General features: G+C 44.9%; 1 protein-coding gene across 1 annotated transcript; it reads left to right on the top strand.

Annotated features, from left to right (window-relative positions):
* Positions 1-79,299: 79,299 nt before the first annotated feature.
* LOC147736671 (olfactory receptor 5V1-like) lies at positions 79,300-80,268 on the top strand. The gene has a single exon (XM_086952652.1). It carries the CDS (start codon positions 79,300-79,302, stop codon positions 80,266-80,268), a length of 969 nt encoding a protein of 322 aa, XP_086808778.1.
* Positions 80,269-144,179: the final 63,911 nt, after the last annotated feature.

The following is a 144,179-nucleotide window of genomic DNA, read 5'->3' as shown; positions in this document are numbered from 1 at the left end:
CTATGAAGATTCTAAGTTTCTCACCACTTTTATAACGCCATAGGGTATGTTCCAATTCCGTCGCATGCCATTTGGTTTGGCTAGTGCGGCGTCAGTATTTCAAAGACTTATGAAAGATGTCTTGGAGGGTTGTGATAATGCCATAACGTTCCAAGATGATATTTTAATATATGGAAAAGACTTTGAAGATCATGACAAGAACCTGGATAAAGTGCTAAGGTCCGTTCAGGGAAAAGGTTTGACTTTGAAATTTTCAAAGTGTAAATTTAGACAAAGCACTGTAGAATATTTGGGACATGAAATTTCTGCTCAAGGCATCAAACCCAAACATAATCACATTCAAAGCATAACTAAGGCTCCAGCCCCTAGTAATAAGGAACAATTGGTGTCATTTTTGGGTCTTACGGAGCTTTATAGTAAATTTGTACCAGATTACTCTTCTAAGGTTCATCCTTTAAGGTTGTTGTTAAAAAAAGATGCAAAATTTGCTTGGAACAATGAACAACAGATTGCTTTTGAATTACTCAAAAAAGAGATTGTCAATGCCCCTTTTTTGAGACCTTTTGATTTGGGTAGAGAATGCATTGTGTGCGTTGATGCAAGTAATGTTGGCCTTGACTCTGTGCTGATGCAAATCAATATGGGTGAGGAATATGTAGTTTCCTATGCATCTCTGACTCTTCGTGGTGCAGAGTTTAATTACTCCACCATAGAGAAGGAACTTTTAGCTTGTACTTGGGCAGTCGAACATTTTAGGCAGTTTCTTTGGGGAACAAGATTCCGTTTGCGAACTGACCATAAACCTTTGATAAACATGTTAGCTGCTGGAGGTGGTCGTACTTTGACAGCACGTTTGGCACGTTTAGCGGCCAAACTACAAGAATTTCAATGCATAGTGGAATATGTGCCTGGTCGTTTAAATGTTCATGCAGATTGCATGTCTAGATTGCCTTGTGTCTCTTCAGAAGTAATTGACAATATTTCTTGGGATGTTGATGTAGTTTTAACCATTGATGATATCAATGATGTAAAGTGTAATGCCACATCCAGTGTTATCTCTGAAACTGTTTGGACAGATGCCATGTGTAAGGATGTTTCCTTATCCAATGTGGTGGATTTTTTGATGCATGGGTGGCTTGAAGAAAGGAAACTTTCTGGTGATGTTTTGTCTTTTAGTAAAATAAAAGATGAACTCATGTTTGATCAGGGTTTTGTAACTAGAGGCGATAAGATAGTTCCTCGTGATTTGCGAGAAAAAATAATTTTTATGGCACATGAGGGCCACATGGGTATGTCCAACACTAAAAGAAGAATCCGTGAATTTTACTGGTGGCCCGGTATTGATAGAATGGCAGACAAATGGGTTAGTTCATGTTCTCCTTGTGCCAATAGTGATAAGTCAGTTAAACCTTTAGCTGCCAAAACGGATGTTTCTCCTATTGAGTATACTATGTGTCCTTGGAAGAAACTTGGGATTGATATTATTGGTCCTCTTGATTTATCAGATAACAAATCTGTTTTCATTCTGGATTGATTGATTACTTCTCTAAATGGCCAGAAGTAAAGGTTGTGGACAGGGGTGGTTCTTCCCTGGTTGTTGAATTTCTTGATGAAATATTTTGTAGGGAAGGGATCCCAGCTGAGCTGGTATCGGATAATGGTCCACAATTCATCAGTAGTGAGTTCTTTGCTTTTCTTGATAGGTGTGGTGTTGTACACAAAAGGGTGTCTAATTACAATCCTCAGGCCAATGGTCAAACGGAGCGCTTCATTAGAGTCATCAAGGAATCCATTCAACTAGCTCTTAAAAGCAAATTAGATTGGAAGAAAATGCTTAGTGCGTCTCTTTTATCGTACCGTACTTCACCTAACTCTGTTACGGGCTTTTCCCCATTTGAACTGTTAAAAGGTAGAAAACCTGGTTCGAAATTGTTACCTTGGTGGATGAAGTTGAAGATTCCTTGTGAGCCTGGTGTTGATCCATCCAAGGTTAGACTTAAGGTTTTGAAATATCAAGAAAAGATGAGGTGTTCTTCTAGTTGTTCAACTGGTTTTAGATCAGGGATTAAAGTTGGTGATCTGGTGCGTGTCAAATTTGGTAGGTCTTCTGGTTCTAGGTGGAACAAATGGTCTGATCCTTGTAAGGTTACAGAAGTTTTCAGCAAAGCTGTTAGAGTAGAAGGTGGTAAAGTGTGGAACTTCCGTAGGGTTTCTTTGTGTAGAGCTTCTAATTTGAAAATGAGTTCTCTACCCCCTTCATCTGAGTCTGATGCTAATTCTTATTCTGCCCTGTTGGACACGTTTGGGGGTGATTTGCAAAGTTCAACCAGTAATAATGATGATTTCCTTTCAAATGTATTGGTTTCCCCAGAACAAGAGGCTTTTGGATCTAATGTTTTATGTGATAATTCAAGCCAACAATGTATTGCTGATACTCACGTTCCCAACCATAATGTGGATAAGTTGAATGTACAATTTACTGATGTTCCCTTATGGAAAAGTTCTCATGTCAAATTTACTCCTGTTAAGTTACGTGATTTTATTAATTAGTTTTTTTGTTGTTGTTTTTTTTTAAAGGGGGAAGGTGTGTAGTATCCCTTTTAGATGACATCATATTGCATCATTGGAATTGTTATGTTTCCTATGTATGTTCTATATTCTTTATGTGGGAGTTGCTCAGATCTCCTGACATTCCTATTTTGGTGGTTGTATAAGCTGTTTACTCTAGAGAATAAACTTCTGCTACTTCAAGAGAGTTTCCCATTTACTTCACAATCTCACACACAGCATGAGAAATAAATATGCCTGGCTTCACCTTCTATTTATTTCTTCAGAGAGAGAGAACAAGGTTCAGTGAAGAAGACGCGGCATGTTGAAAGGTCACGCCCGCGTCTGGCAGATTCAGGAACAGCTACTAAAGATAGCTGAATTTGAAAGCTTTTAGTTTTGTCTTGTCGGTTAGGGAAAGCAATTACTTAAAGGCATTTCTAGACTTCAGTTCAAAGGCAAATAAATTCTGACTTTGTTTCCTTTTTAATTAGAAAATTGCCTCTGACAGGAAAATATTTTCTCACAGAATATTTATTATTAGCTACGTAGTTAAACACTAACCTTATTAGTGAGAGCATAGTATTCCAATGAAGCTAACCCTGATTTAATCGCAACTACCCTAACTCACTTCCACGACCCAGGGGAAAACAGGTGCTCTTCTAATTATTTCTTCAGTGAAGTGCACAGAGGAATGTTGAAGTGCACTTCACCAACTGTCGTCAGATCTAAAAGACTAGACTGCTAACAGCGGTGTGCTGTCGCAGTATGTGCATGTTGGCAGCCATCTTGGCATTCCATTGGTGCCAGCTAGCACTCCATCTTGAGGGATTTATTGACTTTTGATAAGTTTGAAGGGGAAAAATGGTAGCCAGCATAGAGTTGGAAGGAAGAAACCTCCCATGAGTCTTGGCAGTACCCCCTCCCAGCAGAGTTTCCTCCGGTCATGGTTTTGCAGGGAGTTTGGCATGAAAGGCTCTAATTATTCGGGGGGCATGGACAGTAGTACTCTTTTCCTAGGAACGTTCATCAGGTCCATAACCCTGCCAACCAATGAGATAGAAAAGTTCATTGCGGATGAGTTTTGAGTGCAAGATTCATTTAATGTCATACTCCGCCTCACCATTAACCGTCAGAGGATCAGGAGGGGAAGCCCTACTCAACCCCGGTTGAATTGGTTTAAGGAGAGAAACATGACAGACTGGAGGAATTTTGGTAGTACCAGGAAGAGATAGTTGTTAAGTGACTGGATTTATGACCTTCTCAATTGGATAAGGACCCATAAAACAAGGCTGAAATTTACGGGAACCTTTGAGTTTGAGATTTTTTGTACTCAACCAGACTAAGTCTCCTACAAGAAGCTCAGGTTCTTTTTTACGTTTTCGGTCAGCGAAGTGTTTGTAATGGTCCTTCACGATCGACATATTTTGAGTTACAGGGTGATACATTTTAGTTAACTGAAGTGTGATATCTTGAAAGGCAGGAACATTAACATAATCAAAATTAGCATGAGAATTGGGATGTCTGCCTGAGTTTATAAAGAAAGGGGTGTGGCCATTAGAACTATTTAGAGCATTATTGTGAGCACACTCCGCAGTTCTGTGCATTTCAGGTGCACTGCTCTCCTTCTCAGTAGCGTTGCTACAATGCTTATTTGTTTTCAATTTTGTGTTCATTTCATTGGCCTGAGAAATTATGTATGAGTGTAGTTTACAGAACTACGTAATGCTAGACACTAAGGGGCAGATTTGCAATTACTGGTGCATCCATGCAAAGTAGCAGGGATGCGCCAGTAATTGTGCGCCACACCACCACCACCCATGGTGCGCCGTATTTACAATGCGGCGCACCATGGGCCCAAAAAGTCACTGAAGCATTACGCATCTGTACCGTAAAGGCGGCGCATTGCTGAAGTTGCATCGCAACGATGGTGCAGCACCAGCAATGCTCTGGGGTGCCCTATCTCCCCAATGCTGCGTCAGGCCGTACGTCTGTTTCAAGCAGGCGCATGGTTTGAGTGACGCATCATTGTCCTAAAAGTCACTGATTGAAATCTTGCAGATTCCCCTCAGCCACTTTTAGGATGCGTTCCTGCGCAGGAACGCCCTCCCTTGCGCCGGAACGCCCCCTGATGGCGCAGGGCTTTACAAAGTGATGCATCTCCCATATGCGTCACGTTGTTAATATACTCCGCACCATGGTGCCTCTTTTGTTCTGCCGCTGCGTCACAAAAGTCACGCAACAACGGAGCAAAAGAGCTGCAAGGGGCTTGTAAATCTGCCCCTACAGACTCAAGTCCAGTCCTTCCTTTGTACACCTGGCAGTAAGAAGAAATAGTGGTGGTGGATTGATAGTTTGAGTATTTTATTGACAGGTTAATGTAGTATGAAACTTTTCAGTGTTGTCACTGATGTGCAATCCCGATGGAGTTTGTCTGTCACTTCGCGTGCTGCGGACTGCTGCCTGCCAGTCCTAGGCGAACCTTTTTAGTAGCTTGTTTAGTGAGTTACGTAACTTCCCAAGTTGACGGTCCGCTAATCAAGCAATACTAATATCGTAGTAGACCACATGAGATAGGTCAATAATATATCCAGTGGAATACTTGTTTATTTGCTATTTTGCCAAAATATTTTGTTATTGTTCTTTTGAGATGTTTCATTTGGTTGACAACAATCATCCATCTTTTCAGGTCTTTCTTTCTTTCATGTTGTACATCAGATTCCCCCAAGGGCAAGAGGACAGAGGAGAAGGCTGCTGCTGCTGTACAAGGCCAGGATCGGGCAGGCGAGGGCTCCTTTGCTGGCCCCGGTAAGTTTTAATTTTAATATAGAGTACTTATTTTTTCCTAGCGTTCCTCATTCAATTTTTTCTAAATCGTCTTTGATCTTCTTGTAGACTGTATCTATAACTGTTATCCTGCCTCTACTATGACTCCCTGTGATATTACTAGATTATTCTTATTAGTCTGTCTCTGTAGCTAACTAATATTGCACATTTGGCAAAAGGTGTTAAACGAAACTCCCATTCTAGTCAGCAATAGCTCTATGCACTGAGTGCAGTCCTCTGGGATTGTCCATAATGTCTTTCAAGTCTTCTAAATGTTTATGCTTTGACAATTTCTAACAATAAAATCTGAATGACCACCAAGAAAGAATAAGATACTACTTTACTTTTGGTTTGGATAGGAGGAAAATCCATACTACTACTAATGCAGGGACAAATCTTCACAAACAGAACTATGGACACTAAATAGTGCATTGTTTATCAATTATAATAGGGGCTGGTAGACTTTCCACATACCTCAGTGATATCAGACTTTGAAGAACCCCCAATCTCCTTACTGACTAGACAGTGTGGCAGAGTCATTTAGCTCCTGAAATCATCGATGATTGGTCCCCACTGATGATTATCCAACGCAGGACAAGAGTACGGAGTCAGAGTCCAGAAGTGTCAGAGGCATAGACTAATGCTTGCAAATTGGAAAACCTTTTGCTCATTCACTCTTGACCAAAAACCACAGAGTCTATTTAAGTTTTAAAGCTTTATTAAAAGTAAAAACATTTATTATAATCAAGCTTCTCATAAAACATAAACGGTTGATTAAAAATGGAAAAGTGCTTAGTGATTTATTATTTCACACATTTATTGTGGGTGAGCCGAGCCCTCACCTGGTTTGACCTTTAATTTTTCTTTTTGATGCTGAATCGTTGGTCAAGCCATCCTAGTGATGAGCTTCTGTCTGTTATGAGAAAAATGGTGTGTGTTAAAAAGCAAGCATTCATCAGTTGTGCCAAAAAGTGCAGCAAGACAACACCCTTCCCTGGAAAATGGGACATTTTTACTTTAGAGTAGACAGTCACAAATTATTAGATTTGTTTCTGTATTCACATTTCTTCATTCCTAGACAAAATACCAGTGAGTGGTGTATGTCTATGACATCTAACATTCTTAAATGTACTTTTTAGGTGGAACATCTGGTGCCGGGCCCAGTGCGGAGGTGGAGGAGGGCAGTTCTGAGGAGGAGGCGGTGCAAGTGCCAGATGTAACTGCTTTGCGGGTTGCCACGGTAGTGGCGGGCAGTGGTAAGCTCTTAAATTCCTTACTTATTGAGATTGCAGACTACAGAGTATGCTCTCTGCACGGGTGTAGTATATATGTTCTACAGGTAAGTTACTATACTGTTAACCAGACTTTCAAATTTAGAACAAAGTCTTTATCAACCAGGTAGTAGCCTCCTCTAAATTTATTTCGACTCAGTGGTGAATTTTTTTTTGAGAATCCAAATCAGATCAGAGATGAACTTGATGGATGGGATGAGCGAAAAGCAAAAGAAGGGTGTAAGTAAGTGTGGAAGGACGAGCAAGTTAAAAGTAATGATGACTGACAAAGAAGAATGATACGTGTTTGATTGGTGCCCGAGGTGGTTGGGAAGGAATATGATGCATGGCTGGGTGAAGGATGAAGCAAGGATGGGTGGAAGGAGAACAGCCTGGGTGGGTGAAACAGAAACTGTATGTGTGCGCAATATATGCTTTGGTTGAAATTCAAATGCAAGTCAAGCATGGATGTATGGCTTGCGGTTTCCCAAATAAAATGAAAAGGTTCCAATTGATCCTCCAAGCACTCAAATCATCAAATGAAAGTCCAATATCAATAAAGTATTTTTCTTCAAAGTTCTTCTCTTTATTCCATCTTCTTTCAACATCAGCCAACACGGTAGAACATGGCGGCAGCTAGTTAGCTTGCTGCAGTGCTCCGGCACGACCTCCCCGTATAAATCCGTACAAACCAGCCCATTACCGATGGAAATATAGAAAGAAGATAGAGAAGATAGAGGAATAAGGACCGCGGATAAAACTTCGGGGAAACGGTATATCTTACCGTTATTTTGCCTTCCGTGAGTATTACTCTCCTTGCACCAGACGCGGGATGTGATACTCCTCTCCACTGCGAGCTGGATGCGGAGTCCTCTCTCTACTCCCATGGTTCCTGGGTCCGAGTGTGAGCGCTGCCGAGGACGCCAACGGAGGACGCCGACCAGAGGCTGTACCGGTGGTTTTCGAGTCATCTGTACAGAAGCTGGCAAGTGGGTCTTGGGGGATAGTGTGGCTCAGGCAGCCTGCGGGGTAGGGGTAACGATTTTTCTCTGCTCGAAGCCAACAAGCAGGAACAACTAGAGTTTGGCTCTTGGGGTCCCTCCCCACATTTTTTTAAACACTCTCCGGTATCTCCTAGATCTAGCCCGAGGAGTTAAGGAGAGGGAAAAAGTTAAGGAATTGAATTTCTCTACCGGGGTTAGTGAATGCAGGGAATGCCACATATTTAACTGTATCCTCCAGCTCCATAGAAGGTCCTAAAGATCAGTGGTGTCAACTACAACACCCCGTCCCTCGTGCTACGGTGGAGGGGTCCTTGCTACAGGAACTTGGGGATGAGACTTTCACAGAGTTGTCTCAAGTAGTGGATAAACCTGCCTCCTTACCTTGCACTGCCTGTGTTGAGGACGGTCTGCAGGTTTCCCCTACGATAAATACTCCAGATATTTCCAAGTTTAATAACACCTCACCTATTACCCCCCGGAGGGGGGTCCAAAAAAGGTCGGGGGCGCGGGTGAAAAACGGAGTTCCAGAAGTAGTCACAGACGTTGGAAAAGGGAAAGGGGTCAACACACCTCATAAGAAAAAATCCTCTTTTTTAAACACAGAACTTAAGTCAAAAAACACTCTTGTAAAAAGTAAAGTTAAGGCGAAGGTTACAGTCTCCAAAGCAGTGATTCCTACAAGCTCAAGAATTACTCCTTCACTTCGCTCCTACTTCAAAGTTGTTCCTCAGATCTTACATCTCTCTGAAGAGATTGAAAATACAGGTATGGCATCAATCCCTGAAGCCAGCTCCGCCTCTTACTGCCCACCTTCAGTACTAGCAGAAACTTCACCGTTAGACGTAGATGATGAGGCTGATAAGAACGGTAGTCAAACTGTTGGAAATGTACCAGTCATGGCTTTAGGAGAAAACTTGCAAGGACGGTATGATCAACAAATAGGACAACAGCCTGTACTACCCATCTTGTCTGCGCACTCCGAGCAATCTCTGCCACAATCTCCATCAGTGACAGAGCAGAACTCACTCTCAATTTTGACTACAGGGTCCACCACGGAGACTGGCGAGACAGATTTTTTTGGGCTAGGAGATTCATCTGGGGGTGTAGATATGGAAACCTCTTCAGTTCCTGCTCCACCTAATCCCAACTCATTATTGGCGCCCTCCTCTCCTTCTCCGTTGACGGCAGCCTCTGTTTTAGAGATGTTCTCAGCTCTTACCCTGGAGATAAGAAAGGGATTTGAGGAATCATCCGCTAATCAATCAGAGTTCAGAAACTACTGTGAAACATTAGATAACAAAATTGATGGACTAACAATAAGGACTGGAGTTTTAGAGGAAACGGTTGGTGTCCACTCAATCTATTTGGACCAAGCTAAAGTGGATATTCAAAAACTTACAAAAAAAGATCTGGCTCTCAGCGAGAGGATGGAGACTCTTGAAAATAATACGAGGCAGGGGAACATTTGTATTTTGAATGTTCCTGAAAGATCTGAAGGGTCAGACATTAAACAATATATCGTGTCCTTACTGAAGGAATCACTGAACTTAGATCATACCCTAGCAGAATTGTCGGCTGACATTCAGAGGCTTCACAGGGATCCCTTTAAATTGAACCCTCAGAGGCCTAAGCCTCGTAAAATTCTGGTAAATTTTCACACCTATACCTTAAAAGACGCGTATCCTAAATTTGGCCTTGAAACAAAAATCCTTGGCTGGGAAGGGGTTCACCTTTCTGATTAGATCGGATCTTTCTAGGGTAACTCTTGAAAAGCAATTGGAATTTGGGAGGCGCTTAGATGCATTTAGAAAACTAGGTGCAACTGCTCAGCTCATGTTTCCCGCAGCTCCTAGGGTAATGCATAATAACAAGATGTTTAACATCCGGTCTGTACAAGCAGCTGATGAGCTATTAATGGATCTGGGTAAGGGGGCTTGTAAGGTATAATAGATCCCTTTTACATATCAGAAGAGACCACCCATTTAACTCCATACTTTTTTGATCTGGTAAAATTAGATGTCGATACTTGAGTTTCCCCTCCCATTTAAATGCACTAGATAATATGATCATAGTCTTAGCTATTCTCTTTTTCTTATTTGTAATATTCTTCACTTTTTTCTAACTCACTTCAAAGTAGGTGGCTGATCTTTCCTGCTGAAGGTCAACCGGTGGGGCACTATCTACTGGACACTGTTCCGGTTAGATAATGCAAGGGTTCTTCACGGGGGGAGGGGCACTCACCATGGGTGGATCAGTGCAGAGGGGTGGCAAAAATATAAAAAAGTCCTCAATAACCTAATCAGCATTTTTGGGAATGGTAATCCGCATAATATTTACAACTGTTGTAAGGAAGATATGATGGTGAACACTAATATTCTTGTATGGTATAGTATTTTTACTCACTTTGGATTATTGGAAGTGAGATGAGTAGTATTGGTCTTTTTTCCTGGAACGTCAATGGCCTGTGCTCCAACCTTCGAGCCAATAGAATCTTACAATATTTGAAAGATTTGGATGTGCAGGTCATTGTGTTGCAGGAAACCCACATAATACATAGCGAATTGATCACATTGACTGAAAAGAACAGAGGGATTGACTTTGTCATTTCCACCACTCAGACATCTCACACTAGAGGGGTTGCGATTATTTAAAAAAAAAAGCTAAAGCCAAGCTGACCTGGCAGGCTGTAGATTCTGCTGGTAGATGGGCCATGGCCTCAATTCTCATGGCTGGGTTCTCAGCCACTATCGTCGGTTATTATGGTCCGAACCAAGACGATCCATCTAGTCTGGAAACTGTTTTCTCGCAGTTACTAAATGTCTCAGGACCTATAATATTGGCCGGCGATTTTAATATCGTGTTGGACCCTGTTCGGGACAAGTCTCCCAATAATAGATCTTTGGTCTTGTCTAAGACTAGATCCTTTTTACTGGATGCTATGAGGCAATATGGGTTTGTTGACATCTGGCGACAAAGGTCGGGCCAACAACAAGGGGTTTCTTTTCGGAATCTCAAATATCATCATAAGTCAAGGATAGACTTTATTTTAATAACTCAAAGACTGGCTGATTCTGTTAATACAATAGACTACCTTCCATCTCATCTTTCCGACCATTCGGGGATTAAATTGGAATTAGGTCTCCGTACTAAAAAACCTTTGAATACATGGTCTTTTGATCGTTCACTCCTCACCAATGATGAAGATATCTCATATCTTAAGTTGGAGACAAAGAACTTTTTTCTATCAAATAATGGTTCAGCTTCACATAGAATTATCTGGGACTCTTTTAAGGCTACCTTAAGAGGGCATATAACTGCTAAAGTTGCCTATCGTAGGAAGAGTTACAATGATAAAATGTCCTTTATTGAAGCAGAAATGGCTCGTGTTCAACAGGATATTGATATTGACAGCGCAGCCTCTGGGTCTATGTTAGACCCTCTTTATAATCAATTGCTGATGTTAAGAGGAAACCTTGCATCAACGTTAAATCTGAGAGTTCAACAAAGATGGGAAGCCAGTAAGCTGGCCCATTTTGAATATAGTGAAGGTGCTGGTAAACTACTGGCTTGGAAGACCAAAGTAGACCAGGTACGGACAACATAGCATCCATAAAAGTAGGAGATAACAACTTCACCTCAGATGATGAAATTAGGAGAGTTTTTAGGGAATTCTTCCAAGAGATATATCAGGAAGATAAGGTTATCACAGCTGAGGCCATTAAGAGCTGGTTGAGTAACATCACTTTACCCTCTTTTTCTCTGGAGCAATCACAACATTTGGACAATCCCATCACAGAAGAAGAGGTGAGATCAGCAATTAGGAAGGGTAAGAAAGGAAAGGCATCCGGGCCGGACGGGCTGCCATCCAAATTATATAAAATCCTGGAATCAGAAATTGTTCCCTTCCTCACGATTTTGTTTAATCAAATCTTTGTAGAAGGAGTGTCCCCACCGACATCATGGGATAATGCCTCCATTACCCTTATTTTAAGACCTGGTAAACCTAAGGAGGCCTGTGGCTCTTATAGGCCAATTTCCATTTTGAATGTGGATTATAAAATGTTTACTACAGTTTTATCCACCAGACTGGCCTCTATTGCCCCTTCGGTCCTTCACTCGGATCAAAAGGGGTTTCTGAAAGGGAGACAACTTTACGAACTAACTTATGATTTGATTGGAGCCATAGATATGGCAACAACAAATAACCTACCATTGGCCGCCCTTACGCTAGACGCAACCAAGGCTTTCGACAGGGTTAATTGGGGATACCTGTCGGAGGCCTTGACTAAGTTTGGTGTTGGGGAAAGGTTCTGCAAGGTGATAGGCCTCTTGTATAGTAATCCATCTGCCTGCCTCCTGGTTAATGGTGACCTGTCGAGCCCCTTTTCCATATCTAGGGGCACCCGACAGGGGTGCCCGCTCTCTCCCTTGCTTTTAGATTTCTACATTGAGCCTTTTGCGCAACATCTAAGGGAGGAGGTCGCCATTAAACCTTTTTACTATCAAGGTTGGATGAGAAAGGAGTATTATACGCCGATGACGTGCTTATATTAACATCAGAGGTCACCACTGCTCTTCCGGCAATCTTGAAACTGGCTAAAGCATTTGGACAAATTTTGGGCTATGAGATTAACGCCGCGAAGACGGAAAGGCTTATATGGAACGATGAGAATGCTGTAACCGAGTTGCAAGCAGGCAATTCACTGCGATATCTAGGCTTGACGATAGTTAAGGACAATAATAAACTTGTCCAAGTAAATCTATCTTCAGTTCCTAAAGATTGTCGCAAGCTTCTCCAATCATGGTCATATTTGCCCCTCTCATTACTTGGTAGAGTTAGTCTTATAAAAATGTCTATTCTTCCTAAAATTTCTTTTTTATTTAATACCATTCCTTTATATTTTGATCAAGCTATCTTAACTAAATTCCAATCCAATATCTCATCCTTTATCTGGAATAACCATCTTCCACGTATTGCTTGGAAAAAACTAAGACGGCGATGTGACAAGGGTGGTTTAGCGGCACCAGATCTAAAAATTTATGCATGGGCCTTTCAATTATCCCATTCTCGAATGTTGCTGAAGGTTCCTTTAGGTTCTGGGGTAGGCCTTATGTACGCAGCTATGCTGGATGGGGAAAAAATTAATCGTTCTGGTTTTCTTTTTAAGTTTGGTAATTCTTTAAAAAAATTAAACTGAAGATTTTACAAGGTCTGGCTAAAACTTGGGCTGAAGTCATAAAATCCATAAAACTAAATTACTTTTGTGAAAAAACTCCGTTGTGGGGGCTGCCTGAAAATCCTGCCTGGCTTGAGGATACTCTAGCTATCCCTCTGAGAGAGGCAGGCCTTGAAGTCTGGGGAGACCTCTTCTTCGAGGGGGATTTACTTTCATGGGAACACCTGCAAGCTAAGGTTGGCCCCAACCTTTCACGATTTAAATACCTACAGGTTCATAGTTGGACTGTGGCCTATAAAACATCTACCGCTAATATGAATAAACTTATACTTGGAGGGCACAGCCAATTTGTTTCTGATTTAGTAGTCTGTGGGCCAGTAAAAAAAGAAATATCTAAATGGTATAACTTTATTCTGGAAGAGTCAGATGAAGACTTTATTCTACCGGAGTCAAAATGGGGCTCAGTTTTGATGGATCAAAACTTACAAAATCTTTCGATAACTTCTTTTGAACTTTTGTGGAAGATTGTTAAACCATCCTGGCTTTGTAGAAACCATATCTTTACCCTCCATAGGGCATATTATTCCCCTCTTAGGTTATCTAAATTCGTAGGAGGAGAGTTAGTGTCTTGTCCTAGATGTGGGTTGACTGCTGCATCAGACACACATATGTTTTTTGAATGCCCACTATTAACCACATATTGGGAGAACATCAGTAATTACCTCACAGAATCATTGGGTAGCCCTGTTATCATAGATCTGCCTTTAGTGATATTCGGGGTATCAGAAGGTCTACAAAATCCAGCTAAGTTTCTAGTATTCTATGCTATTCTGCTTGCAAGAAGGGAGATATGCAGAAAATGGAAAGACTCTTCACCCCCTACATTTAGGGATTGGTAATCTTCAGTCTTGCAGACCTCCCGAATGGATTTGGCTAGATCTGGCAATCACAGTAAAAGGGCGTTTTGGTATCAACTTTCTTGGCTTCATTGGTTCATCTGGGTTTTTTGTTTTTTTCCCCGGGTCCTATGATTGCTCTCCAACGGTACTTAAATATTTTGTACCTATGGAACAGCCATTAACCGGTTCATGCCCGGCCCCATTTGGCTGCTAAATCACCCCCTGGGTTGCCGCATATAGGTAAATCACTGACTTTGTACCTACTTGGAATGTAGTTGACAGCTGAGGGATAAATGGCCCCTACAAGACTTGTGTCCCTTCCAGTTTACGAAATAAATTGAGACAGCTGTCTTTGTAAATTCCTTTTGGTGCCTTGTGTAGATGGTGGTTATGAGGACGAAAAAAAAAAAAAAACATCAGCCAACAAGTGTTTCATCCTGTCAGTCTTTGACAATAGACTTCTTCAGGGCTGTAATTAATTACAACATCACTTGTTTAAACTAGATCTAACACCTAGAACAAGATCACACATATAGCGTGATCAAAAAGTCACAGAGACTTACAGTGATAAAGCATACTGTAGAAAAAGAAGTGAGTGCCAGTCACCAAGAACAAACCAGAATCACCCAAGCGTGATCGTATATGTTTGTGCAATTCAGCAGAACCAAAGGGTTTAGTTTAGACAAGTTGTAACCGCAGAGACTTTGCTGATCCACTTCGAGTTTTCCGACGGACCGCTGATTGTGAGACGACGAGCGTGGTGAGTGCAGAGAGCAGAGCCGCCGGGGGAGAGCTGCTGCTGTAACCGGGACGCTGCATTCTCCTGCGGCCTGTACAAGCCCTTGGTGACGCTCTCTGCCCCCATTTGAGTGTGGAAGTACGGGACCGACCGGCGGACTTGCTGACTCCCGCTGGGCACTCGATACGTTGAGCCTGCTGATGCTCTGTCCCCCGCAGTTCCTTCATCCAACGACCGCACGGCTGGTTGGGCGTGGGCGTTCAGAGTGTGAGCCCCGCAGCTGGGAAGACTGATTGCGTTGGCAGCAGCAGCACCGTCATACCGAGTGGAGCTCTACGGGAGAAGGAGTGTGAACGGTGTGAGAAAGGAGGTGCAACGCCTGCAGAGCTCCCGATGTTTCAGCGGATTTAGGTGAAGGTGAGAAGCGTCCCTTTCTGTCCTTCCGCCTTTTGGGGAGAAGTCTGAAATCAGAGATCACAATGGATTAACAAAAGGCAGTATAAGCGGGGGAGCCCATCAACAGGGTCCAGGCCAAGGGGGCTGGGGAGCGCAGCCCCCCTCATATCTATCCGCCAACCCCGTCCTGCCCCAGCTTCTACCTTGCAGGAGGGGGAAAATCTTCAGTCTGGGACATAACAAAATATAATCAAAGTATTCCAGTGAAAACTGAACAATTCCAACACCCGAACAGCAGCTAACTGAATAATACAGTTCAAAATCCACAATCATACAGGAATAAAAGTAACAATCAGTCGCCATTACCCACAACATCAGAATTAATTATCATCATCAAATTAGGAAAAAAAGGAGAACTAATAATTCAGACAAATTAAATAACTAAATTACTAAGATACAATCAAGGAATACCCAAGGAATAACCAAGGAAAACCTGTGCTAAAACACAACAGACTAAAAGGATACAAAAGGATAAAAACAAGGTAATAAACCAGGAAATATAATTCATAACGTCTGTTTGGGCTTCTAGAAAACCGGATACCCAAGAATCTCTCCGGCATTGGTAAATCTTTTCAAATATTTAATACATTTCAACATAAAAAATACAAAGGCTCACATCAATTTAATTTGTTCCCCCAAATCATTAACTCGGACCACTTTTCAAAATACCCAACAGGAATTTTTAGGATCAATCGGAAAACCTTGGGGCACCCGGGATGAGGTCAGGACGAACAAGGACAGCCCCACCAAATCCACCCAAAAAAGGTGTAAAGAAGATGGACCTCTGTGATCCTCTGGCTGAACCCTTGGTGGTACCCCTGCCTCTCCAAACATCAGTAAACCAAAGGACAGTGTCCGATCCAGGGTTAGAATACCCCTATTCAACTGTCGAGGAACAACTGTCCGGCCCTAAAGAACAATTCAAACCAACAAACATCAAACCCACTCTAAGGGATTACTTTAGGACCACAGTCCCAGCCACAGCAAGGAAGAACCATACCAACACTCAGGATAAACAACAGGCAGTTGCCCCTCGGCAGGTACTCGCCGCGGCAGCTCCTGAGCTAAGGCCACACCAAACTACGGTTCTGCCAATGATCCACAGTGTTGATGGAGGGCACTTCGACCTTGGGCAATCTAACACTATATCTTCAGCAACAGAATCCCCCTGCAAAAGCGGCCTAGAAGTCCTTGATCTCAGTCCACCTCAACAGCCCCTCTTCCAAACATCAGCCCACGATTTAATTCCGTTAGAACGAGCTTCATCCAATGTAACATTGCACAGCAATATCGATCCGCCAACTTTCCAACCATTACCAAATTTAAGCCTGTTTTCTCCGCCCGTATTTTACCCCTCAACCGATCCTAAATTGTACAAGCCTCAAAAGAGCCCTAAAGCCTCATTTGCACAGGCTGGGGCCCAACCACAACGAGAACCAGATTACTCTCTGGATAAGGAAAATCAAGTAGAAGAAACGGATCAAACGGTCACGCGAGAGGGGTCAAACATTAATATAATCAATACCTCTCTGGACTTATCGTTTTTTAATACTGAATCAAAAGAGCCCGAAAGGCAGGACATTTACCCTTCGGCTAACCTCAACAATCTATGGTCCCAATTATTGCAAACCTTCCAAACAACATCAGCAGCACTATCATATCACTCTGATAAGATGGACATGCAGGTGCACCTACTAAACACACTTGCGGTGTACACTGCCGGGATAGATCAAAAATTGGAGGCGCTTAACGATCTTATCAAAAAAGCTCAAGCCCAAACCCAACTGGTGCAATCAGTGTGCTGTTGTTCCCCTATAATTGACTCCCTTTCATCCTTGCCCCAATTCCTTTCAGCCGTCCTAAAGGAAATAAAGAAACCCTTGGAGTCCAAGTCATTAGCCTCTTCAACTGAGGCTCCAAGCCAGGCACATGAGTCATCCTACCTGAAAGTCCATCCCAGTCCATCCTTATCAAACAACGTAGAATCAGTTGTAGCTAAACTACCCACCATCGAACCATCTAGAAATCATAATTTACATCGGTTGTCGAAAAGGGAAAAGAAAAGACAACGAAAAAGCCGGAACAAATTAAAAATTGGCATAACAAACTTAAACATAAGCAACTCTCCCAGAAGCGACGCAGTACGTCCAGCAAACGTTCCACCGGCTGTATCACCATTATTTTTGAAAGGAGATCTGACAAGTCCACAACAATCACTGAACCAGCTGCCCACTCAGACAGATCCCTCAAATGGGGCCACCCAGCTGTCAGTGCCACCTCGAGTTCCCGAAAACCCTCTCTTGCTGCCCATACAAGTAAATTCTAGCTCTATACAACCATTTTTAGAGCACCCAGTATCGGAAGCAGAGCAACATAGACTCGCAACTATTCACATGACATCTCAGGAAACCAGCTTCCCTCATCTTTCTATTGTCAAGGAGAACAACTTATGCACGCAGAGCACAGCCACAGAATCAGGTCGCAAGCACGTCAGCAACCCAGCAAGCAGTCGCAAGTTGGCGCCCACAAACAAAAGTCAACCCCCACATTCCTCAAGCACCAACTATAAGGAATTTCCCCTTTTATCATTCACCATACCCAGAGATTCAAGAAAGCACTCTGAAGAAAAACTAAAACAAAAACAGTCAGTAACGGTCAATGAATCCAGCAAGGCCCACAGCAGGAATGAGAACACCGAATTGTTGCTTATCCCGGAATTTATCTCAAGGGGCCCCCATGACCACCTGAACCGAGGGAATATATTAAAACTTTTCAAAACCCTACCAGATTTGAATCATCTGCAATCGAGAGATATAATTGCTATCAAATTTGTTCCATTCTTAGGTTCTAACACGGGCGAAGCTACACAAGTAACACTGGCATCACCGGCAACCCGGGATTTGGTTCTGACGAAAACCGACCAATTTAAAACATGGGGAATAATAATAACAATACCAAGTGCCCCTTGTTACCCCTCAATACTGGAAAATAACCAGGCAGATACTCCTAGTTCCTCCTCAATTCCCTATTCAGTATTGAGGTCTGCAAGAGGCATCTCTCAAACGGGAACCACTGACCGAGCAATTGACCATCGAAATCTTGGTGAAGCAGACTGGTTATGGCTGCCGGGGATTCTATCTAGAAACCAGTCCGATTGAACCACCACTAACCATAGTCTGACGATATGCTCCTGGAACATTAACGGATTTGGTCGGGAAAAACAATCTCCCGCCATCTTAGATTTTATAAAAGAATACGACATCCTGCTTTTGCAGGAGACATGGGCAGGAGAAAGTATCCCAATAGTGGGCTACCTGGAGTTTATGACCCCTGCCACCAGGCAGTCCAAGTTCGGTAGACTAAGTGGCGGTCTCTCGATCTATGTATCGATAAAAGTAGCCCAATGTATCGAACAGATTAAATTTGAAGAGGATTGGCTTACTGGAATAACCCTAGGAAGTTCACTCACGGACCCCAAGCTGCTCATTCTTAATGCTTATATATCCCCTTGCACCAATAAGAAAAAATTCAAAATGGACACCCTGATCAACTCCATCTGTGATCTAATTGGCAAGTATGGCAGTATACCAGTCATAATATCAGGTGATTTCAACACTAATCTTTATTGCAACCTTGCCGATGACCCAGGATCAGCCTTTCCCAGTACTCCCCCACATTTTGCACCGCCGACAATTCCTGTTGGAAACAAATCATCAAAATTAGGTGAATACGTGGTAATGCAGTTTAACAGCCTAGCATTTACCATACTGAATGGGCGCTTCTCATCTGACATCCCTCCCGCATGGACCCGGTCAGACGGCAGATCCCTTTCTTTTTTGGATTTTACCCTAGGGAGCGGAGAAATACTGCCCAGGATCAAGAACTACCAAATTGCTCCGCAAGGAGAGAGCGACCACCGGGCACAAATAATAACACTCTCTATCAGTAACCCATATCATCAAGAACTGCCCCACCCCCATTCAGGGAGTCATACAGAGGATTTAAAGCGGATAAAGTGGTCACAATCCTCGGCTCTATCCCTGACGGAAAAAAGTAGAGCCCTACTACAAAATTCTGCAGCTCTAAATACCCATGTGGTCAGTGGCTGGACCTCTCTTACAAATCTCCTTCTCCAGGAACTCCCAATAAAGAGGGGCCAAAGAAACCAAATTTCACAATTCTACATCTCAAAAGCCACAAGGAAATTAAGAACTGAGAGGAATCGAGCACTCCGTCAATCAAGAAAGTTCCCCAGCAACAAAACCTATTTCAATAACTATAAGCAAGCTCAAGCCATCTTCAGAATCGCCACACAAAAGGAAAAACGAGTGGCATCGGATCAATTCTGGATGAAGCTTATCCATGAAAGTAAAAATCCTAACCCAAAGCAATTCTGGTCTCTCGTAAATAGGAGTAAAGAAAGTGCAAGTGGATATGGTAGCGCAAACATCAGCGAAGCAGTTTGGTGCAAGTTTTTATCTCTGCACTTTAGAGTCACTAACATAAACAAAGCTTGCACCGACTCTGCCGGCCCGGCCAACTCCACGAGATCTCTCCCGGGACTGGAGAATTTGAGGAGGGCTTGCCCTGCAGCTATTTCATCTGAAGATCTGACACACAAGGAACTAGCGAAACAGTGTGATACTTCACTGGAGCCCACGGTGTCGCTGGTTCCCTTAAAAAATAAGATCTCAAGCTGCATAAGGAAAGCCAGAGCCGATGGAGCCCCAGGACCAAACGGCCTCCCTCAAGCTATGTTTAAATCCGACATCAGCCTATGGTCAGAATACTTGACCCCTTTATTTCTCTACTGCAGTTTAAACAACACGGTCCCAGAATCTTGGCGAGGCGCAGTTATCCATCCAATCTACAAAGGCGGGAAGAGAAATGAGCCAAAAAATTACCGAATGGTAGCGCTTCTTGATGTGGAGTCTAAGTACTACGCAAATATTCTACTGGAGGAGCTACAGGCTTGGACCAAATCAACTGCACTGCTTCCTTTCAACCAGACGGGCTTTGTGGCTAAAACCGGTACCACAACCAATCTGCTAACGCTAACCGTCTTGTTGGATAAAGCGACCTGCCAACATATCCCGCTGCACTGCTGCTTTGTAGACTTCAAAGCAGCCTTTGATCGTGTGCCTAGGGGCCTGTTATGGCAGAAACTAAAATCGTGGGGCATTCCGCAGCCCCTCCTTCAGGCAATAATTCAACTCCACACGGAAACGTGGATAAGAATTAAGCTAGGCGAAGGCTGCCATGTCTCCAGGAAGATCCAAACTGAAACCGGCGTCAAACAAGGGTGCGTATTGGCCCCACTTCTCTTCAACTTGTTTATATCTGATCTCTCTCCAGTTCTCGACAGTGTAAACTGCCACCCTCCTCAACTTGACGGGACTCGCATCACTAACTTGCTTTATGCCGACGATCTGGTGCTCCTAAGCCACACAAAAGTGGGTCTCCAGAGATTGCTGGATGAACTGCTACCCTATACGACAAGAAACCATCTAGAGCTCAACTTATTAAAAACCAAAACCATCTCTTTTGGGAAGCAAAAAAGGTCAACAGAAAGGTGGTACTTCAGCAAAACAAAGTTAGATTCAACCCACAGCTACAAATACCTGGGCATCTATCTTGATAGAAGAGGCTCCTTTATCAAGCACAAAGAAGCATTAAAAATCAAAGCTCTGTCGTTAGAGGTGGTTGCTGCAAAGCTGGCAAAACAGCTACTAGGTCCCAGCTTAATACCCATGCTGAAAGTAATGAAAACCAAAGTAATCAACTCCCTAACGTATGGCCACGAAATCACCAAAGGCGCAACCAGTACACTAATAAACAAGTTAATAACAAAAATCTTCAAAAGAGCCTTTGGGTTGCCAAAATCGGCCTCGCCAGCCCAAGTGAGACTAGAATTGGGTCTCCAAGATCAGCATGGAGTGGAGGCAGGTGCATTCATCAAACTGTGCCATAGACTGCGCCGTGCCGAGGAGGGTTCCTTGGAGGCCCGACTCTGGCAGGAAATACAGCATAAACAGACCAGCCATAAGCATCGGCAACTCCTGGACTACAGCCTACAGTTATTAGGCGCAAAAGATCTCTGGGCCATAAATCCATCTGTTCCTGTGCTAAAGTCTGCCATCAAAAAATCCGTTAGATCGTGGTCCTTCCACTCTGACAGAGCGATCCTTTCAAAGAGGAGACATGCCTGGGCTGTAATTGCCAATCTTAAAGTGGGTGTTCTGCCGCTCTACTTGTCGAGCACATATGCACTTTATTGGAAACGCAAGTTTTTAGCCCTGAGGATGGGAGAATGGCCCTTTCTGAAGAACCTCCCGGAATGGCGGCGGCCGAGTAGTTGCACGAAATGCAGATTGTGCGGCTACCATTCAGAATCAATTGAACATATCGTCTGTGCATGCCCTGCATTGCTTACAGCCAGACGGTTACTGTTGCGTGGCCAATGTATCCAGTTGGAAGTTCGATCTTGTCGCCAGGCAATAATGGCCGCTCTTGACCCTGACAACGTCAAGCTAAACATTGGGCTTTCAAAATTTGTCCATAAAGCGATAAAATCTCTTGAAGCCACTCTCCAACCCAAAGTCTCCCCATTACAGCAGACGGTGGTGTTAACACACACAATATCCGAATCAGTCTACAAGTAATCCAGATTTAAGTACTGTACCAGAACATTATTAGATCTTAATGGCCCCCTGAATCCCAAGTTATTTTAAATTAACTGTTTTAAATTATTTTTATTACATTCATTTTTATTAATTTTTTCTTGTCATGTCGCAAATTGTAAATGGTTTTTTTTTAACCAATCAATAAAGATTACTGCAGAACCAAAGTTTTAAATCCCAAAGTAAAGTAACAAAAGTCAATCTAAGGAGGCAAATTAAATTAAATTAAATACCCCTTGAAAATCCCTGCTCCTCCTTAGTTCCGAAGTCAGTCCAAAATAAGTTTTATCTCCACTGAGTTACTAAAATATAAAAAGAGACCCTAATATAGAACCACTCCTTCCAATTCTAGGTATATTTACAGAGAATGCACCACACTCTCACACTTAATATTTGGCTCACCTCAATTCAAACTCCATGCGTCCCATAGCACGGGTCTAAGGTTTCTTCCATCTGTAAACTCCTGTATCGCTTCAACTCAAGCAATTATTTTATAATTATAAAATAAAAATTTTGTACGTTTAAGCCTCTTGCTGCAATCAAAATAGTCTTCATTTCAACAATTCATTAGGTTACGACCATTATCTTACCTGTCAAAGTAAAAACGTATATCTATCTCTCTACAGAGTGTCGTAAATCTGTATCCAGGTTCAAATGCTGCAAAAATTATATAAGATTGCACTAAGTCACAGTGTTTCCGCAACTCATCATATCACAAATCCGCTTCTATCACTGCATCGCTTACCGCGTATCTGTCATGAACCTCTCCAAATTCATTCCTAGTGCCACACAAGCGCCATCTTGTAATGGCAATATATAGCCGTAATTTGTAGGCGCCATCTTGAAATGGCCAAAGACTACGTATTCTCAATACCTTCCAGTTGCGCCATCTTAGTTCGGGATATCGTAATGTACTCTAAGTCAAGCTACGCAAACTATATCTTATCACTACTATTAAACATTATCACGTTAGTATCCACAATTGACACCAAACTTGTACTTCTAATTAATGGTACGCTAAAAAATATCAAAATTTTCATTAACAGAACTCATTATTAACAATCATTATCAGTCCAGCGACCAATTTACCGATCAGCTCCTGGAAGCATGGTCCATGGTAGGAGTGATCTATAATAGATTACATATATTAATGTACTGTTTACAAGCCAGATTAGAGAAAAGAGAAAGAGAAATGAGGACAGATTGGACTGTACAGGATAGTAAGTAGAAGTTACGTGGCTCTACTTTGGAGTCGTGGTAACCGGCTCCTGTCCCCCTTGAGCACCATTGTGACTGTTCTTAGCCACATACCTATACCCGCAGTGCGCTCCTATATAACTGTTACCGTTTCTATTGCAAAATGAAAAGGTTGTTTTCCCGTGAGAAAACGCAAGGCTTGTCCAGATGAGAGACATGAAGAAGAATTATTGACATGTAGTTTGAATGGATGGATGCCTGGATCATGGTACTTTCTGACTCTTAGATAGCATATGTGTATGGTCGGGCACTGGATGAACTAAGTGTTACTTTGAAGAGCAGTTAACACCGCACCCGCACGTCCGTTCCAGTGTAGGAAAGGCAAGGAAAAGAAGTTTTAATTTTGTCCGAATACTACCATGAATAGTAGCAGTAGTTTGTATGGCAAGCACAGCATATATCCGCTATTACGATGGCCACTCACTACCTCTGTTAATAAGTTTAGTAGAACTCGTTCATTCATGTTTGGAAGTATCACTTTTCACTCAATAAAAAGCAAAGCACCTAAAGTCATCCCATATGTAAGCAAATACATACCATGTGCAGTGATAGATAATCAGATTATTTATCTTCTTCATTTTACTTTTCTCGTATTCATTGGCACTTTAGGGTGAAGGTTAAATTAATTAAGCAGTAGCACTTGTAACAGAGTATTCTTAGTGCCACCGTAATAGACAAGTAAGAGCATCACCACCTGCATGTACTGGACTGGTACAGTAACGCAAGTCTGTCTCACTCATCATGGCTGGCGTCTGTTTTTCTCGGGTGCCAAGTTGACTGCGCTGGCATTATGCCGGCTTGCAGAAGTTAACGTACCAATTTTGGTAAACAAGAGATTAGAAGAAGAATAAGACTGGTGTACTGTCATAGTCGACGATAATGGAGTGAGTCCATAGTGCTCGTAGAATTGATTCCTTAAACTCCCACTAATGTTAGAGCAAGGATGAAGAAGTGGGAGGTTAGATAGATACTGGCCACAATAGTTATGTACTGTGCTTGCAAGTTGCTAGTACTACTGTGACACAACTTTCTGCTGAATCATTTTTTGCTAATCTTAAAGAGCATTGGTTACAGACTATGTCTTTGTTTCTTCATATAGATGCTCCTTCCAAACCAACATGGAAGGAGCTGGCTAAAAGGGCCCGGCAATGGAGGCTGGAGGCCACTGTCGCCGAATATTGGCGGCTGGTGGCCCGGGAGAGGACACGCAGAGTATGTCAACAACATACACGGCGACACCTGCATCCTCTTCCGCGCTCCCTGGGTCATTCAGTCAGTGCAGCAGGTCTCCAGCGGTACGGAGCCGGGGTACCGCAGCCACCTGCCACCGCCGAGCAGCAAAGAAATCAGCTGCCCCCCACAGCAGTTGCAAAAAAAGGGTGCACCGCCTTTCCCTCAGGGTGTCCTACCTCGAGCAGGAGCTCCTTAACACCAAAACCCTGCTTGAGACCCTCCGCAAGGAGCATGCCGACCTGGCCCGAAAAGTCAAAAGCAGCCAGCAGTAGGAGGACACTGTCACTTGCCCCTTTTTTAAAGACTTCTTGGGGGTGGGAATTGGGAGTTGGGTTTTCTACTTTTTTGGACTTCGTTTTCACTGACATTCATTGGGGTTCGGGTGGGGGGCGGTTTTGGGTCTTGCGGGAGATTATTTATGTTAGGGATATATAAATATACTTTAAACTTTATCTTAGCATACGTGTTTTTTACTGTTTTTGAGGCTGGTGGGTGGGGGTTTAACAGTAAGTTTGTTTTCCTGAAACTTAAGTGGCATCTTGATTCAAGTTGTGTATGTACTAGTAATTGCTCAAATATTTTCTAAACTAAATGCCTGTCACAGAGTCAGTGAATTCAATAGTCCTAGGACCGTCAGTCTCTCTCGTCTCTCCTAATACTCCATTATACTACCTCCCCCCAAACTCTTATCTTACCTGTAATTTGTGTTTGGAAATAGGGCTAGGCACAGGGCGGGCTGCACGGGAAATGGCGATTAAGGTTGGCAATCCTGGGCGGACGAAATGTCATCATTGCGGTGGTACTTGTGGTGTTACACAGTGGCAGTTGCAGCATCTGAATAAAAAGAAAATGAAACCTTGTTCGTCCGTACCGTAGCATTAGAACGGTACGATAGAGAATATAGCAGGTGACAGTACACTAGAACAGTGCCACAATGTAGCCTAACAAATGGTAAAGTATTGAAAGTATAACTAGTACTTGCGTTGAATTTCTTTGACATTGGCTACTACTACAAGAAATAGTACTGAAGGTGAAGGACACAGCAGCGTAATCATTTGCCACGTCTAAGAGGAGGATGTTCTTGATGATCAATCAAGTTGATGGCGCACATGAAAATCTGCTTTCATTTGCCAATAGTGACTCAGTATCAAGTTGAGTAAGAATATATCCTTGGATTCCTTCACCAGCCTGTTGCTTTGACCTTATCCTCCCCAGTAAGTGTGTGGAGTTATTGCTGTCATTTAGTCACACATCAATCAAAACCACACAGCCCGGGGGAAGAGGGTTAGGGTTTGGAAAATAGATGGGAATTGGGGTTTTTGGGAAAGTTTTGTTGAGAGAAGAAAAAAAAGCACAGCATGGACAAACAATAATTGAAGATAAATAAATCTTTGGGTACAAAGCTAACCATAAATCTTTTAAGTGACATAAAGGAAGTGCATACACTACTGCATGGATGGTTACTGAAAAGTAAGTAGTACTTTCGACAACCGTGAATGAAAGAATGCGACAGTACAGGGCTGCAGTAATAATTATGCGTTTTCACTTGCCTATGTAAATTGTAAACTGATACTTGTGATACCTATCTCCGCACTCAGAGAAACACTTTGTACATTAAATTAGGTTTGAAAAATAGCAGAAGTAAAACCTATACAATGGCTGTAGGGATGAATTTAGAAGCAGAGATCAAAGAAATGCAGAGTCACACTCATAGAAGTTCACAGCAATAACATTACTTAAAAGATAATTAGAAAAGAACGGATACTGTATCTGTATGTTGTTGTAGTTGTCCTGTTGAATTTGGGAAGTTGTAAGATGCATCCAACCATTCCTCTTATTAGCGGGACTCCTCCATTCCATCTGACGCTCCGTCCATTAATGTTGGTGACCAGAAGACACCCTGTCCACTGCCTGCCTGGCGGATGCTTAATTGCGGCTCGCTAATGTGAAGCCTGACTTCATCCTTTTCCCATTGCACAGGCTGAAACCCGGCCTGTAATTATTGATGGAAAAACAGGAAGTGATATTAGAACACCACTGACAAATAAATATAAGGTATGTACGCTGTGTAGTGTAAAAAGTCACACTTTGAGTTTCCTAATAGACAGTACAATATTTTTGAAAGTGCATACTCTGTCTGAGTCTCCTTTTGAAGGATAAATAAGTATGGGCGAATTAATTTAGCGGATCTTTCCCCTCAAGCTAGGTGTACTGTAAACTGTGTTTTAGAACAAAATTAGACCTTCCCAGCAGTGCTCCCAGACCCTTACTAAACCCAGTCGCAAAAATGTAGAAGACCCCCAATCAGATCTCAAAAAACGAGGCCTAGTAGAAAATGGTGAAAAAACGTACTTTGAAAGTAAAGTAGGCCCAAATCCCCCCTTACCCACCGTGGATTGTATTCAAACCACTTGCAAGCAAGCAAATGTATCCATAGCCTGCATCGCTCCAAGACTCGCAAATCCCCGCACAAACAGCCCCCCGCCCAAACACATGCAATACAATACTGCTAACCCTAACGAGCCCTTTTAGGAATAGTGGCAAATGCTTTCTTTAACTAGGCCAAATCCCCCCTTTCCCACCATGGATTTTCTTCAAACCACTTTCAACCAAAATTACTCATTCCCACGAGTGCTCTAAGACCCCAGAACTCAGTTGCAAAAATCTAGTAACACCCCGAAACACATGCAATCCTGCTGCTAGTGCTAAACCTAAAGAGTCCTAAGTTAATGTGCCAATACGCTTTTCGGCATGGATTTTCTCCAAACCACTTTTATCTGGTATTAGACCTTCCCAGCAATGCCCCAAGACCTGCCAAACCACCCACAAAAAAGCAGAACACCCCCATGCAGGCAAAAAGCAAAAATGGAAAATCTCATACTTAGAATATTTTCGGCCCTCTTTCAATTCTGTCCAAATGCGCTGTGCAGCTAGGCCCTAACTTCCCTTTTCCACCATGGATTTCCTGAAAAACAACTGCAATCCACATTAGACTATGCCAGCAGTGCTCCCAGACCCCAAAACCCACCCACAACAACCATAAAGCCCACCAAACAGCACCCCAAAGACAGGCAAGTGATCAAAAGCGCAAAATCTTTTTCTGCTCCGATTTTCTCCAAACAACTTTTCTCCAGTATTAGACCTTCCCAGCAATGACCCCAGACCCGTCAACCAAGGCGGAAAGAAGTAGAAGACCCCCAAACAGCCGAAAAGCAAAAGTACAAAAATGGGGAATTTGAAATTTTCAGGCAAATTTCCAACATCACTCCGCGCGCACTCTGCAGCTAGGCCCTAACTCCCCTTTGCCACCATGGATTTGCTTCAAACCTCTTGCAATCAAAAGTATCCATACCCAGCAGTGCTCGCGGACCCCAAAACCCACCCACAAACACCCGGAACCCCCCAAACAGCACCTCAAAGACAAGCAAGCCAGCAAAAACGCAAAAAAATGTTTACCTCTGATTTGGTCCAAACCACTTGATCCGGTATTAGACATTCCCAGCAATGGCCCCAGACCCCTGCAGCCAAACGCAAAAAAGCAGAACACCCCCAAACTGGAAAAAAGCAAAAATGGGCCTACTACCTGGAATTTTGTTCAAATGCGCTGTGCAGCTAGGCCCTAACTCCCCTTTTCCACCATGGATTTCCTGAAAAACAAATGCAATCCACATTAGACTGTGCCAGCAGTGCTCCCAGACCCCAAAACCCACCCACAACAACCATAAAGCCCGCCAAACAGCACCCCAAAGACAGGCAAGTGATCAAAAGCGCAAAAAATCTTTTTCTGCTCCGATTTTCTCCAAACCACTTTTATCCGGTATTAGGCCTTCCCAGCAAAGGCCTCAGACCCATCAACCCAGGCGGAAACAATTAGAAGATCCCCAAACAGCCAAAAAGCAAAACTACAAAAATGGGGACATTGACATTTTCAGGCAAATTTCCAAAATCACTCCGCGCGCGCTCTGCAGCTAGGCCCTAACTCCCCTTTGCCACCATGGATTTGCTTCAAACTTCTTTCAATCAAAAGTATTCATACCCAGTAGTGCTCCCAGACCCCAAAACCCACCCACAAACACCCGGAACCCCCCCAAACAGCACCTCAAAGACAAGCAAGTCAGCAAAAATGCAAAAAAAAATGTCACCTCCGATTTGGTCCAAACCACTTTGATCCAGTATTAGACATTCCCAGAAATGGCCCCAGACCCCTGCAGCCACCCCCAAAAAAGTAGAACTCCCCCAAACTGGCAAAAAGCAAAAATGGGCCTACTACCTGGAATTCTGTCCAAACGTGCTGTGCAGCTAGGCCCTAACTCCCCTTTTCCACCATGGATTTCCTGAAAAACAAATGCAATCTACATTAGACTGTGCCAGCAGTGCTCCCAGACCCCAAATTCCACCCAAAACAACTTAAAAGCCCCCCAAACAGCACCCCAAAGAGGCAAAAGATCAAAAGCACAAAATCTTTTTCTGCTCCGATTTTCTCAAAACCACTTTTATCCGGTATTAGACCTTCCCAGTAATGGCCCCAGACCCGTCAATTCACCCGCAAAGAAGTAGAACACCCCCACAAATGCAGAGGCTTTCTTCATTGGGAGTAATCCAGCCATCTACTTTGAGGTAAATAGGAGTCTGGAGGAGGAGGATAGAGGAGCATGTTCTTGTGAACTTGTGAACCTGAGGAATGCAGACTGGGGCACCTTCAAATCAATAAGCATATAAGTGAAGATAGTTCTGCTGATGGGCTTGTTTTTGTGATTATGTGATTCAAGTTTTTTTATATAGAGTTTGCAAAACAAAGAAAGACAGACACAAAGGAATACAAGTGAATAAGGACGAAAAAAAAAGTTATTGATTCATTGCCTCAATTTCAGGGCTCGGTGTCAGGGAAGAAGAGCTCGTCCTCATACTCTGCGAATTCAGGCGGGAGTAGGTCACCTAACAGAGAAGAACTTCCCTCATCTAAGTTGGTGTCCTCCTCGTCCTCGTCTTCTTCCTGCGTGTATTCTCGTATTTTGTAATCTGGTGGTATGAGGTGCTGATTCATCTTGATCATTGTTAACCTCTCCACATTTTTGGGCGAGAGGCGGGTCCTTTTGCAAGTTACAATGCCACCAGCAGCACTGAAAACACGTTCAGAAGACATGCTTGCGAGTGGGCAAGACAAGTAATTTATAGCCAGGTTGGCGATCTCTGGCCACAATTCTCTTTTCCCCTGCCAATACGCCAATGGGTCATCATGAACATAGACCTCTGTTGAGTCTTTCAGATAGTCCTGCACCATCGACGCAAGGTTCTCCATGGTTCCTCCATTTTTCTTACTTTTCGCTGGGACCTTTTGAGAAGCAAACCCAAGCCGATCATCTTTTTCACACAATGTTACTGTTGAGTCTGGTGCAGATGATCCGGTTGCCGGTGTCTTTAACGGCTGAGAGGGAAAATCACTCACTTCTGCCACAGCCACAGATGCAGAAGTTGATTCTTTTGACTCGGGATGGCCTGATGATGCTGATGTACTGCCTTTTCCTTCCATTTCCTGGCGTTCTCTTTCAAACCGAGGGGCTGACACAGCTAGCCAATGTTTGTACTTTGTAACTTCTGCGTCATCAAAAGGAAAGAATACTCTGCCTGCCAGTGCCTTTTTGTACCATGGATCCAGAATAGTAGCACAAATGTAATGCTGTTCTCTGTGGATCTTTTGAAGACGTTCATCGCAAAGTAGGCACTCTAATAATTTCTCCGCAAAATCAAAAGCTTCTTGCTTGTTTTCATCTTTTTGAAACATAGAACACACCGCCTTCAGTTGGTGCTCTAGCATGCGCAACAATGGGATAGCTTTTCCCAAATTACAGTCCTCCCTGCTGACTGCACGCGTGAAAACCTCAAAAGGACGAAGCATGTCTGTCAGGCTTTAAACTAGCTTCCATTTCTCCACATGTATCATTAGGTCCTTCATAGCTGCACCTTTTGTAAAGAAATACTGATCGACTACCACACACTGCTCAAACAGACGCTCAAGCATGTAGAAGGTTGAGTTCCAGCGTGTTGCCACCTCCTGGATGAGTGCTTTCACTGGCAGTTTATGTTCATGTTGCAGGCCCCTCAGATGCTTCCGGGCCTTAAAAGAATGGTTGAAATGTGTGCACATTCTTCGGCAGGTGGTCAGTAACTCGCACACTGGACTTTCTTCACTCAAGAATTTTTTAACAACCAGGTTAATAAAGTGCGCCAAACACGGCAATCTGAAATAGTTACCCATATCCATGGCCTTAACTACATTGGCGCCATTATCTGTGGAAAACATAACCAATCTTGCGTTTTTTTGGGGACAGCCATTGAAAGACCTTTGTGTTAAACTCCTGCAAAATGTTTTCTCCTGTATGACTTTTCTCCATGCCAAACATGGCTAGTGTTGCATGTTTCCGAGCAGCTTTAAAAACGTTGTTCGGGTCAACAACTGAGTTTAGCTTTGCTTTAACCCCTGAAAAAGAGACCCAGTGTGCAGTGATGCACATGTAATCAACGGCTTGGCAACTGGTCCACATGTCTGTTGTCAGATGTATAGTGTGAACCGCACTCTTCTGCAAAGCTGCCCCAATCACCTCCAGCATATCTTCATGTAGTGCTGGGACCGCAACTCTGGCAAAATAGAACCGGCTAGGAACCTTCCATTTAGGGCAGAGCGTTGCCACTAATTGAAGAAAACCAACCCCTTCCACAAAAGAAAAAGGGAGAAGGTCCAGAGCTAGCATTTTAGCCAGCTTAGTGTTATACAGACACGTCATTGGGTGGTTGCGTTCAATTGGCGCATCTGAAAACAACATGCTTCTAATGGTGGGCTGGACCATAATTTTACGGGATGATGATGACTTCTTCGACCCAGTTACGCTCGGTGATGTTGATGAACTTTTTCGCATTGGTGTCTCACTCTCTCCCACACTCTTAGTGTGGCTCATATATCTTGCAGGGTGTGTGCTGCTGACTGGGGTACTGGGTGTAACTCAAGGAATGTTTGACGCTTCTTCTTCCTCGTCATCATCAGATGAAACATCAACGGATACAGTTTGTTTACTTGCAATTCGGGCTTCCTTGATCTCCTTTAGGTGCGCATGCCATTTGACAGTGTGCTGTCTCTCAAGATGACCTCTCTGGTCTCCGGTACAATAGTTGGTACCAAGCCTAACTCCAAGCTTACAAATGGTACAAATGGCTATGTTTTCCCTTGTTGGGCAAACACTAAAGAAGTCCCAAACTGCGGACTTCAAATGTCTGTGTGGGGCAGAGGAGGCGATACTGGTAATGCTAATGCCAGATGAAGTGGAGGATGTGTGTTGCCGAACTTTACTGCATTGTGCACTTGCAGCACCACTAATTGAGGAAATGGAGGTGGAGGTGAAGGTGGATGGAGGTCCCTTCTGGCAAGAAAATATGGAAGCGGTAGGTGGTGGTGTACTAGTTAACTGCATTGGTGGTGGTCCCATTCCCACGTCGCCAACATCACGCTCCTCAGCATTTCGGGCTAGGGTAAAAATGTCTGTTTGCTGCATGCCCGCTGAGCCTGGAGTGACGTTTATGATGACTGCGTCGTCGTCGTGAGAGTCTACATCAGCAGGAGTATACGCCACTTCTTCTTCAGCGTCATCATCACACTCCATAAGTACGAGACTTTCGGGGACCTTCCTTTTACGCTTAGCTACCTTTGTCAGATCATGGTGTGCACCATCCTTGATCTTTTACTTGCTAGGGATCTGGAAGACAATGAATGATCAGGAGGAGTGGCTTCCTCAAATGATACCTCAACATGAATGTCGATTTCCTGATGTGTCCCTACTTCGGGTGGAACAACTATTGTGGGCACTTGTGCCGCTCCATGCACCTCTGCTTGCACATCTCCTTGTGCTGCCTCTCCTTCCACATGTACTTGGGCTTGTACTTGCACATGTGGTTGTTGTTATGGCTGTGGTGGTTGAACACTCGTCAGATGATTTACAAAAACCTGTGTTGATTGAGGGATGCTGCTACTTTCTTGCGATGAGCCAACATCACTGGTCGATGGTGATTGAACAACTAGACTGGCTGCTTCTGCAGCATTCAAGGGCTTGGACTTAAGTTGGCGTGGTGGTGGTGGCACTGAGCCCAATGGAGCGGGGGTGCTGCTCCCAGCTTGGTCCCCAGCAGACCCCGCTGCTGCTGAAGGCATACTTTTTTTTTTTATTCCCAGAAAATGCGGCGGTCGGCACACCAGTCTCCTTGGTAAGTGGCGCCACTTGCTTCTTCTGCTCCTTACTGCCAACTTTCTTGCTAGAGGAGCTACGGGCAACTTTTTTTGGGGCCATCTTCTTCAGATGTCAGAACAGCAGGCCACAGTTGCACAAGTTGCAGAGTTGTCTGTAGCCACACGTGAGGTTGTGCTACACACACCGCAGCAGGACTTGTTCCTGGCACTGATGAGGAACGATGAGGCTGATGATTCGTCTGTCTGCACCTAAAAGCAAACAAAGCCAGAGGAACATCAGTTAAATAAATGTTGCATATGTAGCGGTTCAATTAATAGTTTGCAAGTAAGCATTTTTATTATACCCACCCCCCAAAATGGAAAGACCAATAAAATGCACCACTGACAGAGTACCCCTGGGCATAATGGATGAAAGCATGGCAGACTGGGTGCAGGCCTATGGCACAACAAAGCACACTGCCTGGCTTCAAGATGGCCCCTAGACCTTCACCACATGGCCAGGCCCTGCCCTGCCTGTACCAGTCCTCAAAATGGCCCCCACCCACATGGACAGGCTCCATCAACAGCCCAAAAATCGAAAAACACACAAAAATCACCACAATCCAATGCCATCCATGCCCTCAATCAGGTTCAAATTCAAGACACCCCACAGAAAGACTAGGCCCATGCACCACTGAGTACCCCTGGGCATAATGGATGAAAGCAAGGCACATTGGATGCAGGCCTATGGCAAAAAGCACACTGCCTGGCTTCAAAATGGCCCCTAGACCCCCACCACATGGCCAAGCCCTGCCTGTACCAGTCCTCAAAATGGCCCCCACCCCAAAAAATCAAAAAACACACAAAAATCACCACAATCCAATGCCATCCATGCCCTCCATGATGTTTACATTAAAGAGACCCCACAGAAAAACTCAGTCCATGCACCACTGAGTACCCCTGGGCAAAAGGCCCCAACAACAGCCCAAAAATTAAAAAACACACACAATTCACCACAACTAAATGCGATCCATGCCCTCAATCATGTTCAAATTCAAGACACCCGACAGTAAGACTAGGCCCATGCACCACTGAGTACCCCTGGGCATAATGGATGAAAGCATGGCAGACGGGATGCAGGCCTATGGCACAACAAAGCACACTGTCTGGCTTCAAAATGGCCCCTCGACCCCCACCACATGGCCAGGCCCTGCCTGTACCAGTCCTCGAAATGGCCCCCACCCACATGGACAGGCCCCATCACCACCCCAAAAAGTAAATAAACACTAAGCATGGGCGGAAAATCCATTTCGCTCGCGGATTTTGCGGATTTTCGGTAAATTCGCAATCCGCGAGATTCGCGAATCTCCCGCAAAATCCGCAAATCCACGAGCAGCGGATTTTATGGCTTGCTCGCACTGTTCGCGTGAGTTCGCGGCTTCCCAGTACAACTTAGCGCCCCGCGAATAAGCGCAAAATTGCAGAAATACGATCTTAGCAAAACTGAAACTACTTACGAGGTTCAAAAGTTCAGGCTCATCATTAGTAGCCATTTCCTGTAGTGCTTCCTAAGGGGCCCCTCCAGAGTTCAGTTGCCAGTTGCAACTATTATGTGACCCTGCTCTGAACCTCAGATTAGTTACACATATGCCACAAAGGTCCTGAATTACAGCTAAGGGAGACAAGCAGGAGCCAGGCTGGAAGTTCAAATCCATTAATCAGCCCCTAATTCATTATTGTCAGTTGGGGCAGGGCAGGTGTTGTAACTAATTTTGCAACAATGAAAGCACTTAGCAAGTGCAAAAGATCACTAATCAGGAAGCACTAAGGAAGCAGGTGCCAGCTAAAAAAATATTCTGTGACACATTAATCAGCCCCAAATTAATTCAGGTCACTTGAGGCAGGGAAGGTGTGCTTGCTTTGCCACAATAATGTACACTGACTGGACAACCAGAGGGTGCTGTGATGAAACAGAGGGTGGCATGGGTGGGCCAGAGGGTGGCATGAGTAGTCAGAGAGTGGCAGTGGTGACAGAGAGTGGCAGTGATGAAGAAGAGTGTCCCAAACAGGCTGGACACGTAGAAACAACAAGTTCGCGAAACTTGCGACCCGACAGGTAAGTTCGCGTTTTGCGAAATTATACAAAACCCTCGCGAACTGGCAGAAACCCGCGCGAACACAAAAAAAAAAATCTGCAAATTCGCGAGAATTCGCGGATTTTGCGGATTGCGAGTTCGCAAATCCGCAAAATTCGCGAACGCGAGATTCGCAAAATTCGCCCATGCTTAATAAACACACAAAAATCACCACAATCCAATGCTACCCATGCACTCCATGATGTTTACATTAAAGAGACCCCACAGAAAGACTCAGTCCATGCACCACTGAGTACCCCTGGGCAAAAGGCCCCAACAACAGCCCAAAAAGTCGAAAAACACACAAAAATTACCACAATCCAATGCCATCCATGCCCTCCATGATGTTTACATTAAAGAGACCCCACAGAAAGACTCAGTCCATGCACCACTGAGTGCCCCTGGGCAAAAGACCCCAACAACAGCCCAAAAATCGAAAATTCCAAAATTGTAGTTGCAGCAACTGTAATGCCCCAAACAAACTTACTTGTGAAATTTCTAATCCAAAAGTGATCCAAAGAAAATCAAAAAGACCTCAAATCCAAATATCCAGCAGCATCCACAAAAAGTTATCCTTCCAGGTCAAGATCCAAATAAAAGTGACCAGCACATGAAGAAAGCACTGGGAGGAGCCTGCTGGACAGGAACAGGAAGTTGGAGACTGCGGGGCACTTCCTTCCTCCCCCCTAACCCCCCCAAAATGGACTCCTTGCAAAAAAAAGTGCAGGTAAATGTCAACCTGAGGAGTTATTCTGATAAAAATGATCATTTTCAGAAGGTTATGCTGCTTGCTGATGGATTTCTTGTGCAGAATTGCATATTTTGCAATTTTGCGAGTGCGAGATTGTTGCTGCTCGCCGCATCTACGTGTTCGCAATGCGAACTCCCGCGATGCGTGATCACGGCGTACTCGCGTTGACAAACTCTCGCTGTGCAAGGTGGCAAGCCGCGATGACATAATCGCGGTCGCCAAACTCCTGCAGGATCACGCAGCAAGATCCAAAATGGCGCAGCACACGCAAAACATGGAGAAAAACAACTCTGCAAACGCTGAATGACGGTAAGTGAATGCAGCAAAAAAATCCGCTGCGTGCGAATTTGCCAACTTTCGGCAAATTCGCGAGACTTTGCAGATTGCGAATTTGCCAAAATTCTGCAAATTCCGCGAGCGGAACGGATTTTACGCCCATTCTTAGAAATTATCCCTCTGATGACTAGGTCCGATGCATCTGTCCAAATAAAAAGGTTCAGAGGGATCTGCATGAAGCAATACAGGTACTGTGGTGAAACTGTTCTTCATCAACTGACAAGCCTCTTCTGCATCTTCTGACCATTGGAATTGAACTCCCTGCTTCAGAAGATGAGTCAGTGGAAGTATCTTATGGGAGAATCCATTAATGAATCGTCTGTGAAAATTAGAGAATCCGATAAAGATTTGAACTTCCTTGAGACTGGTAGGAGATTTCCAGTCCATTATAGGCTTCACTTTTTGCTCACTCCATAAAACTCCTGCAGGTGATAACACAAAACCTAGGAATTCTACTGTATCTGTGTTGAAGAGAGTTCTCTTGTAGACATTGTAATACGCCTCTGACCTGGTTGTGGTGTTTTTCAACCGTGTTGGAATAAATCAGGATGTCGTCTATGTAGACTATAGCGCATTGGTCAAGGAATTCACTTAAAATTCATTGATAAAGTACTGGAAGGCCGTTGGTGCGTTACAGAGACCGTATGGCATCACAAGATATTCATAAAGGCCAAATTTGGTTCTGAACGCACGCTTTCACTTGTCGCCTTACTGGAGTCTAATCAAGTGGTACGTTCCTCGTAGGTCTAGGTGAGTGTATATCTTGACTTCCTTCACTTGATCAATTAGTACTGAAATGAGGGGCAACGGATAACGATTCTTAACAGTTATCCTGTTAATTGCTCTAAAGTCAATACAAGTCCTGAGATCTCCCCCTTTTTTCGGCACAAAGAAATGTGGGGAAGAGACAGGGGACTGAGACAGTCGGATACATCTGTTCTCCAGATTCTTAGCTAGGTATTCCTTCAAATTGATGTTTTCCTTCTACGTTAAGGCGTAAACTCTGCTGCATGGTAGATTAGCCCCTGGTTCTAGATTGATTTTTTAGTCATAGGGCCTGTGGGGGGAGGGGGTAAAGTCTCTGGCTTAATCTCATCGAAGACGTCTGCAAAGTCTTGGTATTCATCTGGTGTCATGGTAGTTTGGATTACACCTATCGAACCTCCACACTCACGCAGCTGGGTGGCTGCACAGGTTACAGAAGAATCTGTCTGATCATCTAAACAATTTTTGGTGCAGTAGTCTAAATTTAATTGAATAGTTCAGGCTCCCCAATCAATCAACAGGTTGTGTTCCGTTAGCCATGGTAGACCTAAAATCATTTGAAATTGGGGGGTCTATTAAATTAAATTGCAAAGTCTCTTGGTGTCCTTCGACAGTAGTCATGTGTACCAATTCTGTATAGCTGGTAATGGACACTGAAGTTAAGTCCGTCCCATCCACCGCTCTAACCTTTTCACTTTTCTCCTTCTTGATAGCTTTTAAACTGATCAGGCTAGCAAATTTGTGTTCACAGAAATTACCTGTTGCCCATGAATCTACCATTATGATGATTCCTGTTGAAACCACATTTCCAAACCTTAAGATCACAGTCATAACTAAATAGGAAGAGGAGACTTGTAGTGTGTTTGCCAATTGGTGATTTGTTAGAGTCGTTTTTCCATTCGCATCCACAGGTCCAACTCGGCTTACCTGTGATGCCTCTAGTTTTCCTTCTCCTTAGCAGGCAAATGTTGCCTTTTTAAGCAATTCTTGACAAAATGTCCACTTCCTCCACAATATAGGTACAGCTTGTTCAGTCTTCTCTTTTCTTTTTCTTCTTTAGAAAGTGGACCTCTGACTACACCGATTTGCATGAGTTCAATTCCGGAAGAACTCTCTACGGTCAACATGGATTCTGTTTTGATATGGTCAAAACGAGGAAACTCCCTCCGCCTTCCCCCTTCCCGCTCACTTTGTCAATAAGCAATCTCTCTCTAAGGTTAAATCCACTAAAGCAGAGATATCGGTGGGGCGATTAGGGATTTGAGATAGAGCGTCCTTCAGTTCCTGTCGCAGTCTCATATAGAATACAGCTGCTCTTTTATTCTCGGGCGAGTTGGTCTCAACCACTAGTCCACGAGTTCTCGGTTTACTTGCTTTAACTCCAATAGTTCTTTGTCTGAAGATTGGGATGCTGTTCTCCTATCATAAATTCAGAGAAGTGAGCACCGGGGAAGATTGTTGGCCGGCACATAAAATGCAGAGAGCATTGGGTCTATAAAAGTGCGCTTTCTGCGGGTCTCCATCAAATTGCTCTGGAGGGGCAAGAGGAATTACTGGGGATAATGAGTAGATCACTTGTACGGGAGCAAAGGACGAAGTACTAGTGTTAGGACTCTGGGTTTCAAAGAATGTGGTGCTTGGCTTAGATCCCAAAACTGGTGTTCCTGTTTTAAAGGTTATTATCTCCTGTCTTATTATTTTATTTTCCTCTCTGACTGCCTCCAAGTCCCTTTGTATATTATTCAAAATCTCACCCAAATTTTTTTAGTCAAGTCCTTCTGCCATTTTGCTCAGGTGCTTCTACCAATGTTGGCGGAAAGGGGTTTGGGGACAGAGAAGAGACTGCTCCAATATTCTGCCTGTCCAGCTATGTCTTCTTTTTCTTCTTACAGGACTGCAACATTAACATGTAAAAACCTTTATTTACTGTACCTTTTAACTTACTGTCTTTTCTATGATGTATAAATAACTTATCTTACCTGAGTGTTTACTGAAGCTTACTTCTCTTCTACTTCTCAAGTACAGTTTGCTAGGTTGTATGAGAAGTCTTCACTCAGATCTCTTTTCCTTTGTTCTCAGGTACCGTCTGCACTTGATCCTGCTATTCCTTAATGCAAGAAGATAAGGTAAGTATTTATTTATGTATTCCTAATTTACGTATTATTTGGATTTCTCTTTCTCTCTACCAACTCACTGTTAAGAGACTGGAGTCGGCCTTGAACTGGGTTTTCTGGTGTAGGATGACTGGTTCTCCGTCTTTAATTAGTTTTTAAACAATGCTTCTGAACCTGGGTTAAATGTTAAATGAAAGCATTCATTTATTTCTGCCTTCTGTTTTAATGTTAGCTGAAAGCATTAATTTATTCTGCCTTGAGGTTTAATGTTAGCTGAAAGCTTTAATTTATTCTGCCTTCAGTTTTAATGTTTGCTGAAAGCATTAATTTATTATGCCTTTTGATTTTGATGTTTGTTGGAAGAGTTATTTTATTTGGGCCAAAGGTGAAGAGAAATTACACGAGTTGTTCAACATGGTGTTCAAAAGGTTTTGTCATCCGATCTCACACACAGCATGAGAAATAAATATGCCTGGCTTCGCCTTCTATTTATTTCTTATGAGAGAGTGAACAAGGTTCCGACCCCATGCTCTCTCTGTCCGGTCTTCCTTCTGTAACCCTCGCTGCCCCCGTGTCTCTGCCTGTTTTTCCCTTCTGTTCCACTAGCTGCCCCCGTACCTCTCTGCCTGTTTGGCCTTCTGTTCTTAGCTGGCCCTGTATTTCTGTATTTTGCCTCTGTGCCACTTGTTTTTCCGGTATTTCTGTGCCCCTTTTGCCTTCCGTGCCACTCGTTTTTCACTTGCTTTTCTGCCTCTTTTGCTTTCTGTTCCACTCGTTTTTTTTGCCTGTCTGCCCTCTGTTCCACTTGTTTTTGTGCCTTTCTGCCCTCTCTGCCTCTCGTTTTCCCCTTGTTTTTGTGCCCTTCTGCCTTCTGTTCCACTCGTTTTTTTGTGTCCTTCTTCCCTCTGTTTCACTAATTGTTTTGTGCCCTTCAGCCCTCTGTGCCACTCGTTTTTCCCTCGTTTTTGTGCCCCTTTTGCCTTCTGTTCCACTTGTTTTTTTGTGCCCTTCTGCCCTTTGTTCCACTCTTTTTTTTGTGCCCCTCTGCCCTCTGTGCCACAAATGTTTTCCCTCATTTCTGTGCCCCTTTTTCCTTCTGTTAACTTTGTTGTCCCTCACCGCCCTCGCCACTGCGTCCCCTGTGGCCCAGCCCCCTGACTGCGCACTACCCATTCGCTGCCCCCGCCTCCCACCTCCCAGCTGCTCCTACCTCCCTCCCCATATATGCTGGCCGCTGGTGCCCCGAAGGCGCGCCTAAGGCAAGCCCGTCTGCACCCATCTGTGCCTGGACCGCACCCAGTGCCAGAACCCCTGGCCCCTGCACCCGCCACAAAGACTGCCACCACTATGATGCCAGCACTCTGCATGCTCTCAACTCTGGACGGAGCCACACCTGCTTCAAGGCCACCCCAAAACGCACACACGCCCCCTTCACCTGCCGGAACTGCAGTTAAACCAGCCTCAGAGCCGATGAACCACCCACCAAGAAAGACCCCAACCACCTCCGATGCATACTACTGAACACCCGCACCGCATGCAAGCATGCCGTTGAGCTCTGGGACCTGCTCGACACAAAATCCACGGACGTCGTCTTCCTGACAGAGACCTGGTTTAATGACTCCTCCGCACCTGACAACGCCTTAGCCATCCCAGACGGCTACAAGATAACCTGCAGAGACCGCACCAACGGAGTCGGAGGAGGAATCGCCATTGTCCACAACAACAGTATCAGGGTCTCGACTAGCACCGACGAAGCGCTCAGCATTGCCAAACACATGCGTTTCCAGATCCACACAGACCCTAACTCCACCCTCATAGGCACCCTCATCTATCGACCCCCTGGATCCCGCCCCCAGTACAGCAACTCCATCGCCGACTTGATCAGCACGCACGCCCTGACCTCCACCGACTACTTCCTCCTCAGAGACCTGAACTTTCACCCTGAAAAAACCAACAACAATAACTCCACAACCCTGATCGACAACCTCGCCAACCTCTGAATGAAGCAACTCGTCACAACGCCCACTTACTCCGCCGGCCACAAGCTCGATCCCATCTTCTCCTCAAGCCTGCACGTCTCCGTCAGCCACACCACCGAACTCCACTGGACCGACCACCGCTGCATCCACCTCTCCTTCCAGAAACCCACCACACATCAACGCACCCAGCAGATCCCAGGCCACAGGTTTAGGGGGAAAGAGCCGGTCAGTGTAAAGATTCTGTTGCGTATCCTCGTTAGGAAAACGAAACAGGGGTAAAAGTTTGTATCAATGAAAAGCCCAGTCCGGGCGTTGTATGGAATCCTCAGTTCGGATTACCAAGATTCTAAACTTGGGCAGTGCCGGATCTCAATTAGTCACGAGTAGTGTGACAACCAGGAGGGGATAAACAGTTCGCCGTTAGCTTGTACGCCGTTTGGGAGCGAAAAGGAAGTTCACCTAGTATGTAGAGTTCCCCCTCTTTTGGTTTCCCGGCGCCGCGTATCTGTGACGGACTGATGGAATGTCTTTAATCCTAGAAATGTTTTAAGCAAGCCCTGAAGATTCGCAGTATGTTCCCTGCGATGAAACACGTGTTGGCTGTTGATTTGGAACAATAAACAGAAGTGACCACACCAAGAACAGACAGTTTATCCATCCTTGTGTTTTCACTTCTCAATACCCATTCTCGGAGAACCACGAATTGTTTAGATTTGTCCTCATTACTTCTAATTGTTGTCCTACGAATACTTACTTCAATACTAGTCTATTCCTGTATGTGTATAGCGCAGGGGCATTGTTGATTTTCTAATTGTGTAGATCAGCTTGCTGGTCCATCTTGGAGCGGTTGTGAGGTATTACCGCTCGCCTCATTGCCTACACTGACTACCTTTCTAACTATACCACTTTACGGCCACCCAGGTAGTGCGCCTAGCAATTCTGGAACACTAAAAGACCTCCAAGCTGTTTTCTAGATCCCCCGCCACAGCTGGAGCAAAATCATCAAAGACCAACTACACACAAACCTCGCTATCTACCCACCCACCGAACCCTTCAACACCGACGACGCTGCCCACAGCCTCAGTCTCTGGATCGAGGACTGCCCCAACACCCTCACCACACTGAAGAAACCCCCCCACAGAGACACCAGCAAGAGGGCCAGCTGGTTCACCCCAGAACTCCTAGCCTCCAAGCAAGCCTGCCGGAAACTAGAGAAGAAATGGCACAGTGAACAAAATCCGGAAAGCCACGCAGGACACAAGGACACCATCCGCTACCACTACCACCTCATCAGCGCGGCCAAGAGGACCACCTTCAGAGACCGCCTCGATAACAACGCACACAATAGCAAGGAGCATTTCAACATCGAGAAGAAACTCTCCAACCCCAGCTCCAACACCAACGACAACCCGCCGTTGCAAACCCTGTGCGACTCCCTCGCCACCTTCTTCCACTGCAAGATAGCAGACATCCACTACAGCTTCAACACCCAGACAGCTCCAACAGACAGCAACACAACAGACCCTCCACACCATCGACCATGACCCCCTGCTAGCCTGGGCCAGTGTGAGCATCGATGACATCATCAAGACCAAGCGCACAATCCACTCCGGCTCTCCGTCGGACCCATTCCCGCACCACGTCTTCAACAGAGCAAGCAGCTCCATTGCACCCCACCTGCACAAAGTCATCAATGAATCCCATGAGACCGCAACCTTCCCAGAGATCTGGAAACCCGCTGAGAACGCCCTACTCAAAAAACCTAAGGCAGACCCTAGAGACCTCAAGAACTCTCATCTCTCTGCTCCCCTTCCCGGCTAAGGTCATCGAGAAAACCGTCAACAGACAGCTAACCCGATACCTCGAAGAAAACAGAAACCTGGATCCTTCCGAAAACTTGTGGGAACAGAGAATTGTAAAACAAGTGTTATTACCAATTTTCTTTCTCTGCATTTGTGCCTTACAAATGAAAGACAGTGTGTAAAAAAGAAATCAATTTAAAAAATGCTCCCTAACTCACATCCCTGTATACGTATCCACAAGTTCAGAGATCTAAATATAACCACTGCTTCTAAACTCCATATCTTGTTCCCATACGTGAAATACATAGGTTTTCCCATACCAATTTGAAATTCTTTATATTTTGCCAAATGAATTGCTGTGTACCCGTTACACAATGAAGAACCATTGAAGGGTGCAGCTTAGTTATTGGCTCTGGCTACCCTGGGTTGTGGGTAAACCTAGAAGCCCTATATATCCCAGCAACCGGAAGGATCCAGCGGACATAACAGTATATTGCGTTTAAAAATATCTCATTATTAGATGTAACAGGTGAAAATGTAGGCACTATTGGCTGTTTTTCTCAACACAATTTAATAATTTTTTTGTTTCACAAATGACCCTTTGCTGAATTTAGATTTTTGTCTACTATTCAGAAATGTATAACTTTACGGGATTCATTATTGGTTTAACACATATTTCTAGCACCACTTTCTTGAAGGAGGTTAAAAGCACAAAAAAAAAGAAAAATAGGTAATGTCCAGTAAAATGCTTAAAATGTGTAGAAAAATGTGGTTTTCTGTCAGGACTCACGGGAGGTTTCCTCCTTCCAACTCTATGCTGGCTACCATTTTCCCCCTTCAAACTTATCAAAAGTCAATTGATCCCTCAAGCTGGAGTGCTAGCTGACACGGTTGAAACACCAAGATGGCTGCCAACATGCACATACTGCGACAGCATACCGCTGTTAGCAGTCTAGTCTTTTAGATTTGATGACAATTGGTGAAGTGCACTTCAACATTCCTCTGTGCACTTCACTGAAGAAATAATTAGAAGAGCACCTGTTTTCCCCTGCGTCCTGGAAGTCAGTTAGGACTGTTGCATTTAAATCGGGGTTAGCTTCGTCGGAATACTATCCTCTCACTAATAAGGTTAGTGTATAGCTTAGTAGTTAGTAATAAATATTCTGTGAGAAAAGATTATCTTGTCAGAGGTAATTTTCTAATTAAAAAAGGAAATGAAGCCAGAATGTATTTTCCTTTGAACTGTCTAGAAATGTCTTTAACCCCTTCGCTGCGGCGGCAATTCCGCCGCGGCTCTGGGGGGGGGCCGAGCGGCGCTCGCATGCTCGTGACGGAGCCGCTCCGTCACGAGCCGCGGTTGCGCTGTGCTCATGATGGAGCGGTTCCGTCATGGCCCCGCCCGCTCAATAGAAATCGCCGCGCAGGCGCGAAATCAGGTGGTCCAATATAGAGCCTGGTCTCGGATCCCTGTGGTGTGGAGGCGTGCGTGTAATGCAATACCTTGCATTACTCTGAAGAACGGTGTGCATTCCCCCTCTTTCCTGAAACAAACCTTAGATGTTAGGAGGCTATATGTTTGGGAGAGGTATGCTATTATATCAATTGGCCCCCCCAAGTCCTTCAGTATTTGCCATAATTTGTGGTGATTGACTAAATCAAATGTGCTTGTAAGATCAACAAAGCATAAATGAAGCGCCCCTTCCTTTGCTAGTGTATACTTCCCTGTTATTAAATCTAAGTTCAAACATTGCTCTACGGTCCCGATACCCCTTCTGAACTCAAACAGAGCCTCTGTTAAGATGCTTTGTTCACTAGCCCAGTTTTCAAGTCTCTCTAAAATCATGAGGCCCATCACTTTTGAGGAGAAATCCAGAAGAGTTATCAGGCAGTAGCAACTTGCTTTCCCTCTGTCCCCTTTCTTAAAAATAGGGACAATAATACTTTCAGTCCAAGTTACAGATATTATTCCCCCACAAATAGCATTGAAAACGTTCATTAATATAGGTATCCAGAAAACCATGCTATTTTTAAAAACATCAATTGGAACTCCATCTGCACCCGCTGCTTTCCCATTAGCGTTTTTACATAGTGCCAATTCCATTTCTTCTGGAGTTATAGGTACTAAGCCAGTTGGCACCACTTGTATAGAATCACCAGTTCTCACATCAACTATACTGATAGATTCGGGATTAAAAATACCTTCAAAATGGGATACCCACTCTTCGGGGGTTACTACAATATCGATTTGGACAGCATTATTCTCTTGCTTGACTAAACCTAGCACTATTCCTAGGTATTTGTTTTAATGCCATCTTTAGTTCTCCATTCAGTCTGGAACATTCATGGTTAAACCATCTTGGGCTAGTATCACTTGTTTTCTTCCTCCTCTTAACAGTTAGATCAGCTGCAATTGTAGAAATGATATTACAAAAGGCGGTTATTATTGTCGAATCAGGGGAGGAACCGTCTAGACAAATGTTAAAATCCTATTGGGTTATCTCTCAACCACTTTATTGACATACCATTATTCCCTTGGGTACTAATATTCATATCAATCATTTTTCCCTGTACTTTTGGTGTTATGTTTAATCTTAGTGACACGGTGAGGGGATGATGGTCACTATAAAGACTCATATAAATTTGCATATTTACCACCAGATTGTAGCAATTTGTTGAAACAATAATGTGATCTATATCTGAGGAAGAACAATTCCCCACGAAGGTTGGTAATTTAGTTTTTCCATCTTCACTTGAAGGTTCTAGTAGTGCTAGATTGTGTTTATGTATAGCGTTATTTAGTACTTTCCCATACACATTATGGATAAAGTGCGGAATTCTATCTCTACCCTCGTCACAAAACCCACAGGGTTCCCCCACTTCGTATTCACACTTTGCACAATTAAAATCTCCTGCCCAAACTAGGATATAATCCCCTTCGATACACTTTAGAAAATGATCCAATTCTGTTTCTAATGTTTCAATTACCTTACTTTTGGTTCTATCAAAGATGTTATAATTGAAATTAAATACGACAATGGCCTCTTTTCCTTCCAAGACAATATCCAGAGGGGCTGGCGTTGGTACAGATGAATTGATAGCCATGAATGGAAAAGGGTGTAGTACGCCAAGTTTCTTGAATTAAAACAACCGCACACCCTAACATCCCAAAATTAGCAGAAAATCAAAGGGAGGCGTATGATATGTTGAAGAACAAAGTTGTTGGCTGGATCTCTGGGAAAACGAATGTTGGGGTGCCGATTTTATTACGGGACATCATAATGTTGAGGAGGTTAAACTGGGTGGGTCTATCTAGAAAAGCATATAATGGAGACTGTGTGGTGGTACATTTTTGCAATAGTACATTGGTGGGTGATCTGCTTAAATTACTCTCGATTGATGATAAAGGGCATCTTGCAAATAGCCTTGACCATATTTCAGCCGTCCCTTTGGGTTTCTATTACAGGCCGGAAAACGGATTGAGAATGACAAACATAAGAAATAACCATTTGCTAAATATACCCTTGACCAATAGGTAGTTGCCGTTGAGACAATGTAGCAAATTAGATTGACTTGGAACTGTAAGGGCAAATCATGGTGCTAAGAACGATCACAATATGCTTCATATCACACCGAAAGTTGTCTTAAAGACACAAAAACAACTAGTGGCAAAACAGATAGAAGAGCCGTTTATAACTAGGGACAATGAGTATTTTAATAACCAAATTACAGATCAGGAAAATACTGCCAGACCTATATTAATAAGTAATGATGTACCATATGAGTCTAGTCTGGGTAAAAACAAGTCCTGACTAGTAGGTGACTTAACTATAGATGGATTATCTGCAACTTATGGTGATTTCTTAAATATAATGACATGGAATGCTGCTGGAATTAAAAATAAGATTAGGGATGACGAATGGCTGAGAACCTTAGATTCAGAAGTCTTGCTCTTAATCTATCCTTAACTTTGGGCTACTTTACACAACTAGACCTTTTAATTTTGCCAAGGCTTTCTTATTTAAACGCAAATTGATAGGTTGTCCTTGAAGAAAAGCGGGATACCAAAGTGGGACGGCTGAATTAACAGGTTCAATCATTCAAGATTGTTGAAAGCTATTACCAAGAAGGGTTGCTGGCCTCCAGCTTCAAAGCCAAGTGTCTGAGTGACTGTTGCTGCAGGCTGCTGGGTTTGGAACCCAACGATGGCGCTGGCTAGAGATACAGCTCTCTCTGATCGACAAAGCCAAGCAGGGGACTGTGCTTGAAAACATTATTTGTAGCCTGTCATGCAAGTGTTATTCTCAAGCCTTATAAAAGTTTTACTGACCGTATATGTCAATTAGAAATCTGTGTCCAGCAGGAAGCTAGGGCAGGAAATAGACCAGAGTATGATAGAGGCGGAAGACTGGGAAACGGGACAAGCCAATGAGAAGCTAACATCAAGTGATCTAAATAAAAAAAGGAGGGTCAAGAGAAGAAGATAAAAAAAGTGATGCCCTATGAGAGAGTTGCAGTAGGCTTCACTCCATTACAGAGATTTACCTAATGAGGAATAAAGAGTCTGGAAAGTAAGAGGCAAATATAGAGAACAGATAAAGAAAGCTAGGTTGCCTTAATCACTAGTGGAGAAGCAACCAGGAGGAAGACTTAAAAAAGTTTTTGTTTTTGAGGCAAATGGAGTAGAAGAAGAAGTGAGGTGTAAGAAAGGGAGCTGAGGTTGGAGCAGCATCTAGACCTGAACATATGTTTTTTGTGGCAGAAACGCAGCCAGGGATGACGTATAAATGTGGTGAAACACATATTGTTCCCGCCCAACTGGAGCAATGCCAACTCCGGCAGCATGTGGCGAGCCAGCTCTGGCCATGGGCCCATGAGGTTCCCCCCTTGGTCCCCAACTTGCTGTTTGGTGAGTTGCATGGGTGGCACCAGGGCACCCACCTAAAAGAAAGATAGGTCCCAGGAGATGTGGTCCCCATCCCCACAATCCACTCAGGATGGAGGGCCATGTGGCCCCTCCTCTTTATGTCACGTGTAGCCCCAATGGATGGGGTTCCTGTGGCCCATTAAGGCTTGGGAAGGGGGCTTGCATGTCCCTCTTCCCTTTTGATTAGAATTTAGGACCACTCTGGTGAGATAGAACCCATTCAGCTGGTCTGGAATCCTGTTTTTATGTTCCAGATACCATCAATTTCAGCAAAAACAAGATCATATGTGGCAATTTTGCAAATATAAAAGTCTTTATTCATATATCCATAAAGTGGGAAAACCGACACGTTTTGTTTCCCACTTCATCAACAGTGCAAAGAAAATAATAAAAATACACCACAAACTTATGAGAATATTCCTCTTTTTATCCATGATGCATTCTGTTCTGATTCATATTAATGGACAAATTCAAAAGCCTATGTTCAACCAAATGGCAATACTCAGTAGAATATTAATACATCAATATTTCATGTACATTTTTACATTCAGACTTGGACTCCATAATTACAATAACTGAGAATATGGGTTTCAAGGTATTTTATAGTCCCCTGTAGTGTAGTTCCTATATCCCTGATAGGCTCTGCGCATTAGAATAATATATACTATAGTTGTGGCATAGGTCTAAGGTCAGTATGCCTCTATCGAGACGAACTCAAGAGCTCCAAGAAGAACTGCCGAGCCCTCGAGAAAGCATGGCGCAGAGACCCAACTACAGACAACATGACCACCCTCAAGCTCGCCACTCGAAAACACCACCAACTATTCCACGCCACCAAGAAAACCGCATTCAAGGAACGACTGGACAACAACGCCCACAACAGCAAGGAACTCTTCAACATCATCAAAGAGCTCTCGAACCCTAGCACCGGAAACAACAACATCACTCCCTCGCAAGACCTCTGCAACTCGCTCGCCTCGTTCTTCCACAGCAAGATCGCAGACATACACAACAGTTTCAGTGCACAGCCGACGCACCCTACGACCACCCTCCGCGCCTGGACCCCGATCAACACCGAAGACACCATCAGCACAATGAACTCCATCCACTCCGGATCACCAACCGACCCCTGCCCTCACCGCGTCTTTAACAAGGCCGACTCCGTCATCCCACCCCATCTACGGGACATCATCAACGCCTCCTTCAACACCGCCACCTTCCCAGAGAGCTGGAAGCACGCCGAACTCAGCGCCCTACTGAAGAAACCATCAGCAGACCCCACCGACCTCAAAAACTACCTCCCCATCTCGCTCCTTCCGTTTCCTGCCAAAGTCATCGAGAAGACAGTCAACAGACAGCTGTCCGCCTTCCTAGAGACAAATGAATCCCTCGACCACTCGCAGTCCGGTTTCCGGGCCAACCACAGCACCGAGACCGCCCTCATCGCAGCCACCGACGACATCCGAACCCTGCTCGACAACAGGGAAACAGCGTCCCTCATCCTCCTGGACCTCTCCGCGGCGTTCGACACGGTCTGCCACCGCACCCTAGTGCAGCGCCTCAACAACATTGGAATCCAGGAGAAGGCACTGGAGTGGATCATCTCCTTCCTCGCCGGAAGAACACAGAGAGTCCGCCTCCCCCCGTTCAGATCCGAGGCCACTGAAGTCATCTGCTGCGTACCACAAGGATCATCACTCAGCCCCACGCTGTTCAACATCTACATGAGCCCCCTTGCGGCCATCGCACACCAACACAACCTCAACATCATCTCCTACGCCAACGACACCCAGCTGATCCTCTCCCTCACCAACGATCCAGCCACCGTCAGAACCAACCTACACGAAGGGATGAAAGACGTAGCCGAGTGGATGATGAACAGCCGCCTGAAACTGAACTCAGATAAGACGGAAGTCCTCATCCTGGGATCCTCACCCTCCGCCTGGGACGACTCCTGGTGGCCCCCTGCCCTGGGCAGCGCACCCAAACCCACAGACCACGCACACAACCTGGGCTTCATCCTGGACTCCTCCCTATCCATGACCAGACAAGTCAACGCCGTCTCCTCGTCGTGCTTCAACATCCTACGCATGCTACGTAAGATCATCTGGTGGATCCCCACCGAAACCAGGAAGACGGTCACCCAGGCCCTCGTCACCAGCCGACTGGACTACGGCAACTCCCTCTACGCCGGAACCACTGCAAAACTCCAGAAAAGACTCCAACGCATTCAGAACGCCTCAGCACGCCTCATCCTGGACATCCCCCGACACAGCCACATCTCCGTACACCTGAGAAACCTGCACTGGCTCCCCGTCAGCAAGAGAATCAGGTTCCGACTCCTCACCCACGTACACAAAGCTCTCCACAACCAAGGCCCAAAATACCTCAACGACTGCCTGACCTTCTGCACTCCCACCCGCCAGCTTCGATCGACCAGCCACGCCCTTGCCGCCATCCCCCGCATCCGAAGAGCAGAAACGGGAGGAAGATACTTCTCCTACCTGGCCGCCAAGATGTGGAACTCCCTCCCCATCCAACTCCGCCTGACCCAAGACCACCTCGCCTTCAGGAAGCAACTCAAGACCTGGCTGTTCGAGCAGTAGCGGACCCCCCTACCCCAAGCGCCTTGAGACCCTCCGGGTGAGTAGCGCGCTATACAAATGCTTTGATTGATTGATTAAACGTATTTACTTGTGTGTGCCAGCTAACTCAGAGGTCACTAGAAACTTCACGAATAAACAGGAAGGGATTAGTTTCTAACAACCGAATAAACATGTCAACTTTTTTTCCCTTAGAATCAAACAGTCTCAGAATCGTGGAAACAATAGATAACTGTTTCACTCAGTCAATCGTGCATGCTTCATTTCTACAGAGTTTACACAGAAATAGGTAGACGGGTGTTTCAATTAAAAGGGTTTATTGAACAGTCTTATTTCGTGCAAGAGATATGAACTGCTACAATCATAAGAAGGAATGAAAAGTATAATACATATAGCAATAGCAGTAAGATTAGATAATACTGCAATAGCATGGCTTGTAGCTATGACATATATTCATAAAAATACATACATAAATATCACAGGCTAAAATGTGAATACTCATCTGGTGCTTCTAGCTAGTTCTACCTCAGTGTACCTAACCTAAGTGTAGTACGAGGTAAGAAGTAGGTGTTGTTGTTCTATAGTCTAGTTTAGCTATAGTTAGGATTGGTGTTGCCATGATTTGCCAAAAGTCCCTCTAGGTTCTAGTCTGCTCCATACCTTAGAATGAGGAAGGTTGGAATCTCTTTCAGGGTCTCGATCTCTAACTCCCCACAAGGGGGAGTCAGAAACACTGGAGCTGGATTCTCTGTGAGGACGATGACTGTGTTTGGTCAGTGCATCAGGCGGGGACTTGAATTCCTTCCCAACTTGCTGTGGTGAGCCGTATCGAGCTGTGCAGCCAAGCTGTGATTTGCCATGGCAAGTGAAGGTATATTTATACCTTGGAGGTGTTTAGGAATGCCAGTATTGACATAAAAGTTGGACAGAGGAACGTCATGAATGAACCCCTAAGGAATCGATGTTCATGCAAAATAAATGAGTCCTTGGAGACAATATTAATTATCCAAGCAAGGGGAAATCCTAAAGGCTTAAGAGTCTGGTTTTCCAAGAACTCATTGTGAAGTGGATGGATGGATGTAGGTGGCCATGCCTGTATTTGGTTAGCATAGATAATGCTTAAATAAGGGTTGGATTTCTATGCCTAAATACGGGCAATGCGAATTGTGCCTATGTAAGGGCATAAATCGGGAAACCTATATACGGTAACTAAATCAACACAAAACACCCACTCCAGTTTCATATGAATGACATTACTAAATTCTAAACATCCTAAACATATCTAAAATATAGTTACACATTAATTGCTAAAAGCATGGCTTAAACATGTTTCTAAAAATGCATTTAAAACTGTTGAGATGCATAAAAAATGCAATAGTGCTTTACATATTAAAGCAATGTTTCATTCTAAACATAATTTGGCATTTGAATGCTAAATTAATGAATCATAAACATATATACATTATGAAATGGCTCTAAATACAGAAGAAAAAGGGCCAAAACCATTCCATGTCAGGTTACATAATACAATTTGTTGTTTCACAAGGTGACATATTGTCTCTGGAAATGTTTTAGAGAATTCTGTTCTCTATGAATAGTTTTACTATAAGCAGTTTACTGTGACAAAAATGTAATGTAATGTAATGTATAGGCATTTATATAGTGCACTACTTACCCGGAGGGTCCCAAGGCGCTTCGACCGCTGCGAAACCCTTCCTGGCTTCCCTGAGAGATGGTTCCTTAATGGGTATCTCCAGGGTGAGACCAGGCATCCCCGGTGGTCTGGTGGGGCCGTTAGTGAAGATGAGGCAAGCTAATGCCCAGAGTTGCCGAGTGTGATCGCTGATCAGAGTGGGCACCGAGGCGAGAGAATTATCGAGTCCGCTGACCCTGGTCCAGAAACCTGCCGCGCCGGAAAAAGTTCCAAGTTTAGTCTTTATTTTTGAAAAATGAAGGCCAAATCGGATCTTCCCAGTACACTGTGTTCTAAATCAAAACTCAGTGTATGGGGACGGAGAAAACATGAAATCTTCTAATCCTGTAAACAAAAAGTTGTCTACCGTTGTAGGTGAAAGTTGGATTACCTTGTTTAGAAGACTAACCGCACATAGATGAGAAGCATCGCCTTCAGCATTGGAAGCGTCAGCAATGTTCAATTCCGATGTTGCCTGTGTGCCTGTTGATTCCTCTCGTACCTCAGAAGCAGCATTTTGCGTCTCTAAGATCTCAATAAATTCCATCATCAGAATTGGTAGCCCCTGGGGACAACACACAGCATGGACCAATATCGGGTCCAGCAGAGCATCGATATCCGTTGGCATGACTGATGGGAGTGTTAGACAGATGTCTAGCACATATTCTTCACCACAAAGCAGGCAGCGTAGAACAGGTAAGATGCAATCTTGCCAGATTTGTCTGAATGACAGAAACCATGTGGTATTTAATTCACGTAGACGAGGTAAATCCAAAGTTTGGACAATGCGCTCACAACACTTCCTTTCTAGGAGAGTTTTCTCCACTGTGCTGGGAGTGACGCTGGTGGATTGGCTTGCCATATCGTAGCAGTAGGAATAAAAACTGAATCCCGGCAATGAGTGCTAAAAGTAGTGGCAGTCCACCAAACACAGAGTGCACGAAGTTGGAAATTATTCAGAGGACTGCTTGAAAAGGTGCTAACAGTCCTGAACACCCGTTCTTAAATCAATCAATCAATCAATCAATCAATCAATCAGGACATTTGTTAAGCACGCTACATACCCGTGAGGGTCTCAAGGGGATAGGGGTGCTGAAGCAGGATGCGGAGATGGCGTTGACCTGTTTAGTCATGGAGAGGGTGAAGTCGAGGATGACCCCCAGGTTGCGTGCGTGGTCAGTGGGTGTCGGGGCTAGTCCCAGTGTGGTCGGCCACCAGGAGTCGTCCCTTGCTGAAGGGGTGGAGCCGAGGATGAGGACCTCCGTCTTGTCTGAGTTCAGCTTCAGTCGGCTGTTCCTCATCCATTCGGTGACAGCCTTCAGTCCTTCGTGGAGGTTGGTTTTGGCAGTGTGAGGGTTTTGGTGAGGGAGATGATCAGCTGAGTGTCGTCGGCGTAGGAGATGATGTTGAGGTCGTGCTATCAGGCGACGTGGGTGAGGGGTGCCATGTAGATGTTGAACAGTGGTGGGCTGAAGGAACAGCCCTGGGGTACGCCGCAGATTATCTTGGGGGCGGTGAAGCGGAAGGGTGGGAGGTGGACGCTCTGAGTTCTGCCGGAGAGGAAGGATGTGGTCCAGTCCAGGGTCTTTCTTGGATCCCGGCATCATGTAGGCGTGTTCGTAGTGTGTGGTGGCAGACCGTGTTGAAGGCAGCTGACAGGTCCAGGAGGATGAGGGCTGCTGTTTCTCCGTTGTCGAGCAGGGTCCTGATGTCATCTGTGGCAGCGATGAGTGCGGTTTCGGTGCTGTGGTTGCTGCGAAATCCGGACTGGGATGGGTCCAGGATCTTGTTGTCCTCGAGGTAGCAGGTCAGTTGTTTGTTAACGATATTCTCGGTGTCCTTCGCCGGGAACAGGAGCAGGGAGATGGGACGGAAGTTCTTCAGGTCCTTGGGGTCTGCCTTGGGCTTCTTGAGTAGGGCGTTGATCTCGGCGTGCTTCCAGCTCTCCGGCAAGGTTGCTGTTTCGAAGGAGATGTTGATAGTTTTCCAGAGATGGGGGGCGATAATTGTGCTGGCTTTGTTGAAGATGTGGTGTGGGCGAGGGTCAGACTGGGATCCGGAGTGGACGAAGGTCATGATTTTGATGGTGTCATCGTCGTTGACGTTGGCCCATGCGATCTGGTGGCTGTTGGGCGCGGGGGTGGAGGTCTCGGTGGTTGGCGCGGCGATCGTGGTGTTGAAGCTGTTGTGGATGTCTGCGATCATGCGGTGGAAGTAGGTGGCCAGTGAGTCGCATAGGTCCTGTGAAGGGGGGATGTCGTTGGTGTGGGAGCCGGGGTTGGAGAGTTCTTTCACGATGTTAAAGAGCTCTTTGCTGTTGTGTGTGTTATTATCCAGGCGGTACTTGAATGCGGTCCTCTTGGTTGTTCTGATGAGTTGATGGTGTTTGAGGGTGGCGTTCTTGAGGGCCAAGTAGTTGTCTGGTGATCGGTTGCGGAGCCAGTTCTTCTCCAGTTTCCAGCATGCATGCTTGGAGGCCTGGAGGTCTTCAGTGAACCAGGTGGCTTTCTTGCTGGTGTGTCTGTTGGATGGTGTCTTGAGCGGGGTGAGAGTGTTGGTGCAGTCATCGGTCCACTGTCGGAGGTTGAGGGTGGCGGTGTCGAGTTCGGTGGGATCGGCTGGTGGGCTTTGGGAAAGGGTGGCAGCTAGGTGTTCCTCTGTGACTTTGCCCTAGCAGAGAAGAGGCATCTGTTGGGTGCACTGGTGTGTGGTGGGCTTTCTGAAGGAGAAATGGACGCAGCGGAGGTCGGTCCAGTGGGCTTCGGTGGTGTGGTTGAAGAAGAGGTTGGGACTTGCGGAGAAGATGGGGTCTAGCGTGTGACCGGCGGCGTGGGTGGATGTTGTCACAAGCCGTCTGAGTCCGAGGTTGACGAGGTTGGCAATCAGGGTGGTGGAGTTGATGTTGTTGTTGTTCTGGAGGTGGAAGTTCAGGTCCCCGAGGAGGATGTAGTCTGTGTAGGCGAGGGCGTGGATGCTGATGAGGTCGGCGATGGAGTCGCTGAACTGTAGTCTGGGTCCGGGGGGTCTGTAGATTAGAGTTCCTCTGAGGGTGGTGTTGGGGTCGGTGTGAATCTGGAAGTGCAGATGTTCAGCAGTGCTGAGGGTGTATTTGGTGCTGGTCGAGACACTGAGGGTGTTCTTGTGGACGATGGCAATTCCACCTCCTGTTCCGTTGGTGCAGGCTCTGCGGGCGATCTTGTAGCCTTCCGGGATGGCTATGGCGATGTTGGGTGCTGAAGCGTGGTTCAGCCAGGTTTCCGTTAGGAAGGCGATGTCTGGGGCTGTTGAGTCGAGGAAGTCTCAGATTTCAACAGTGTTTTTTTGCAGGCGGAGTGAGAGTTGAGGAGGATGTACCTCAGGTGGTTCGGTTCGTTGGTTGGTGGTTTCGCGGGTCGGACGCTGGTGAAGCTGCAGGCTGCAGGGAATGCAGTGGCGGGAAACACAGGGGGAGGACGGCGTGGGTACAGATGTGGAAAAAAGGGTGCAGAGATGCGAATACAATACGGTACAAAAGGCACAGAGATGCAATTCAGAATATTAAACAAACAAACAGCAACGTACGCTAGATACGGGGGTGGGGTCGCAGAGATGCAGCAGCAGGGTTGGTGAGGGAGGGGAACAAGCACAGGCAAAGGCAACAGAGCGACAAGGCAGCAAGAAACAAGGCAGCAAGCAATAAGGCAACAAGCAGTGGAAAAATAGCAGTCACAGAGCCAGTAATGCAGAAAACAAACCTAAGGGCCTACCACTGGCCACCAGGGATGAGGCGCAGGTGGTAGCCTGCGGGTGGAGGAGGGCCTCGAACTTAGCAACAGCTGGGTCAAGGACACGGTGCAGTTAGGTGGAGCTACGTGGTGTGGGGAGCGACCTCCCTTCAACAGGGTCAAGGGTCGCTCTCACTGCTGCATAGCGGCCGCCATAAGAGGGGGAGGTGGAGGAAATAGCAGCTGGGTGGGGGGAGCGGACCAATGGGAGCGGGGGCGGGCCAAAAAGGGGACACAGCGGCGGGAAACAGGGGGGAGGACGGCGGGGGTACAGAGGTGGAAAAAAGGGCACAGAGATGTGAATACAATACAGTACAAAAGGCACAGAGAAGCAATTCACAATAATAAACAAACAAACAGCAAGGTAAGCTAGATACGGGGGCTGGCGCATGGGACGCAGTGGCGGGTTCGGCGAGGGAGGAGAACAAGCACAGGCAAAGGCAACAGAGCAACAAGGCAGCAAGAAACAAGGCAGCAAGCAACAAGGCAACAAGCAGGGGAAAAATAGCAGTCACAGAGCCAGTAATGCTGAAAACAAACCTAAGGGCCTACCACTGGCCACCAGGGATGAGGCGCAGGTGGTAGCCTGCGGGTGGAGGAGGGCCTCGAACTCAGCAACAGCTGGGTCAGGGACAAGGTGCAGTTAGGTGGAGCTACGCAGTGTGGGGAGCAACCTCCCTTCAACAGGGTCAATATATGTACAATACCGCTCGTATCAGACATGTTTAGGATTCCCAACATTTCTGAGAAATGTATAGGGCAGTTTGTATTCAAAAGGGCATGTTTTTCGGCTGAAGTCCTTGCAACTTGTAGATCATTGGCTGAGGTCAGAGGCACTGTTTGTTGCAAAAGAATGGCTTTCATTCTGCTTAGAGTATCAATTCGTAAAGAAGAGATGTTCAGTGAAGGCCAGAAAGACGAATCCCTGACTGTCTATATTTGGGGGAACAAGACTTGTATACAGCAAGTGACCCTGCATATAACCGTTACTAGATATGGGATACCTGGCAACATGCCACAGCAGCTGTGATCATTCAACATGAGGTAACTTCCATTTGAAAGTTGTCCAAAAATTCACTGCAGAGCAATTTAACCATGTATGATCCACTGAGTAGCTGTTTTTTCTGCCACTGTGAATGGTAGTTTTTCCAGTTTTTCAATGCTCAGCATCGTATAGTCTGCTCCCCTTTGTGCCAGTTTGATCTGTTTATCAGTGATATTGAATTCTGAAAACGGTGCTATAGTGTTGATTAAATGCCAAGGAAGATAGCCTGCATGCAAGTTTTGCAGCGTCCAGCCTAATAGCATGATAGAATGTAGTTGAGACTGACCATGTTGCAGCATGACCAAGTTTTGTTCCATAATGTCTATGGCAGAGGATACAATGCTGTCCAATGAAAAAAGCCTGAATGACAGAGTTGTTAACCCATTGTCTACTACAGCAAGAGATTTCTCTAAATTAATACGATTATTTTCACGTATTCTTTCTGCAGTTTCTGCTTGGGTAACCTTCTATATTTCATTATAAGCTGCATAGATACCGGCATATATGAAATGTTTTTGAAGCGGTCTTCTTGGACCTAGCAAAAATTCCCTAAGGTCTGCGCCTTCTTGAAGTAAAGTTAAGTGCTGTTTCACATCCTCTAGTGTAGCTTTCTGTAGCCAATCAAGGCAAAGATTCCCTACACTGTATGATTTTACTACCCCTGGATGATTTCTTTGAATATAGCGTGGGTGACGCCTATTGATAGTGAAACCCTATGTTTTGTTCTGGAATCGATCTTGGCAGTTGTTTGTGTCTGTGGGCCAGAGCAACTATTTGTTCCATTCTGGATCAGATTTGTTCTGATGCAAAATAGTATGTTCGTCGACCTCCTCCTGTGTAGTGCTACTACTTGCAGGTGCAGGTTTGGACAGAGTGTTCATGTCTTTTATCTTGGCTATCCCAAGGCAAGACGTTTGTTGGACAGTGTCATTCAAAAACATAATTTGCTCAGGGATGTTACAGGCTTTTGTCACAATGTTGACTTTCCAAGAGTCGAAATCCTGTCTAGACAGTTGGCCAAAAAAGGCTGCAGGATAAATATGTTTTGTATTTATTTATTTATTTTATTTTTAGTTATTTATTTAAAGAGTTTTATATAGCGCTGGCTAGACCCAGAGGTATCAGAGTGCTTTACATGAGAATTAACAATGTAACATAAAAAGGTCTACAATTACACAATAAATCCCCCCCCACCGCCCCCCAAAAAAATATGCAATACAATTAGGAGAGGAGATAAAGGAGAGTGAAAAGTAGTGGAGGGGGCAGGGGAGGTGAAAAAGGGAGGATAAGGGAAGAGACAGTACAGAGAGACGAAAAGAAGTTTGTCTAAAGACCGACTGGGTAGGTGAGGACCAAGGAGGGAATCCACGGCCAATCTCACCTATAGCTAAACCAGGTAGCTCCATAGGGCATCAAACAAAAAATTTCAGTCTTAGTACATTGAGAGAGGGGAGAAGGAGAGCCATAAATAGAGGGAGGATGTAGGAGGAGACGGCAGGAGGCACGAAAGGAAGGGCAACAATGTGGTTTAACAGTATAATAGAAAAACATCAACAATTACACATTGCATCAAACAATCAGCAATACATTGGGAGAGGAGAGAAAGGAGAGAGAAAAGAAGTGGGGGGTAGGTGAGGTGAGAACGTGAGGATAAGGGAAGAGACAACCATAGTTTTTGAGCTACCCTTTGGAGGAGTGGGACAATGGTCCCATTGGTTATACAGAAATACATTTCTAGGAATTGCAGATGTATGCAAGAAATGATGACCATAATGGTTATAACGATACAATTGTTCATAGTTTATTATTTATTTATTTAAAAGGTTTTATATAGTGCTACTAGACCCAAATATCAGAGCGCTTCACAGATAGGTAAACACATCGAAACAAAATAACTAAGTGAATTAAACTAACATAGGATAAGTCATTTCAGTTAAACGAGGGAAACGAGGAAAGAAAGTAACTAAGCGATAAATAAGGGAGACGAGGAAGGTTGAAAAATATTAGAGAGAAGGGAAGAGGGAGAGGGGTAGAGAAAATAGGAAAAGGAAGAAAGACGGGGTGGGTTGAGGAGAATATAAAATAAGGACAGGGTCATTATAGCGACGCTAGGTGCCCCAATATTTGTTGAGTCTTTTTTTGAAGAGAGGGTAGGAGGGGTTGCTGCGAAGATCTTTGGGGAGAGAGTGCCAAATCGTAGGGACATTACCAGAGAATGCAGTGATTGGGTCTTTTTACATTTGAGTCTCGGGGGGACGAGGACAAGGGCGTTAGTGCTTATCAAGGACCTGGAGCAACCAGCTTTTGGTAGTTTGTCAGAGAGGTAAGAGGGGGTGTTTTGGTGAAAGACTTTGTGAGTGATACATGCCATCTTGAAGGTGGATCTACCTTCAATTGGGAGCCAGTTGAGGTTTTTGAGGACAGGAGAGATGTGATCAAATCGCTTGCAGTCAGAGATAAGCCTGGCAGCCAGGTTGAGAACAGATTTAATCGGGGCAAGGTGGACCTTAGGCGTACCTACAAGGGTGGCGTTGCCATAGTCAATTCTGGAAAGTACAAGAGATTGGACAATGATTTTGAAGTTATCAGCTGGAATGTAAGGTTTGATTTTTTTTAAGGTGGAGAAGGGTGAAGAGAGCACCTTTTGCAGTATTTTTATATGAGGGATGAGAGTAAGATTATGATCAATGCTGATGCCCAGGGATTTGACAGAGTTAGAGGTGGAGAGGGAGCAGTTGAGTGCTTTGATATCATTAATCCAGAGTTGGATCGGCAGAGAACTGCTTTTGAGAGTGAAAAGGATGATTTCAGTTTTTGGGGGATTCAGTTTGAGATGATTAAGATGGAGCCAGGCTTGTACTTTATTCAAGGTATGATTGAGGTGAAGGATGTCATGGTGGGACTTGATCTTGTAATATAGTTATGTGTTGTCAGCATAGAGGTGGTAACTGATATTAGCTTGTTTGAGAATAAGGGAGAGTGGTTCCATGAATAGATTGAATAGGGTTGGGGAAAGGGTAGAACCTTGTGGGACACCAAGTGAGACAGGTTGGGGTTTGGAGAGGCAGTGACTGAGTTTAATTTGTTGGGATCTATTTTGAAGATATGAGGTGAACCATTGGTGAACAATGCCCTCAAACCCAAAGTTGTCTTTGAGAGTATTAAGAAGGGTGGGATGGTGGACAGTATTAAACGCAGCAGAGAGGTCAAGGGGGATAAGGAGGGAGGATTCACCTTTGTCAAGAGAGCCATGAATATCATCAGTAATACTGAGCATTGCAGTTTCAGTGCTGCATACTTTTCTAAAACCAGATTGGAAAACGTCAAGGAGATTGAAGAAATTATATGGTTGTCTAACTGGGATAGGACACATTTTTCAAGGGCTTTGGAGAGGAAGGGAAGGTTAGAGATAGGGCGTAGATTTTTAAAGTCATTAGGGACAGCGGTGGGGTTTTTGAGGATGGGGGAGATTTGACCTAGTTGAAGGGATGCAGGGACACAACCCTTGGCAAAGGAGGAATTGATGATATTGGTCCAGATGGGGGTAATGATGTGTTTGAGTTCCTGAACCAACTGGGCGGGAAGAGGATCTTTGGTGTGTGAGGATGGTTGGAGTTTAGAGATGATGTTGAGGACAGTCGATTCAGATACTGGACAGAATTCACTCTAGGAGGCATTGTTTTTGGTATGGGTCAGGGTGGGGTAGAGTAGGGAGGGGTACAGAGGGGTTGTGACACGAAAGGGAAGAGGAACAAGGTGCAGTAGGAATGTTAGGAAGGCGGTGTTGGCTGAGGGTAGATTGGAATGGGAGAGGGGGGAATAGAAGGATAGTTTAATCGAGTTGACTTTATTCGAAAAGTAGCTGGCGATATTTTTGCATCTTTCAACAGTGGCTGGTATTTTAGGGGGACCAGAGGAAGTTTGTTTTTTAACAATGTTAAAGAGTTCTCTGGGACGGTTTCTAGCCTGGTCAAGTTGCAAACAGAGGAAGGAGGCTTTTTCCTTGAAGATGTGCTTGTTATATTTGGCTCTGGCATTTCTAAGGAATATCAGGTTATCAGGGGAGGGGTGATTCCTCCATGAATGTTCAGACTGTCTGAGGGCCCGTCTTTCATTATTAAGGTCGGAATTAAACCAGGATTTGGGAGGTATTTTTTGTTGTTGTTTAAGTTTGATTGGGGCAATTTGGTCAAGGGCTTGAGACATAGAATTATTGTAATGTTCAGTTAGGTCATTGGTGCTGTGAGAGGGGGCGGGGGAGAAGTAAGCGGGTTTTGATTGAGAATTCCAACTCGCTAGGGGGAATCAGGTGAAGATTACGAGTATATTTCATGGGTAAAGTGCCGATGGGGGTGGGGCTAGTGACGGAGCAGTTCAAAGTGAAGAGGATAAGGTAATGATCAGACCAGTCAACGGGAAGGATCATTGAGAGAGAGGCTAGATCCTTGCTAGTCATATTTGGCATCAAGGGTGGCGCTTTTGGAGTGAGTCGGGGATTGGCAGAGTTGCGTCAGGTCAGTAATGTCCATGGTGTCTTTAAGAAGGATGACAGCAGGGTCATCATTTTTATTCCAGTGGATGTTATAGTTGCCAAGAAAGAGATTCTTGGAGTGAGTGAGCAAATATTGAATGATAAGATCAGACAGCTCCTCGGTAAAGGGGATGGTATTGCCGGGGGGTGGTAGATAGTATGTAAACGAATGGTGGGGGAGCCAGGAATAGTAAGATCAGCACAAAGGTATTCAAAGGTGGAAGGGTCCTGGAGATGGACTAGCGTGAGATTCAGTTCATCTTTATAGATTAGGGTAAGGCCACCTCCTATTTGTTCGATTCTGTCTTTCCTAATGATGGAATTTCCAGGAGGAATGAGCAAGTCGAAGATAGGAGTGGAGTGGGGGTTGAGCCAGGTTTCAAGAAATGCAATGTTGATGTTTTCATTGAGAATGGTTTCCGCAATATCTGCTGCATGGCAAGATGCAGATCAGCAGTTAATCAACATGCAATAGAGGGGTGAAGAGCCAGGGTATTGAGTGGGGTGATCAGGGAGGATAGATGTTAGTTGTTGAGGGGGTCTAGGTGTAAAGGGGGAGTTGGCTCATTCCTAAGAGAACTGGGATAGTTGATTGCGGGTAAGGGGGACTAGAGGATGAAGAGGGAGGGGGGAGACAGGAAAGTTCAGAGATAAGTTAACCCCCAAGGATATTGGGTATGCAGCATGTTGAGGAGTGGAGATCGTAGTTGCCGTGTAAGTTTGGGGTACATTGGAAAGTTCCGCAGGTTTGGGTTTGGGTGGGGTCAGGGAGTTTGTAGGAAGGGGTGGGCCATGTGGAGAGTACTCAATGTTACCAGTACTAGGGGAGCTGTTGCTGGGGGATGTGAGAGGGGTGCTGATGAGCGAAGATATGATGTTAAGTGAAGGGACAGATGTGTGAGCATGAGCAGAAGAGTGGGCGTTAGCAAGGAGTGAGACATCAGATCTGAGGGAGGAGAGTTCTAAAACAAGGGATAAAAGGAGAAGTTCAACATTAAGGAGTGATAGTGTAAGAAGCGAAGAGTAGGAGTTATCTAGGAGTGGGGGGATTGGGGAGAGGAAGGGGGGGAGTAACCTAGGCGGGGAGGAGAAGGGAGTTATGATGGGTGGGAGGTTTCGTATTGGGGAGGGGGGGACCGAGGAGATAGGAGTGGTTGAGGCATTGGGTTTAGGAAGATAGTTTGTTAAGTGAGGAGGAGGGACAGTACAGGGTGTAGTGGCAGGTGTATTGAGGGTTGCAGGAGAGATCAAGGGTGTGTGAGAGGGAATTGTCAGCAGAAAAGATGTGAGAGTTGTTGGGGGGTATGGTGGCGGTTAAACGAGGGGGGAGAAGATAAAGTACATCCAAGGGTGGGGTGTTACAGGAGTCAGAAGGGGAGAGGTGAATGGACAAAAGTATATTATTGAGAAGAAGGGGTATAGGGGGGTCCATGAGAGAGGCTGGAGGAGACGAGGGAGAGTTATAAGAAGTGGAGGATGGAGGGGGTTTGTTCAGGGGGACATCAAAAGGAGTGGAGTGTTCGGCAGAGCTTAAAGACTGCGGGGTTATAGGGGAGGCAGGAGTAGGTGTGCCGGTAGCAGAGAAGTGAGTGGAGTAGACCCTAAGCGAGGGAGGCAGAGGGCAGGGAGGTGTGAGGAGGATGGAGGGGCAGGGGAGGAGGAAGAAGAAGACAGGGTGAGGGGACAGGTGGATAGAGGGTGGTGTTGGGGGATAGAGGGGTGAGGGTGCGAGGATATAGGTGTGTGAGGCAAGGATGGAAGAGGGTGGTGTTGGGGATAGAGGGGTGAGGGATTGAGGACGTACGGGTGGGATGAAAGGATGGAAGAGGGTGGTGTTGGGGGATAGAGGGGTGAGGGAGCAAAGACGTAGGGGTGGGAGGCAAGGATGGAAGAGGGTGGTGTTGGGGGATAGAGGGATGAGGAGACAGGTGGATAGAGGGTGGTGTTGGGGGATAGAGGGGTGAGGGAGCGAGGACGTAGGGGTGGGAGGCAAGGATGGAAAAAGGTGGGGAAGGGACAGTGAGGGGTGGGAGTGAAGGAAGGGGGTGTGAGAATTATTGGTTGAGGTAGATGGGAGAGAGGCAGAAAAACTAGGTGATTGGGAGATAAGGGTGTAGTTACCGGTTATAAAGTTAAGAGTAGGGGTGGTTAGTAATGATTGAGAGAGAACATCATGGTTAGTGGAAGAGGTGGGGGAGACAATGAGCGGAGATAAGGGGGAACGTGGGTGAAGGGAGTCAGTGCTGGTAATATAGCAGTCAGCTAGGGAAGACAGCTATGGTTGATTGTTTGCAACAGGGCTGAGTGAAAAGAGTGGGTGAATCAGAGAGGAGGGAAAGTGGGGCTGGGGGTGTAGGGTGTCAATGCTGGTAACGGTATTGAGAGTTCGAGTAGTCAGTGGAGGTTGGGTGTAGACATCAAAGTTGGGAGAGGTTGTAGGTAGATCAGAGAGAAGAGTTAGGGGGTAGGAGACAAGGGGGGAGGTGATGGAACTAGGAGATGAGGGTGTGGGAGGGGGGGTCAAGGACTGGGCGAGGGATTGGGATAAGGCACTAAAGTGGAGTTCAAAGATGTAGCAGTGATTTTCGCTTGGATGAGAATGTTTCCAGATTTGAAGATGGAAATATCAATTTCTCCAGGAAAAGGAAGAAGAGGGAGTGGTGGAGAGTTTTAGACAGTAAGGAATATTGCGAGAGTTAGTGACAGGGAGGTGTCGAAGAAATAGGCTTTTCCATTTTGAAGGACGTTTGGAAAAGAAAATGTAGTTGGTGATTAAGGAGGAGTTAGGGTGTTATGGTAATCGGCAAATAAGGTTTCAGGGTGGAGACTGAGGAGCATGTGTTTGAAGTTTTTCTTACCATGTTTGGAGAGGTGGGAAGGGTAGAGGATAGACCAAGAGTTGGGGCCAAGTTTCGAGATAGGTGATACTGAGGAAGAGGGGGAAAGAGAGAGGGAAGGCATGATTAGGAGAGTATGGAGAGAGAGAAGAAGCGCGCAGATTAAACCATAAGATTAATCAGAACAGGAAAATAGAGAGGCAGAACTATGGAAGAGATATATTTAGCCAAAGCAAGATTACAACAAAGAAATGGGGAAGAACAAAATAAAAGAACATCCTATGGGGGGACAACATAATCAGATCAAATAAACAACAATAGACAGCATAGTTATATAAAATAAACAACAATAAATAGAACACGTCAAATTGTACATTCAAGGATAAATATTAAGAATGGGAAAAATGGGAAGTAAACTAATATTGGGAAGGATGTGAATCAGCTAAAGAGAATGAACACAAGCGAAATACAGTATTAGCTGCATCGATATCGCACTAAGGTTGAGTTTGGCCAAAGCAAATAACAAAAATGGGAAATGGGGTGAACCATACAAAGGATGTGAATCAGCTAAGGAGAATAAACACCAGCGAAATACATTACACAAGGACACATTCATTGTTAGTAGGCACAAAGAGACTAAGTGATGTGCCCAGAATCACAAGATGTTGAACCGACGCCGAGACTGGAACGTTACTCCACACACCTTCCCCTTCCCCGTGTCTCCATATATTATACTGAAATTTTAGTATCACAGGGATCAGTTTTATTTAAAAAGTAACATGTTGATGACAACAATAGAAATTTCAGCATTAACAGCAATTACCATATGGAATAAGGTGTAACGGTAAACGTTTTTCTGTTGCTATCACACTTATCTGGTTGAGAACAAAAACAATTATTATTATTACTAATATTACTACTGAGGGTACAAACACAACAATCTTCAAGTTTACTGAACTTTGGAACGATGTCATGGCCTTCAATTTAATTTAAAAATGTATTTAATAAAAAACAAAAATGTCGTACTTTGGAAATGTTTTTTAAATACAAATACGTTAACGCTTAAAAAAACGAGAAAACAAAGGCAAGCTACATAGAAGGACAATGAGGGTCACCTTCACACCTTCACAGTGTGTGGGGGAATTCAGTGAAGATACATGCATCATTACTCCAGCATTAATACCACTAGTCAGGTAATACTACCATTGAGCGCTCGCACTAGTGTCTTGTTTCGAACAGACATCAACTTCTCGGCGGTCGCCCACTGTAGTTCAATAATTGTGACAGTGTGGAGTTTTTTGAAGGTTTTACTCAACATACTAATTAAGCATGGGCGAATTTTGCGAATTCGCGATCTGCAAATTTGCGGATTTGCGAATTCTCGATCCGCAAAATTCGCGCATTTGTGCGAATTTGCGGATTTTTGTTTTTTTGCGTGTTCGCGGGGTTTTTTACATGTTCGCGGGGTTTTTTGCGTGTTCGCTGAGCTTTTTGCGTCTTTGCGAGCCGCTTGCATAGCGAAGTTAGCCATGCAGTCGTTTATGGGATAGGGAGAGAGAGATAGATAGATAGATAGATAGATAGATAGATAGATAGATAGATAGATAGATAGATAGATAGATAGAAAGAGAGAGAAAGAGAGGGAAAGAGAGAGGGAGAGAGAGAACGAGAGAAAGAAAGAGAGGCCGGATCTCTGAAGGGCCAGATTCCTGAGTTGCCCCTACAGAACATACAGCTTTTTATTTTTAGCAAAATGCATATGAAAATTGTGCTGTAAAAGGTCTCTTTTAGTTTAACCCCTCCTGACAACTCAAAATGGGTGTATTTGCCATCCTCTCCCTTCTTCCTGTTTTTATATCTGTAAGTGCTTCCTGATGAGGTTTAATTCCTTGGACAGGTGCCTAGTTGCCTACTTGTAACTATTCTCTGACCCTGCTTCAAGGGTCAGAGCAGGGTCAGAGAATAGTTGCAAGTAGGCAACGAGGCGCCAGGAAGCAATTAGCAGCAGGTGTCCAAGTTGAAGTTAATTTGTTTGTAACCCTTTTGTAAAAGGTTACAAAGAAATTAGGTTCAACTTTTGCACCTGCTGCTGTAACCCTTGCTTGGCTGAAAATTCGTCCCCGCTGATTCGCGGATTTTACTGCGATTTCGCAAGATTCGCGGATCGCGAAATCGCGGAAAATCTGCAAATTCGACCGCGAAACGGATTTTACGCCCACCCTTAATACTAATACCCTAGCTGTTATAGACTGCTTTATGTCCCAATCTTTTCTTTCCACAACAGAATTTCCCTCTGGATGGAATGGAGAAGAATACCACAATGCTATGCCCAAACTGGCCATGGCTTCTCTGTAAGCTCGATAGCTAAACGCAGGGCCCAGGTCAGAGTGTAGTGTGCCTATTGCGTATGTGCCAATAAAGACTCGTAAATCTTTTATAACAGTTCGAGCGTCAGCTGAGCGCTGTGGCCACATCCATAGAAACCTTGAACATGAATCCACTGCAACCACGATATATTTCTAGTTACCATCCCTTTGTAAGGGACCACAGTGGTCCAGGTAAACACAAGCTAATAGTTTATCTGAAACTAACAGGGGAGCGTGCGCAGGACGTTTCACAGTAGAGACTTTCATCTTTTGGCATATTTCACGGACCAAAACATAGTTTTTGGTCAGTTTCCTAATGCCACCAGTATCTCTGTTTTAATAATGATACTGTGGCGGAAACACCTGCAAGAAGAGATTCGATCCCTTCATGTGCTGCTAGGATTACTCCTAATTTATGTTCCATGTTTGGTATTGCCCTATCTCCCACACCAGGGATTCGAGCAAACGGAACATTGTTTGCATCAATTATTTACGAGTATTTGAGTGGAAACTTTTTAGGAAACACTGTACCGCTGCCTTTGCTTTAGGACCCGTACCCTCCAGATATGCCCCCGCCGCCCAACTACCCTAGACATGCAAGATCCCCACATTTGAAATCACCAGAGATTCAGGTGGGGTTAAAAAGGCCATGTTTATTCACCACATTCTATAAACATGACAAGCAATAACATGCATATCTAAAATCACAAGTTATAACATAACTACATTTATAAGCATATCAGCTCCCTCACCTTCCCAACCCTAAGGGAGGAACACCATCTGGTTCGCATCTCACAACTGGGTATCCTACGCCAAGTGCCGTGCACCTGCCCCTTAGAGGGGTGGGTCCCGCCCTTATCCTTGTCCACCATTACCGGGGCCCACCTCTCGACCACCAGGCTGACCCGGGTCGCCCGGGAGGCTCAAAATCTGTCGCCCTAGCCTCCCCAGCCGGTGGTCACTTCCTCCCAGTGGAGAGCTTGCCATATCCCCCTCAGAACTGGCCTATGGAGCCCGGCAAGCAGGCTCCCATCCATCTTGTTTAGCCACTATTTACTGATCGCAGGTCTCTTCTCCGCCACAAGGGTGGCCAAGGCCCACAGGTCTGACACCCTCCCCACCTGCGTTCAGAATAAATGACCAAAGTTCTCAGATAAAAGTGTCAGTTCCATAGTCCGACAAATGCACCCCATCCTGGTGGTACATTGCTTCTCCGGAAATCATCCGGTGCTGGAGGTAGCGCAAGCGGCCCTTCACTGAGCACAACCTTGCTAGTTCGCTGTTCAATCGCCTCACCGAGACGTTCAAAGATCTAGGACGCACTCCTGGGCCCCATGCCCTGCGTGATATCATGCCAGACCAGATTATTTTTGTCGATGGGAACTCATGCCCCAGCCAGGCAAACTCTGCTAGTAGGGCTTCCTTGACAGCCAAGCGCCCCCTGTCGACTATGTCGTTGCCTCCCAAATGCAAAATAATCCAATCCGGCGATTTGTGCTCTCGTGCCCTGAGCTCCTCGATGATCCGCCTCAAGTGTCAGATCCGCATCCCTCCAACGCCATGCCATACGAATTCGGTCTCGCCCAATGCGGCCGGTTTTTACCACCTCTCTTCGCTGCAAGCGCACCGCCGCGCGACGCACGAAAGAGTGCCCGAGTACCCATACCACCGAAGCGGGCATACTAATCAGAAAGGAGAGAGATGAAGCCGTTAGACACTGCACACATATGTATTACAACAATTCAGGCCTTACATATCGTTTGTAGCAATCAGAGGTCCAGCGACCTACACCTTTCACCATGTTGGGGGCCAGACCAGCCCCTGCCGCTAAAGTTGCGGCGCCAATCCTAAAGGAATGAGAAGAATAGCCCGCTGCTCCCAGCCCCAGATTCCCCAGAGCCAACCCAAATACTGCCTTGAACTGGTATTGAGACAGGCAATCCCCGTTTTCATGGACGAAAAGAGCCGACCCCCCCCCCCTGCTGGGCGTCGGGCCAGGTACGCCTGCATACGGGATACGGGGCAGGGAGCTTTCCCTGGGGCTGGCCGCAACTGGATGTTGACCCCCTTTCCTGTTTGGTCTGTCTTGGACCGTCTCAACCGCAATACCAGGCCCGCCGGGGTAATGGAGAAATCCTTGAGCTGCAAGACCCCCCCATGGTCTACTCTGGAGGCCCCAACAATCTCACCCAGGCAAAAAGGCCCCGTAGAAGGCCAGGCAGAAGGCCGCCCCAGCATGATTCCCTCGAATGGTGACTGGCAAATAACAGGCAGTACCCCCAAAATATCAATCAAGGTCGGGAGATCCAAAGGCCTACGACAGTCCCGCCATGACCGGTCTAATCGGGCCCATCCTGCTAAGGCCTTCCTGGTCAAGAATGAAGCCACAGGGTCCCGCTCCCCCGCCAGTTTAGCAAAGAAGCCTATCGCTGCCAGGGAAGCCCTAGCATAGGACACTGTTTTGCCCTGATCCCACAGAACCTGTAAAAAGGCGTACATCGTTTCAGTTGAGAAAACCCTCGCATCACCCAACTGTTCCCCAAATGATTTGAAAACATTAAACTGTGACTGATAGGCACGTTTGGTGCGATCACCTACCAGCCCCGCTAAAGCGGGGCTCCAATTTTCCACAGTGACGTAGGGAACGTCGTCATGCGCTCTTCCGCCTGCGGGTGGAACCTCCGGAAGTCCTGCAACTTGGAACGAGACAAAGCGTCAGCAGCATGGTTATCAACACCAGGTATATGCGCAGCCTTAAAAGTCAAATTCAATTTCAAACATGCCATCACCAACAGCTTCAGCAACCTATGCACATGCGGGCAAGTCGCCCCTTGTCGGTTGATAACCTGAACCACCGCCATGTTATCCGACCAAAAGGTCACTGCCCGGTCCCTGAAGCGCTCTGCCCAGACCGTAACTGCCACCCAAATTGGAAAAAGCTCTAGGAAAGCTAAATTCTTTGTCAATCCTGCTAAGTGCCACTCCGCTGGACAGACCGCCCGCACCGGGAAGGGCCCAAGATCGCCCCAAATCCAACACTCCAACACTGAGTCGGTGTATAGGCCTAGCTCAACACTGGACACCGGCAGCGCGGGCCAAACTACCCGCCCGTTGAAATCTGTCAGGAAGTCTCGCCAGACCTTGAGGTCTTCCTTAACCCATGCTTTTAATTGCACCCGATGATGCTTCTGGGTGAGACCCACCATCGCTCTGGTTATAGACCTCGAGAAAGGGCGTCCCATGGGAATGATGCGTAAAGCAAAATTTAGCTGACCCACAAGAACTTGTAACTGATGTAACGTCACCTTCGGACACACCAAGGCTACCTCAATGGCTAGGGAAAAGGTTCTTATTTTATCCATTGGCAATCTACATTCCCCCGCTACCGTGTCCATTTCGATGCCCAGGAAGGACATGCACGTGTCCGGGCCGACTGTCTTGCTCGGTGCCAGCGGCACCCCAAATTCCTTCAACATGGCCACCAGCTGACTCAGGGCCAAAGCGCAGGCATCTGAGGACGCGGGCCCATCACCATGAAGTCGTCTAAGTAATGCACCACATCTGTACATCCTGACTTTTGAGAAAACACCCATTGCAGCATGGAGCTAAAGGTCTCAAAGTACTTGCAAGAAACCGCACAACCCATAGGCATACATTTGTCGTAATAAAATTGCTGTTGGACCTGAAAGCCTAGCAAATGGTAATCCTCGGGATGCACCGGCAACAAGCGGAATGCTGACTCAATATCGGTTTTCGCTAGCAACGCCCCCCGGCCTAGCTCCTTCACTTTCTGAACCGCGGCATCAAAGGATGAGTACCTCACTGAGCACACTGCCGGGTCGATGGCATCATTTACCGATGCATCCTTTGGTGCGGATAGGTTGTGAATCATCCGGAATTGTCCCGGCTCCTTCTTGGGCACTACTCCCAGAGGAGAGCACACAAAGTTCTCCCATGGAGGAGACGGGAACGGGCCTGCTACTCGGCCTAAGGCCCGCTCTTTTTCCACCTTTGTGGCCACTACTGAGGGATGGGTCCTTGCTGAAACTTGGTTCCTACATTGACTAATAGGGGGAACATGAGACGCTGGGATACGAAATCCCCTGGAAAAACCCTCAAACAACATCCTAGCAGCTGCCCTGTCCGGGTACCTGTTCAACCAAAAAATCTTCTTTTCAATATTCACTGGAGTAGGCAGTTTAGGCTTGGGGGGGCTTGATATCCTTAGGGGCTGTACCCCCCCGTTCTTTGGATTTCTTGTTGCACTTTGGTTCGGAATGGGACGGATGACCGCAGTAGGCGCAGGCGTGTTTAAACTTGCACTGCCCGGGGGGCCATGTGCAACCTTTGCCATTGAATGCCCAACATGTGCCTTTCTTCTCGCCCGGCCCTCCCTGGGAAGTCCGAAAGGGCTGCCTAGCCGGGTGTTCTCTATTGCTTACGCTCTCTAATCAAGCATTGACCTCAACCTGGTCCCAACAAATGGAGGGGTTTTCCTCCTTCGCCCAGCGAAACTGCCTATCGTATGTCAGCCAGGCTGAACCCCCATGAGTGGCGTGAGCCTTTACAATCTTATTAGTATAAAACACCCACGGAATCGCCAACTCTGGCCTTTTTTCCAACAACATCGTGACATAGACGTGAAAGCCGAACAACCAATTGGTTATTGTCTCCTCTATCCTAGGTCTCCGATCTCGGAAGGGGTGCTATTTCCCATCCCTGTCCTTGTAATCCTCCTCTTGTCTCTTCGGCCTGATAAGGGAGAATATATCTACGTAGGCACCTTTCCAAATCTTCTCTCGTATTTCCATACTCACATGCGTAGCTAACATCCCTGACTGAGACAACACGTTCCCCTGACTAGTTCCCACCTCGCTGCTCCACAGTGTAGCGTCACCAGGCTTACCTCCTGTAGGTGGCACCGCTATCGCTGTCGCGGGGGGCTGAGCTCCAATCGCTACACTGGGCAACGCTTTGAGCGACTCGACTAAGAGCGCCAACTGCCTCTGAATATCCTGCAACGTGCCCTGTTCTGTGGCCTGCGGGGGCACCCACAGTGCCGCCGCCCCAGCGCACACTCTCTCTAATACTTTTTCCGGGGCTGATAATTGGCCCAATAGTGTGGAAACTGACGCCAGCAAGCTATCCAACGGATCGCCAGCGGCTGCCACTGCGGCCACCGGCTGCAGTGGGAGTGGGGCCGGAGGGACCGTGACTAATGGTACCGCGCCTCCCGGGGCCAACGCCTTCAGCGCCTCCCTAATCTCAGACAAAACTGAACCCACTGGGTCTACTGGCGTGGACACATTCGGCATGGGATCAGAAGGGAAAACCCGCTCTGCATCTAACGGAGGCGTGGGGACGGGACCTACTGATCCCTCGTCCTGTTTCCCCCTGGCAGGGCTAGGCCTACTCTTTGCCCCTTTTCTTTTAGGCTGCGCCTTGGCCTTCTTCTTTAATGGCGGACAAGCGGCCTTCGGTGGCACCCCCCTGCGCGGCCGCTCCACTACCTCGGGCTGCTCCCCCCGGGAAGAATCGCTCTCATCCCCGCTATCGGGAGCCTCCTTGCTCAACTTCTTTAGCAGCAATTTCATAATCTGTGCTAATTCAGGTTCAGAATCCTTTCGCTTTTGTCCTCCCTTTTTTCGCGACATGCTAACTATATCGCGCTTCGCACTACCTTGCTATAGCACCTAACGGGCCCCGACTTCCCTGTTCCCGCACCCCTAAGCACCGTTCACGCCGCCCGGCAGGAGCCCGCACCACGAGGATCCCCGCACACAGCCGTAAGCCCCGTAAGGCAGCGACACTCCAATCCCTTCCCAGCACCCACCGTGACTCACGGCTGCCCACGAGGCCCCCCGAGGCACTCGACCCCTTACCTGGCTACACGAACGATGCTCGTTCCTTCTGCTTCTAGAGTTTCGGAAAGCCGGCCCGGATCACGAGAATGGCCAGGTGCTGGCGTGAGCAGTCAGGTATCCAGGAGTGATAGCGGGAACAGAGACCCCAGTCACAGGGAGTTGACCTTAAATAGGCCCAGAGTCTCCACCCCCTGACCCTCGGGTCACGCGATATCGCCGAAGCGGAGATGGGTCGGCCGGACGACGATTGGGCCGTCCGCTTGACCAACCACCAGAGACCAGGCGCGGGCGGGGTCCGGAGAGGCCGGGTCCTAAGTGCGCGCGTCGTGATTCTCCGCGCTTGTCAGAAGCATTGAAAGCCAGTATTATTTCACTGTTTATTCCAGTTTTTGAACGAGTGATTGCAACCACGGAATCCGTTTGTACATCCCCCTTCACGGCTTTGTCAGCCAATGAATCTCCTTCAACGTGAACACCATCACGTTGATGACTCAGCGTGTGTATCGAGTGAGTGTTTCTTAGTCCATTTTACAACTGAACTACTTGATCCCAAAGCGTTTCGTGCTTGATTGTGCCACCTTTTGCATCTTTGAAACCATTTTGAAGCCAATTCTGTAAATATTAATTATATGATTGAACACAGTGAAAAGAATCGCACACAATGAGTGTGGGGAATTCACAATTCAAGTGTAATTTTGAATGCTTGTTGTTCAGCTCACTGAGCTGTACAATCTCCTGGAGATTGCTTTTTTGTGACAATCGGTCAGAATTTGCCATCGCGCATACAACCTTTAACGATTGCCCACGCTGCACTATAAGCTTGCTTAACCCCCTCCCCCCCTTAGCAGGTTGTGCAGATCCGTCAGTATAAATTATAAATTTGTACTGGTCAAAAGGGAGAATCTCAGTAGACAGAGGACATCCGTGTTCGTATTGCGGGAATGCTTGTGTTTTCAAATAAGGATCAAAAAATATTCAACATCAGTTGCAGCAAGTGAATTAACCCATTGCATCCATCTTAGATGTAAAGCTTTTGCATTCGGAATGCTCGCTTTTGTATCTGCCTCTAAGGCTGGTGCAGGAGTTACAACCATAATGTGTTTCCCTTGAGCTAGGGCTCTTTCTTTTGCTACAGCGGTTTGAACTGCTCTCAGAATTTTTTCTGATGATGTAAATTTCATTTCTGCTTGTGTATACAAATATAATGTGTATGCAATTGGTACTTTTTCACCTTCGTTAAAAGTTAAGTAGGTGAATCCACATTGACCCGGAATGATTCGGATCACTAAGTTGCGTAAGTTTACGCATGTCTGTAAGTGTTTTGTTGCTAACATATCAGCTTGAAGTGAATGCAGAATATCTGTGTGTTACTGTGTCCAATGTGTGATTTTAAAATCCGTTTTGATTAATTCATAGAAAGGTTTAACCCTTTCTGTGTAGTTTAGAATGTATGTTCTTCCAAAATTCAGGAAACCTAGAATCGACTGTAAGTTTTGCAGCATTTTTGGAGGTTGGAGCAGGGCACACTTTTCTAAAAAGTTAGCTACCAGGGTTTTACCTTCACTTGATAGTTCATATCCTAGGAAAAGGACGTTGAGATGGGCAATTCTTGATTTTTTTACATTGAATTTATAACGCTCAGAGGCGAAGCCTAGTATAATGGTATTCACCCTGTTCCAGTGCCTATCCAAGTAATTGTCTGTCAGATAGATATCATCGACATATGACAATACCTCGTCATCATAAATTTGTAGTAACTCTGTTACCCCTGCTGAGAATAACCCCAGGCTGTTCTTCAACCCTTTTAGGAGTCAACGGAAGTGACGATGGGTTACCATTGTTGAGAAATCTATCAAATACCTGCTTTCAGGTGCTATTTTTTGACAACAGAAACCGTTAGAAATATCTAATGTGTTTCTATATTTTTTACTTACAATGGTATTCATTAATGCTGTACTATGTGCATTTTGCACTGCAAATGTTTTACAACAAGAGTTTAGGTGTCTGTAATCCAAAACTAAACAATATGTATTGTCTGGTTTGGAAACAGGAAACAAAGGATTGCTCATTGATGAGCTACATGTTTCAATCACCACTGGGTATTCAAGTTGATCTAAGATCTCCCTGACCAGTTTTTTAGCTCTTGCTTAATTGGGTACTGCCTTTGTGCAGTAGGTTGATTTTTTAACTGGATCGTGTGATGAGATGAATCCTCATTCCACCCTACATGATTTGTGTATAATGCTGGGGTCTGGGCAGCTACCGAGTTTCTGGCATGTTATGTTATGTTATGTTATCCTGATTTATTGAGCGCACAGCTGCCCCAGCAAAGGGGCGTCCTGGCGCATATGTATATTTTAAATGTACTGGAACATGTTTGGAGAAGGCTGGCATAATAATGTCTTCGCCATGTGGGCACTCCCTAACACATTTTGGTAGCCAGTCCTGTTCTGCTAAAAGTATATCATAACCCTTTGAAAGTCTCTCCCAAAGAGTGCTTTAACTTTTTCTTGGTATGTCTCCCTCCATCCGGAGTGTTATTTCATATAACTTTTGTGGAGAACTAACCCTGGTGTCTACAGTTCCTACTTATATGTACTCATTCAAGTCCACTATCTCCAGAAGTTCCTTCAGGTTCTGGTGAGCTATTGTTACTTCTGCTGCACGGTCCAACATTGTCTGAGCCCATTATCCGTTCTTAAGTTGGGTTCACAGAATCCTCGGCATGTCTGATCTTCAGACCTGCTACTTTCTTTTTGGAGAATTGAGGATTGATTTGTTTTTCTGAACGTGTTGATCGTCAATGGACTTTACCCATTCTTCTTTTTTATCTGACCATCCTTTTCTTTCGGATGTCTGTGACGATATCTGAAAGGTACGAGAGGAACGTGTATCAGTATCTTGATCCCTATCAGGTTTTCTCAAATTATCCCTATTGCTGAGGTTATACCTCCTTTCAGAGGGCTCCTTTTGAGGATACCTACCTCAGGATTGAGAACGTCTCTCTTTTGAATGTTGTTTGTTATTTTCCCTTTTAGAAGATATAGGATTTTGTGTAATAGAGTCTTTCTCAGGAACTCCATACAATTGTGGTTTAACTGGTTTAACTGGTTTCATACCCATCCTATTCTTCATAGGATTTTTCAATTATTCTGGGCAGTTCTTGTAGATGTTCTGTTACATCCAATTCCCTTAATTTCTGGCAGATCGCCACTGATGCCGATTCTCCTTTAATATCAGATAATATTATTGTTGAGACCTGGTCGAAATTTTTCAGTAACTTCATACCCAAATTCAGAGCAGGCTCTGCCCTGTATTCGTTTGAATTTGTTTCAGGACATCAGGTATTACCGCAATAGACAGAACTCCATGTGTTTTAGTGTTTACGGCAGCAAAGACGGTTCCCCAATTGGTGCAGTCTTCCAGATGCGGTGTTATTCCCATTGGTAAACAGATTGTTAGAATTATGTGTTTCTCATAAGGGCTGGTATTAGGAAATACCGCTTCAATTTGAGTATTTTTTTTAGCTATCCAGAATGGAATTTGTTCACGTTTTGGGGGCATTTTACCCATGACTGCGTGTAAAGTCTGTCGAGCAATTTTTAATGTATTCCCCTGGTGAGGAGTTTGGTTTAAAATAATTAACGGTGGTTGGACTGTGAAAGTCCGCATGACATATTGAACCAATTTTTTGAGTTGAGTGAGTAATTCCTCATCTGAAATTACTTCAATGTCAGGATGAGGTGTGTAGCCGGCTAAAATCGGCCATGTTGCTCCTGGTCCACCTAGTGGACAGAGCCTGGTAATGTGATTGTAATGTTTTGGGGCACCTTTAAACCAGAGCTGATGCTCCTGGTATGTGAGTGGAATTTCAACATCCTCGAAAGGAATATATTCCTCAGGTGGTTCATCTTCTTTGTAGAAGTAAAACATTCTTGTTACTGGATTTGATTCTGGGAATACTATCCATGAATAGAATACCTCTGTCTGATTCATGTGCCTCTATCACGAAAAGTGCTCTACTACATCTAGGTGTTAGACCATGTTTTAAAGGTTTTAGAGTGATGGCTTTCCTTAAATTTGGATGGATAGGAATCGCATCCGCTTTGGTTTCATTAAAAACCTGTATGATTAAAAGCTGCTACGAGTGGGTCAGCCGCAGCCTCACCGGTCACAGTATTAATGAAAATAGCAGAGCAAGTTTCAAGGAAACAAAGATAAGGTGCACAGTATTTGGGAACACTGTATCCTTCAACGTTGAACAAACCAAACAGATAATACATAGGATTTTCATCCCGCTCAGCTCTGGCGGATATTATCCCTACCCACTCCAGACATCTTATGGAGTTTTATGAGTAGGGGTCTCTGAGGAAAGCACGACTGAGTTACTTCAGTATCTGGCGTTAAATTAGTGCCTTACCAAACCGTTGGGCGCCATGTAGTGTAGTTCCTATATCCCTTATAGGTTATGCGCATTGGAATAATATACACTATAGTTGTGGCATAGGACTGAGGTTAGTATGACTCTATTGAGTACTTTAAACTTAATTACTTGTGTGTGCCAGCTAACTCAGAGGTCACTAGAAACTTCTAGAATAAACAAGATGGGAATTCGTTTCTGACAACCGCATATGACAACTTTGTTTCCCTTTGAATCAGAACAGTCTCAGAATCGTGGAAATAATAGGTAACAGTTTCACTCAGTCAGTCGTGCATGCTTCGTTTCTACAGAGTTTTACACAGAAATAGGTAGACGGGCATTTCAATAAAAAGGGTTTATTGAACAGGCTTATTTCTTGTGCAAGAGATATGAACTGCTACAACCGTGAGACAGAATGCGAAGTATAATACGTACACCGTTAGCAGTAGGATTAGATAAAACTGCAATAGCATGGTTTGTTGCTATGAATATATTCCTAAAAATACATACAAAAATGACACAGGCCAAAATTTGAATACTCATCTGGTGCTTCTAGCTAGTTGTACCCCAGTGTACATAACCTAAGTGTAGTGCGAGGTAAGAAGTAGGCGTTGTTGTTCTATGGTCTAGTTTAGCTTTAGTTAGGATTGGTGTTCCCAAGATTTGCCAAAAGTCCCTCTAGGTTCTTGTCCGCTCCATACCTTAGAAGGAGAGAGGTTGGATTCTCTTCTTGGGTCTCAATCTCTAACACCCCGCAAGGGGAGTCAGAAACACTGGAGCTGGATTCTCTGCAAGAAGGATGACAACGTCTGTTCAGTGCGTCAGGCGGGGACTCAAACTCATTCAGAACTTGCCGCGGCGAGCCGTATCGAGCTGTGCAGCCGAGCCGTGGTTTGCCATGGGAAGTGAAGGTATATTTATACCTTGAAGGTGTTTAGGGATGCCAGTATTGACGTAAAAGTCGGGCAGAGGAACGTCATGAATGAACCCCTAAGGAATAGATGTTCATGCATAATAAATGAGTTCTTGGAGAAATCAAAAATCCAAGCAAGGGTAAGTCCTAAGAGTCTGGTTTTCCAAGAACTCGTTGTCACGTGGATGAACGGCTGTAGGTGGCCATGCCTGTATTTGGTTTGCATGGATAATGCCAAAATTAGGTTTGAATTTATATGCCTAAATACGGGCAATATGAATTGTACCTACATAAGGGCATACATCGGGAAACCTATATAGGGGATCTAAATTGACACACAACAACCCATTTAAAAAAACATTCATTTTGATGTGCACAACATAATATTATTTAATCTTCCAGGCAGGAGTAGAAATAAAAGTTCCTCCCACCCTGTAGGGGCATGGGAGCAGACAGGGCTGCGGGTATGGTCAGCTTCACAGTGGTGCTACTGGTGCAACTGTACTGGGCTTTGACCTGGATAATGGCACTGACCTTATGCAGGGTGCTTTATTTAGCAATAACGTACAATTTAAAAACCCCTGCCGCAGAGTTCCTTATGCATCCAACTTTAAAGCAGCAATGAAAATGTCAAGCTAACTCTTGTGATTAAAGTTCCTACTAGAGAAAGAGAGGCATCAGGATTTTGTCTAGTGGCAGATTTTTCTCACCATAAAGCAGCACAGAGGGTTAATATGCCTGCTGCAAAGAACAGTTCTGTATTTTATGTTGATAGCTGCGTGAATAAGTGAAGCCAGCCTTTAACCGCACTTGTTAACAAATGGAGTAATTAGGAGATCTTTAGCTGTGTGGTAGTGAGGAAATCCAAGGAGGAGGTCTTGGAGGAGTGCCAAACAAGAGTGTTGCACTGGGCTCTACCCGCGCTAAAGCTGGCCCTGGCTGCAGGAGCCATGTATCTCCCCAACAGCTCCCAGCACTGTCACGTTGTGGAGGCCCCATGTGTAACTGGGCCACTCACCCAAAAAAAAACATACCACAACAGAGCAAGATTGGGCTCTTGGCATTGTCTTTAAATAGAAAAGAATTCCAGAAAAAAAGATGAAATAGAATCTTGACTGTGGGTGCCTCTGGTGGGAACGAGGTACTCACATTATAAAATATAAAACAAAGGGGCATTTTATCAAGAACGACGTAAAACATTATTGCCGGTTTAGTGGCAGGAAACTGCTGCTAAAGCGGCGAGAAGGGGCTTGATAATATGCCCATGAGAATTCCAATAGAATTCCATGTTCTGGTATGAGGTGAGGTGATGACTGATCCACTGATGAAACCAGTAGGCCTCCCTTTTATATTTTGGTTCTGACCCTTTGACAGAGCCAATAGGTCTTCTTTATTGAAAACAACATGCTTTACATTGTTACTTTACATTAAAAAAGCACTCAGAATGTCACTAAAAAGCAAAGGTTAAAGTGATTTTATAATTTGGTGCGGTAATAAGTTACTTTATATCAAAATATACCTCAGATATTCAATGAAAAAACCAAAGGTTAAAATGTTGTTACAGTCCCTTAAACATGATGTATTAAACTCAGAAAAATGGAAATGCAAAATGCACACCCTCACCATGCACTGCTTATGACCTCACATATTTTATCACTCATAACATTTTCTATTACTTATTTGATAACATCTCTTATGACGTCTGATATGAAATCATTAATGAGAACACTGTGCATGGCAGGGACTCAACTTTAAGTCACTTCAGTTAACTGGTGCATTTCAGTGTTTTTGTTTGTTTAAAATGGTATTATTAAGTGACATTTTCACCTATCTATAATGTGTCATTAATCTTTACTTTTTTCATTTAATATCTATCTATCTTCTATCTATCTATCTATCTATCTATCTATCTATCTATCTATCTATCTATCTATCTATCTATCTATCTATCTATCTATCTATCTATCTATCTATCTATCTATCTATCATCTATCTATCTATCCCAATGTATTGATATTGTTGTTAAGACTGGTAATACTATATCTATGCCCATGCCTACGACTATCAAGATTGTTTTTGTTCAAGTCAATAGTGTTATATCATTAATATTAATATTATAATTTAATATTCTGCTTTAGACTCCAGTGCAGAAGACCATGAACATGGTCAACCAAACCCGGGTCACTGAATTCATCCTGTTGGGCCTGTCATCCATTCCCGAGGTGGAGGGTCTCTTTTTCATAATATTTCTTCTGATCTACGTGACCACCCTGGCTGGGAACATCCTCATCATCGCCGTAATACACCTAGATGCCCATCTTCAAACGGCTATGTACTACTTCATCTCCAACCTGTCCTTCCTAGACTGCTGCTTCTCCACTGTCACTGTACCTAAGATGTTGGCAAACCTACTAGCTGAGGAGAAGACCATCTCTTTCGCTAGCTGCATGATCCAGCTCTATTTCTTTTCTAGCCTGATAACTGTTGAGTGCCTCCTACTGGCAGCTATGGCATATGACCGCTATGTTGCCATCTGTCACCCTTTGCATTACAGCAGCATCATGGACCAGCGTGCCTGCTCATGGTTAGCTACTGGATTGTGGGCAACTGGGTATATTTACTCTGCTGTGCATGTGATTTTGATGAGCAGGCACTCGTTCTGCAGGTCCAATGAGATCCAGCACTTTTTCTGTGATGTCCCCCCTCTGCTGAAGCTTTCGTGCTCTGACACATTCATCTACCTTCTAGTGATCCTTCCACTGGGTGGCTTCTTTGCTTTTGGAACGCTTTTCACTATGATTACGTCATACACGTTCATTATCACCACCGTCCTGAGAATCAAGTCTTCTGAGGGCCGGGCCAAAGCCTTCTCCACCTGTGCCTCCCACCTGACTGTGGTCAGTATCTTCTACACATCTCTGCTATTCACCTATTTCAGGCCCACAGCCACAAACTCATTCTCTGTTGATAGGTTTGTGTCAGTGGTGCACAGCATCTTGACTCCCATGGTGAACCCAATGATCTATAGTCTCCGAAATGCTGAGATGAAGCAGGCGGTCAAGAAAATCACTGATAGAATTCGAACAGCGACAAAGGGGTCAAAGATACAGATGGATGACTACTAGAAGGCACAGTGCATCAGTTCTGCTCGTCTCCCTGCAACTGTGGGAATGTAGCCTTTACATAGTCACTAAACTCACCTACTATTAGGGCCTCGTTTTACTAAAAAATGGCTCATCACTGTGCCATGGCAGCTATGCTTCCAAATTTCATGTGCATGATTTATAAATCTTTACAATCCCATGAATGTGCCTTTTTTACTAAATGGGGCTCCATGACGCAAGGTCCCAATGATGCATCAGAAATTCTGACTCATAAGTGTGATGGATGCTGCCAGGCACCTGGCCCAAAAGTGGTGAATTGCTGTAGTTCGCAATAAGACTTACACAACTACAGCAACGCCTTGGAAATCAGAGCTGATCTGTCAGTTTTGAATGTCACAAGTAGCGTCATGTGTGGGGACCAATGTGATAGAGTGTGAAAAGGTGAACACTCACCTTTTACTTTATTAGATTGGTCCTGGATGGTACACAAACATGTGAGTATAGTGTACTTATGTGTACAACTATGCCTATGTATGTTTGACATAAGTCAGTAATGTAGCGTGAAGTGACATGTATTGTGTTACCTACTTTATGTGTGCATTACCTGTTGAGGGGATGAGATTTCCTGCAGCATAAATTGTTATAAGTGGCTTTAGCTGGTCAGATACCTATATCACAGCCAATGCGTCATTCCTATGCCTGGGTTTTATAGGCATAAGAACTTTGATGCATTGTAAGCCCAGTTAGAGGGCAGTTCTGTACATTTGTCACCCTTTCTGTGAAGTAGAGCTATCATGTGTAACTCCTAATCACATACAGACAAGTCTGGTCTCAGAACCTCTGATTGCGGAGTGCGTCACTGAGCACAGAAACTAAGGATTAACAAGGATTTTCCAAAATAGGAGAACAATTTTAAATTGATGGCTCTCCTACATGGCCAATTCACAATGTGTCTACTGGTGCAGCATCAACCAAAATAAACCACTGAAAGGGTTGTCCGTCCACATTGAACTTCCGGGTCATACTGGAAGCCAGCCAGCACTGTTTGGGTCAGATGGCGATAACTGATTTTTCTTGCCTGGGTGCCACATGCAACATGGTGGGGATGCCATGTCTCTCTGCCTTCAGTGCATGCTCTACATTTTGCACACTGGATGGATCACTACCTCCTGTGACTGTTCTTATCCAGGAGAACAGAGGGTCTCGACATACCTTGCAGGCTGGTGACCCACCTGGAAAATTATAAATGCACACATTATACACTGGGTGCCAAGGGGAGCAAGCAACAGACCGACAACGTACTGCTTAGTCATCTGAATGCACACACAAAAGGTAGATCTGGTAAGCAAATTGAGGTTACTACCAGTGGGAATTAGAAGCGCTAATTCTTTTGGATAACACCCAAACTCACCCAAGGGTGACAAGCTTCATCATTGGTTCCATCCTCACAGCAGGAATGCAAAACACCTGCTGTGGGCTACAACTGCCCAGCCGGGGAGGAGCAGAGGTGTTTTGTCAAGGATTAGCTTAAGAAGGGGTCTGAGTGAGGGGCAGAGTGCAAAGGACTGTTAAAAATACCTCACTGGTAGGCAAAAGGGTACTTTGTTCTGGGGCCCCCAATGGATAGAGTTAAAAACAGAGCTAAGGACTGTGTTAGAATCACATAGTACTCAATGGGGTAGCCCACCTTCGGTGTCTCAGTCCACCCTTAGAAAGGATCAATTTGTCCTTTTCAAGCCTTCAATCTCCACCGCAGTTGTGTTACTGGCATGAGCCCCACACGCCAAGCTGCCAGTTGCATACTAAAATCAGTAACATGACATTGGCAGAGACTGGTGGCTTCAGAAGGACAAATTGAGTCTTTCTAAGGGTGGACTTAGACACAGAAGGTGGGCCACCCTATTGAGTACCAGGCTTACTGAATAAGGCTGGTAACATTTTTATTCGTAAGCTAATGTAGAGTGAAGCTAACTTTTTTGGTGCTGAGGAATTCCCAAAGATAAATAAAAGTTTTCAGACTGATGTATGGCCAGAAACATGTTGGCCTTATAATAGGTGTATTGTTTGGTTCTGACACAGTCCTTAACTCTTTTATTTTGCTCTATACACTGGGGGCCCCACAATAAAGTACTTTGAGGTCGGTTGTATCAGTCACTTGCACTCTGCCCCTCACTCAGACCCCTTCTTATCCTCATCCCTGACAAAACACCTCTGCTCCTCCCGGCTGGGGAGTTGTAGACCACAAAAGGTACCTTGTGGTCCTGCTGTGAGGAGGGAATCCAGTGATGAAGCACGTCACCCTTGGGTGAGTGAGAGTTCTCGTCCTAAAGAATGAAGACTTCTAATCCCACAAGTAACAACCTTCCATTTGCTTACCAGATGTACCTTTTGTGTGTACATTTAATCTTTAATGTCCCCTAAGTCAAAGTTAGGAGCAGGTACAGAGTTTGTCTGGCAGCGAAGATTATCCTTGTGAAATGGAGGTAGAGGTGAAAAGAATGGAGAAAGCAGCAAAGGTAAACAATTCTGCTAGGTGGGAAAGACAGGGATGCTGCAGCTGGAATGTTGGTGAGATTATTACCAACTGGCAAGCATCAGGATATGGTGATGTGAGATGTGAAACACTCTAAAAGGGTCTCCCACCCATATACACATCTCCAGGCCCCCAAATAAATGCACCTCTCCTGAGACACAAAAGTATCTTTTCCAAACACATAAGTGCAGGAAAAACTCTTTATTTTATAGCTAGACACATGAACATTAATTTGCAGAGCAATGAAGTGCTGTCAACAGGAGATGGTTTCAGGGCCATCGTAGGGCAGTGTGGTGCTTCTCGCACTAGATGGAGTAAGTCCTTCATGACTCATGAGAGCAGAGTGTAGTCCCCAGAATTGGGTGAGCTCAGATGCATCTGTAACACAATGTAATAGTGTCATCCAGGTTGTTTTTATGGTTCTTTGTCAAACGGGTGTTCTGGTAGGACAGGTGCAGGTGCACTTACAGCTATAGCAGTTCTGGACTCTATATGGCCTCTTTCAGCTTGGTTCGAACCTTTATTTGACCTCTCTCTGCTCATTTCTGACCTTTATTTTGCCTCTTACTGCTCATTTCTCACCTCTGTTCTACCTATTTCTGTTAGTATGTGACCTTTAATCGGCCTCTTTCTGTTTGTTTCTGACTTCTATTTTGCCTCTTTCTGCGTGTTTCTGATCACTATTCGTGATTGTTTCTGATATCTATTTTGACTTTTTCTGCTAATTTCTGGCATCTAAATTGCCTCTTTGTGCCTGTTTCTTACCTATATTTTACCACTTTCTTCTCATTTCTGACCTTTATTTTACCTCTTCCTGTTCGTTTCTGATCTCTATTTTGCCTCTTTCTGCCCATTTCTCCCCTTTATCTTGACTCTTTCTGCTGATTGCTAACCCTTATTCAGCCTTTTTCTGCTCATTTTTGGCCTCTATTTTACCTCTATATATTTGTTGCTGGCCTCTAATTTGCCTCTTTCTGCTCGGTTCTGACCTTTGTTTTGCCTCTTTCTGATTATTTCAGACTTTGTTCACTGGCTCTTCCAGCTGGTAGCTGACATTTATTCTGTCTCTTGCTGCTAGTTTCTGGCCTCTATTTTGCCTTTTTCTGTTCGGTTCTTACCATTATTCGGCCTCTTTATTCTCGTTGCTGACCTCTTTTTTGCCACTTTCTGCTCGGTTCTGACCTTTAGTCTGCCTCTTTTTGCTTGTTTCTTACCTTTATTTTTCCTCCTTCTGCAAGCTTGCTACCTTTATTTTGCCCCTTTCTGTTCCTTCCTGACCTCTATTTTGCCCCTTTCTGCTCATTCCTGACCTCTATTTTGCCCCTTTCTGCTCATTCCTGACCTTTATTCTGCTTCTTTCTACTCATTCCTGACCTTTATTCTCCCTCCTTCTGGTCATTTCTCACCTTTATTCAACCTCTTCCTGCTAGTTCCTGACCTCTATTTTGCCTATTTCTGCTCTGTTCTGAACTCTAGTCTGCCTCTTTCTGCTCGATTCTGACCCTTATTTGCCTCTTTCTGATCATTTCTCACCTTTCTTATGCCTCTTCCTACACATTTGTTACCTTTATTTTGCCCCTTTCTGCCCATTCCTGACCTTTATTCTGCCTCTTTCTGCTCGTTTCCCACATATTCATATATCGTACCTATTTCTGCTCATTGCTGACTTTATTCAACCTCTTTCTGCTCATTTCTCACATTTATTTTGCCTCTTGCTGCTCATTTCTGACCTTTGTCTGCCTTTTCCTGCTAGTTTCTGACTTCTATTTTGCCTCTTTCTGCTAGTTTCTGACCATTATTTTACCTCTTCCTGCTCGTTTCTGTTCTTTATTTTGCCTCTTTTAGCTTGAATCTGACCTTTATTCAGATTCTTTCTGCTTGTTTCTGACCCTTATTTGCCCTCTTTCTGCTCATCTCGGACCTTGATTTTCCCTCTTTCTGCTCTTTTCTGACCTTTATTCGGTCTCTTTCTGCTCATTCCTGACCTTTATTCTGCCTCTTTTTGCTCGTTTCTCACATACCCAATATCGTACCTATTTCTGCTCAATGCTGACCTTTATTCAACCTTTTTTTGCTCACATTTATTTTGCTTCTTGCTGCTCATTACCAACACAGCGACTTGCGCTGTTTTCTCTTACTCCATATGTATGAGGCATGCAAAGCCAAGCAGGGTGACTTTGCCTCGCCTCATAGATATGATTGAGATGCTTGTGCCGCCGAAGCTTAAAAAAACTGACGCTTCAGCGGTGCAAGCCTCTCATAAACAAAAAGCCCAAAAATATTGTGTTTGTTTTTCAGGTCTTTCACTCTCAGGTAGCTACATATGAAATAATGAGTGTCTTCACTGAAAAATAATTTTTAAAAGGTTGTTACTCAATGAGAAATACACTGTAGCACATTAGGAAACCTCTATTAGGTAATGCACTGCAGAGGTCTGTGTGTAACCAGAGAGCCACAGAATGAGATTAGGTTGGTGCCGTGGAAAACAGTGATGTGTACTTTTGGTGCTATGAGGTCGCAGCCTGTGACAGAAAGCACTGTGAATATGTAAGTCATTATTCTATACTTACATTACACACATAGTAATATAGACTGCTAAAAAATGTGGAGAGTTTTAGGATAAAATGGAGCTTCCAAAATGTGGATTTGTGTAATTTGTAGATTGTAAGGTGATGTGCTAAAATGCATTTAATGCAGTACATTCACCGGGGACCAGTGGGAATGAATTGCATGTGCTTTCTTTATAAAAAAGTGCCAGTTGCTATTTTCATGTAATAGTACTTGTTTTAGTTTATTGTGCTCCTTATAAGAGTAGGCCAGAGAGGCTCTTGGGTCCCCCAGATCAAGGCAAATAGCATTAGTCTAGCCCTATCAACATCAGCCTTGTTGGCCTTCACAAAAAGATTAGGGGCCAAACCAATGGAGGCAGTGATAAAAGTATACAACAGCAAGTGTGTTCGAATTGCCATGTATGGGTCCGCTATATGGGGATATGCAAACCTGGACAAAATACAGAGGGTGGAAATTGGGCTCATTAGAAAATTTTTGTCTGTCCCCAATTCTACCCCCACCTTTACGATCCATGAGGAAATGGGCTTGCCTTATATCTTTGACAAATTAATACTAGGTGAACCTTAACCCAGCCAAAATTTACCGCGACCCGTAACGCAGCACAGGCGCTGCCAGCACTCTGACCTCTCTCATTGTATCCTGCTCTTCTGCAGCCCGCCCGCCCCCAGCCGCCCGACCCCTTCAGCCACCTTGGAGGTCCGGCCGCTGTGTGGAGTGTGGGCGTGGCACAAGGACTACAGTTCCCAGCAGCGCTAGCGGCGCATACCGAGACCTTTGCGCGCCAGGAGGCGCTTAAAATCAGCGTCACCCCGACCGAGGGGGTGAACCTTAACCCAGCCAAAATTTACCGCGACCCGTAACGCAGCACAGGCGCTGCCAGCACTCTGACCTCTCTCATTGTATCCTGCTCTTCTGCAGCCCGCCCGCCCCCAGCCGCCCGACCCCTTCAGCCACCTTGGAGGTCCGGCCGCTGTGTGGAGTGTGGGCGTGGCACAAGGACTACAGTTCCCAGCAGCGCTAGCGGCGCATACCGAGACCTTTGCGCGCCAGGAGGCGCTTAAAATCAGCGTCACCCCGACCGAGGGGGTGAACCTTAACCCAGCCAAAATTTACCGCGACCCGTAACGCAGCACAGGCGCTGCCAGCACTCTGACCTCTCTCATTGTATCCTGCTCTTCTGCAGCCCGCCCGCCCCCAGCCGCCCGACCCCTTCAGCCACCTTGGAGGTCCGGCCGCTGTGTGGAGTGTGGGCGTGGCACAAGGACTACAGTTCCCAGCAGCGCTAGCGGCGCATACCGAGACCTTTGCGCGCCAGGAGGCGCTTAAAATCAGCGTCACCCCCGCCTCGCGGGACGCGAGCGGGACGCCGGGCCAAGGGCGGGCCCGTTTCAGCCCGTTACAGACTGTGCAGGACTGGACTGGGCCACGGTATTTCCATTTACAGTTATATATCATCTTTTTAGTGTTACATCGTTGAATATTTTCATTGTATTAGCCCCATATACACCTGAAGCTTTGTAGCACTCGAACCCATTTAACAATGAATAAACGGACTAGAAGTAAAAAGACCTCCAGCCTAACTGACATTACCGGCCCACTAGACCTATTCATCACTAAGACTCATGAGGTCATTGACAATAGTATACAGATACTACAACGCAGGGTATCCCATGAATTGGAGGTTGCAAGAAGGTCGTCCATGGGGCCTCTGGCCTCTGTACAAACTCCTCAAAAGGGTCCTACTGCCCCCCTGCTCAAGCAGGTAGATAATACGAATGTACTAATTCATACAGTCCCAAATAGCGTTGATTTATCCGCTACCCAACTCTCTCTGGGGTCCAACTCCTGTGAGGACTTGGAAACTACACCAGACCTACAATTTTCCCAAAACGAGCAGGATAGCGTAGACATTGTAGATCTTGACCCCACGGGTAATTGGGAGGGTGCCATAGCAAAGAGGTCAAACATAAATACGGATAAGGCCCCACACGAGACAGCATCAGTTCTGCAAAACACCAAGACCTCTCTTAAATCCACCACTGACATCATTCTGCCAGGGCAACTAACTTCTATTAATAACGGTGCTGATTGCACAGCGACACCCCATGACCCCTGCCCTAGAGAGCTGTTAGGGACACAAACATTGGGTGTTGACATACAGAAACCATGCTCTGCATGCATAACATTACACGACTTTATTACAAATAGTATGGGGCGATTGCTAAAACATCACTTGCAACCCCTAGAGAAGAGCATTATGATTATAGAGAAACAACTAGCCAAATTAAATGCCCCAGCATTTAAGCAAAATACACTGGGTACGCTTGCTAAGGGCCCTGGGATTGTAAATAACACAAACACGCAGGTCCAACGTCCAACTCCACCAGGCATTCAGCCCAAGCCTCATCCGCCTAAAAAAGCTGTCAATCCAGAAATTCAAAAAACTGACAGGCAAAACACACAAACTACCTCAAATCCCGTGACAACAGAAGGGACGGGAAAACGGAAAGGCCCTATCGAGAACTCCCAAAAAACTCCAGCTCCTGCGGAGTCCACCAGTCAAATAGTAAAACAAAAGGACACCTTACCAACATCCCAAAAAACCCAACCATCTCAGTCACAAGCTAATGAGAGGAGGGCTCCAAGGTATTGACGTCCGATACATCTCCCGCCTGAGGCGACCCCGTACACTGTCATACTTACAGGGGTCACAGAGCTGGCTGATGGTATGGATGAACCCCCCTGGTCCCTGCGAAACAAGGTACTACAGTGGCTAAGCCAAAACAGACCTCTTCACCCATACAACCATGGCAGAATCGTATCCATGAGGAGAGTGTTCTGGATTGGCGAAACCAAAAAAACTCTAAAGGGCGATTGTATCGTACTTAATTGTGAGGACCCCGATACAGCCGATTATATCTCCTCATGGCCAGCTCTAGAAAAAAGGGGGGGCGTTGATGTACAACGTCTTTCCTTCTTTTACCCCCCTCTAAATATCCCTAATTATGGCGACCCAAACAGTTGGGAGGAAGCACAGGATTGGACTTGGACACAGGTGGGGCATTATAATGGAAACAGAAATAGGAACAGGAACAGTAAAAACCATTGGAATGGAGGGTGGGACAATCATCCCTGGCCATTGAGAAGAGAGAACGCACACCCTGATTACTGGAGGGGGGTCCCCATGAGGAACAGGTATGATGGCTTGGACATGGTCGATTGACCAATAATGACAACAAACCCCAAAATTACAAATCTAGGCACTCCTGTAGAAACCTCTAATAGTGAAGAGCAGTTTGTCACTGTTAACAGACCACCAGTAGGGTATACGCCTGATCCTCCTCTATGGAACACACTTCGTACCCCCACAACCCCACAGATTTCTATCCAAACACACAGGGAGCAAGGACTAAATTTAGAGGGCATAGAGAGCCCAACCCCCCAGGTAGTGGCAACAGAACCCAGCCGACATAAATTAAACTTGAAAATTACCTCCTGGAACATTGCAGGGCTGAGTAACAAAGCAAGGGCCCACCCGTTCCTATCATTCATGGCAAAACAGGATATAGTATGCTTACAGGAATGTTGGGATCAGGAGGAAACCCATATTGAGGGTTTTAGCACCCACTACATCCCGGCGATACAGGGTAACCGAGGCAGAGGGTCGGGGGGCCTATGCATCTTTACCTCCAATTTGAGTAATACAAAACTATCTACACATGTGCCGAGTGGATCCAATGTAGAGGTGGCTAGATCCTTGCAAGGACTTATAGTCAAAGCAAAGGGGTGGTCCCTCTTCTTGGTGAATATATACATAAACGTGCCCAAAGTAGAGCCCAAAGCCTTAATAGCGGAGCTTAACGCAATGCTCGTGATGGGTGACCAGAACGCAGACTGCATCCTGGTAGTAGGAGATTATAACTGCCACCTGTGCCCCCATAGTGCCACAAAAAATTGCGGAATTTATAATTTAAGAGGGGACCCCACCACACATTTTGAACATTCCATTATTGGGAATATGCTTAACCAACTAATGCATGACTGGGACATGGAGTTCGCTAATGAACTTTGTGAGCCTTATGTAGCTTTCCAGACAACATTCTTTGGGCGGGGGTCAGGTACCACAATTGACTACATCCTAGTGACCAATAAGAACCAGGGTTGCCTGGGGGCTTTCAATACGGAAGATTTGGCATTAAGCGACCACTTCCCAATCAGCACCACAATTTCTATTGAGAAAGACGAGTGCCCCGAGCTAAGCATACCGAGTATCCTTCATGGCCACTCGGTGTCACTGGCAAGAAAGAACGGGTATGCTATAAAGTGGGGAAAAATCGATGCTACAACCTTTCTAAAAGACCTAGTGCAGAAAGAAATGAATCAATTCATGGTCTGCCTAGAATCTAATACCACTCCTCAGCAAATTACAGTGGCATATGGAAGCATAATTGCCACTATAAATGATAAACTAACAAAAAAATTAAAGAGAGGTTTAGCAAAGAGAGAACATGGCTGGTTTAATCCCGCCTGCTCTAAAGCCCACAAAGACCTATTACAGGCTCTAAAGACACTTCCCAAGGATAACAGTGCGATTAAGCAAGCAAGACGTGTCTATAAGCAGACGCTACGTGAACGACAGGATGAACTCAAAAACCAGGCCTGGGAAGCTTTAGTAAAGGCAAGCTCCACAAGGGACAATATCTCTTTTTGGAAGGAAATTAACGCTCCTTTCTTTTCCTCAGACAACAAGGCAGATTCGATGGAGATAGCCATAATGGAAGATGCCTGGGTTGATTATTTTACCTCTCTATATAAAAAAGAGGTAATAAATATGACCCCAGAACATAACATCCATAACAGGAAGAAACCACAACCGGCGATTCAAGATAGCTTCCCTCTAAATATAGCTTTTACCCCTGCTGAGGTTGAATTAGCAATCTCACAGAGCGCAAATTTAAAAGCTCCCGGCCCAGATGGAGTCCCCATTGACTTATTTAAAGTCAACGTAGAACTGTGGGCTCCATTATTAGCAAATGTACTAAATGCGTATAGCTTAATGGGATTTCCTGACTCATGGCATGAAGCCATAATCATTCCAATATTTAAAAAGGGGAACAGACAGGACCCAAAATGCTACCGCCCCATTTCCCTGCTGGATACATTAATGAAAGTGGCAGGTAGAATATTGCTAACTAAACTACAAACTTGGTCCAAAGACAAAGGGATTCTTTCCAAATTACAGTACGGCTTCAAAACTGGAGTTGGCACGGTAGAGCAGGTTTTAAATTTGAATTTAATAATAAACAAGTACATTAGCAAGAAGCAAGGGAATCTCTTCCTTACTTTTGTCGACTTATCCTCGGCTTTTGACTGCCTCGATCATGCGGTGCTGTGGAAAACTCTGGCAAAGCTGGGAATAGATAAAAATATTCTACATTTTATACAGGAACTATACAGAGATGCGGGTGCAGCGGTTAGATATGGCAAAAATGGTGAGCGAACAAAAAAATTCCCTATAGCGAAGGGTGTTCGTCAGGGCTGCATCCTTGCGCCATTTCTTTTTAATTTATACATCAACGAGATAGCAGACGTTTTAAATGATCTTAGAGTTGACTATCCTAAAATAAATGGCACCCCAGTATCTTTATTATTGTATGCCGACGACGCTGTGATTATGGCTCGTACACAGCTAGGTCTTCAGAAAGCCATAACAGGCTTCTCATCTTTTATGTCCACGAGAGGCTTAAAAATAAATGAGGGAAAAACATTTACAATGTCATGCTCTTTGCGAAAAAACATACCAGACTGCAAAACCTTTGTAAACAGCACTAAGATAGCGATGACCAAAACCTTTTCCTATTTAGGAATTACATTTAATAACAAGGGAACATGGTCACCAGCAATAACCTCTAGGAACTTAGCCTTTGCCCGTACAATAGGCGCTCTTAAACACTTTGCTAAGAGACTGGGTAGGAAACCTGTGGACATATTACTGAAGATATATGCTGCTAAATGCGTGTCTACCGCCGTATATGGGGCGGGCATATGGGGCATAGCAGATAGCACACAGATCCAAACAGTGGAAAATGCTTTCCTTAGATATCTACTCTCAGTTCCTCGCTCCACGTCTATCACTGGGTGCCACAACGAACTGGACAGAGTCCATATTATAGACCTGATAAAAATAGCACCAGTAATGCTGTGGTTCAAGATCTGGACATGTGAGGATACAGGGTTCAATAGGGAAGTAATTAATGACTGTTTAAACTACTCTGCGTCTAGCAAACAACCATGGCTAGCTTATGTGAAAAAGTTTTTTCTTTCTATTGGTAAACCAGATCTTTATTCAAACCCCACAACATGCTCACAAATATCAAAAAAATCTTTAAAAATGGCGTGTTTAGATTTACTGGCGGAACGAAGATGGTATTTAGACGGGCACAAATCCACCATAGTAGCTCATCGTAATATCTTACACGGTCCGGGTATCCATGCTTATTTAGCACCAATCTACTCGTGTTACCATAGAATGCTCCTGACCCGAATGAGGACGGAGTCGTTCTATAGGCTTGTATCTTTCCCCATTACAAACAATTGGTCGGCAAATATGGAAAATTGCCCGTGTGATGACTTATCCAGACAGTCAAATTTACATTGTATATTCTTTTGTAAGTATTATGAGTGGGGGAGAAAAAGATACCTGTTACCATTGCTAAAGTCATGGGGTGTAAGAACCTGTAAAACTGCACTGTTTAGATTATATATGCTGCAAGATGAAGTTACCATAGTGACAGCGATAAAATTCTTGGCGTTTACCGTAAAATGCAGGGGGTCTATGGGAAATGCATAGGACTTCTTGGATAAACATAAAACTGAAAATTCGTATTATAATGTTCCTTATAAACACCGAATAATACGTATACAGCAGTAGACTGTATGAACTCCAAGAGTCTTGTAAATGAATTTTAGAATCTTTATATATGCACATTTAATGAATTTGTCCTATTTTATCTATTTTATCCTGATGATATTTTTTATTGTAAGAAATTGTGTATATGAGAAAAGTTGTTTAGTCTGTTTTTTGTCTTGTATTTGTATGTCATGCTTTTATGGTTTTTTGTCAAAATACCGAATAAAGCTATCTTGAATGAATGAATGAATACTAGCCCCACTCCTTTTCTGGACTAAAACATGGTTGAACTCTGAGCTAACAATAAATCATGCTATCCTTAAAGATGTTACCTCGAGGGACAACGCTATGAGAATACCTTGGCTGAATTATATTAGATCTGCTTTCGCCACGCTTGGGAGACCAGAACTCTTTACCGATCCAACCAACATCAGTAGGGAAGATATCAGATGGATAAAACAAGAGTTTTTTGAGAGGGCTTGTTTGGTGAGAGAGGAGCTGGAACTGAGGAAACCCTCGGTAAGAGCTCACATAGTTTTAACTACTACTCCTTCTCTGGAACCTTACTTAAAAATTGTCACCAACCCACTCCACAGACTCTTACTAACAAAATTTAGGTTGAATCTTATTCATTACACACTTGGTAACTTTCCAGTGTGGTCAAAACCTGAAGATGGACCACCCTTTGATTGTGATCAATTTTCAACTCAGGATACCCTCCATTTTACATTTTTTTGTGGTCTATATACCAGTGAGAGGGTAAAATATTTACTTCCCGTTTTAAGGGCTGCTGGTTTTATCCAAGTAAGGCCAGCCCTAATTTTCCTCCAAATGTTAGTTGAAACTCATACTACCTTCAGCGTTGCATGTTATTTAACAGCTACCTTCAGACTAAGGAAGAAAAGAATACATAGGAAAGCCTTATTTTAATCTGTTTTTAAAATTTGATTTTATCTGAAATTTTTATCATTGTAATTATGTGTAAAATGAAATTAATAACTCATGTTAAAATTTAGTAACCAGATCTACTGATGTTTTAAAAATCGTACTGTACTGTATTTGTGCCTTTTATGATTTTAACAAAAATCGAATAAAGAGTATTTTGACTGACTGACTACAGTATAATGTAACTTGACTCTCCTTATATGAAATTTCATTTTGTGGTTTGTGTATTTGCTAAGGAATCAATATGTATTTAGAGAGAATTGGTAAATTAGCATGACTGTGGGCCCTTAGCTTACAGTTGAGACATTGAAATAATAGGAAAGTCATTTTTTTACAAGTGTTTTCCTCTGCAGGTGCACACCAAAAGAATTCATTAGTAAAAAGCACATTGCATGCTTGAGATAGTAAGGCATGGTCAAGATATCTTAATGAAGAACAAAGGCAGTGCTACCAGTTGTTACTGTCAGACTGAGGGAGGAACCAAGGACGTTTCAGAAGTAGAGACTGGAATATGATAGTAACGTTCAAATGAAAAGTACATTTCTGGGACCTGGAAAAGTACTGATATGTGTGTGAGATCACATTCTCGAATATTCTCTGTGCATTTTCATTAGTGAACCCACCTTGGGGTTAGTTAGATTCCCTTTAGACTGAGAGAGGTAGGCCTTTCTTGTGAATGCTGATTGTGTGGCTTCATGCTATACATGATTCCTTACCTATAGAACTTCTGCAGAGGCTCTGATGCGGACACCTTGCTTCTTTGGTTTAATTGGGTTTCCCTATCCCTAGCTTAATGTTGGGTTTATTAGATGTTACAACTCTTTCTCATATGTTGAGAGAAAGATCAAAGCTATTTGTCTAACCACCAAATTGTTTTCCTTATGTTTTTGTATTTCCACTACAGAAATCCTTATATGCTCTTTGCTATTGAGGACCAATATTGTAAGACGGTTTGGTCTTCCAAACTAATCTTGTACTTTTATAGTATGTATTTGAGATTGATATCTATCAGCTTGGCTTTGAGTTTGCAATACATCTTTTAACTTCAAGTTACTGATTCAGACTTTCATTGTGTGGTTTTAATGCTCACACTGCATGGAATGTTTACAATTGTTGTTGAACCCTTTTCCTCCCAGGCTACTATCTAGGTCCATTGACCAGAGCTAAATTGGAAGGTATGGCCAAGCGCATTCTCAGATGGTAGCATAGTGAGGATGGTGAATGCCTGAAGTAAAGGAAATTATTTTAGATTAGTACACACCCAATCTTAAGGCCAGATGTATTAAAGCATTTTGCATTCACAATTTAGATAATCACAATTACCACAATTGAGAATGCAAATAGGGAATTGCAATTTGCAAACCGCTAATGGACATGTAAGATAGGTACATTTTTTCTGTGTATGATAGTGAAGTATGATTAGTGTAGCAGACCTTTTTTCAGAGAAAAGTTACACTGATTAGAGGAATTCACACAGGATGAGGTTTCATTTGGATGTGTGTTTGAGTTATGTTTGTATATCTGATTCCTGTTACATTTTTAGTAAAGCAGACAATTGTTACTTGTTGTTATTGCATCCAAGCGTGGGAGTGAAAAGAGTGCATTCATAATAATTGTAAAGTATGGTGAGCTGCTGCGAGTAGTGAGACTGTCATCACACCTTGCCACACGGGGATAGATCAGTTGGTGTAAATTTGCACTGTTATTGGCTGTTTAGGTCAAGAAGTGCATGTTTTTGGTTGATGAGTTGGAACAAGACCTTTAAGTAAAATATTGATTTTGGGTAGGAACAACTAACAAGACATTTAATTGCAAATTAAATGTTTAAAGTTGTACGAGATTTGTTTAGAGTGTTGCAGGGATTCTGCTCAGACAGAGAACTGTGCACAGAGACTCAGGACCTCAGTGAATTAGGGTGTGCCAAAAACTCACCTTAGTACCCAAAATCCCCTACCAGACTAGCAATCAGTATCTCATTAGCTCTTAGTCCTATAGCAAAGAAACCAATGATAAGACAACCCAGAACATGCAACTTAGGTTACCTCAGGAAAAGCTGGAAACAAGAGCACTCTTTCGTTACACTCTCATACCAGTCCAAATCGTGGAGTAAAGGGAGACATGAGCAAGTTTAAAATATTTATTTTAACGCTCTGATCTTAGGTGCAGCATCTTGGATAATACAAGCAGACATATAATTAGAAATAAGATTATCAGCATGGCTACTATTCCATGAAATACAAAGGGAGAAAGCATGTTATAATGCTAAATGGAAACAGGTTTAAATATATACCGACATTTCACCCTCCCTTGCTAGTAGGTTATTTTATACCTAAAGAAGGTCTCTTAGGCTTGCATAGACGGCCCCCATACCTCAAGGATTAGCCGGAGTGAATCACATCAAGTTCTGCACAAGCTCTCAGCATACGAATCTTCTCCAAGTGTGTTCAATCATGCTTACAGCCTGCATTATTAAACACACCAGTATCAGAGGTGGCCACCGCTGCATAAATGTTAGGGCTAGAACGTGCGCTGATCAGTTCAAACAACAGCCACAGTGTTGATATAATCTTGACAGCCTCGGCACTCATTGTACAGACAAAGCTAACGAAGCGAGTCTAGCGATGCAGAAAAACAAGTTATTCTCATGTGAAGCAAAACACTCAGCCTTCTCTAAACAATGGTTAAAGTGTGTGCCGTGTGCAAAGGACAGCAAAAAGGTAAAACGGTGTTTAAACTTCTAATAACCTCATGCTAACTTAACACTGTGTAAATGCAAAGCTCAGCCCCACTACAAGAGGAGATGTTGCATCTTAGAGGAAGGGAAGAAGCCCTACCTAAAGACACTGCGGGTCATTACATGGCAATAAATGTAAGGTAAAGACATGTATTTGACTTTACCAATGGCACAAGATCACTGAGAAAGAAGGTGCACAGGCGATTCCACGTTATGGTACATTTATGTAAGAATTATTGAGAGTTTGAGGACAATTTTATATTCAATGAAACCACAACCTAGACCTGCACAATTTGAAGCACTTAATGCTTGGGAGAGTGTGGCTCATGCTAAAGATAAGCAAGATATCATGGATGAGTGAATAAGCTGTGGGTTTATTAGAAGGTGGTTCGCACCATCTGACCCGCCTGGATTTTTTGCCTTTTGAACACCTTGTGGAACTTTTACTGTCGGAGATACTCATAAGTTGGGACTCACCGACAGTGAACTCATGATGAAACAGACTGCATGTTGATTTTATGGGTGTCCCCCAGGTGAAACTAGGGTGCTGCGTTGCAGCGAGTGTAAGGGCCACCAAGCTGGTTACATGCAGACACTTTACGGCTGTATACAATGGGAAGAAACATGGAAGGGAAAGTCAGTGTGCTTTAACGTTTTCACTGAAACACTGCGTCATTATTCTCCTATGAGGATGAAGACCACATGGGATAGATTCACTTTCCTAGGGCCTACACATTCCATACACACTAAAGTTCACTGTAACTTAGGTGAGAAGAAGTATTCTGCAAAGTCCAAAGTCATAGCTGTACTGCTTCGGGTCATCCAGAAATGTCATGTTCCTCTTAGTCAGCCCAAAACTAGAGCCTGGATGGTGGTGACCCTGACAGGCTGGACTCATGACCTTCCTTCCCAAGCTGTATACTCTTAGCCACAAGATTTAGTGGTAAATGTAAATGTCAAGGTATTTGTAGAGCGCACTGCCACCAAGCGGTTTCCTGGCGCTTTTACTCATACCGCTGTGGAACCCTTCCTGGCTTTCCCTGTGAAGTGTCCACTCCTGGGCACCCCCAGGGTGAAGCCAGGCATCCTTGCGCTGTTGGGGCCGGTGTGGACGTTAAGCAAGCTATTGCCCAGAGTTCCAGCGTAGGGCCCATGATTAGAATAGGCACCGAGACGGAATTATCTGGTCCGAGGAAATTGAGCCCGAGACCCGCCGAGGCGGGAATTGAACCCTGGTCCCTGGCCAGAACTCTGCATTAGGGTCTGCCGCTCTAACCATTGAGCCCCACTCCTCCAGTGGTGCATACTGTATTGCCAGTATATGATGCTCAGTCAGGGGTATGTGACCCCAGTGCAGGTGAACCGATGTTTAATACTTGTTGAAATGATGGGGTGGGTCACCTCTGGGATGGTGCCATCAACCCTTGCATTAAGGGGCAAGATGATGTGCATACATGGAAGTTGTGGTACTAGACCCCACCCTCTTCGGTAGGGGTGGAGTTGTTATGCGATGTCACAAAGTAATTCCAACAGCTTATGTATATTTGTAAATTGGTGCATAGTATTGAGTAGTGCATGTGCTTAATAAATGTACTCTTACTTTTATAAGGCAAAGTACAGACTGGACAATCAATTATTGAGTGTTATTTATGGTGACCTGTAATGGCGATTACTAGCCTACACCACCTCCCTTGAGTAAGCCTGAGACTGCTCTGCAACCCTACCCTCTGAGAGTTAAGTGCTGCAATAGGGTATTTGGTTCCCAGTGAAGTACAAAGGTGACATGTTATTTGTGCAGGCCTCACAGACGCTTCCTCGTTTTCCAACTGCGTTGTTATGCAGATGCGAGGTGGAAGCTGAGCAGGAAAGGTGGAGAACTGATATGATTGAAGGAGTGAAATCATACCCATTGTTACAAAGCAGAGATCGGAAAAAGGGACCAAAAAGAGAAGGAAGGACAAAAACAAGATGGCAATAGTGATAGTGATACTAGTCACAGTGTTTTAAATGTACCAATGTCCGAGTGACCACGTCCTTATATCATTATGAGATTCGAAATAAGGTAGGTGGGAGCGGTGTTGTAAGCAGGAATACTGGATTGGCTACTGCACCAGTGATTATGGACCGTAAAATGCTAGGGATTTTTCCTGTGAATCAAAACTGGAGTGTGATTGGGACTATTACAGTGAATCAAAGCATGATGGGGGTAATCCAGGGAATTGCGCCCCTCGGACCTACACCTACTGTATGTAAGTCCGAGGGGTTGTACAGTCCCAGATGCACTTACAGTTCTGTTACCTTTGGACCAGTGGTTTCTTTATATAAACTAAGCCTAGGCAGAGTTCGCAGAGTTCGCGGAGTTCCGCTTGGCGGAACTCGGCAATGTGCAAAAAAACCTCTGCCGCTCTACACAGAGTTCTGCAAGTGCTGGCTGTTTGCCAGTGGTGTGAAAGTATTAGGAACGGCCCCATGCACAGCACAAGTGGGCGTAAGTGGGCGCTGCAGTCTTTCTGCCGCTCAAGTAGATTTTCTACTTGAGCGGCTGCTTTCTCAACGCGAACAGATGTTTTTTCAACCTAAGCAGTCGCAAGCATGCACAGCCACTCGCATTGAGAAATGTGACCGCCTCGTTGAGAAAACTCTCCGGGAGGTGGATTTTCCTCACTCAGGCTCGCCAACTTCATGTTGACGACAAAGAGTGAGGAAAAAAACTCTGCTCTGTTTTTGGAACTTCGCGGGCTCTGTATAGCGCGGAATGCGAAAACTCTGCAAAGTCCGGGAGCGGAGGGGAGTTCACCACCCAGACTTAATACAAACTTGGTTATGGGGGAGATGGGATTAAAAATTCCAATGTCCCTGTTCAACAACAAGCATCAAAAATCACACCTGTGAGTCGGAGGTTCAGTGAATTTGGGGCATATTTACGAGGAAGTGGAGGAGCACAGCATTAGCCTCCTTGGCTTATTGCTGCGCTCCGCCACCTCTGAAGCTGCACCACATTCACAAGGATGCTTATGAACAATGATTGTGATTTTGCTGTTTCTGTGTGTGCTGCACAACGTCTCACATATGGAAACAGCAAAAACAAGGAGAAATTAAATATTTCTCCCCATTGTGCCAGGGTAAGACCAGGTTTTCCCTGATCTTCATTTTGGCGGGGCCCCATATTTACACCACAATTGTAATTATGAGGCAGTGTCAAAATCAATTAGTGTTGCGGTGGAACACCCACCACAACACCCATTGCTCTCCAGTTTCATGGTAAGTATAGCGTGAAAGGAAGCCTTATGTACAAGGCAGTGTTAAGCCCCTATTTCCCCCACAATATCAGAAAAAGTGAAGTTGTGGTGACGATAGGGGCTTTTGAATATGCCCCTTTGTCCCTTTGATTCCAATGCATACAAGTTCTCCTAGTGGTGCAAGTGCAGACCCATCAGCAAATCAGACTGGATTTTGATCTTTGAGGTCCTTCCCGGGTTTACCAGATTTAGGTTCACTTACTTGGAAACCACCCTTAAATATGCATATCAGCATACCTAAAGTAAAAGCAGTTTCTAAAGCTTGTGAGGTACATCCTTGTGTTGATACCCAGGAAATGGAAGGCAGTCCTTAATGCTACATTAAACTAAAGTAGGATTACAGAAGTGAGCCAGGGGACTCTTCAGTCTACTTTGAAAGTAAAGTTAGTGGACGTGGGAAAATTAAAGCTGGAATTGGATTAAATGATTAGTGGTTGTCTTACAACTGAATTGTATAGAAACTTATCAGCAGAGTCAACTTTTGTTTATGAGTGAAGATGTTAAAAGGAGAGCTAGACAGGCTAATGTCAAATTATCTAAAGTAGCTCAGTAATATAAGGCAGATTTTTAACAGACAAAGACTTTATAGTAAAGTCACTGCCTTGTTTTTAGTCATCAGGACATAGAGCATATGAGAATACCAGGGACAAAGATGAAAATTCAAGAATGAATCCCCAGCATCTGAATTTGGAGTGAGTTAGGAGAGTGGGAACTTAAATGCTCTAAAAGACCAACCCCAAGAGTCCGATAGGAGAGCCTCCTCCTCCTGGTGGCATGGGGAAGACAGGAGCTGCAAGTTCCCTTTACAGGAAGTACCTAGTGGAGGTTACATATTTGAACCATGGAGTAGGAATGAGCTTGCATCATTTACGAATGAATTTACCAATTTGAGAGAAAAGCCTCTGGAGTGGTAATAAACAGTTGAGCGGTTGTGAAAGGTACAAACATTTTGTGGACTAAATTGAATACTTTGTTTGAAATTGTGGTCCCAAGTGTTGTGGACAGAATGGAAAATAGCTACAGAGTGGTCTGAGGGAGAGCCGACTAGATATCCTATAACTAATGGTCCTTCAGCTAGAGTGATGAGGAAGTATGACTGAATGATGGCGTGGTTGAAGTGTAAGGTACTTGTAGTGTGAATTTACAGCGAGGTAAAGGGCAAGGCGAGTGGGACAACTCGAGAATAAATCTGATACATAACACAGTGGAGAAAATGCAGTTAAAGGTGTCATCCTGATGTGAGCATTCGAACATGGCCCATCCTGTAACATAGAATAGCCTGCAAGCACAGCAAACATAGCATACAAGTAAATAGAAAAATCTGGCTTTGAGACAATTAGGATAAACCTCTGACAATATAGTGCATTTGATAAAGTCACATGCATTCTAATGGAAACGTGGTAAAGGCAATGTGTGGTTCCAAATGCTTTTGAAGGCTGTTTCCCAACTGCTGTGCAACTTCTGCTACTCTTAGAGCTCAGATTTTCATGAAAGTCTTATAGTCTGAATTCAGCACCTGAGCGTAATAGGACGGAATGTATGAAGCTCTGTAGTTATACTGAATAGGCAGCTACCTATGTTATGCCATCTATTAATGTAATAACTGCACTTTCACAATTGCTTTATTAAACTTCCTGCTTTCTCAAATTTGCTTGAAAATGCACCATTTGTCCACGCTTTTTTCAAAATTTTCTCTGGGGGAAATCACCCCGAATCCTCCTTAGGCTCGCTCGCTCGCTCGCTAGCTACGGTGCAGTATGATTATCATTTACGCCCACCACTTTCAAATCTCACCAGCTGCCTCTGCAAATCAGTCCAAAAAAGGGAGTAAATGAAGACACGTGCAAGTTTGAAATATTTATTTCTAATGCCATGTTCTCATACGCAGTATCTTAGATCATACAAGCGGGTATATTATAAGCAACAAGATTATCAGCATAGTTACTATTCCATAAAATACAAAGGGAGAAAGCATGTTATAATTGCTTAATGGAAACAGGTTTAAAATATACCTATTTTTCACCCTCACTTGCTAGTAGGTTATTTTATATCTACAGAAGGTCTCTTTGGGATTGCATAGGCAGCCCCATACCTCTGGTATTAGCAGAAGTGGTTCACATCAAATTCTGCACAAGCTCTCAGCATACGAATGTTCTCCAAGTGTGTGTGAGCATGCCTACACAGTGCATTATTAAACACGCCAAAAATCAGAGGTGGCCACAGCTGCACATATGTTATGTCTAGAACGTGCGCTTTTCAGTCCAAACAACAACCACTGTGTTGAAATAACCTTGAAGGCCTCTGCACTCACTGTTCAGACTAAGCTTACCACGCAAGACTGCTAGTACAGAAAAACATGTTATTCTCATGTGAAGCAAAACACTCTGCTAAACTCTAAACATTTATTATAATGTGTGCCATGTGCAGAATGCAGCAGAAAGGAAAAATGGTGTTTAAACTTCTAATAAGCTTATGTCAACTTAACACAGTGTGAATGCAAGGCTAAGCCCCACGACATTACTGTACTATTACCAATTTGTAATAACCTAACATTATTGCTGTCAGTTGAATGTAATGTTAGTAATAGCCAAAACATTTTTGCTGCTAGAATTATGTATATTTCTTAATGTTTTTAAATACTTTTCCTGTCTTCTCATTGTATAACTCTATGCACAAATTCATGCCTTTTCACTACAGCTTTATGTTAGCCCTGTGCAGTTCTCATTTAACACCTACAGCTTCACAGTTATCCTTAGCAATCATTTTCATTTATTTAACTATCTTGACGGTCTGCCAAGACACACACTTGCCTATTCTCCGGTTTTGAAACAAAATCGAATTACGGCTGGACCGCTGTACCCTAAGGTCAATATTTCGTTGATCTTTCTATCGGGTTACCACCAACATGGCCACCTAGATTAGCGGACCAGATGTGTACTGACACGATCCGTAACCCGGAAGTAGTCTAAGGGCTACACACCGGAAACCACACCCGGTTGCTTATTTAAATCACCCTCGCATCGAGCAATGGACTTTACCTCACCCTGATAGACACTGACGTCACCGTACACGGATCGCAGACTTATCGCTATTTACAAGTAAGAATATAAGGGTAAGGGATAGTACTTAAGGTTATAGATATACTTAGGAGCTCAGAGTCTGTCACGAAACTAATACAGAACTAGGCACTTACCGTCCTCCGAGTTGCCGTGTTACAGGACAGACACGCCTTACTGTCTAATGGTGCCCATAAATTACACTCCTTGAGACTTCTAACACACACCAGTAAGCACACTGTGTCTACTCTTTATCTTTAGCTGCAGCACCCGTTTCAGTTTTGAGTTGCCACAACGGGCGCACAGTCAAGGAATACACAGTGTTCCGGTCTTAGCTAATACAGACCAGTGGTTACCCGGGCAACACAGGGGTTCTTATGCGACAATCGACTAAATGTCGGCATTTTATAATAAATTCTTTTTCACCCTAATCATGGGTGCCTAACATCAGCACACATAACTAGCATCACATGATTTTGGATGACGAAAGGCGTGCTGAGCAAGACAGTGAAATTCTTTTGGCCAGTGCATTAGAGCAAGTAATTGGAGGTGTTGTAATTAACGCGCTCCTATTTCTAGCGCTTAATAAGGATTAAGCCTTCAAGAATTGGGATGGGGGCGCTAGACCCATAACTACACTTCTCTTGTAGTATCTTAATTTACTCACTATAGGCCCACCCTCTCTTCTTTACCCGCAGCTACCCCTTGCCTCTGACACAGATTAATCGCAGCAGAGACAGAGCACCTTTGTTGCTGACTCATTTTGCACCATTGGTTACCCTCAGTTTGAGGTTGGTTTCATTACTGTTCTGATTTCCTGCTATCTGCCTGCTTGACGCATTTGCGCTCTGTAAACTTATTAGATTGCCGCTTTTGCTCTGTTTTTGCATTGTAATTGCCTGTGCAACTTTGGCTGTGCTGCGCGTTATCCCCCAGCGCCCGCTGCCATTTTGTTTGTTGTTGTGGTCGGACTTAACCCGCCCCGCCTCCCAGCTCAGCCGCCCTCCCACTGACTACTTCCAGCGCTCAGCTCCATCGTAGCGCTGTGACTCGCTCTTCTCTCCCGAGGCGAGTGGTCGCTCCCCAGTGTCTTTGACGACACGTGGTATTGTTGTGCAGCGCCTCATTGTGATTTCCTGCTATCTGCCTGCTTGACGCATTTGCGCTCTGTAAACTTATTAGATTGCCGCTTTTGCTCTGTTTTTGCATTGTAATTGCCTGTGCAACTTTGGCTGTGCTGCGCGTTATCCCCCAGCGCCCCGCTGCCATTTTGTTTCTTGTTGTGGTCGGACTTAACCCGCCCCGCCTCCCAGCTCAGCCGCCCTCCCACTGACTACTTCCAGCGCTCAGCTCCATCGTAGCGCTGTGACTCGCTCTTCTCTCCCGAGGCGAGTGGTCGCTCCCCAGTGTCTTTGACGACACGTGGTATTGTTGTGCAGCGCCTCATTGTGATTTCCTGCTATCTGCCTGCTTGACGCATTTGCGCTCTGTAAACTTATTAGATTGCCGCTTTTGCTCTGTTTTTGCATTGTAATTGCCTGTGCAACTTTGGCTGTGCTGCGCGTTATCCCCCAGCGCCCCGCTGCCATTTTGTTTGTTGTTGTGGTCGGACTTAACCCGCCCCGCCTCCCAGCTCAGCCGCCCTCGCCCCTCCCCCTCCACTATCCATATATGACAGCTGTTCCCGCGCGCAGCGTTCACGCGCAGCGACCGCGCCCAATCCGCGCCGAAGGTGCGCCAAAGGTAAGCCCGTCTACGCCCGTCCGCGCCTGGACCGCGCCCAGCGCCATACCCCCTGGGCCCCGTCCCTCCCAGCCCTCCCGCATTACCTACGATGCCGCTACCCTCCTAGCCCTTAACCCCGGTCGCGTCCCCAACTGCGTCCAAGCAGCTCCCGGACACATTCATGGACCTTTCTCTTGCTACTCCTGCAAATTCAGCGGCACCGACAACCACTCCACGACGACCACTCCACAGACTACCGACCCCAACCACCTACAATGCATCCTTCTCAACACCCGCTCGGTCCACAGACACGCCATCGACCTCTGGAATCTACTAGACACCATCTCTCCAGACGTCGCCTTCCTAACAGAAACATGGATGAACGCTTCCTCCGCCCCAGACATCACCATTGCCATCCCTGAAGACTATAAGATCACACGCAGGGACCGTACCGGCCACACAGGAGGAGGAATCGCTATCGTCCATAAAAAATCAATCCGCATCTCAACCAGCTCTGACGCCAACCTCGCCAACTCCGAACACCTTCACTTCCAGATCCACATCGACCCCAAGACCACACTGAGAGGCACCCTCCTCTACAGACCACCAGGACCCCGCGCAAAATTCAGTGAAGACATCACGGACTTCATCACTCCACACGCGCTCCCCTCCAAAGACTACATCCTTCTGGGAGACCTCAACTTTCACCTTGAAAAGATCAACGACCGCAACACCACCACCCTCTTGGACAACCTCGCCAACCTCGGACTTAAACAACTGGTCACTTCCCCCACCCACATCGCAGGTCACACACTCGACCCCATCTTCACCTCCAGCAATCATGTCTCCTTCAGCCACACTACGGATCTCCTCTGGAGTGACCACAGCTGCGTTCACTTCACCTACAACAAGCCGAAACCCACCAACCACCTCCAACCAACTCTGCAAAGAAACTGGAACAAAATCACCACCGACCAAATCTCCGCATCACTTCTCCTAAACACCCCAGCCCACTCTTCTAACCCAAACCAAGCCGCCGCCAACCTCACCCTATGGCTATCCAACACCGCCGACACCTTAGCACCACTGAAAAAACGTCAAAGCAAACCTGGCAGCAAGAAGGCCTCATGGTTCAACGATGACCTTAAGAAGTCCAAGAAACTCTGCCGCTCCCTTGAAAAGGCCTGGAAAAAAGACCCAACCACTAGCACCAAGGACGCCTTCAAAAACGCCACCCGCACTCACCACCAACTAATCCGAAAGGCCAAGAAAACAGCATTCAAAGATCGACTTGACAACAACGCCCACAACAGCAAAGAACTTTTCAACATCGTCAAGGAATTTTCCAATCCCTCGGCCAACTCCAACAACATCACCCCCTCTCAAGCCCTCTGCGAGTCCCTAGCCTCATTCTTCCACAACAAGATTGCAGACATCCACAACAGCTTCGACAACCAACCCGGAGACCAACCCTTCCAACCATCTGCTGAACATTCTCCCCCCCCGTGAACACCCTTAACGTCTGGAACCCAATCTCCACTGAGGACACAATCCGCCTGATGAATTCCATCCACTCAGGATCCCCTACAGACCCTTGCCCTCACCACATCTTCAACAAAGCAGACTCCGTCATAGCACCACACCTCCGAGACGTCATCAACTGCTCCTTCAACTCCGCCACCTTCCCGGAAGACTGGAAACACGCTGAACTCACCGCCCTGCTGAAAAAACCCACAGCGGACCCCACCGAACTCAAAAATTACCGCCCCATTTCGCTCCTTCCATTCCCGGCCAAAGTCATCGAGAAAGCTGTCAACAACCAGCTCGCCGCTTTCCTCGAAGCCAACAAATCCCTCGACCCCTCACAATCTGGCTTCCGAGCAAAACACAGCACTGAGACCGCCCTCATCGCAGCAACAGACGACATTCGAACTCTACTGGACAATGGAGACACAGTCGCCCTCATCCTCCTCGACCTCTCTGCAGCATTCGACACAGTCTGCCACAGCACCCTTCTACAACGCCTCAACAACACCGGAATACAAGGAAAAGCACTTGAATGGATCACCTCGTTCCTCACCGGAAGAACCCAGAGAGTCCGCCTTCCACCATTCAAGTCCGAGGCTACTGAAGTCATCTGTGGTGTACCACAAGGATCCTCACTCAGCCCCACCCTATTCAACGTATACATGAGCCCCCTCGCGGCCATCGCCCGCCAACACAACCTCAACATCATCTCTTACGCGGATGACACTCAACTAATCCTTTCTCTCACCAATGACCCCAGCACCGCCAAAACTAACCTACACGAAGGAATAAAAGAAGTCGCCAAATGGATGAAACAAAGCCGTCTGAAACTGAACTCAGACAAAACAGAAGTCCTCATCCTAGGTACATCCCCCTCTGCATGGGACGACTCTTGGTGGCCGGAAGCCCTTGGAGGAGCACCCATCCCAACGGACCACGCACGGAACCTGGGCGTCATCCTGGACTCTTCACTCTCAATAAACAGACAAGTCAGCGCCGTATCATCATCCTGCTTCAACATTCTTCGCATGCTCCAAAAAAAATTTCGCTGGATCCCCACCGAAACAAGGAAAACAGTCACCCATGCTCTGGTCACGAGCCGACTGGACTACGGAAACACCCTCTACGCAGGTACTACCGCTAAACTCCAGAAGAAACTCCAACGAATCCAAAACGCCTCAGCCAGGATCATATTGGACATCCCGCGCAACGAACACATCTCTGGTCACCTGAAAGACCTCCACTGGCTACCCGTCAATAAGAGAATCACTTTCCGACTGCTAACCCACGCACACAAATCACTCTACGACATCGGACCAGAATGCCTCAACTCACGACTGTCCTTTTACACCCCCTCCCGCCAACTACGTTCTTCCAGCCAAGCCCTCGCCACTGTACCTCGCATCAACAAGACCACCATGGGAGGCAGATCCTTCTCATACCTGGCTGCTAAAACATGGAACTCACTCCCCGCTCACCTTCGCCTTACCCAGAACCACCTAGCATTCAGAAAGCAACTTAAAACGTGGATATTTGACAAGTAATCCTCCTCCCCTCTCTAAGCGCCTTGAGACCCTCTGGGTATGTAGTGCGCTATATAAATTATCTGACTTGACTTGACTTGACTCTTTAATTGTACCTTACGCTTCTAATAGAAATGTCCCCTCTCTTTACCTTCATTTTCCATTGCTCAGGGTTTATCCTATTTCAATTCCTACATCCTGACACGGACCTGAAAGATTTGCGGATCTCACTTTAGGACCTTGGAGAGAGTACAGCACCTAGCAATCGGTAAGCTTACTCTGACGCATTTGTTACTTTACCTACACAATGGATCTAGTGGTGTAATTCCTGGCACTTTGGCAGGCTCTGTCCCTACCTCACTTTTACCCGGACTAGCCAACTGGTGTGGCTTATGTCTCCCTTTGGGTTGTTTAATGGCTATGTACTATACTATTAATACCAATTCAAAAGTACCAATTCCTCTTCCCTTAAATGGTTTCTCACACATTGGCTGTCATACAGCCTTGGTTTCAATGCTCTCTTTCACTTCAATTCTCTTCCCTCGTTAAGACACTGCCCGCTTTTATTTCTCCATTCCCTATTCTCTGCATTCACGGTTGAATTTTACTTATGCATATATTGTATAATATTACAGCCCTGAAGAAGTCCATGTTTGGGCAAAACGCATTGGCTGTGCATTTATGAAAACCCAGCATTTGTGTATTAAAGACACATCAAGGCTACAAACAACAAAGTGGACTCATTTTTTCGAAACCTAGACCCTGTAACTTATTGTATTTACATGTTGCCTCTCATACCCCTTACATGAATGTTTAACTTTATGGTCATGTTGCAGCTGGCCATTTGAGGTAGGCAATATTCTAGAACGGTAGTGACTAGTCTGGGCAGTATAATCCTCCAGAAAACCCGGCTGCCTCTTCCATTAGTAACACTGCAAGAGTGTTCTACATTCAATCAAGAACTTTTGAATTTGGAAAAACAACCAATACTGAAAATGGAAGCTATCGATAAAATGGAACACGAAGGAGTTACTATTCTTCTCTCAGAGAAATTACAGTCAAAATTGGATTCTTTGGAAAAGTCGGTGTCTAAGACTTCAGGTTTAGAACGGACTTTATGTGTATGTGTGAACTGTTGGGTAATTTTAATGCGTCATTTTAATGTAGACGAAGGTTTAGTAAATGGAGCTAAGGGAAACGTTGTTGAACTTGTAAATTTTCAGAACAGAGATGTAATTGAATTTTAGAAGATTACATTTGATAAGATTGCAGAGGTAAAACAGATTGGACGTTGTGCTGTTGGTTTTTTGCTTGTAAAAGACGTGTTTGTCCGTAGAAAATAGTTTCCTCTTTCTTTGGCATATGCTGTAACCATTCATAAATCTCAAGGTTTAAGTGTAGACAGTGATTTGGTAAATATTGGAAGTAAAGTGTTTAAAGAAGGCTTGGCATATGTTGCATTGTCTAGAGTAAGAACATTATCTGGTTGGTATTTGATTAATTTTGGTGAGAAAAAGTTTAGTGCAGATGTAAATTGTGTAAGAGAGCACAATCGGTTAAGAAGACTTTGTGCTTCTAGCTTAGGTGAATGTCCTGTATATGAGAATCTTGTAGTGTGTCCAAAATGGAAATATGACAAATATTCAACTGAGATTCAAAAAAAGAAAACAATTTAATAGAATGATGAAACTGCAAAGAAAATGGAAATGGACATATTTGATGATATTGTAGGATACCAGTTAGAAAATAGTTCAGGTATCAACTGCTATGATAATGTAATTGTGAATGTTGTGTTTTATCTAGGGGATCTTCATCAGGAAATTATGGAAAATTGAGAAAAAAGATTCTGTTCTTTACTACATTATACGTTTTAAATATTGGTAACTGATAGAACTAAAATCCATACTGCGTCTGGCATTCAGGGCCTTTTGGATATATTTATATATATACTGGATCATTGAAATTTACATTGAATGTACAACAAGATTCACAAGAATTTCTCATGTTTATGCTTGCAGTATTGGAAGATGAAGGAATAGAAATTGAAAATGTGTGTGGACTAAGTTACAGATGGGATCATAAATGTGAAGAGTGTTCATTTCATTTCCTTCTACCACTGAAATAGACACTGAACGATTGATATATTTGACAATACCAGATTGCAAATCAGTGTCTTTTAACAAATTAGTAAAAACAGCTTTGACAAATCAAGTATCAATTTCAGAAAGAACTCTTGAAGAGGTGGTTATTATTTTCCATGATGGACCTACTACAACATCTGGACACTACACTGTGTATTTAAAGTGTAATAAAGGATGGACACATTGCAAGGATGCCATTTGGAATTCAAGTGTACGTTGCCTTACGAATTACCAAAATTAATATCTGATATTTTTTATTCCAATGTTTTGAAAGATGTGAACATAAATTAACATGTTTATTGGAGATATTTTCAATGCATATGGATTTGGAAACATTATTCGGCCTATTGGGAAGATGTGAACAATTACTGTTTGGATTATTGTCTGTGCTAATTCTTATTTCATTTGCTAAATTGTGTTTGACAGAAGGATTTTATATATTTGATCTTTATATTATACGTGATGTAAATGAGAGTGTATATTTTATAAAATGTACTTGAGGGAAATAAAAGATTTAATATAGTTGAAGAATGTAATTTAGAAACTGTAGATAGGTAAACAAATAGTTACACTTGTAAATATTTTTAGCGCAGATTATTTTTTTTACAATCTCATTGATTGTTTTTTTACCCGATGTTGTATGATAATATACATTGAAATCACTGTGCTTGGTGAAATTCAGTAGAATCTGAGAACAGCAAAAAAAGGGAAACTGCATATGTTATGTAATTCTAAAATGTTGATGTGTTCTTAAACTATATTATTATATGCAATATCACACTTTATATAAATTCCATTGACAAACATCTGGAAAAAGCCACTCAGGATATTCCGCTTGTGGGAAACTCTGCAGTCCCGGTCCTCCTTTATGCCGATGATGCGGTATTGTTGGCACGCACAGGACTGGGGCTGCAGAGACTTTTAGATTCCTTTGGTGGCTTCATGGAATCGTTAGATCTGAGTGTGAACAGTAATAAGTCCCATGTCATGGTGGTAGAAAAGCGCCCAAAAACATACAGAACACAGACCTTCTCCTGTAATGGTGTTGTCTTGTCAATTGTTCCTGTATTTACGTACCTTGGCGTAATCTTTGATCTAAAGGGAAGCTGGGCCCCCCAAATTAATGCGAAATGCCTTGCGGTCGCCAGATCATCATCTGCTTTAATGGACTTTGTTAAGCGGTTAGGATCCAGGCCTATGGAGGCACTTTTAACCATTTATAAATCGAAATGTATATCTATTGCACTGTATAGGGCCTCACTATGGGGATATTTGCAACAGGAAAAACTGCAAAAAATAGAGAATACGTTTTTTAAGGACTCTCTTAGCTGTTCCCCAATCAACGCCTGTGTATACTATTCACACTGAGTTGGGACTGAGCTACATTTCCGACCTTATTCACTTAGCCCCTATAACGTGCTGGGTTAAAACTTGGACTAACAAGGAGATTTCATTGAACCATGCCATCCTAAAAGATGTAATGGCACTTGATAAAGCAAATAAAATACCCTGGCTATGCTACATAAGAGATGTCTTTGCTAAACTGGGACGACCAGAGCTTTTTCATTCCCCGCATTTGCTGCATAAAAATGATCTGAAGTGGATAAAGATGAACTTTATGAGGATGTTAGAGCAAGAGCGAGAACAGGTGGAAATGTATAAACCCCTTGTGAGATCTAATTATGTTTTGAAAACTACTCCACACATAGAACCATACCTCAGAATTGTATCTATTCCACAGCATCGACATCTCTTGATCAGATTTAGATTGAGCATTGTTCAATATACTTTGGGTATCTCATGTGTATGGGGGAAACCAGACCTTAGACCTCCTTGTAGCTGTGATAGTGTCTCCCCCCAAAGCCTTTTGCACTTTATTATGTTTTGCCAGCACTTTTCGGATATCAGGAAGCGACATCTACTGCCTATACTTAGAGAAGCGGGATTCACCCAGGTTAAACCAGCACTGATGTTCTTACAAATGTTAAGAACCCCGAGGGTGATGTTTGGGGTTGCCAGCTTCCTGGTGGCTGCTGGTCGTAATAAGAATAAGAGGGTTGCCCTTAGGCAATTGGAGAACTGATTATATCCCTTTCTCAATGAATAGATTATACCCCTCTGATAATGAATTGTGAGATTTTTTTACCTTTGGATGACCCCATTACCAATACCTGATTTTATGTCTTTTTATCATGTATAATATTGTGTACTATGTATGATTATATTTTTAATGTCTTTTTAATATTCCTGTGTGTAATATAACTGTGTGATCGCTTTTATGATTTTTATTAATCGAAATAAAGTGCTATTGACTTGACTTGATATGCAATATCAATTTTTCTTCTTCTTTTTTACAGAAGGTAATGGTAAAATTAGAAAAGATTTTAAATTTAGTTTATATCAAAACTACTGTAAAATAGTTCCACTGAGTTTTGTATCTTCTTAAGTAAAAAAGGTAAGATGAAGTAATGTAATAAGTATGATAATGTGATCTAATGTTTACGGTCGTTTTACTGCACTCATCTATATTTTTAAACACTACCCATGCACTTATCTATATAGTTAGGTACTATTCCCAAACTACTCCAATCACCCAGATACTTCTCCAATAACCTAACCAGTACCCATACACTTATAATATCACCCAGACACTACCTATGTACTCCTCAATTCATACAGGCACTACCCATACACTCATGCAGTAGTGAAGTAGTGTGGCTCACTGGTTAGAGGCGGCAGACCCGAGAGCAGAGGACGGCCCGGGACCAGGGTTCGATTCCCGGCGCGGCAGGTTTCTGGACCAGGGTCAGCGGACTCGATAATTCTCTCGCCTCGGTGCCCACTCTGATCAGCGATCACACTCGGCAACTCTGGGCATTAGCTTGCCTCATCTTCACTAACGGCCCCACCAGACCACCGGGGATGCCTGGTCTCACCCTGGAGATACCCATTAAGGGACCATCTCTCAGGGAAGCCAGGAAGGGTTTCGCAGCGGTCGAAGCGCCTTGGGACCCTCCGGGTAAGTAGTGCGCTATATAAATGCCTATACGTTTACATACATTTACATGCAATCAGTTAGACATTACCCATACACTCTTGCAATCACCCAGGTATTAACTATACACTTTTCCAATCCCCCAAACATTACCCCTGCACTCATGCAATCACCAGGACACTACCCTTGCACTCTTTCAATCACCCATGGACTATCTATGCACTCCTCTAATCACTCAGCCAGTACCATGCACATATAAAATCACCCAGACACTACCTATGCTCTACTCCAATCCTCCAGACACTACCACTACACTCATGTAACTACCTGGACATTACCCCTGCGCTCATGCAATCAGCCAGACATTACTCATGTACTCCACCAATTACCCAGACATTACCCCTGCAATCATGCAATCACCTAGTCATTAAACAGGTACTCCTTTGATCATGCAGGCAGTACACATCACTTATAACACCACCCAGGCACTACCCATGCACTCCTCTAATCACCCAGGCACTACCCCTGTACTCCTCCAATCACCCAGCCAGAACCCTTGCACTTGACTGGATCACCTCATTCCTCACCGGAAGAACCCAGAGAGTCCGCCTTCCACCATTCAAGTCCGAGGCCTTTGAAGTCATCTGCGGCGTACCACAAGGATCCTCACTCAGTCCCACCCTCTTCAACGTATACATGAGCCCCCTCGCGGCCATCGCACGCCAACACAACCTCAACATCATCTCTTACGCGGATGACACTCAACTGATCCTTTCTCTCACCAATGACCCCAGCACCGCCAAAACTAACCTACACGAAGGAATGAAAGAAGTTGCCGAATGGATGAAACAAAGCCGTCTGAAACTGAACTCAGACAAAACAGAAGTCCTCATCTTAGGCACATCCCCCTCCGCATGGGACGACTCCTGGTGGCCGGAAGCCCTCGGAAAAGCACCCATCCCGACAGACCACGCACGGAACCTAGGCGTCATCCTGGATTCTTCACTCTCAATGAACAGACAAGTCAGCGCCGTATCCTCTTCCTGCTTCAACATTCTTCGCATGCTCAGAAAAACATTTCGCTGGATCCCCTCCGAAACAAGGAAAACAGTCACCCACGCTCTGGTCACGAGCCGTCTGGACTACGGAAACACCCTCTACGCAGGTACTACCGCAAAACTCCAGAAGAAACTCCAACGAATCCAAAACGCCTCAGCCAGACTCATACTAGACATCCCACGCAACGAACACATCTCTGGTCACCTTAAAGACCTCCACTGGCTACCCGTCAATAAGAGGATCACTTTCCGGCTGCTTACTCACGCACACAAATCACTCTACGACATCGGTCCAGAATGCCTCAACTCACGACTGTCCTTCTACACCCCCTCCCGCCAACTACGTTCTTCCAGCCAAGCCCTCGCCACTGTACCTCGCATCAACAAGACCACCATGGGAGGCAGATCCTTTTCATACCTGGCTGCTAAAACATGGAACTCACTCCCGCTTACCTTCGCCTTACCCAGAACCACCTAGCATTCAGAAAGCAACTTAAAACGTGGATATTTGACAAGTAATCCTCCTCCCCTTCCTAAGCGCCTTGAAACCCTCTGGGTATGTAGTGCGCTATATAAATTCTATGACTTGACTTGACTTGACTTGACCTAAGCACTACCTATGCACTCCTCCAATCAACCTGGCACTACCCCTGCACTCTTGCAATCAGCAAGACATTACCCCTACACTCCTGCAATTACCCAGACATTACCTATGCATTCCTCTAATCTCCAGACATTGCCATTGAACTAATACAACAACTTAGACATTACCCCTGCAGTCATGCAAACACCCAGACATTACTCATGCGCTCTTCCAAACACTCACACATTATCCCTGCACTAATGCAATCACAGAGACATTGCCCAAATCCCTCCTCCAGGTACTATCCTTGCACTCTTCCAATCATTCAGGCACTAGCCCTGTACTCATGCAACTACCCAGCCAGTACCTATGCACTTATAAAATCACCCAGGCACTACATCTACACTCATGCAATCAGCTAGATATTACCCCTACACTCATGCAATTAACCAGGCATTACCTATGCACTCCTCTAATACCTCAGACATTACCCCTGCACTCATGCAATAACTAAGGAATTACAAATGCACTCCTCCAATTACCTACACAATACCCCTGCACTCATGCAAATACTTAGGCATTACCCCTGCGCTCCTCCAATGACCCAGACATTACCCCTGCACTCATGCAATCACCTAGGTATTACCCATGCAGTCCTTCAAGCATCCAGGCACTACCTATGTACTCATGCAATCGCACAGGCACAACTGATACACTCCTCCATGCACCTAGGCATTACCCATGCATTCCTAAAGTCAGCCATACACTATCCATGCCCTCATTCAATCACCCAGTCACCTCCCATGCACCTGTCCAATCACCACAGCACTATCCCTGTACTCATACAATTACCCAGGCAATACCCATGCACCAATAAGATCACCCAGGCACTACCTTTACACTCATGCAATCAGCCAAACATTACCCCTACACTCAAGCAATTACTCAGGCATTACCTATGTACTCATCTAATCCCCCAGACATTACCCCTGCACTCATGGAATCACCAATGCATTAGCTATGCACTGCTCCAATCACCCAGGCACTACTTATGCACTCCTTCAATCACCCAGGAACTGCCACTACACTCATGCAATCAGCTAGACATTACGCCTACGCTTGTGCAATTACCCAGGCTTTACCTATTTACTCCTCTAATCCCCCAGATATTACCACTGCACTCATGGAATCACCAATGGACTAGCTATGCACTGCTACAATGACCCAGGCACTACCCTTGCAGTCCTGCAGTCACTCCGGCAGTACTTATGCACTCCTGCAATCACCCAGGAACTACCACTACACTCATGCAAACACCCAGACAGTACTCCTGCACTCACGCAATAACACAGGCACTAACTATGCACTCATAGAATAACCCAGGCAGTACTCTTTCACTGCTGCAATCATCCAAGCACTATCCATGCACTCCTCCAATCATCCAGCCAGTGCCCATGAACGTAAAAAATCACTCAGGCACTACTTATGCACTCTTCAATTACCCAGGCACTACCACTAAAGCCATTCACCCATCCAGACATTACTCCTGCACTCAGGCAGTCAGCCAGACATTACTCATGCAGTCCTCCAATAACCTACATAATATCCCTGCACTCACGCGATCTCTTAGGCATTACCCATTCACTCCTCCAATGATCCAGACATTACTTTTCCACTCATGCATTCACCTAGGTAATACCCATGCAGTCCACTCAAGCAGTACCCATGAACTTATAAAATTACCCAGGCACTTCCAATGCAGTCCTCTAATAATCCAGGCACTACCCCTTTACTGACATAATCCATCAGGCACTTCCCCTGCACTTATGTAATCAAGCAGAAACTAACCTTGCACTGCTCCAATCACACAGGCACATCCGTTGTACTCATGCAATCACTCAGGCACTACCTAAGCAATTAAGCAAAATAACCCAGGCAGTATCCTTGCACTCCTCCAATCACCCAAGCACTATCCATGCAGTCCTCCAATTTCCCAGGCAGTACATATACACTTATAAAATCACCCAGGCATTCGTATGTACTCTTTCAATCACACAGGCACTCCTCTATGCACCTAGGCATTACCCATACACTACATCAATCCCTCAGGCAGTACTCTTGCACTTATAAAATCACCCAGGCACTGTATATGCACTCCTCTAATGACCCAGGCACTACCTGTTCACTCATGCAATTATCAAATAACCAAGAGGGGGAGTGAAGAGGTATTGCTCAGAAGAGCATAAGAGGTGGACACGTCCTTCTCTAGTCAATAGGTTAACACACTAAGGGATCCACCTTTATGGAAAAGAAACTTAGTGTTCCTCCAGACCTAGTGTGTCTCCTACAGTGGTGGAAGGCACACAGCTTTGTTAAAATACCTCTCACCCACCAAAAGGACCCTTGGGGGAATGCTTCATCCTCGTGGTCCTCCCGCCTCGCTGCCGGATGGGGCGTGCTGCGACCTATTACTGCGTGGGAGCACTGATTATCTAACAATACTATGGGGTCTATTAGGATATTGGGAGGATCTGAGTCTGCCCACCATCCTAGCGGGAACAGGACCACCCATCTGCCATGGGGGGAAACAACACTTACAACGCAACTTTTACAATGCACTACCTTTACAACGAAACGTTTACAATGCAACATCCATTACACCGCATGCCATTACAACGCAACCATTACAACGCATGTCACTACAACGCATACCACTACAACGCATGTCATTACAACGCAGTCATTACAACGCATACCATTACAAACGCATACCTACTCTATCCAACACTTACCCTACTGTTGCACCCCCTAGAGTAAGAATAGTAATTTAAACCCCCACACTATCCAACACTTACCCTACTGTTGCACCCCCTGGAGTTAGTATAGTAATTTTTACCCCTACTCTATCCAACACTTAACCTACTGTTGCACCCCCTGGAGTTAGAATAGTAATTTTTACCCTTACACTATCCAATACTTACCATACATGCAATGTAATGGTATGCGTTGTAATGGTATGTGTTGTAAATGTAGTATGCTTTGTAGTGGAATGCGTTGTAAAGGTAGTTTCAAAGAATTTGTTGCAATGGCATGCGTTGTAATGGAATGCGTTGTAATGGATGTTGCGGTGTAAAAAATGCGTTGTAAAGGTATCCGTTGTAAAAGTATGCGTTGTAACAACATACATCCGCCATGGGGCAGTCCCGCACCCCTAATCATGGTGCTACTGGCGTTGCGACTGTTGAATCCGGCATTTTAACATTGCGGCGGGTGCTGCAGGCTGTAGCATCCGTCGCAATGGTAAAATGTCATGTTGTGCATTTCCATGCACAAGGTGGCAGGCACCGTGCAGTGCCTGCCACCCTGTGCATGGACATGTAGGGGTGTATCATAGATTCCCCCAAGACCCCCTGGGGACCAGCAACAAGCCCTAAAGCTTTGCAGCCATCGAAAGGCCTTGATATCTGAACATCATAATATGGCTGGCGGGGCCTGCTAGGCACCGCCACCATAAATTTGCCCCATCTCCACCCGGCCTGCCGCGATACCCACCACCATCGTAATATGGTTGTGGGTAAATCACGTTACAATGGCGTGACGGGCGCCGTGGCAATCGTTACGCCATGGTAATCACCCCCTAAGTGTGGTGCAGGTGTGTGAGTGGAAGGGAGAGATGTAAGTGAAAGTGGTGAATGATTAAAAAATACCTGGCTCTGCGGAAAAATAAACTTTATTGATCCTTTGGGCTGATATTGTTAAAAGTGGGGAATAAGACGGAGGTACTAGGCTTTAATGGGCAGTACTTCCTGTGTCTATATGTTTCGAAGCCCTCCCCTTGCTTCTCATCAGGACTTAAAAAGATCCCTTCTACACAGAATAAAACGTGTTACGTGTAGCATTATAAGATGAATATGTGGTGCATATAACAATCTACATGCACTGTATACTATACCCCAGTAGGTATAAAAGCTGGTATGACTCTGGAAGAACAAAAACATAATTAAGCATTAAAAATACAATAAAATACACCCTACACCGGTGGTTCCCAATCTGTGCTCTCTGGTGCCCCCTCCTGACTAGCCAGGGGCGCCGCAATCCAAAGGTTTCAGAATTTCGATTTCAAGACATAAATTGCGGTAACATCACAGAAATGCAAGTTATTTAGTAAAAGCATAAAACCTATTTTTCCACCAGATGGCAGCAGAGCACTCTTTAGTAAGAGTGCATGACTGAATGTTACTAGTGGAGATGGGTTACTCATATTTCCTGCTTAAGAAGCCAGCAACAAACAAGAGGTCCCCCCATTCCCAATCCACAGCCTGAGTGACAGTAGTCATGGTAGCGGGCGGCTATAGAACACAGGAAGGAAAAGCCATTTGTAATGAAGCTACCCTAGAATGTATAGGGCTCATGTTGAATGTGTGTAGCTGGAGCCCAACCATCATTGTACTGGATATAAGCAGCACCCTCCAGGCTTAAACAGCCCTGAAATACATTTGGAAGAGGAGGCAAAACGCGTGGTTGTTTTTCCTGCAGGATTAGGAAATTACTCCAGAACTGAGGAAAAAACAGTGCTGCTTTGAAATTAAAAAGAGAAAGAAGAAACACCACCTACCCCAGCATGGAGATACTTTGCCTTGCTCCTGGAGAGCTGGAGTCTAGCGGTTCTGAGTGGTAGGAAAGTGGATCAACTGAGAGAGGCCGCAGAATAGGGACCACTGCTCAGCTTGACTAAGATCTGCTCTGAGGCGCACTATCAGGCTGATTCATCAACGAGCCGTTTTGCGAGCCCCTAATAGCGAATCATAGCGATTCACTATTAAGGACTCGCAAAATGGTAATCATGTAGGAATCGCATAATAAAATGCGATTCCTACTGATTCCTTATTTGCGATTAGCAATTTGCTAATCGCAAATAAGGAATAACTCCCCATGCATTCCTATGGGCCAAAAGGCCCATAGGAATGAATGGGGAGTATTCCTTATTTGCGATTAGCAATTTGCTAATCGCAAATAAGATTGCGATTTGAAGGGTGCCAGGGGTGTCCAAAGGACACCCTGTAGCACCCCTCAAATGAAATTTCACACAGGTGTTGCACACACACATGTCCAAAGGACATGTGTGTGTGTAACATGCAACTCAGAAAAATGCAGGTCTGACCTCGCGGTAAATTGCGGCAAGAAATTGCAAATTCGCAAATTTAAATTGGATGTTGAATTGCATTTAAGGAATCTCTAATAGAGATTCATTAAATGTAATTCCTCGCACATTTGCGACATCGCAATTAGCGATTTTTGCATTTGGGATGCCGAATCCCAAATGCAAAAATCGCTCTCGCAAAGGGCCGGATTCTCAGAATCCGGCCCCTTGCGAGCGCAATTTAGGTTCATGAATCGGGCGGTATATGCCTTATTCCACCGCACCTGCTGCTGCCCCATCTGCGTTTCCCCGACAAGCAGCGCTGAGCCCATCAGGGCCTGCGTCCCTCTTCACCACCCACTCCTACAGTTTTCCCATGATGAGAGGCCAGAGAGTGAGTCATACCCTCATACCCACCTGTGCACCTTTGTTCAATGACAAGCAGTGTGAGAAGTTGGCCTGGCACGTGCTGTCCACTAGTTATAGTGATAGCCAAGAGGAGCAACCTTCGGGCTAAGTCTAGAAGGAATGTAAAGCAGTTGTTTTACCAGTATATAATCTCATGAATGACCAAATGAAAGGAGAACCACACCAGGAATATATATATAACATATATCGGCCCGATTCACACAACTAACTTAAGACAAAATCCTAAACTTACTACTTTTGGTATTCACAGAAGTTAGGATTTTGTCTTAAGTTTGTCTTAAGACAGACTTAAGACAAAATCCTAACTTAAGTCTGTCTTAAGACAAATTTAAGACAAAATCCTAACTTCTGTGAATACCAAAAGTAGTAAGTTTAGGATTGTGTCTTAAGTTAGTTCTGTGAATCGGGCCCTCGTATTTATTCTAAACACATACTACTAGTCTCTTTATGAGGCTAGAGGTAAAAGCATATAAGTTACACTTAAGAGCACACAGTAAATGAGCACAATATACGTTGAGCCCTAGGGGCGTACCAAACAATATATTAGGAAAGAGGTTTAACCCCTTCCATGCTCATGACGAGCTCAGCTCGTCATGAGGTAGCCTGGAGCTGTGCTCATGACGAGCTGAGCTCGTCATGACACCAGCAAAATGGCAATTTCCAGCACAGGAGGGGAATTGCCTTAGCAGCCATAGTGATAAGAACCATGACTTGACTAGACACAAGGTCTAGAGCCTGTAGAATTGCTGGGCCCACAAGGAACCACCCAAGGTAGTGAAACAGGGGACCTACAGGGGATGAGTGTAGTGTGAGAACACAGCCACGAATCACTGTTAGCTTCAAAAAGTCACAGTTGGAAATTTGAAGATAAAGGACACTTGGAAGAGGACTCTGAGCAAACCCCTTTAAACTTAAGGGGTTCTAGGGCCAACACCCATGGGAGCACCGGAGTACTCGAGTTACATCACCCAGGAAAGCCGGGTGCATAGGTGTCTTTTGGTGTCGGGAATCGTTGTTGATTTCAATGGCGATCTGCTGCAAAGTGCTGCTGCCGTCGAAGTGTAAAGTGTCCTGTGTGATCCAAGCCTGGATCAAAGATGAAAAGAACCTGAAAGCAGAGGGGACAGAGTCTGGGTCACTTGCCAGTGACCAGGGACACCATTGTCGAATGGCAACCGATGTTGGGTGATTTCAGGTTGAAGAGGTGAAGCTTGACTCTGCAGCTAAGAGGACCACGAGGCGTCAACGATGACCAGGAGCTGGACTCAAGCTGTCCCTTGAAGTATGTCGAGTGCTGCAGCGTCGGTGACCGGATTGGACCCTACAAACCTTGGTAACAACAACCCATGCAGAAAGTGGAGAAATGCTTTGGTGCTGACCATCAAGGTCCAAAGGAACTCACCAAGTGGTGGAGAATCAGGGCACATCTGAAGCAACCAGGGAAACCCATTGAAAGTTAAATTTGCCTTCGTAGGGACCCACCAGTCAACGGACCAGGGATCACAAAGGTACCTCAAGCTGAAATGCAAAGAGCGGGATCATGGAACACGCATGGATTGTAGGCCCACAATCTTTGGATCAAAATGTGCTCGGGTCTGGTCTACAAGTAACCCAATGAACAGCCTCAAGGGATGTCGAGAAGCTGATGCACTTGCAAATGTGCACAGTTTCCAGGAGTTCCGGTTCCACATCACTCACAAGGGCTGCGTGTTTCAGCTCTGCTGGGTACTCGGGTCGGCCTCTGAGAAGTCTGGAAATATACTTCCTGGGCTGAAAATTCTTCGGCGTCCGGCGGAAGCGGAGATGCAGACCGGTCAGATGTGTCTTTGGTGCCTGCCAAGCAGGGCAGCAACTCCTTTACTCCATGGGAGATTCTTCAGCCATCTAGTCATGTAGATCGTCGAATTTCCAGGATATTTGTAGCAGAGTATCGTCCAGATGTAATCTAAAGTCCTGTAGTCAGGGCTTCCTTTCTTATACCGAAGGAATGGGTTGTACATTAACCCTGGGCGTACTTTGCGTAGTAGCGCTAAGCGTAGCTATGCAAAGTGCACTTCGCACTACGCGAGCTACCTGTAGCTACAAGAACTGTGTAGTTGTAGTGACCGGGTTTTTGGTTCTATTTCTGAGTGATGGTGACTTTAGCTTGCTACCATCCTAGATCCCTATTCTTAGCTTGTTTTGGTCCTTTTCAGGCCTCTTTTCAGACCTAGAAGCATAAACTAGAGGATAGCCGCTTTATATGATGATAGATCCCTTATTTCTGACTCTAATCTATTACCTATAGGCTTTGACATAATTATGTGTCCTTTCATCATTCTCAGGCCTGAAGACCTATAGTAGAGGGTGGTTCCTGTAGTTCTGACTTTATATTACCTATTGGTAGGGTTTGTATATGTACTCTGATAGAGCTATGTGTCTATTTCATCCTTTTCGGGCCTACAAGGCCCAGAACCAGAGAGACTCCATTTTGCTTTCTGCCTCTGCAGACTGAGATGCATGTAGGTCAAGTGTGATGTTTTAGTTATGAGGTGTTGTTCACTTGGAGAGAACCGGCCTGGGCCGGCCCTTATCAGTAGACTGTACATTGGGTGTGTGTCCTTGGCGCGGAGTGGTGCAGGGATCTGATGGGCGGCAGGCTGCTGACTGGAACTTTCCACTAGCGGAGAGCATTCCATATTAGCGAAGTGCAGAGAGGCAGAGTGTTAAGATGGTTTTTGGAGCTGAAGAAAGCAGTCAGAAGCAGTTACTTGTCAGAAGGAGTTGTGATCAGAGGGAGCTGGTCAGGATGAGATGCAGTCTGGAGAAGATGCAGTCAGAATAAGTTGCTTTGCAGTTGGAGTAAGATGCCTTGGTGACAGGATGAAGTTACATCATGAGAGATCAGTTGGAGCAGGCAGTTAACAGCTGGAGTTTGGAGTGATACCTTTTGGAAGAGACTGAAGTTATATCGTGGATTAGTCTGTGGGAGCAGCTGGAATGAGTTGGACTTTGGAGCAGGAACAATCAGACAGAGTGAAGAAGCTAGTGGAGCAGATGGCTATTAGAGCGGCAGAAACTATATCATTAGACTAAAGTTGGAAGGTGAAGACAGTTCGTGGGAGAGAGGAATCCAGTGCAGAGTGATCGGCGCAGATGTGTGTCCAAGAGTGCAGGGGAGAATCTGAGATGAGCTAAGGCACAGACGAGAGAGGGACCCAGATGACAGCTAGAACAAGACTTCATAATAATCAGGTGATATCTGTCCTGTTATATTAGTGACAATTAAACACGTGATTCCAGTGGGTCACTGGGACCATCCCCTTGGGAACACGTGTTCTCCTCTTGAGTAATCAGAGGATTCCACACAGTATAGTTCATATTGTTGCTTAATTTATTTATAAACGTTCTCTTTTTTTTTTTTTAACAAAAATTCATTAGATCATGTTCAATTTCTTTATGTAATCTCACATTCTCATCAATGAGGCATCATTATTATACATAGTGTCCAATGCATTTCGGGCTGCACTTCAAGCCCTTCATCAGGGAATAACACTGTAGAGAAAAACATATACATGCCACTTAATTCCCAACATAAAACATGTATTCTTTTGACAAGAAATAATACCAGCAACCATTGTGATAAGATCATTTGTTAGTCATGTTTTGCAATGATGTGTCGCAAGCAGAAAAAATAATAAGTAGAATAACGACTTACATGCCTGTCTTGAAGTGTTCTATGCAAGATTGCTAAATGTAGATAAAGGAAAGAAAGTAGGAGTGAGTTAGCTAATGTGGTATAGCCATTGAATGCCGTGTGACATACAAGATTTATCTTTAGGCACACTAACCTATGGTTCGAAGAACGTGGGTCTAAGTTGCCGCGAGCGCGGATTCCTATGTTGTTCCTTGCTTCTTTTGGCAACGATGTTGCCGTTGTGTTTCTATTTTCAAAAACGATCGTGATCACGTGATCGCTTGAAACTGAAAAAAGACTCTAGTCTAACCGGCTCGTGTTGGACCTCTATTCTATATCTATTTACAATTATATGTTAAAAAGGAAAGTGAATGGGAAGAGTTATTTGGTGGTAAAGAACTAGAAACCGATAATTTTGAGTGTTCCAAAAATTTAGAGTATCAAATAGAGGTCGTGAACCGTGGATTCAGTGTAGAACAAAATAATAATAGGGAAGTGTCTTAGTGTGGTGAGCTGTGTAGTAATTATATCATCCTTGGTGCTGGGTGGGTATGTAGTGGTATAAATACATAGTATAGAAAACACAGGAGTGCCAAGGGAAGGCACTGAAGCAAATTTACAAATGTATAAGTAACATGAGAATTCTGTCCTTTCATTGAGTCCAAATGGTTTCTGAGTACACAGTCTATATATCCACTAGTTTTCTCTTTGAAGTAGATATTTAGTATTATCTCTACCTTCATTCTTTTTTTTTTCCAAAATCACAAACTTCAGTTGTGCAATATTATGCTTTAGTTCCATAAAATGCATTGCAACTGTGGATTTCACATTCTTTAAACGTATGTTAGACTTATGTTCTGTGATTCTCACTTTGATGCGGCGTTCAGTCTTTCCAATGTATAGTTTGCCACAGGGGCATTTCAATGCATATATTACATTAGATAAATCACTAGTTGCGTTGACTCGTAACTTGATTTCCTGACCTCTCATGGGGTGGTTGATTTTATTGCCTTTTATGATGTTATTACAATGTCCACAGTTGTGGCATGGTTTAGTTCCTTTAAAAATTTCTGTTATGGCCGTCTGTGGTTGGATCATTTCCCCTATATTTTTGGTTCTGGTAAATGCAAATAACGGTGGATCTTTGAAATTGTTATTAAAATCAGGTTCCAAGGTGAGCATTTGCCAATGCTTAAGAATGGTCTTTTTGAATTTATAGCTTGATGTTGAAAACTTAGATATGGCAACAATCCTGGTTTGCTCTTTTGTGTGGCTCGGTTGTAATAATGTTCTTCTTTCTATTTGTGCCAGTTTTTGTTTAGATTCCTTCACGATATATTCTGGGTAGCCTCTCTGTTTGAACTTGTTCTCCATTTCCGTTATTCTTTTTTGCAACATAGCAGGTTCAGACGTGATTCTTTTTATTCTAGCCATTTGTGAAAAAGGTAAGAACCTCTTAAGATTATGTTCATGAAAGCTACTGTAATGGAGCATATTGTTTCTATCTGTGCTCTTGACGTGAAGGTCAGTTTCAAGTCCTTTGTGTGTACGATTCACTTTAACATCCAAGAATGTAATGGTGGTGTTGGATATTTCCCAGGTTAATTGAATTCTTTCATCAACTTCATTGAATTCTGTCAAAACTTCAAGTAGTTCTTCGTTAGAGCTTGACCAAATTATGAAGATATCATCGATATATCGGATGAAAAGTTTTAAGTTTTTGCGCCATTGTGTTTTGGAAAGTATGTGCTTTTCTTCGTAGAACTTCATAAAGAGATTCGCATAGACCGGCGCTGCCGAATTGCCCATGGCGGTGCCAACCAGTTGTAGATACCATTTATCCTTATGTTTAAAATAGCTTTGATATAGGGAAAAGAGCATTAGCTCCATTAGAAATGTTTGAAAGGTCACATCCAGATCAGTGCTCATAAGGGCTTTTTCTATTGCTTCTATGCCCATGGAGTGGGGTATGCTCATATATAATGAACGTACATCTGCTGTGCACAGTGTTATTTGTTCATCTGGTTGAGTTTTGATTGTTTCTAGTTTCAGTATGAATTCGGTAGTGTCCTTTATGTATGTTGCCATGTTTTTAACCAAAGGTTGCAAATATTTATCTAATATTTGTCCTATAGGTTCGTGCATGCTGCCCCTGGTGGATACTATTGGTCGTAAGGGTGGGTCCAATAGGTTTTTATGGATTTTTGGGACCATGTTTAACGTTGGACTTTTTGGGTTATCTTTGAGTAGGAATTTCTTTGTTCTGTCATTTATCACACCCATTTCATATGCTTTATCAATGATCGTTTTCAAGTTTTGGAAGAATTCTGTAGTGGGGTTTTGTTCTAGTCTCATGTATGTGTTGGTATCATTAACATGTGCCAATACTTTTTGTTCATATTTGTCTCGATCCATTATAACTATTGCACCTCCTTTGTCTCCTTTTGTGCAGATGATTTTTTCATTGATGGATAGTTTTTTAAGGGTATCCAAATACTTCTGTGTGATGTTTTTATTTGCATGTTGTGGATGTTTTATTTTGGTTAAGTCTTGTTTCACCATCTTTTCGAAGATGTCTATAGTTTTATGACTAACAGGCGCTTGGAAAGAACTGGTAGAACGTAAACCTTATAATTGATCTGCTTCCTGTATTGTGGGTTTAGGTAAGATATTGTAAAAAAAATGTCATAGACGTAGTTTGCGCATCAGTTTGAAAAAGCTGACTTCAAGCTCTAAATTGTCAGTGGTGTGAGTCGGTACAAATGATGTACCTTTTTGTAATAGTTGTTTTTCATGATGGTTCAATGGATAGTTGCTTATGTTAATAACTAGTTGGTCTTTGGTGTTTTCTTCTACTCCTTGTTGGAGACGGTTGTGCTCCTCGTGACTGGTGCTTCTTTCTCCTTCTCTTTTTCTTTTTCCTTTATTCTGTCCTCTCCTGGGTCGCCTCTTTGTGCTTGACCCTGTTCCAAAAAATGATTCTGTTGTGTTTGTATTAGAACTGTTGGTTGTGTGCTTTGTTCCAACTCTGTACTTGTGGATGGTTGCAAATTACTAGTTGTAGGTTGTTCACTTGGTTTAGTTGTTGGTGTTGTTTGTCTCCTTCTCTGTGTGGAGTCACTATCCGAAGAGGAAGTTTCTGTTTGTGATGTACATGGTTTATTGGCTCTTTTTCTTGAGTAGATCTCTGCCCAAGTGTAGACCTCTCCCAAACGGTAATCCAATGTATCTCATTTGTACTTACTAATTTTTCACTCATTTAAGTCTTTAGTATGCCTATCCATTTGAATCTGTATATCCTCCAGTTTTTTGGTTAGTTCATCTTTGGTCATGAGGCTAGATAATTCAGTTGATGTTTCTGCTATTTCTTTCGTTAGTTCCTCCAGAATTTCTGATAGTTCCTCTATTATCAAGAGAATGAGATCGAGTGAACATTTATTAAGTATTTCATACCATCTTTCTTGAAATTTTTTTGAATTCTTGCATAGAGAAGGTTTGAGGGCAATTCTGAGACCCCGGGGTATGCGTTGGTTTTTGTGATGCTTTATTAATGTACTCTCATGCATTTGTTGGTTGATTTTCCTTTTAAACAAATATATTAATTGTCTTATATTTTGCTCCTTGGTGCGTGTGTTGGACTCCTGTGAAAGTTCTTCCCTGATTAAACCATAAATCCTGTCTGCCTCCTCTGGTTTAAACGTGAAAGTTGAGGCCCTGGCATCTGTGCTCCTTGATATTTCTTCGTAATTGCTCATGTTGGTTTTTTAGTTTTTTGTGCGTGCTATCCTGCCACTTGAGGTTTGGAAATTGCGAACAGAAAAGTCTAGGATGGATGCACAGCCATTTTATTCCATAAGTTCGTTTAGGTTAGGTTCTCCGTGGGTGGCGTTATTACCCCTAACGCCACCCACGGAGAACCTAGCCTAAACGAACTTATGGAATAAAACGGCTGTGCATCCATCCTAGACTTTTCTGTTATATTAGTGCCCATATATATATACATGAATCCTTTCCTTTATCTCCTAGGCTATATTCCCTACTGTATTGTTGCACTGATTAATCCCTTTTCTTTCAGCGGTGTGCAGTCCTGTTGTAATTCATTATTCAGCTATATGTGGATGTGTTAGTAATAAAGCTTTCTTGTTTCCATTTTAATGAAGAGACCCTGCAGATCTATGTGTTCCTTAGATGTAACTATTTCCCTTTACTTTTCAGGCTATGTCCAGATTGCTAGTTATTGTGATGTTATAATTTGCTATTGTGTAATAAAGAGACCCCAGTTTTAGTGAACAGCTGTGCAGGTGTTATTTCTTCATGACTAACCTTTCTTCTAGATAGATGCTGTTATGTGGACGGATGTGTTTCCCGTCCAGGTAAGTGGTAAATGATCAAGGGAGCAAGGAGCGCCTAAATCAGGGAATAACCTTTGCTTACAGTAATTACTTTTGGTTGTTATCTTCTAGGACAGAGCTAACCCTTCTTTTTACCCAAATGCTGACAGGAGAAGGATGTGACATTCCCTTCCCTGCAGATAATTGAGCACGGAAGATTGTGTGTAGATCAGGTCAGGAGATAACCTTTAAATGCTACAATTTGGCCATTCTTGTGTGAGAGGATTGAACTGTCTATCTATCACATAACCTATAATATTACATTCCCAGTAGATATTAGGTATATAGAGAAACTTCCCAACAGAGAGAGAGAGAGAGAGAGAGAGAGAGAGAGAGCACCGGGAGGATACGGTGTGTATACCCATAGGATTGTGGCTTGAGAGAGAGAGAGAGCACCGGGAGGATACGGCGTGTATACCCACAGGATTGTGGCTTGAGAGAGATAGAGAGCACCGGGAGGATATGGTGTGTATACCCATAGGATTGTGGCTTGAGAGAGAGAGAGAGAGCACTGGGAGGATACGGTGTGTATACCCACAGGATTGTGGCTTGTGTGTGAACACTGATTGTGGTCAGTGTGTAATGGTAAGTAATCAGAACTGCCCCCTTCACTATGAGGAGGAGGGTAGCATAGCCTGGGCCTGAGTTGCCACGAGACTATAAGGTATGAGTGTGGTGTGGAATATGGAATTCCTTAGTTAATAGTGAGTATTCCTAGTAATCCTATAGATTTATTGGTGTTTTGATATGAGCTTGTATATTGCTAATTCCCCATCCCCAGCAAGGTACCTAGGTACTGTGGTAAGTAGGCTCTGGGGAGGGAGATTGTTACGTTTCGGCTGGATTGGTGGTGTCTTGGTGAGCTGGTGATATCTGGTCTGAAAATCCGGTTGTTACAGTAGTGCACTGTGCAAAATGCTGTTTGCACTGATTGCATAGTGCCCGATGCTTTTCCGTACTGTACAATCCGTGCAAACCGCATCTTGCACAGTGTAAGCGGTCCTTTTCTGCCGCACGAGTATATTTCTCCTTGAGCATCAGCTTTCTCAACACGGACTGGTAGTTTCTCATCGCAAGCGGTCGCGAGCATACGCGACCACTCGCAATGAGAAACCTCACCTACCCGCATTAAGAATCTCGCCGGGAGGTTTCTTTTCCATGCTCGCGATCGGTAACTTGATGTGGCTGATTGCAAACGAGGAAAAAGTTTCACCGGGATATCATTTTGCCCGCTCGCAGTCACCAACTTGACATTGAGGACCGCGTTCAAACAAAAAATGAACGTAGTACTTCGCCCAGGGTTATTGGACATACTCTGGGGACCAGCTATCGTCGGGTTTGGAAAGAGGGGTGGCTACACCCATTTCCTCTGTCCAGTTTCATGCAAGTCAAAAAAACAACACAGGGTCTTGACTCCTAACTCAGTGAGGCTGAGCCAAAATTAACTAGAAGAACAACACGAAAGCCAATGCTGAGAGAAAATTTAGACAAAAGGGGGAATTTTGGGGGTTTGAAAAAAGCAAAACTACCTGCTTGATTTCTTTAGCAATGTATCAAGATTTATTCTCTTGCAGTTATTTTTTTGCTTTGTTTTCTACACAATTTTTTAGTGCAAGGAGAAGCCAACAGTTTCATATATACAATAAATACAACAGTGAAAAAAGAAGAACATAAGTATTTCAAGCATTCAATCATACATGGCCGTCCAGTCATACACAGACATTCACACACATAACAACATGATCAATAAACCAAAAGAAACAAATGGATCCACGTATTGGTCACAAATACGTTGGAGAGAATCCCTTTGGGTGATGCAATTTTAAAAGTCTTTTTAGTGTATTTACACCGGGAAAGTGTGGACCACTCTACCCCCGTATTTGGTCTTTATTTGCTGTGTTAAGGACAGAGTACCTTCGCTAACTTTGAGAGAAAGACTTTCCCGGTGTAAATACACTAAAAAGACTTTTAAAATTGCATCACCCAAAGGGATTCTCTCCAACGTATTTGTGACCAATACGTGGATCCATTTGTTTCTTTTGGTTTATTGATCATGTTGTTATGTGTGTGAATGTCTGTGTATGACTGGACGGCCATGTATGATTGAATGCTTGAAATACTTATGTTCTTCTTTTTTCACTGTTGTATTTATTGTATATATGAAACTGCTGGCTTCTCCTTGCACTAAAAAATTGTGTAGAAAACAAAGCAAAAAAATAACTGCAAGAGAATAAATCTTGATACATTGCTAAAGAAATCAAGCAGGTGGTTTTGCTTTTTTCAAACCCCCAAAATTCCCCCTTTTGTCTAAATTTTCTCTCAGCATTGGCTTTCGTGTTGTTCTTCCAGTTTCATGCAAGAGCAGGGGCTGGTAGCCCCTGCAACCGGTCTGAACTGTGCTATGCACAGGGACACCAAATGTGCCCCCAGTGCAGACTTCAAAACACTCTCAGAGTGCACCCACACAGCCCCAATACACTAAACCCTGTCTGGGAGGTGGTTACACCTGCCTGTGACAGGAAACCTAGTGTCCAGGCCTCCCCTGCCGGAGTTTCGTTCAGCTTCAGGAGGCCAGATTGGTGTCTGTGGCTGCAGCATCCATTTTGTGATGCCAGGGCTCTTCTGAACTGGAACCAGGTATACCGGTGTGTACATGTCTCTCCCTCTTGAAGGGTGAAATTCTACCCCCGCCACCAGGACTGGCCGGGGGTAGTATTCCAAAGTGTTTGACACCAAACACAACATGTTTCCATGCAGCTATTCCAAAGTTAGCATTTACAGCGAGTGTATAATGCACTTAAGATTATATGGTCTGGCTGCATTACAAACCTGCCACAGAGAATAGGTTCCGAAGGCTGCAGATGGGTCCTGCTCATGCATGGGCACCCTCTCACACAAAACCAAGCACCCTGCCTTCAGGATTGTTAAGACCCGCCATAGGGGTGACTAATAGGTTTCTATTTGAAGTGATTTAAAGTAGATATTGGTAACCTATATTTAAGTAAGGGGTGCATTCACCAGCTTACCCAGGCGGCAGTAGCAGTCCTGTGGTGTCATTTTGAAAGGCTTCTCAGGGGTGACATAATACATGCTGCAGCCCCTGGTAGGCCTCTGGGGTACCTATGCCCTTGATACCTGGTGTACCATATACTAGGGACTCACAAGGGTACCCCAGTAACCAAACTGGAGTGCACCTAAAGTATTTGCAATCAATTTAGAGAGGAAGCAGCGAGGCTGGGGTCCTGGATAGCAGGGCCCCATCCAGACTAAAATCAAAAAACAGTGAAACAGCAGCAAAAAGTGGGGGTAATCTTAAGAGCAGATCCTACTCCCCAACAAGCAGCAATTAATCCCAGTTTGTCCCTCATACCAGTATCGCACTTTCGAACTCTACATTGGCTTGGGAGTTCTGACAGTGCCAATTTCAGTTGATTTCGCAGCACTGTAGAACACATCTGCTCACGGGGAGCACACACCCTGAGCAAATAGGACATTGAGATAGGAAGAAAGCACAACTGACCCCCAGCATTGATAATGCTCGAGCAGCAAATTTCCACCAATGCTGCCCAACAAGAAAATTGTATTCCATCTGTAGAACCAGGTTAGATATAGCCTTGCAAAACTGTGCCATGACTGAGCTTTGAGTACAAAGATAAACTTGCCATTAAAGCTGTATTTCTGTCATAGATGGTCAGACAGCCCACAGCGTAGTTTTAGCTACAAAGTAACCACAAACATTTACCCTGAGAACAGATTGCAATATTTTGCTACCTGAAGTTATAAAGTACATCTTCCTAAAGTAAATTAAGTCATTTTTCTTCTTATAAAAGAATTGACATTTATTGTGTGTGAAAAATGTTCCAACTGAACTAGGTGTTTCATCCCATTCTACACTACAGGAGTACCCAATGACTATTAGGCATGTCATGGGGTACTTGACCCAACTTGATCCCAACTATTTTCTTGGAGAAAAGTGTAAGTACTCCCAAAGCCGGCCTTACATACATCCACCCGCAAAAAAAATCTGCGTAATAGGGAGCCACGGCCAATGGCCATTAAGCCAAGGGAGCCATGGGTTGAAAAAGTTTGGGAACCACTGACCTACACCATTTGTGGTGGTGACCTGTAAGGAAAAGTGATATCTTTTTGTACGTGATATATTTTTCTCTTATTCCTATCAATTACATTTTGTGACTGGTGCTGTGTTATGCCGGCGAAATCAGACAGTACAAGTCACGAACAAACAATGAACAAAAACCGCACACTCTATTGTAAGGGACTGCGTACTTTGCTTGCCCACTTAGTATATCACCATGAGTGAATATGCTACTTACCAGTATGCATCTGTTCTTGGCATGTAGGGCTGCTAACATTCACATCTAGTGCATAGATCGCCGCCTAGTGTTGGGTCCGGATGATTGCACATTGTTGTCCTGGAAGAGTCTTCGAAGTATCACGAGATAGGTGGCTCCTCCCCTGGACTACAGTGCGCATGGGCATCGACTCCATCCCCAGATTGTTTTTAGCCATTGTGTCAGAGATGGAGTGAAATAGTGTAAATGATGTCCATGCTAATGATTAAATGCAATAATGCTCTGCAGCCGCTACGGGCGCCGGGGAGGAGGGCGGGCGATGTGAATGTTAGCAGCCCTACATGCCAAGAACAGATGCATACTGGTAAGTAGCATATTCAGTTCGAGGCATGTGGGCTGCTAAATTCACATCTAGTGCATAGAATACATAGCAGTCCCTCCATTAACGGCGGCCGCCCGTGCCAGCTGCAGAAGTTTGAAAAAGAGTTCTAAGAACAGCCTGTCCTACAGCTGCCTGCTGCTTGGAATGTACATCTACACAATAATGTTTAGTAAACGTATGTGGTGTAATCCATGTGGCTGCTCTACAAATATCTTCCAAAGGGATATTACCCAGGAAAGCCATGGAGGCCCCCAACTTCCGCGTTGAGTGGGCCCTGGGGGGAACCGTCAAAGTGCGCTTAGCCTTGTGGTAGCAAATCTGTATACACTTAACGATCCACCTGGCAATTCCAGCCTTGGAAATGGGGTTGCCTTTGTGCTGAGCTGAGAAGGCAACAAACAATTGTTGTGTTTTCCTAAAGTCTTTGGTCCTGTCAATGTAGTACATCAACGCTCGTTTGACATCAAGCGTGTGAAGCATTCTTTCAGCCACAGTCTGAGGGTTCTGAAAGAATGTGGGCAGTTCAATGGTCTGATTGACATGAAACTGTGACACCACTTTAGGGAGAAACTTAGGATTAGTGCGCAGCACCACCCTATTAGGATGAACCTGAATGAATGGCTCTTGTATTGTGAGCGCCTGTAGCTCACTAACACGCCGTAGAGACGTGATGGCAATGAGAAAGGCGACTTTCCATGTCAGGAACTGAATCTCACAGGAATGTAGGGGCTCAAACGGCGGTCCCATCAATCTGGTGAGGACCACGTTGAGGTTCCACACAGGAGCCGGTGGGGACCTGGGGGGAATAACCCGCTTCAGCCCCTCAAGGAAAGCCTTAATGGCAGGCACCCTGAAAACAGAGAGGTGCTGCCTGTTTTGGAGATAGGCCGCTATGGCGGATAAGTGTATCCGAATGGAAGCATACGCCAAATTGCATTTGTAAAGATGCAACAAATAGCAAATAATATCAGGAATGGATGCATCCAGCGGGTTGATATGATGTTCTGTACAGTAAACGACAAACCGCTTCCATTTAGCTGCATAGCAAGCTCTGGTAGTGGGCTTTCTTGCTTCTCGGATAATGTCCATGCATTTCGGGGGCAAACCAAGATAGCCAAACTCTAGGACTTCAGGAGCCAGATCGCCAGGTTGAGCTGTTGCGGATCTGATTGCTGAATGTCGCCATGGTTCTGCGTCAAGAGCCTGGGCGTGAGGCGCAGTCTTCGATGCGGTACCACGGAGTGCTCCAGAAACGTGGTGTACCACGGCTGGCGCGCCCACGTTGGAGCAACCAGGACGAGCGTCATCGAGTGCTGCTTCAGCTTTCTCGCCACCAGCGGTATGAGAGGGGCTGGGGGAAAAGCGTACGCAAAGCTGCCTGACCAGTTCATCCATATCGCATTGCCCTGCGACTGCGGGTGTGGGAACCTGGCGGCGAAGCTTTGGCATTTTGCGTTCTCCTTTGTCGCGAACAGGTCTATCTCTGGATGACCCCACTCTTCGAAATACGGGTGGAGTACTGATGGATGTAACTCCCACTCGTGCAGTTGGTGGCTGTGCCTGCTGAGCAGATCCGCCATCTGATTGTCCTTGCCCGGGAGGTGCTCCGCCATGAGGAAGATGTTCCTCTGAATGGCCCACTTCCACATGCTCTGAGCCAGATGAGACAGCTGCGGAGAGTGTGTTCCTCCCTGTTTCTGGATATAGTACATTGCAGTCATGTTGTCCATCCGGATCAACACGACCTTGTTGCACAGATGCACCTTGAAGGACTTCAGTGCCATGAAGATTGCCATCAGTTCCAAGTAGTTGATGTGCATCCTCCTCTGTTGTGCCGACCACAGTCCCTGTACCGTGTAATGGAGCACATGCGCTCCCCACCCCTGCAGAGACGCGTCCGTCGTCAGGATAATCTGTGGTACAGGCTCTTGGAACGGTCGGCCCTTGCAAAGGTTGTGTGGAGTCCACCAATGCAGAGAGTTGTATGCCCGACCGGTGACCAACACTAGGTCTTTCAACTGTCCTTGAGCCTGAGTCCACTGGTGCGCCAAGCACTCCTGGAGAGGACGCATGTGCAACCTCGCGTGCGGGACAATGAAGATGCAGGAGGCCATCATGCCTATCAACTGCAGAAACACTCTCGCCGGAAGAGAGTGTCGTGGTCTGAACCTCTGAATCAGTGACTGGATGCTGTTGATCCTCACTGGATTCGGCTGAGCTGTAGCAGTCTGAGTATTGATCGTCGCGCCCAAGTACTGCCGCACAAGGGCTGGCTGAAGGTGCGACTTTGGATAATTGAGCGAGAACCCCAGACTGTGAAGAAGGTGAATAGTGCTGGACATATCTGCGGCGCACTGCTGAGCCGACTTGGCCTGAACCAGCCAGTCGTCCAGATATGGGTAGACATGTATGTTCTGTCTCCTGAGATGCGCCGCCACGGTCGCCAGACACTTCGTGAACACCCTGGGGGCAGTGGTCACTCCGAAGGGCAGTACTTTGAACTGGTAATGCCTGTTTTGAATGGTGAACCTGAGGTATTTTTTGTGGGATGGATGGAGTGGTATGTGAAAGTAAGCGTCCTTGAGATCCAAGGTCGCGAGGAAGTCTCCCTGTTCTAACAGTGGAAGGACCTGCTGCAGTGTCAACATGTGGAAGTGTTCTGAAAGAATGTACATGTTGAGCGGGCGTAGGTCGAGGATGGGCCTGAGCGAACCGTCCTTCTTTGGTACCAAGAAGTACAGGGAATAGACCCCTGTGCCTTGTTCTTCTTCCGGCACGAGCTCTATAGTGCCTTTTTGCAGCATAACAAGAACCTCCTGCTGCAATAAGTGCAAGTGCTCTGCCGACATAGGACGGTGTCTTGGGGGAATATTGGGAGGAGGTGATGTGAGCTCCAGATAATAACCGAATTGGATAAGTTGCCGCACCCACCTGTCTGTGGTGATGGACTACCAGACGGGCAGGAACTGCTGGAGTCTCCCCCCGACAGGTGTCAGATGGTCGGGGGGCAGTGCCAGGGAGTCACTGTTTGTTAGCGGCAGAGGAACGGCCGCTGTTGTTGCCTCTGCCTCTGCCCTTGGAGTTGTTTCCTCTGTAACCACCTCTCTTTTGCGGTGAGTACGAGGATTGTGCACCACCCCTGGTAAATTGCGTCTGCTGTGCCAAGTGACCTCTGGCAACACCCCGATTGCCTGAGCGACGAAAAGTGCTGCTCCGAAATGGCTGAGACTGAAGCGCACCCATGGATTTTGCCGTCTCAGTATCCTTCTTAATCTTCTCAAGAGTGGAGTCCACCTCTGGTCCAAACAGACTGTCCGGATTGCCAGGCTGGTTAAGGATAGTTGTTTGTATGTCAGGCTTGAAAGCAGAGATGCGGAGCCAGGCCTGGCGTCTCAGCATCACACTAGTGTTGATGGACCTTGCCGCGGTATCAGCAACGTCCAGTGCACACTTAATAGCAGCGTTGGAGATGAGCTTGCCCTCCTGGATGAGCATCTCCGCGCCCTCTTTGAACTCATCAGGGAGGTGTTGCAGAAGCTGCTCTAATGTGTCGTAGTGTGCCCTGTCGTATCTGGCCAACAGGGCCTGTGTGTTGGAGATGCGCCATATGTTGGCTGCCTGCGCTGCCACCCTTTTCCCCGATGCCTCTAGCACTTTAGACTCTTTGTCTGGGGGAGGAGCTTCACCCGTCGTCTGAGAGTTCGCCCTCTTGCGAGCATTGGAGACCACCAAAGAGTCCAGAGGCAACTGGCCCCGAATGAAAGCAGGGTCCCCAGGTGCCGGTCTCTACTTCTTCTCAATCCTAGGGTTCACCACTCGTGCCCTAGTAGTGTCCTTGAAAATGTCAGTGGCATGTTTCAGCATACCCTTAAGCATAGGGAGAATCTTGACAGACTTTTCGGCAGTAGAGAAAGTGTCGAACAGGAAGTCCACCTCTACTGGGTCTGCATGCATAGGTACACTGTGATTAGCAGCAGCCCTTTCAATCAGGGCATTGAACGCCGTTGAATCCTCTGTGGGAGAAGTCTTAGGCCCATAGGCTTGCGGGTCAGGGTTATTCTGGTCGTCCCCCTGATCCCCAGATGGCCCCCAGGAGTCTCGCAGTTCATCAGGGTCATTGCCTTCAGGAAAGGTATACTGTTCCTCCTGCTCACCCTCTGCAACATCTGAACCAGTGGGTGAAGGCTCCGGGCTCGCGACTGGTTGGTAAAGAGGCTCCACCAGTTGAGGAGACCCTGAGAGCGGCTTCTTCTTCTTTAATGGGATCACAAACGGCTCCAGAGGCTGAGAAGTGATCTTCCTCTTCTTGAGCGTCAACCTCCCCGTGTTGGCATCGATGTAATGCTCCGACTCGTCATCCGAGGGAGCCCGTCGACCCGAATCGCCACTCAGTTGAGTGTGCCCGCCTTCCATCGATCCGCGGGCACCGACCTGGGCGCAAAAGCCTTAGGCACCACCTTCGGAGGCAGGGTGAAGTGAATCGGCATCGAGGCCTGCTTCTTCGACACCACCGGAGTAGATTCAGAGGGGGCTCCCGGGGTCGACACCGACTCCCTACTACGAATCCGCTTGAGGGAGTCCTGCACCTGCTTCGTAAAGGAAGCGGACGGCTTCGTCGATCCGACTGACGCCCTCGATCCGCCCCCCGGCGAAGACTGGAGCGCGGTCGACACCTTCTTGGGCTTGGGAGTTGTCAAACCGTCCCCAGCGCCACCCGAGGTCTTCGGGTCGGCCATCGACTTCTTCGGCACTGGGGCCTCCAACGTCGCCGACGCGGCCCGCTTGACAGTAGTCGGCACCGAGGCCCTTCCCGAGCCCGAGGGCACAGACACCTTAGGGCCCTTGGCCGCATCCACAGTCTTTCGCGGCTTGGAGGCGTGCGAAGACGACGGTGTCGATGACGTAGCTGACGTCTTCGAAGACGACGGCGCCGATGACGCAGCTGCCGTCTTTTGTGACGATGAAGCATCGACCCCCTTGGGCGTGACCGGTCCGGAAGGTTTCACTTTCGGTTTCGGTTTCTTCGATGGAGGCTCCGTAGAGGTGTCCACCACTTTCGGTTTCAGTTTCGGTAACAACGGTCCCGTTGGGGCGTCCGTAGCCGGGCCGACAGGCGGGGCGGAGGGACGAGGCATATGGTCGTGGGTAAGGCCTTGAGGCGATCCCGTGACCGGAGCCGGAATAAAAGTATTTTCGGGGCATAGCTCATCCTCCGAGCTATCTTCCACGGCCCCAAACGGTTCTTCGTCGTCCCCTACATCCTCGATGTTTTCTCCGAGGACGTGGTACCCGACTCCCTTTCCGTAGTCGGCCTCGACCTCCGCCGATGCCGGCGAAATCTGCAGATTAAGCTCCTGCGCCTCTGCATCAGGGTCTCCAAAGATGTCCTCTGGCGCCGGAGCCGATCGGTGGGCCTCAAGACGTGCCACGCACCGAGACTTGATGGTCTTCTTCGATCAGAATCGGGAACAGGCCATACAGTTGGCCTCGTCGCACACGGGGTGCACGTCGATGTGTGGGTACTTGGAACCACACACGGGGCAGAACTTGAACGGACTCCGTTCCATCGCAGTATCGTCGGGGTCTTGCTGCGTCGACAGGGCCTCGATGATCGAAGAGTCACCGACTCCACGAAAACCCACTTGAAGAGTAGGAATGAACACGAGACCGAACGCGAACAATACCGATGAGCGACTAAAAGCCTTTTGGCCTTAAAACTGTTTTATATCGATTCCGAACAGGAGGCGTCGAAATCACATCCGAACCCAATGGCGGAAAAAAACAATCTGGGGATGGAGTCGATGCCCATGCGCACTGTAGTCCAGGGGAGGAGCCACCTATCTCGTGATACTTCGAAGACTCTTCCAGGACAACAATGTGCAATCATCCGGACCCAACACTAGGCGGCGATCTATGCACTAGATGTGAATTTAGCAGCCCACATGCCTCGAACTCTCTTTTGTATGCATCCAAAATTCACTTTCAAATATGATGTCAGAAAAACCTATTCAAAAGGTTGTTTTACGTACTTCTAATTAGCCCATTTAATGCATCATGAACCTGCAAAATGAGAGGGAAGGAGCACTTATATTCAGACACTGGAAAATAGAAAAATAGAAAAACGGAATAACCAAAATTGGTTTTGAACTATAACATCCTGTCTAACCCTGTGCGAAGCACTACGCTACGCTCGCGTAGTTTGCGAAGTTTGCGCTACTTCGCACTACACAAATTGCATGTAGCACAGTGCAAACACATGTAGCTTAGTGTAGCGGTCATTTTTTGCTTGCTGGCGGTCCTCAACGGCAAGTTGGCGTCGGCAAGCAGGCAAAATGACATCCCGGCGAGACTTTTTCGTCGTTCGCGATCAACAACATCAAGTTTCCGATCGAGGCATGGAAAATAAACCTCCCGGCGAGATTCTCAACACGGGGAGGTCAGGTTTCTTCATTGCGAGTGGTCGCGTATGCTGGCAACCGCTGGTGATGAGAAACTACCTGTCCGCGTTGAGAAAGCTCCCGCTCGAGTAGAAATCTACGACCGCTTTTACTGTGCAAGATGCAGTTTGCACTGATTGCACAGTGCGGACAAGCATCCGGCACTGTGCAATTAGTGTGAACAGCATTTTACACAGTGCACTACGTAGTTCGCGTAGCTACGCGTAGCTCGCGTAGTGCAAAGTGCACTTCACGTAGCTACGCGTAGTGCTACTACGCCGACTATGCCTAGGGTTAATCCTGTCCCAGCAGCGTTTCTCTACTCTAATGCGGCTATGCCGTACTTACATTATCAAGGTTACCTTTTCCCTGGACACTACCCCATCACGGCTCCGTGGAACACAGAGCCTGCATTAGGTGTATCTTTTTAAGTTGAGTGCAATTGGTGTTTTGCCCGCCTAAACTGCACTAATTAGTTGTTAACACTAGACCGTTGCGGTTACACAATAATCCCCAGGATTGTACCCATTCCAATCCTCACTTAAAGTTCTGGTCTGATAGTTGGGGAAATGCTAGTGCAAAGTTTTCCTCTGGGGCGTAGTCGCAACAGGAGTGATCCTCACTTCCTGTTGCGGCCCGTCTTCTATCAGAAAAGCTGGTGCGCGTTTTTATAACCTAGTGTTTTCTCAGTGAAAAAAGACTGGCCCCGATAGTGGGATGAAACACTTATTGTTCTGTGTGTTTTACACCACAGTCGGGGAAATGCCCGAGGGTAGATCACGCATATTGGTGTGGCCCTGTACAATAATTGACAGAGAAGAAGAAGCATGCCTCGTTAGGTTAACTCATGTTTGCATTGTGTGGTGGTGGACATACCTCCTAGAGATGGGGCTTCTTGTAGGGCAGCAACTACTGGGTGATTCTTCGAAAAATCCATGAATCAAACAAGATAATAAATGAGGGCCTTAATGCCCTAGATGCATATAGTGGTGAATGTAAACAGTAGCATCCTATCGATTGTGTGGGTTTTTTCTGGAGCAAGACCCATATGGGTATGTGTTAAGCTCTGTACTCAGGATCATGATCGACATACGTGCTAATAACAAACATGTATATATATATATATATATATATATATATATATATATATATATATTTCTCAAGGGCATTACAGGTCATTCGATCTCCCCCAGGGGGTGGTCAATGTCCCGTAGTGAGCAGAATGGGAAGAGGATGAAAAAAATTAAAAAGAGGGGGGATGTGATTAGCTACAATTGGTTGTACTACCACAATGCACTTTCTTGTAGTTGGTGGGTCTTAACCAAATTGTCCCTAGGATATATCATCATTGAGGCCTATTAGGTGAGTGCCTTCGCGAAATAACTACTGTTGTTCTTTCTCGAACCGGCCATTCTCATCATTCGATTGTTCAGTGTAGGTCTTCTATCATGTGTTGAGCCATCATGGAGTGAGTGGCCATTTTCATGGTGCTTTTCTTGCAGCGTATGTTGCTTCTGTGTTCTCCTATACGGGTTTTGACCAGTCTTGTTGTCATTCCAATGTATTCCATACCACCTGGGCAGGTAATAATGTGCACTACATGTTTGCTATTACAGTTCGTAAATCGTCGCTGCTCACATTCAGTGCCATTTTTTAACTTGATGTATTTGGTTCTTTTTGTAAGGTGGCAAGGGCTGCAGTTGCCACAAGGGTAGTGGCCCTTCACTGGAGGTAGAAATGTGGTGTCTGTTTCCCTTGTTGTGATGTCCTGTGGTCTTGTGTGGACCAACATGTCTCTCAGACTTCTTCCTCTTTTGTGGGCAAACATTGGTTTTGGAAGGTCGATGTTGCCGCAGGTTAATAGCCTCCAATGCTTGTTTACAATTTTGGTCACCTGGTTCGAATTGGTGTTATACGTGGTGACGCATATGGGTCTCTGCTCTGGTTCCTTTGGGACTCTTGGTTCCAGTAGGGCTTCCCTATTGTTGTTGCATGCCCTCTTCATAGCTTTATCTTTGACTTGTACTGGATAATTCCGTTTCTTAAGCTTCTCTTGAAGGTCCGTTGCCTATTTCTTTCAAGTCCCTGACCTCGGTACAATTTCTCTGCAAGCAGAGGAACTGTCCGTAAGATAGGTTGTCCCGGAGGTGTCAAGGATGAAAGCTGTTGTGTAAAAGCAAGCAGTTCTTAGCTGTAACCTTGAAGTGGGTGGTAGTCTTCAATGTGCCATCCTCTGGGTAGATGTTGAGGGCAAAAAAACTGTGACTATGCTGGTGAATTTGAGGTAGGTGTTCTGTTGATTTAACCAGTTCATAAAAGCTTCAGTTGATTTAATGACTACTTGCCATATCACCAGCACATCGTCGATACAGCGTTTCCGTTTCCTTAGATGGTTGATGAAAGGGTTATTTTGGTTTAAGATTTTCTTGGTCTTCAAGTGGTAGAGGTAGAGACCAGCTATGCTGGGAGCAAATGTGCTCCCCATGCTGGGCCAGTGTCTCTGAAGTTAACCCCTTGGCTGCTGGGGTTATTCCCCTGCTGTGCTGGGGGGCGCGCACAGCGCCCCATGCTCATGACGAGCTCAGCTCGTCATGAGCCACGGTGCTCCAGTGCTCATGATGAGCTCAGCTCGTTACGACCACGCCCGTTTAATGGAACGCTCAGCACAACTGGGGAATTAGCCCAGCGTGTGAGCATTCCACGGGCCATGACGAGCTCAGCTCGTCATGAGCACTGGAGCTCTGTGGCTCTTGACGAGCTGAGCTTGTCATGTGCATGGGAGGGGTTAAAGGGCATTTTTATAAGCACAAAATATGTTTGTAAGTGCCAGAAAGACACATTCCATGACCACATTGCAAGGTGGTTGGCACTCCCAGTCCGTGTTGAATAGTACCTCCTCTAAGATGGTCAGGGTCTCATCATGTGGGAGGCTGGTGTAAAGGCTCTCCACATCTAGCCCCAGAAGGAGAAGTTTTGTGGGGTCCAATTCCATCCCCTAGAAAAGCTGTAGAATTCCTTATTGTCCTTTAGGTATGTCTCTCTTTTTTGGACCAGCAGACGAAGGAAGGCGCCTGCAAATTTTGATAACGGCTCAAGAATGGAGTCAATTCCTGACACTATGGGGCCACATGGTGGTTTCCGAAGATCCTTGTGGATCTTGGGAATGGTGTAAAAGTAGGGTGTCCTTGGTGATTTTTTTTATGAGGAACTCGGTTTCTTTCTTGTAGATCCAGTTATGTGAAACAGGGAGGCGATCCAGATACTGATGGATTTTGTGGGATCTTCCTACAGTATTTTGTAGTTCCTAAGGTTTTCCAAGAGTCTACTGCATTAATTGTCATATGCAGTAGTGCTTTGAATGACAATGGCCCGGCCTTTGTCCGCAGGATTTAATGTAATGTCACTGTTGGTTGAAAGCTGTCTTATTGCTTCTTTCTCCTCTTTGGATGTATTTTTGAAGGGATGGTTGTCCTTGGTGTTGCTATGTTCTACCTCCTTCATCACAGCCTTCTCAAAAGTTAATAGCTCAATTGGGATTGTGGAATCTGGAGGGGGGTGAAGGTGGACTTAACCCCCAATCTCTTGCCTTCTCTTTCTTCCCCAGATGGTTCCTTGTCCTTGAAAAAGGCTTGTAGCTTGAGTTTGCAGATACATTCTTTTATTTCTGCACAGAGTTTGAATCTGTCAAGATTATTAGTTGGAACAAATCCCAAACCTTTTTCCAAAATATTCTTATGTGCTGGTGTCAGTATTTGTTCTGTCAAGTTACCCACTAGGTTCTCCTCCTGCGTGTCGACGGTGTGTTGGTCAGTGGCCCTGTCATACTCCTGGTGGAGACACATGCCGTCTCGTCTTCTGTTGCTGACCAGTGGACGTTGTTGTCCCTCTGGTTCCTGCCTCTCCTTGGTCCTGGGTACACCCCTAAATAATTTGGTGGTCCATAATAGTTGTCATCATAATCCTGTAGTGGAGGTAGCCAATTGATTTTGGTAGGGTCTTCCCATGGGTGGTGGGCCGTAGGGATATGGTGGGTATGTCGGTGGTCCTTGGAAGTTCCCCATCCTCTCTGTCCCCTGTTGTGGGGTCTTTGGTACAGCCCCCTCGTTGGTATCTCGGGACGCTGCACGTGCTGGAGTTGGTACGGTTTGATCCTGTATCTGATGCATTCTCATCAGAGCCCTGGTGTAGTTTGGAGTTCTTTGACACATAATCATCACGTATGTACGGGTAAACTTTCTCGTGACTGAACCGTGCCATATATTTTTTCAGTTTATTGTACTTACTCTGTTTGAGTGTGATTTTAAACTCATTCATTTGTTGATTTAATTCTTCCAAGCTGTGTGCATTCCACCACTGTAGGAGACACACTAGGACTGGAGGAACACCACTTATGCAATTATCCAGGCATTACCTATGCATTCCTCTAATCAGCCAGTCAGTACATATACACTTATAATATCATACAAGCACTACCTATGCAATCACCCAGGCAGTACCCCTACACTCATGCAATCACCCATGCACTACCTATGTACATATGCAATAACTCAACCACTACTCTTGCACTCCTCCAATCACCCAAGCACTATCCATGCACTCCTCCAATCACCTAGATGTTTACCCTGGCACTCATCCTATCACCCATGCATTAGCTATGCACTCCTCCAATCACCCACACACTATCCTTGCACTTCTACAATCACCCAGGTAGTATCCATGCAGTCCTTCAGTCTTTCAGGCAGTACCCATGCACTTATAAAATCATCCAGGCACTGTCTATGCACTCATGTAATCACACAGTCACTACTGATGCACTCCTCAATGCACCTAAGTATTACCCATGCACTCTTCCAAACACCCATGCACTATCTATGCATTCCTTCAATCACCCAGGCACTACCCTTGCACTCATCCAATCAGCCAGGCATTAACCATACATTCCTTCAACCACCCAGGCATTACTCCTGTACTCCTCCAATCACCCAAGCACTATCCATCCACTCCTCCAATCAAGAGTCACTACCCATGCACTCCTTTAATCACTCAGGCACTATCTATGCACTCCTCTAATCACGCAGGCACTACCGCTGCACTCATGCAATCATCCAGCCACTACCAATGCACCCTTACAACCACTCAGGGATTACTCATGTACTCATGCAATCACTCAAGTAGTAAACATGCACTCCTCCAATCACCCAGGCACTACACATGCAGTCTTTCAATCACACATGCACTACTTGTACATTTCTCCATACATTACATTTGCCACAATTCATACAACACTTACAAATGTGTCTATTTTTAACCAAATAGGCGGTTCTAATAAGAACAATTTTTTTCTTTTATATGCTTTTGTGTTTTTTCAACTCTTTTTTGCATTTTTGGGTGTTTAAAAAAAATGGTTGTTTTTGATGACAACCACATTGGCATCCACTGATTGTTTGCCAAACATATTTTTTTTTTTTGCATTTTACACAATGCTGCTCCACTCTGGCAAATTCAGGTACGATGTCAGGTCTTGATGTTGCAGAGGAACCAGGTGAAGTACTTGGTTCAGCAGG

This window comes from Lissotriton vulgaris, chromosome 1_2 (genome assembly GCF_964263255.1).
Source record: "Lissotriton vulgaris chromosome 1_2, aLisVul1.2, whole genome shotgun sequence".
Taxonomy (NCBI): Eukaryota; Metazoa; Chordata; class Amphibia; order Caudata; family Salamandridae; genus Lissotriton; species Lissotriton vulgaris.
This window is presented reverse-complemented; position numbering and strand designations above follow the sequence as displayed.

Excerpts from the sequence above, each read along its gene's own strand:
- LOC147736671 (XM_086952652.1), top strand. The coding sequence starts at position 79,300 with ATGAACATGGTCAACCAAACCCGGGTCACTGAATTCATCCTGTTGGGC.